The sequence below is a fragment of the Pecten maximus genome, chromosome 1 (assembly GCF_902652985.1).
Source record: "Pecten maximus chromosome 1, xPecMax1.1, whole genome shotgun sequence".
Lineage (NCBI taxonomy): Eukaryota > Metazoa > Mollusca > Bivalvia > Pectinida > Pectinidae > Pecten > Pecten maximus.
In genome coordinates, this window is record NC_047015.1 from 1,682,486 (window position 1) to 1,812,436 (window position 129,951).

At 38.4% G+C, this 129,951-nt stretch overlaps 7 protein-coding genes and 1 long non-coding RNA gene across 40 annotated transcripts in view; 2 read left to right on the forward strand and 6 right to left on the reverse strand.

The window, feature by feature from the left end:
- Positions 1 to 3,779: 3,779 nt before the first annotated feature.
- Positions 3,780 to 6,197, reverse strand: LOC117321932. The gene is made up of 2 exons (XR_004531433.1): positions 5,943 to 6,197; positions 3,780 to 5,654 (listed from the first exon to the last, which is right to left on the reverse strand). It is a non-coding gene; the product is annotated as an uncharacterized LOC117321932 (long non-coding RNA).
- Positions 6,198 to 9,563: 3,366 nt separating this feature from the next.
- On the reverse strand, positions 9,564 to 23,602 carry LOC117321937 (erlin-1-like). Of its 5 annotated transcripts, none has more exons than XM_033876574.1 (13): positions 23,479 to 23,602; positions 22,388 to 22,497; positions 22,116 to 22,138; positions 21,404 to 21,484; positions 21,003 to 21,049; positions 19,548 to 19,735; positions 17,944 to 18,076; positions 17,446 to 17,537; positions 16,422 to 16,511; positions 13,872 to 13,951; positions 13,199 to 13,360; positions 10,639 to 10,889; positions 9,689 to 10,318 (listed from the first exon to the last, which is right to left on the reverse strand). In XM_033876574.1, the coding sequence occupies exons 2-12, from the start codon at positions 22,473 to 22,475 to the stop codon at positions 10,878 to 10,880; spliced, it is 996 nt and encodes a 331-aa protein (XP_033732465.1). In that variant the 5' UTR covers positions 22,476 to 22,497; positions 23,479 to 23,602; the 3' UTR covers positions 9,689 to 10,318; positions 10,639 to 10,877. The 5 variants fall into 5 exon arrangements, with proteins under 5 accessions (XP_033732487.1, XP_033732495.1, XP_033732465.1 ...); XM_033876580.1 differs by lacking the exon at positions 23,479 to 23,602 and adding an exon at positions 23,009 to 23,118; XM_033876588.1 differs by lacking the exons at positions 9,689 to 10,318; positions 10,639 to 10,889 and adding an exon at positions 10,903 to 10,919.
- Positions 23,603 to 29,258: 5,656 nt separating this feature from the next.
- Positions 29,259 to 66,589, reverse strand: LOC117321971. 6 transcript variants are annotated; one of them, XM_033876626.1, is made up of 8 exons: positions 66,298 to 66,589; positions 56,490 to 56,644; positions 43,924 to 44,039; positions 38,975 to 39,285; positions 35,165 to 35,317; positions 33,893 to 34,600; positions 31,745 to 31,840; positions 29,259 to 29,999 (listed from the first exon to the last, which is right to left on the reverse strand). In XM_033876626.1, exons 3-7 carry the CDS (start codon positions 44,022 to 44,024, stop codon positions 31,746 to 31,748), a joined length of 1,368 nt encoding a protein of 455 aa, XP_033732517.1. In that variant the 5' UTR covers positions 44,025 to 44,039; positions 56,490 to 56,644; positions 66,298 to 66,589; the 3' UTR covers positions 29,259 to 29,999; position 31,745. The 6 variants fall into 6 exon arrangements, with proteins under 6 accessions (XP_033732517.1, XP_033732508.1, XP_033732530.1 ...); XM_033876617.1 differs by lacking the exons at positions 56,490 to 56,644; positions 66,298 to 66,589 and adding an exon at positions 50,956 to 51,241; XM_033876639.1 differs by lacking the exons at positions 56,490 to 56,644; positions 66,298 to 66,589 and adding an exon at positions 50,956 to 51,239 and having other exon boundaries at positions 39,059 to 39,285.
- Positions 59,956 to 63,015, forward strand: LOC117339951 (sialidase-like). The gene is made up of 2 exons (XM_033901678.1): positions 59,956 to 60,097; positions 61,157 to 63,015. Exons 1-2 carry the CDS (start codon positions 59,956 to 59,958, stop codon positions 63,013 to 63,015), a joined length of 2,001 nt encoding a protein of 666 aa, XP_033757569.1.
- Positions 66,590 to 73,712: 7,123 nt separating the features above from the next.
- LOC117339963 (uncharacterized protein DDB_G0290685-like) lies at positions 73,713 to 74,297 on the reverse strand. Its single transcript, XM_033901688.1, has one exon. The coding sequence runs from the start codon at positions 74,295 to 74,297 to the stop codon at positions 73,713 to 73,715; it is 585 nt and encodes a 194-aa protein (XP_033757579.1).
- An 82-nt stretch (positions 74,298 to 74,379) lies between these two features.
- Positions 74,380 to 97,102, reverse strand: LOC117321992 (serine/arginine repetitive matrix protein 1-like). Of its 23 annotated transcripts, XM_033876723.1 has the most exons (10): positions 96,224 to 97,102; positions 88,691 to 88,808; positions 87,680 to 88,268; positions 82,596 to 82,625; positions 80,321 to 80,345; positions 75,680 to 79,926; positions 75,228 to 75,647; positions 74,988 to 75,197; positions 74,866 to 74,925; positions 74,380 to 74,833 (listed from the first exon to the last, which is right to left on the reverse strand). In XM_033876723.1, exons 3-6 carry the CDS (start codon positions 88,216 to 88,218, stop codon positions 78,820 to 78,822), a joined length of 1,701 nt encoding a protein of 566 aa, XP_033732614.1. In that variant the 5' UTR covers positions 88,219 to 88,268; positions 88,691 to 88,808; positions 96,224 to 97,102; the 3' UTR covers positions 74,380 to 74,833; positions 74,866 to 74,925; positions 74,988 to 75,197; positions 75,228 to 75,647; positions 75,680 to 78,819. The 23 variants fall into 23 exon arrangements, with proteins under 23 accessions (XP_033732614.1, XP_033732638.1, XP_033732706.1 ...); XM_033876747.1 differs by having other exon boundaries at positions 74,380 to 75,197; positions 75,680 to 76,344; positions 76,405 to 79,926; XM_033876815.1 differs by having other exon boundaries at positions 74,380 to 75,197; positions 75,228 to 75,557; positions 75,618 to 75,647; positions 76,040 to 79,926.
- A 9,784-nt stretch (positions 97,103 to 106,886) lies between these two features.
- On the reverse strand, positions 106,887 to 110,675 carry LOC117322108 (thiosulfate sulfurtransferase-like). Of its 2 annotated transcripts, none has more exons than XM_033876868.1 (3): positions 109,877 to 110,675; positions 109,170 to 109,328; positions 106,887 to 108,030 (listed from the first exon to the last, which is right to left on the reverse strand). In XM_033876868.1, the coding sequence occupies exons 1-3, from the start codon at positions 110,454 to 110,456 to the stop codon at positions 107,891 to 107,893; spliced, it is 879 nt and encodes a 292-aa protein (XP_033732759.1). In that variant the 5' UTR covers positions 110,457 to 110,675; the 3' UTR covers positions 106,887 to 107,890. The 2 variants fall into 2 exon arrangements, with proteins under 2 accessions (XP_033732759.1, XP_033732765.1); XM_033876874.1 differs by lacking the exon at positions 106,887 to 108,030 and adding an exon at positions 108,175 to 109,098.
- A 196-nt stretch (positions 110,676 to 110,871) lies between these two features.
- LOC117322123 overlaps positions 110,872 to 129,951 on the forward strand; it is a 22,165-nt gene continuing 3,085 nt past the window's right edge. The window contains exons 1-8 of the mRNA XM_033876888.1: positions 110,872 to 111,018; positions 117,462 to 117,599; positions 122,985 to 123,089; positions 123,342 to 123,412; positions 124,770 to 124,842; positions 125,554 to 125,652; positions 126,375 to 126,611; positions 127,300 to 127,420. Coding sequence (XP_033732779.1) covers positions 110,872 to 111,018; positions 117,462 to 117,599; positions 122,985 to 123,089; positions 123,342 to 123,412; positions 124,770 to 124,842; positions 125,554 to 125,652; positions 126,375 to 126,611; positions 127,300 to 127,420 — 991 coding nt within the window. The remainder of the gene's footprint in view (positions 111,019 to 117,461; positions 117,600 to 122,984; positions 123,090 to 123,341; positions 123,413 to 124,769; positions 124,843 to 125,553; positions 125,653 to 126,374; positions 126,612 to 127,299; positions 127,421 to 129,951) is intronic.

Consider the following 129,951-nt stretch of genomic DNA (forward strand, 5'->3'; position numbering starts at 1 on the left):
CACAGTTGTATCACTCGTTCTACTCCACACATCAGTTGTATCACTCGTTCTACTCCACATCACAGTTGTATCACTCGTTCTTTTCCACATCTCAGTTGCATCACTCGTTCTACTCCACATCACAGTTGTATCACTCGTTCTACTCCACATCACAGTTGTATCACTCGTTCTACTCCACATCACAGTTGTATCACTCGTTCTACTCCACATCACAGTTGTATCACTCGTTCTAATCCACATCTCAGTTGTATCACTCGTTCTACTCACCATCTCAGTTGTATCACTCATTCTACTCCACATCACAGTTGTATCACTCGTTATTCTCCACATCACAGTTGTATCACTCGTTCTTCTCCACATCACAGTTGTATCACTCGTTCTACTCCACATCACAGTTGTATCACTCGTTCTACTCCACATCACAGTTGTATCACTCATTTTACTCCACACATCAGTTGTATCACTCGTTCTTCTCCAAATCTCAGTTGTATCACTCGTTCTACTCCAAATCTCAGTTGTATCACTCATTTTACTCCACACATCAGTTGTATCACTCGTTCTACTCCACATATCAGTTGTATCACTCGTTCTACTCCACATATCAGTTGTATCACTCATAATACTCCACATATCAGTTGTATCACTCATAATACTCCACATATCAGTTGTATCACTCATAATACTCCACATATCAGTTGTATCACTGCTCTACTCCACATCTCAGTTGTAAAATTCCGTCGTGGTTGTTGGTACTCTCCCGTTATTTCCTTACATCTGCCTCCGACAGCCTTAATTGAAATCACAATCCTACTAGCCAGTCTGAAGTACCCATGCTTGCTTTATTACATTGTCCATCGCCTCAAGCTAGAAAACAGAACTACATTGTGTAATTCCTAAAATGTTGTTTGTAAAACAGTATCAAAATCAAGGTACACATAACATAAATTTGACGAGTTAAACATAAATTTTTCTCGCATGTAGCTCCCTTGAGCCCCACTTTTGGAAAAAAATCTTCAACATTGCTTCTTCACGAAATCCATCTGCGGCATTTGGTGTCACTTTCATCTTCAGCCAATCAACATTCTGCCAGAGATATGTAATCCTCTTCTTATTCATTTTGGCTGTCCAGCTGCTGTAAAATTCTGACTGATCAGTAGATCATAATACTGGTCAAACATCCTAGTACTGGTCAGACATTCTAGTACTGGTCAGACATCCTAGTACTGGTCAGACATCCTAGTACTGGTCAGACATCCCAGTACTGGTCAGTCATTCCTAGTACTGGTCAGACATCCTAGTACTGGTCAAACATCCTAATACTGGTCAGACATCCTAGCACTGGTCAGACGTCCCAGTACTGGTCAGACATCCTAGTACTGGTCAGACATCCTAGTACTGGTCAGTCATCCTAGGTACTGGTCAGACATCCTAGGTACTGGTCAGACATCCTAGTACTGGTCAGACATCCTAGTACTGGTCAGACATCCTAGTACTGGTCAGTCATCCTAGGTACTGGTCAGACATCCTAGGTACTGGTCAAACATCCTAGGTACTGGTCAGACATCCTAGTACTAGTCAGACATCCTAGTACTGGTCAGACATCCTAGTACTGGTCAAACATCCTAATACTGGTCAGACATCCTAGTAATGGTCAGACAATCCTAGTTTTGGTCAGACATCCTAGTACTGATAAGACAATCCTAGTACTGGTCAGTCAATCCTAGTACTGGTCAGTCATCCTAGGTACTGGTCAGACATCCTAGTACTGGTCAGACATCCTAGTACTGGTCAGATATCCTAGTACTGGTCAGTCAATTCTAGTACTGGTCAGACATCCCAGTACTGGTCAGTCAATCCTAGTACTGGTCAGACATTCTAGGTACTGGTCAGACATCCTAGTACTGGTCAGTCAATCCTAGTACTGGTCAGACATCCTAGTACTGGTCAGTCATTCCTAGTATTGGTCAGTCAATCCTAGTACTGGTCAGTCATTCCTAGTATTGGTCAGTCAATCCTAGTACTGGTCAGACATCCTAGTACTGGTCAGAAATCCTAATACTGGCCAGACATCCTAGGTACTGGTCAGACATCCTAGTACTGGTCAGTCAATCCTAGTACTGGTCAGACATTCTAGTACTGGTCAGTCAATCCTAGTACTGGTCAGACATCCTAGTATTGGTCAGATATCCTAATACTGGTCAGTCAATCCTAGTACTGGTCAGTCATTCCTAGTATTGGTCAGTCAATCCTAGTACTGGTCAGACATCCTAGTACTGGTCAGTCAATCCTAGTACTGGTCAGTCATTCCTAGTATTGGTCAGTCAATCCTAGTACTGGTCAGACATCCTAGTACTGGTCAGAAATCCTAGTACTGGTCAAACATCCTAGCAGACATCCTAGTACTGGTCAGACATCCTAATACTGGTCAGACATCCTAGTACTGGTCAGCCATTCCTAGTACTGGTCAGTCAATCCTAGTACTGGTCAGACATCCTAGTACTGGTCAGTCAATCCTAGTACTGGTCAGTCATTCCTAGTATTGGTCAGTCAATCCTAGTACTGGTCAGACATCCTAGTACTGGTCAGTCAATCCTAGTACTGGTCAGTCATTCCTAGTATTGGTCAGTCAATCCTAGTACTGGTCAGACATCCTAATACTGGTCAGACATCCTAGTACTGGTCAGTCATTCCTAGTACTGGTCAGTCAATCCTAGTACTCGTCAGACATCCTAGTACTGGTCAGTCAATCCTAGTACTGGTCAGATATCCTAGTACTGGTCAGACATCCTAGGTACTGGTCAGACATCCTAGTACTGGTCAGACATCCTAGGTACTGGTCAGACATCCTAGTACTGGTCAGACATCCTAGTATTGGTCAGACATCCTAGGTACTGGTCAGACATCCTAGTACTGGTCAGTCATCCTAGGTACTGGTCAGACATCCTAGGTACTGGTCAGACATCCTAGTACTGGTCAGACATCCTAGTACTGGTCAGTCAATCCTAGTACTGGTCAGACATCCTAGTACTGGTCAGTCAATCCTAGTACTGGTCAGACATCCTAGTATTGGTCAGACATCCTAGTACTGGTCAGACATCCTAGGCACTGGTCAGACATCCTAGTACTGGTCAGACATCCTAGTATTGGTCAGACATCCTAATACTGGTCAGACATCCTAGTACTGGTCAAACATCCTAGTACAGGTCAGACAATCCTAGTTTTGGTCAGACATCATAGCACTGGTCAGACATCCTAGTACTGGTCAGACAATCCTAGTTTTGGTCAGACATCATAGCACTGGTCAGACATCCTAGTACTGGTCAAACATCCTAGTACTGGTCAGACATCCTAGTACTGGTCAGATATCCTAGTACTGGTCAGACATCCTAGTACTGGTCAAACATCCTAGTACTGGTCAAACATCCTAGTACTGGTCTTTCAATCCTAGTTCTGGTCAAACATCATAGCACTGGTCAGACATCCTAGTACTGGTCAAACATCCTAGTACTGGTCAGACATCCTAGTACTGGTCAAACATCCTAGTATTGGTCAGTCAATCCTAGTTCTGGTCAAACATCCTAGTACTGGTCAAACATCCTAGTACTGGTCTTTCAATCCTAGTACTGGTCAGACATCCCAGTACTGGTCAAACATCCTAGTACTGGTCTTTCAATCCTAGTTCTGGTCAGTGATCATAGCACTGGTCTCTCATAACTACTAGTACATGTATTTATAAAAAAGAAAACTGCATAATTCACAGGAAAACAACAAAAAGTGTGTAAAGTTTGATCTGTTTAATAATATGCCCATTGGTGACCTGATGTAATGTGACAGTGTTAGTCACACATGTAAGGCGAGTAAATCACAAATCTCTTGATAATCATAAATATCTATTAACTAAAGTATTTGAAAGATTAGAATAAATAATTAAGGATGGAAACTTACCAGTCAATCCCGGGACTGGCAAATATATTTAAAGATATGTAATCTTACACAGACATATGTTTTTGCCAAAAGTTGCCACAAAAGTAAACAAAATATATTCAGTTGGTTTTCATCAGTTGGATATGTATCCATGCCTGGAAACTGATCATGATCGGCCCTGGAACAGCCTACAGCTGAACAAGACTCAATTCATAACAAAAACATGATTCAGGTTTTAAAACATGTGAATTATCGTCTGATGAAAGGTTTCAAAATTGATTTGTAAATACAAGTACTTTATATTTAATGTATATTTACTCATACTTTGATCTGGTTATCAAAGTTCTTTCAGCGATATTTAACGGAGACCTGGAATATACTGAATAGTATAGTATAGGTGTAACTACAGTGAATAATTACCTGTAATCCATGTAGAAATCTTAACGATTAGGTCAGATCAGTATGACATGAAATTCATACTTCCACAGAAAACGTATACAATTTTCCCTAATGTGTTTATAAAATAATGATTGTATTGATATTTTCTATTAATAGAAAGCTCTTTCAAACAGAAGGATCGAAGAATTAATTTTTCAATTTACACATACTTTTTTTTCCTTTTTTTTTTTTTGTAAATTCCAGGTAGATAATTAAAACAATTCCTTTCCTACTCGGAAGTATAACAGGCAATAATCTGGACCACATTAAAAACACTCCACATGTGTTACAATGATAAAAACAAAAGGTGAATCATGTTAATTACACGGGGATTGATTTCAAAAGATTAGGCTAAAAAAGTACAAATTTTATTTGTGAAATTGACAGTTTTCAACTGAATATCACACTCACTCTTGTACAGATGTAGTATACACGCTAATACACAGATGTAACAGTCATTTATGGGTGGAATACCTCGCTTCATCTCAGTTGTGAGAACAATACGAGTACATGTATGATTGTATGATCCAGCAGCCTATTATTATTCATTCCTTGGTACCTTACAATCTGGTATTGTTATTTTTACTAATGACATGAATAACTTATACAGTTTACCAGTACATGTAAGCAAATATACAAACCGCTCACAGATAAAGTCTCAGACACTCGTTAAAAACCGCATCCTTGTCTCCTCACACCAATAACACAAGGCAATCTCTGTTATAGTATTCTTTGCATTTTTTTTTCATTTTCACATAATATTAATCAGGACAAGAATTTTATAGACACATAATTCATAATCTACAGAATCTCAAAACTATTGAAACTAAAATATCCTATGAAAGATATCAAATGTTATAGATTTGTCAAAAAAATTAAATGTACTTATAATCATACGGACATATATGCAACACTTTAACATTAGTTATTAATGTTCAACTCTAACAAGTGCTTTATGTGTGATATAAATTTAAACAACTGTAACTATCTGGCAATATGCCCATATATGACAATAAGCCCATGCCCTGCAATAAGCCCATGTCTGGCAATAAGCCTATACCTGGCAATAAACCCATGTCTGGCAATATGTCCATATAATATATTATGACAATAAGCCCATGCCTGACAATAAGCTCTCCCAAATTTATTGTCTTTCAGCAGATATACTGTCTGTAATAAGCCTGGTCTCCTACTTTCAGTCAGGTATTGTGTATAAATACAGTAATTACCTGCCAAATACAAAAGTAACAAGGTAAATGTATAACTGACGTGTAGCTCTTAACAGTGTATATCTCTATAGACAGTGTAGCTCTGTGTGTACCTCTATAGACAGTGTAGGTCTGTCTGTACCTCTATAGACAGTGTAGCTCTGTGTGTACCTCTATAGACAGTGTAGCTGTGTGTGTACCTCTATAGACAATGTAGCTCTGTGTGTACCTCTATAGACAGTGTAGCTGTGTGTACCTCTATAGACAGTGTAGGTCTGTGTCTACCTCTATAGACAGTGTAGCTCTGTGTGTACCTCTATAGACAGTGTAGCTCTGTGTGTACCTCTATAGACAATGTAGCTCTGTGTGTACCTCTATAGACAGTGTAGCTCTGTGTGTACCTCTATAGACAGTGTAAGTCTGTGTGTACCTCTATAGACAATGTAGCTGTGTGTGTACCTCTATAGACAGTGTAGCTCTGTGTGTACCTCTATAGACAATGTAGCTGTGTGTGTACCTCTATAGACAGTGTAGCTGTGTGTGTACCTCTATAGACAGTGTAGCTGTGTGTGTACCTCTATAGACAGTGTAGCTGTGTGTGTACCTCTATAGACAGTGTAGCTATGTGTGTACCTCTATAGACAATGTAGCTCTGTGTGTACCTCTATAGACAGTGTAAGTCTGTGTGTACCTCTATAGACAGTGTAGCTCTGTGTGTACCTCTATAGACAGTGTAAGTCTGTGTGTACCTCTATAGACAGTGTAGCTCTGTGTGTACCTCTATAGACAGTGTAAGTCTGTGTGTACCTCTATAGACAGTGTAAGTCTGTGTGTACCTCTATAGACAGTGTAGCTCTGTGTTTACCTCTATAGACAGTGCAGCTCTGTGTACCTCTATAGACAGTGTAAGCTGTGTGTACCTCTATAGACAGTGTAGCTGCGTGTGTACCTCTATAGACAGTGTAGCTCTGTGTTTACCTCTATAGACAGTGTAGCTCTGTGTGTACCTCTATAGACAGTGTAGCTCTGTGTGTACCTCTATAGACAGTGTAGCTCTGTGTGTACCTCTATAGACAGTGTAGCTCTGTGTGTTCCTCTATAGATAGTGTAGCTGTGTGTACCTCTATAGACAGTGTAGCTCTGTGTGTTCCTCTATAGATAGTGTAGCTGTGTGTACCTCTATAGACAGTGTAGCTCTGTGTGTTCCTCTATAGATAGTGTAGCTGTGTGTACCTCTATTGACAGTGTAGCTCTGTGTGTACCTCTATAGACAGTGTAAGTCTGTGTGTCTCTATAGACAGTGTAGCTCTGTGTGTACCTCTATAGACAGTGTAGCTCTGTGTGTACCTCTATAGACAGTGTAGCTCTGTGTGTACCTCTATAGATAGTGTAGCTGTGTGTGTACCTCTATAGATAGTGTAGCTGTGTGTACCTCTATAGACAGTGTAGCTCTGTGTGTTCCTCTATAGACAGTGTAGCTGTGTGTACCTCTATAGACAGTGTAGGTATGTGTGTACCTCTATAGATAATGTAGGTCTGTGTGTACCTCTATAGACAGTGTAGCTGTGTGTGTACCTCTATAGATAGTGTAGGTCTGTGTGTACCTCTATAGACAGTGTAGGTATATGTGTACCTCTATAGACAGTGTAGCTGTGTGTGTACCTCTATAGACAGTGTAGCTCTGTGTGTACCTCTATAGACAGTGTAGCTGTGTGTGTACCTCTATAGACAGTGTAGCTGTGTGTGTACCTCTATAGACAGTGTAGCTGTGTGTGTACCTCTATAGACAGTGTAGCTGTGTGTACCTCTATAGACAGTGTAGCTGTGTGTGTTTCTTTAGACAGTGTACCTCTGTGTGTACCTCTATAGACAGTGTAGTTGTGTGTGTTTCTTTAGACAGTGTAGCTCTGTGTGTACCTCTATAGACAGTGTAGCTCTGTGTGTACCTCTATAGACAGTGTAGCTCTGTGTGTACCTCTATAGACATTGTAGCTCTGTGTGTACCTCTATAGACAGTGTAGCTCTGTGTGTACCTCTATAGACAGTGTAGGTCTGTGTGTACCTCTATAGACAGTGTAGCTGTGTGTACCTCTATAGACAGTGTAGCTCTGTGTGTACCTCTATAGACAGTGTAGCTGTGTGTACCTCTATAGACAGTGTAGCTCTGTGTGTACCTCTATAGACAGTGTAGGTCTGTGTGTACCTCTATAGACAGTGTAGCTCTGTGTTTACCTCTATAGACAGTGTAGCTGTGTGTGTACCTCTATAGACAGTGTAGGTCTGTGTGTACCTCTATAGACAGTGTAGCTCTGTGTTTACCTCTATAGACAGTGTAGCTCTGTGTGTACCTCTATAGACAGTGTAGCTCTGTGTTTACCTCTATAGACAGTGTAGCTCTGTGTGTGTACCTCTATAGACAGTGTAGCTGTGTGTGTACCTCTATAGACAGTGTAGCTCTGTGTGTACCTCTATAGACAGTGTAGCTCTGTGTTTACCTCTATAGACAGTGTAGCTGTGTGTGTACCTCTATAGACAGTGTAGCTCTGTGTGTACCTCTATAGACAGTGTAGCTCTGTGTTTACCTCTATAGACAGTGTAGCTCTGTGTGTACCTCTATAGACAGTGTAGGTCTGTGTGTACCTCTATAGACAGTGTAGCTCTGTGTTTACCTCTATAGACAGTGTAGCTGTGTGTGTACCTCTATAGACAGTGTAGGTCTGTGTGTACCTCTATAGACAGTGTAGCTCTATGTTTACCTCTATAGACAGTGTAGCTCTGTGTGTACCTCTATAGACAGTGTAGCTCTGTGTTTACCTCTATAGACAGTGTAGCTCTGTGTGTGTACCTCTATAGACAGTGTAGCTGTGTGTGTACCTCTATAGACAGTGTAGCTCTGTGTGTACCTCTATAGACAGTGTAGCTCTGTGTGTACTTCTATAGACAGTGTAGCTCTGTGTGTACCTCTATAGACAATGTAGCTCTGTGTACCTCTATAGACAGTGTAGCTCTGTGTGTACCTCTATAGACAGTGTAAGTCTGTGTGTGTACCTCTATAGACAGTGTAGCTCTGTGTGTACCTCTATAGACAGTGTAAGTCTGTGTGTGTACCTCTATAGACAGTGTAGCTGTGTGTGTACCTCTATAGACAGTGTAGCTGTGTGTGTACCTCTATAGACAGTGTAGCTGTGTGAACCTCTATAGACAGTGTAGCTCTGTGTGTACCTCTATAGACTGATTATTTAAATATATAGGCTGTGTACAGAGAGACAGAGACACAATCATTTCTGTTAGACATAGACACACACAGACACACACAAACACTGATGTTATCTCTACTGACATAGACACACCCAGACACTGATATCATCTCTACTGACAGAGACACACACACTGATAGTATCTCTACTGACAGAGACACACACACTGATAGTATCTCTACTGACAGAGACACACACACTGATAGTATCTCTACTGACAGAGACACACAGAGACACACACAGACACTGATATCATCTCTACTGACATAGACACACACACTGATAGTATCTCTACTGACAGAGACACACACACTGATAGTATCTCTACTGACAGAGACACACACAAACACTGATGTTATCTCTACTGACATAGACACACACACTGATAGTATCTCTACTGACAGAGACACACACAGAGACACAAACAAACACTGATATCATCTCTACTAACAAAGACACACACAAACACTGATGTTATCTCTACTGACAGACACACACAGAGACACACACAGACACTGATATCATCTCTACTGACATAGACACACACAAATACTGATGTTATCTCTACTGACAGAGACACACACAGAGACACACACAGAGACACACACAGAGACACACACAAACACTTACTACTCACAACCCACTACAACAACTACTCCCAATTACATGATAACACAAATAAAATTACAATTATCAGTGGAAAATCTAGTTTTTATGAAACAGAATTTTAAGAAGAATTTTTTTTTCTAAAATTACAACTATGATTTCTTAATTTTTTCTAAGAAAATCAATCAAAATAAATCGCATATAAAAGTTGAAATGTATGCCTGTGACACCTGTATACTGCCCACCTGTATATAGAGTACAGGTGTCGGCATAGGTACTGCCCACCTGTATATAGATTACAGGTGTCGGCATAGGTACTGCCCACCTGTATATAGAGTACAGGTATCGGCGTAGGTACTGCCCACCTGTATATAGAGTACAAATGTCGACATAGGTACTGCCCACCTGTATATAGAGTACAGGTGTCGACGTAGGTACTGCCCACCTGTATATAGAGTACAAATGTCGACATAGGTACTGCCCACCTGTATATAGAGTACAGGTGTCGACATAGGTACTGCCCACCTGTATATAGAGTACAGGTGTCGACATAGGTACTGCCCACCTGTATATAGAGTACAGGTGTCGGCGTAGGTACTGCCCACCTGTATATAGATTACAGGTGTCGGCGTAGGTACTGCCCACCTGTATATAGAGTACAGGTGTCGGCGTAGGTACTGCCCACCTGTATATAGAGTACAAATGTCGACATAGGTACTGCCCACCTGTATATAGAGTACAAGTGTCGGCGTAGGTACTGCCCACCTGTATATAGAGTACAGGTGTCTGCGTAGGTACTGCCCACCTGTATATAGAGTACAGGTGTCGGCGTAGGTACTGCCCACCTGTATATAGAGTACAGGTGTGGGCGTAGGTACTGCCCACCTGTATATAGAGTACAAATGTTGACATAGGTACTGCCCACCTGTATATAGAGTACAGGTGTCGGCGTAGGTACTGCCCACCTGTATATAGAGCACAGGTGTCGGCGTAGGTACTGCCCACCTGTATATAGAGTACAGGTGTGGGGGTAGGTACTGCCCAACTGTATATAGAGTACAAGTATCGGCGTAGGTACTGCCCACCTGTATATAGAGTACAAGTATCGGCGTAGGTACTGCCCACCTGTATATAGAGTACAGGTATCGGCGTAGGTACTGCCCACCTGTATATAGAGTACAAGTGTCGACATAGGTACTGCCCACCTGTATATAGAGTACAGGTGTGGGGGTAGGTACTGCCAACCTGGAATTTTTTTATGTTGATTTTGATCCAAGTGATTCATGTTAACATTCCCTCAATGTTAAGATGTCCACAACACCAGTTCTGATACAAGCTGACATTAATGGCGGGACTTTTTCACAATCATTTACACATATCACAGACAGAAGTGAGCAAGTAGTCTTTTGTAGGTTCAGGGTTGTCTCAGTCAACTGTATGGCATTTATTTCTTTGTCTGAAACAATAGAGAATGTCTTTAATAATGCTGAAATTTAAATTTAAAAAGAGATGACAATTATCAACAAAAGAGGTGACAATTATCAACAAAAGACGTGACAATTATCAACAAAAAAGGTGACAATTATCAACAAAAGAGGTCACAATTATCGACAAGAGGTCACAATTATCGACAAAAGAGGTCACAATTATCGACAAAAGAGGTGACAATTATCAACAAAAGAGGTGACAATTATCAACAAAAGAGGTGACAATTATCAACAAAAAAGGTGACAATTATCAACAAAAGAGGTCACAATTATCGACAAAAGAGGTCACAATTATCGACAAAAGAGGTCACAATTATCGACAAAAGAGGTCACAATTATCAACAAAGAGGTCACAATTATCGACAAAAGAGGTCACAATTATCAACAAAAGAGGTCACAATTATCGACAAAAGAGGTCACAATTATCAACAAAAGAGGTCACAATTATCAACAAAAGAGGTGACAATTATCAACAAAAGAGGTCACAATTATCAACAAGAGGTCAAAATTATCAACAAAAGAGGTCACAATTATCGACAAAAGAGGTCACAATTATCAACAAAAGAGGTCACAATTATCGACAAAAGAGGTCACAATTATCGACAAAAGAGGTCACAATTATCGACAAAAGAGGTCACAATTATCAACAAAAGAGGTCACAATTATCAACAAAAGAGGTGACAATTATCAACAAGAGGTCACAATTATCAACAAAAGAGGTCACAATTATCGACAAAAGAGGTCACAATTATCAACAAAAGAGGTGACAATTATCAACAAGAGGTCACAGTCATCAACAAAAGAGGTCACAATTATCGACAAAAGAGGTCACAATTATCAACAAAAGAGGTCACAATTATCGACAAAAGAGGTCACAATTATCGACAAAAGAGGTCACAATTATCAACAAAAGAGGTCACAATTATCAACAAAAGAGGTCACAATTATCGACAAAAGAGGTCACAATTATCAACAAGAGGTCAAAATTATCAACAAAAGAGGTCACAATTATCGACAAAAGAGGTCACAATTATCAACAAAAGAGGTCACAATTATCGACAAAAGAGGTCACAATTATCGACAAAAGAGGTCACAATTATCAACAAAAGAGGTCACAATTATCGACAAAAGAGGTCACAATTATCGACAAAAGAGGTCACAATTATCGACAAAAGAGGTCACAATTATCAACAAAAGAGGTCACAATTATCAACAAAAGAGGTCACAATTATCAACAAAAGAGGTCACAATTATCGACAAAAGAGGTCACAATTATCAACAAAAGAGGTCACAATTATCAACAAAAGAGGTCACAATTATCAACAAATGAGGTCACAATTATCAACAAAAGAGGTCACAATTATCAACAAAAGAGGTCACAATTAACAAACATATGTGCCCTCTACTAGCCTACTCTTTCTGCCCTCAAACTGATTTCTGTTTGTACTGAATTCTTTCCCCTCTACTAGACTTCCCTGTATGCCCTTAAACTTGTTTCTGTATGTCATGAATTCTTTCCCCTCTACTTGACGTCTCGATCTGCCCTTAAACTGATTCTGTATGTACTGAATTCTTCCGCTCTACTAGACTTCTCTGTGTGCCCTCAAACTGACCTGTGTGTGTCCTGACCTCTCCCCACTTCTGACCTTCTACCCAATGCCTCTGTGAGCCCCCAAACTGACCTCCGTGTGTTCTGACCTTCTACCCAATGCCTCTGTGAGCCCCCAATCTGACCTCCGTGTGTTCTGACCTTCTACTCAATGCCTCTGTGAGCCCCCAAACTGACCTCCGTGTGTTCTGACCTTCTACCCAATGCCTCTGTGAGCCCCCAAACTGACCTCCGTGTGTTCTGACCTTCTACCCAATGCCTCTGTGAGCCCCCAAACTGACCCCTGTGTGTTCTGACCTTCTACCCGATGCCTCTGTGAGCCCCCAAACTGACCCCTGTGTGTTCTGACCTTCTACCCGATGCCTCTGTGAGCCCCCAAACTGACCCCTGTGTGTTCTGACCTTCTACCCAATGCCTCTGTGAGCCCCCAAACTGACCTCCGTGTGTTCTGACCTACCTGATGCCTCTGTGTGCCCTCAAACTGACCTCTGTGTGTTTTGACCTCCTACCTGATGCCTCTGTGTGCCCTCAAACTGACCTCTATGTGTTTTGACCTTCTACCCGATTGCCTCTGTGTGCCCTCAAACTACCTTTGCATGACTTAACAGAAGTCTATGTGTGCCTGACCTCTAGTTGCCCTTTACTTGACTGATTTACTCTTTCACTGACCTCTTTACGTCCCGTGGATTCTGCAGCTACAGCTGCTGATGAAACACCCCCAGTGTTCTGGTCCAAAAAGATGTCCGGGATGGCATTTCCAAAGTAGATTTTAGTGTTGCTAGCCAAGGCTTGGTACTTAACAAGCTCGAGGTACTCTGCTGATAACTTTGCCTGTACAAAGAAACAAAAGTCCCAAGTGATGAGGTCCAATATTACACATTATTTATCGAATGTACACCACTTTCAGCTGATAAGGACCAATACTACACATTTCTTATCGACTGTACACCACTCTCAGATGACATTGACATCAATTTCAAAAAGCATATAACAAATCTGAAGGGTCAGATCATATGTGAGACATATTGGAAACATGAGAGAAATATGTATCCATTCATTAAGATTTTATTTTATCAAAATGTGTTGTGTTACATTTGAGGAATGCATTGGTGATTAAACTTAAGAAAGCATAACATCACACCATCATCTTGCTTCAAGGCACCGATTCTTAAATGCAGAAAAGAAAGAATTTTTTTTATCAGAACTACCACCTAAACAACAGGACGGAATAATATTGAATGGCCAAATAAAGAATTTATTTTACAGCTGTGTAAAATATAACACAATCAGCAATAAATCACAGAATACAGCACAGAATACAGCACAAAATACAGCAGCCTACCTTATTGGATTCAGATTCTTTTTCAGCTGCATAAAACATGGCATCACTCTTTGCCTTTTCTTTTGCTAAATGTGTTAAATCTGAAAATAATACAGAAGTGTAGGCATAAATTTATCAGGAGTGACAGGTGTAAGTATAACTGTATATCATACACTACTAGTCCTATACCATACAGTAGGACAGGTGCACGTATAACTGTATATCGTACACTACTAGTCCTATACCATACAGTTGGACACGTGTAAGTATAACTGTATATCATACACTACTAGTCCTATACCATACAGTAGGACAGGTGTAAGTATAACTGTATATCATACACTACTAGTCCTATACCATACAGTAGGACAGGTGTAAGTATAACAGTATATCGTACACTACTAGTCCTATACCATACAGTAGGACAGGTGTAAGTATACTTGTATATCGTACACTACTAGTCCTATACCATACAGTAGGACAGGTGTAAGTATAACTGTATATACACTACTAGTCCTATACCATACAGTAGGACAGGTGTAAGTATAACTGTATATCGTACACTACTAGTCCTATACCATACAGTAGGACAGGTGTAAGTATAACTGTATATACACTACTAGTCCTATACCATACAGTAGGACAGGTGCACGTATAACTGTATATCGTACACTACTAGTCCTATACCATACAGTAGGACACGTGTAAGTATAACTGTATATCATACACTACTAGTCCTATACCATACAGTAGGACAGGTGTAAGTATAACTGTATATCGTACACTACTAGTCCTATACCATACAGTAGGACAGGTGTAAGTATAACTGTATATCGTACACTACTAGTCCTATACCATACAGTAGGACAGGTGTAAGTATAACTGTATATCGTACACTACTAGTCCTATACCATACAGTAGGACAAGTGTAAGTATAACTGTATATCGTACACTACTAGTCCAATACCATACAGTAGGACAGGTGTAAGTATAACTGTATATCGTACACTTCTAGTCCTATACCATACAGTAGGACAGGTGTAAGTATAACTGTATATCATACACTACTAGTCCTATACCATACAGTAGGACAGGTGTAAGTATAACTGTATATCGTACACTACTAGTCCTATACCATACAGTAGGACACGTGTAAGTATAACTGTATATCATACACTACTAGTCCTATACCATACAGTAGGACACGTGTAAGTATAACTGTATATCATACACTACTAGTCCTATACCATACAGTAGGACAGGTGTAAGTATAACTGTATATCATACACTACTAGTCCTATACCATACAGTAGGACAGGTGTAAGTATAACTGTATATCGTACACTACTAGTCCTATACCATACAGTAGGACAGGTGTAAGTATAACTGTATATCGTACACTACTAGTCCTATACCATACAGTAGGACAGGTGTAAGTATAACTGTATATCGTACACTACTAGTCCTATACCATACAGTAGGACAGGTGTAAGTATAACTGTATATCGTACACTACTAGTCCTATACCATACAGTAGGACAGGTGTAAGTATAACTGTATATCGTACACTACTAGTCCTATACCATACAGTAGGACAGGTGTAAGTATAACTGTATATCGTACACTACTAGTCCTATACCATACAGTAGGACAGGTGTAAGTATAACTGTATATCGTACACTACTAGTCCTATACCATACAGTAGGACAGGTGTAAGTATAACTGTATATCATACACTACTAGTCCTATACCATACAGTAGGACAGGTGTAAGTATAACTGTATATCGTACACTACTAGTCCTATACCATACAGTAGGACAGGTGTAAGTATAACTGTATATCGTACACTACTAGTCCTATACCATACAGTAGGACAGGTGTAAGTATAACTGTATATGCACTACTAGTCCTATACCATACAGTAGCAGACAGGTGTAATTATTGACTTTTCTAAAGTCCAGAAATTTGAGATTTTAACCCAAAAATGCAGAAATCAAGGAAATATTTTCAGTGTAGTATGCTCCAATACCCATGCTACATCTATCATTGAGGTTTTGTAGGTCTAGCTTTGTCAGAAACAGCTAAATGTAAAATCTAAACATAGTTGACACCACCATAATAGTCAGAGAATCAAGGTCTATGTGCTGTCTTTACGACACGAGTCATAGATGACACAAAAACAAACATTTAGCATTACCCTCGAATTAATCAATGTCTCACTGCCCTCCAATTAATCAATGTCCTGTTTTAATGTCCTGTAATGTACTCGAATTATAATCAATGTTCTGTTGTCCTCAAAATAATTAATGTCCTGTTTTGTTGTTGGACAAGCCTTACATGGCATTTATCTGTCGTCATAAGTACCATCAAATGGTAATATGCACCGTAGAGCTCACCCAAGACCATGTCAGACTTGGCTTATAATACTGGAGGTATGTGGTGCTTAAAATATAAAAATTCTAGCAATTGAACCCTGGTGTCTGCATGGATGAACAGTGTTACAAATCTCCTACATCTATCTGGCACCATCTAAAAATACGAAAAAAATACCACCAAATCAAACACCTTACCTTCAATTTCAGATATCTTTTTTTGAGATTCTTTCTCAGTAATTTTCTGTTCCCACTGAATTCTGGAGACCTCTGCCAGTTTCTCAGCCTCTAAACAAACAAACAACAAATACAAATTACTACTGTATCACATCACATTCCTGGCAACAACATCCTCACACACCATTCCTCTTGGAGTACCTGTTGAAGCTATAATTATACCTGTTGAAGCTCTAATTAATCCTCACACACCATTCCTCTTGAAGTACCTGTTGAAGCTCTTATTTATCCTCACACCATTCCTCTTGGAGTACCTGTTGAAGCTCTTATTTATCCACACACCATTCCTCTTGAAGTACCTGTTGAAGCTCTTATTTATCCACACACCATTCCTCTTGGAGTACCTGTTGAAGCTATAATTATACCTGTTGAAGCTCTAATTTATCCTCACACACCATTCCTCTTGAAGTACCTGTTGAAGCTCTAATCCTCACACCTCTCCTCTTGAAGTACCTATTGAAGCTCTTATTTATCCTCACACACTATTCCTCTTGAAGTACCTGTTGAAGCTCTTATTTATCCTCACACACTATTCCTCTTAAAGTACCTGTTGAAGCTCTTATCAATCCTCACACACAATTCCTCTTGAAGAACCTATTGAAGCTCTTATTTATCCTCACACACTATTCCTCTTGAAGTACCTATTGAAGATCTCATTAATCCTCACACACCTCTCCTCCTGAAGAAACTGTTGAAGCTCTAATCAATCTTCACACACCATTTCTCTTGAAGAACCTGTTGAAGCTCTAATTAATCCTCACACACCATTCCTCTTGAAGTACCTGTTGAAGCTCTTATTAATCCTCACACCATTCCTCTTGAAGTACCTGTTGAAGCTTTAATTAATCCTCACACCATTCCTCTTGAAGAACCTGTTGAAGCTCTTATTAATCCTCACACCATTCCTCTTGAAGTACCTGTTGAAGCTCTATAATCAATAAACTGATTCATACAATAGTGTATAGGTAACTAGGAGATGACTTACCAATAATTGCTTTCTTCCTCTCTGTCTCGGCCTCCTTCTCCACAACTTTCTGCTTCTGAATAGAGATCAGAAGCTTGGTTTTCTCAGCCTCCCTGTTTAGATAGGACAATACTAAAATACAACAATTGTAACCATCCTGTTCAGATAAGACATTACTAAAATACAACAATTGTAACCATCCTGTTCAGATAGGACTTTACAATAATTGTACCATGATAGGTCAATACTAAAAACAATTTAATCCCTCTAAACACATACATGTATACACCAAATCTTACAATCAAGGCAAATTCAAAAAGCCTCCGAAGCTGAAGGAATAAACACGAGTACATGAAACAGAACACTCTGATACATCGTGTGTCAGACCGAACTTAAACTTTTAATGAAGATATCAATATTTGATTAAAGTATAGCTTGAGCTAGACAACATTTTAAAAACCTGCCCACCTGACAACAGGTTCTCTGAATGTGAATCTACAAACCTCTTATTTTACTTACATTGCTTCGTAGTTTTTACGAATCTGTTCTGGGATCTTCGGTTTGGTCACCCTGACTGCCTGCACAGTTAGGCCAGGTGCCATAGTGATGAGATCCTTCTGAAGGGCCACACGGAGGTTCTCATCAATTTGATCTACATACAAAAACATAATCAGATTCACACATTCAGGTCACTGCACAATCATCTATATGCCTTTTGTCTGGATTCATAAAAGGTTTAGCTGACTCAACATTCACTGTTGCGATTGCAGGGTTGCCAACTCACGCACGTGAGACGAAAAAGTCACGTAAAAACGTCCCTAAAATGTCCCTTCTCACGTTGAAGCAATCCTCACGTAACGTGAGGTACAAATCTCACACATTGATTAAGTTTTCTCAAGTTGCCTCACGCGAAGCCATGAAATCGACAACTTTAGCTTGGGACTGGTCAAAGGGGAATAACTCTTACAGTTTTTGTAAAGATTACACCAGGCGTCGCGCTTCACATCCGGTCGGTAGCGACGGAAGCATGTTCGGAGAGCTGACTTCTAAACGCGATAACTAAGCTTAGGCCTACAAAAATAGTGAGTAATATTCACATTCTCAGTTTATAACTGAACAATCCCTTTGATATTTCGTGAAATATGCCGTCGCCTAAAAGGAAAAAGATCGATATCTGGTCCACTAAGCCTAAGCTCGCCAAGTTCAAAGAATCGCCATGGGAAAAAAATCACGATTGGTTTTCTAAACGTGTTTTCGTAAAGTAAAGTAGCATGCCTATTGCAAGTTGTTTAAAGCCAAGTTTTCGATCAGATAAGCGTAGTATGTGATATAAAACGCCACATTTTGTCAGTTGGCATTGAGTTTGTTTTACAGGTAAAGGTTTATATAATTACCACAGCTAAAAATTAAACTCTTGACAGATGATAATTAATAAGTAATTGCATTTTATTTTTACTTTTGCAAGACAGTCGGGGAATTCTATATGGCAGTGACGGACAAAATGATTGCAAAGTTCCCCCTGCATAATCCTTCTTTGTCGAATTGACATGGATTTTTTGGTACCTAGCCATAGAGCTATATACTTTATATTATCTACTAGAAATTAAATCCAAAAATCTCAAACGCCTACATGATATAAATAGAACAGTTATCCATTGCTTCAAAACATTTTATAATCTTAACCCTAAAACTATTAATAATCAACTTACAAAAACTATTGGAACTTATTTAGTTCTTTAAGTTCCATAACTGGCAGCTAGATTACATATAATGTCACCAAGGATAGAAGGATTCACTTGAGGAGAAAATTATTGACTATCAGCTTGCTCCAAAGGAGGAGATTTCAAAGCAAGAAGATATATTAAATAAATGGCTTAAATATGTGTTAATGTCTGATATTTTTTCTACAACATTTAATCAAATAATAAAACGCCGTGATGCCGTGACGTCGTAAAAAAGTCTCACACATTGCAAGAGCCCAATGTGGGAGATCTCCCACATTGGGCTACTTACAGGTTGGCAACCCTGCGATTGTAAAGCAAATAAATCCCTCTGGACAAATCCTTTCTGTCTTTGAGTATGCAAGATAAGAAATGGAATCAAAATAACTAGAGACAGCTTACCAAACAAATCAATGTAGACCTCCTGGAGATTGTTCATGCTACAGAACTGGTTGAGTTCGTGGTGAACCTTGTTGTAGATGAGCGTTTTATCGTAGTCAGCAGTGTAGTTTCTCACAATGTCGAACACAGCATTGATATCCAGCTTATTGACAACTTCTATGCGGTCAAAGTATATCATTACTCCTCCACTAGTAACGAAAAATAATCTCATTAAACGTACTTCACTCAAAACAACGCAAATCCTGGAATGATAGCAATAGCGGAAATATCTGTCCTTCCACAAGGACTCAAATTTACCTAGTGTGACTTGAGTCAGGACTTCATAGGACATATTTTGGATATACAGTCGAATCTGTCCAAACGACCATCTCTATTTAGCGACCCTCTGTTCTAAGCAACCATTTCAATTCCTCCCGACCGTTTTCGCTATATATTTTAACTCTATTAAGCGACCCTCTGTTTACGCGACCAGCGACCACAATTTTTCGTTCCCGTGATAACAATAACTCTCCAATAAGCGACCAGAAGTCTCCAAAATGCCTTACATTACCATTTCGCTTTAATAACACCCAAGTAGTTTTACTTTTCGTGCAAAAGGACGGGAGAGGAGGCGAAGAGACGGTCTAGAATTCTGACGATTTTCAGACGTTTTATATACGATATATCAATTTGCATGCGAAATATAACAATGAAGGAATGCATAAACAGATAACTTACTGTTAAATCGTGATTTGTTATCTTTTTTGAGACATTAAAACAGATATTTGCCAGTGAAAAAGTCACCGTTTTTAAAGTAGGAAATGCAGGAATGTAAATAATAATCGGAGCGGATATCCGCACCAGGTTTTCAGGAATTAAAAATATATATATAAATAATTTGAAAGTAATCTAATTAGCCAATGAAATTATATTTCTCATGTTAAATCGATGTATTTTGCTATGCTGAAAGAATTTTAAAAAATACATATAATGATGAAAAATTAGCACAGTAATAATTATATAAAAAAAAAAAAAAATTTAAATAAATAAATAAATAAAAGTTTTTTGTTTTGTTTTATTCAAAGTGGTGGTTCATTTTTCATATATATTATAAACCATTATTGCCAATTTATAAAGTGAATAGAAAGCTTATGAACATTTATTAAATTTAAGATACCATCTCTATTAAGAAACCACTCTCCATTAAGAGACCGTTTTTCAACTTCCCTTGAGTGGTCGCTTAATACAGATTTGACTGTAATCCTTTTTTTTGTGTCTCTGTCAGTTGAATTTTGGTTTTTTTACTTCAATAGAAGGTATCAGACAAAACAGTAAACAACTAATATAACTCTACGCACAAGAATATGTTTACAAAATCGATGTAAACAGCTAATACAACTCTACGCACAAGAACATGTTTACAAAATTGATGTATCACTATTACCTTCTTCGGCATGGAACACATATAAAGTTTACCTTGTTCCACATGGAACATTCTTCACTTCATCTGTTTGCAGAGTTGTCTAAAATAGATAAGATCATGTTTTGTATAGCAAGTATTCTCATATAATTAGTTTGTAGATACGAGATGTTTAAGTATTATTCTGAGACTTATCATTTAAAGGATATTTGTGAATTAATTCATCACTTAATGTTACTTCCTAGTAGTGTTACCATTTCTGGTAAATTCTACCTATTTTTAATGACTTTGTTTTACCAGGAAAAGTTGTGTGTCTCTTTCAACAGATATCGCCATCTGAAATTATCCTGATTAAAGCACGTCATCTGGAATTATCCTGATTAAAGCACATCATCTGGAATTATCCTGATTAAAGCACGTCATCTGGAATTATCCTGATTAAAGCAATGTCTCTCACCTGTACCGTACGATAGCTGGTTAGGAATGGCAACATAAAGTGGTAGCCCGGAGCACTGACCGACGAAAGCAAGGCTCCTCCCTGTCACAAAAAATATCAAACATCAAATCATGTCCTCCAGAGTAAAATCAAGGCTCCCTAACACAATAAACATATAATATCTACCCGCAATATTGATATACATTTAGACTTATTACATTTGTTTCCCAAAGAATGAAGTCAAAAACTGTATTAAAATTGGTCCATCTAGTTCCGAGGTACTGACCCCCAAATTGCTCCATTTACAGTACACCTGTCAATATATTTCTAATGAGCAAACTGGTGACTCATACTGAATGAGAGCTTTCTGGCTGTGACGTCACAATTTCGTGGTATAAAACTTAATATTATTGTAAATCATTCTGGGTACGCTTTAACATCAAGTCCCATCCTTAAGAGTATAATTACCAGGATGAAAGCCTGGCCCTCCCTCACACAAGAAATATTTAACATCAAATTCTATCATTCTGAGTATAATTACTAGTATTCTTTATAATGTATTTAGATGTTCTATTTACTAAGTAAGAATTACATGTAAATATGACAAAGACATTGATGGATGATTGTGGTTATGTGTACAGATAATTAAGATACTTTATCAAATGTAGATATGATGAGAAAGTAACTCTAACAGATGATACATATCTTACTGATAAAACAATAGAAAACTTACCCTGTAGTATACTCCAACATGACCTACAAAAACATGATTTAAATGAATGTTAAATAATGTTTCAAGAAGTCACCAGGGTCATTAAAATAACTATTACAAACATCTACTAAATGACTGATGATCAGGTGATAAACAAAAAGTTTACCAGGCAAGTAAATACTTGTATACAATGTTAACAGTATTTACTAAGTACCGTTAACATTGTATACAGAATCAAGTAAATAGTATTAATATTGTATACAGAGCAATACTACAAGAAGCCAATTTATTACCTTCTCCTATCTTGTGGATGGAGACATTGATCAGGAGTCCAACACCAACAGCAAGTATTCCCACACCAATAATTCCTGATTGTGACATCGTTCAGCAGCAACGTTCAGCACTAAGAAACAAAATAGAAAATTGTACAAATGTATTGATTTCAATTTTGTGTGTTACTTTATGTCTTATCACAGCACTCACGGTCAGGCCACTGAAAAATAGTTGATTGTAAGGCGACTGATAATATGAATGTGAAGGTTAAGCGACAGGGCTTCAAAGTTCAAAACGGAACAATTGCAAGAAGTCTGTGGAAATATACAATGAATGTCTCTTGCCATCCCTGAAGTCCAAAACAACATTAAAATTTAGAGCCAATTCAACTATCTGATTGAACGAGCTACACATGTTTTTGATATAATGTATCTAATTATCCTAAACCTCTGTTGGTATGTACATCACTTCCAAATGAGAAAATGAAAATGACAGAAACGCAAATTCGCTCTCTAGATCAAGGTTGTTTAGTCTGTTCATAAGTCAAAGATCGATTATAACACAATAGATCTGTGTATGTGTATATAGAGAGAATTGATCTTTGACTTGTGAGAGTGCAAAACACCTCTAGACATGCCTACCATTCAAGTTCAATCTAGTTTCTTTTAGCAGATTCAATGAAACAGGATTAATGTAAACGGTACATATAAATAGAAAATGACAAACGCCACGTCTTTAACACATCGTGCTGACGTGCTGTTCAATCTCACTCAGATGTTATATGTATACGGATGATGTAAGAACGTGTCTAAAACATACGTGTCGTCACCGGATAATGTGATACAGACAACGCAAAATCGGCGAAACCGAGTCAAATAAGATACTATTAATAACAAAGTAACATCACACGTCAATATCGAGAGACTGTGTTATGTTTATGTTGTTACAACATGCATGTACAATCACTTTATCGTTGGTTAACCAGCGAAACATTAGGCAGTCAACCGGCTTAAAGTGACATGACTGTCAAGTTGCTTGAATGGTGGTCAAACACACGTACGATAGTGGACAAGCATAAAGATAGGCCTGCCATTACAAGAGTTACAATTACCCTAGAGAAGTCGAAAAATCCTAAATATTAACACGGCAGACAACAAAGAAATCAGTCAGTAACTTCGCTTTCCTGGATGAGGATGGTCATATCATGGAGGACGCCATTTATACAAAGCTAGCATATTATTTCGAGGATGTTTTCGTATAAAATAAGCATAGTTCAAACGCGGTGGTGGTTTTCGTATAAAATAGAGACTTGTCTATATCAGATAGTTCATACGCTCGATATTCACTATCATATGAAGAATTATATTATGTATCAAAGGAATTGAGTTCCTGATGTTAAAAAAACAAACAAACAGAAAAATCAAACAAACAGGAACGAACTGATTGATATAAATCTTTTCTGGATCAAAAAATCATTTTCTGATAGAGAAAATAGTGATCACACTTTATAATAATATTTGAAAAAAAAATCATGGCGTGGTATCATATGTAGTCGAATTTCACTTTGTACAAACTGCTTCCATCTATATATAAAATAAACCTTACCAGAAATACTATATGTTTGCATGATAGATATAGTTACCGAATTTAAGTCCGTTATAGAAAATAGAAATAAAAAACATTATATGGGTAACTGTGAAGATCTTTAGTACACATATTCAATTAAATCCAACAACGACTAGGGTATATTATTGGAAGAATGTTAATTTACCTGGATGAAATCATGTTCAAACTTTTAGTTTCAGGAGAAATCTTAGAGAGGCTTATATTCATGTTTCAGCAGTTGTCAGAGATTGATTCCGTAAGGTGGACGTAAAAGCCGTTAAATAGATAAATAAATTGAAAAAAATTGGATCAATCAAACGAAATAGATAAAAAAAAAAAGTTTTTGGTATCTATTAAATGGTTCGACAATACAGCGACATTTTCAAACAGAACTTATGTATGACGGTCAAATGCTACAGGGACCAAATGTATTGCAAACAAATGGCCATCTCATTACATAAACATTTAAAAAAAAAAATGAAGTACTGCAGTTGCTCTAACGCTAAAATTCTTGTGCAATTTTATCTGTTGACAATGTTTTATACGGTTTTTTTCTGTTGGAATTGTATCACAATCAGGATTTCCCTCATTTTTCAGCAAGTCAATATGCAGTTCTCCCTTTGGTTCAATACTGTACAGATAACATATTTGGACCTGACCATCCTCACATGTCTATTGTGTTAATTTTAGTTCATCAAAAGCCGTTTGAATGTGTTTGCACAGTTGTAATATTTATTATGGTTGATGTTAATTAACTTGTTCCAGTCAACTTTGTTGAGTTCCATTACAGGAACGCACCTGTCAAATGTAACTAATTTAGATCCTTTTGGTTTTGTGAAGTAGTTTTAAGGTAGGAAATGAATGTCAGATAGACGTTACAACATTTTAAAGCGTTTTACCAGGGTCATTGTATTAAGATTGTATTCGTGATTAAGATTATTCCGACGCTCAACTCTAAGATGAGTTGAATCTGAAAGAATGAATAACTTAGTCGAGCTATACTAAGTTTGAAGGAAACCCACCATATTCTGATTCAGTTATTGCACGGAAAGACTATAGATGGTATCTTTTCTCAATAAATGGGCCATAAGTCCACCGATGGTTGCAATCGAACATGGTCGAGCTGTTAAGGCATTACAACTTATCAAGTTTGTTGGAAATCCGGCTTGGTGATGTGACATTGTCCAATAGTATTTTATGTGCATTTTATTCCCGCTCGGACGAGAAGATGTGACTTTTGTCTAATAGTATTTTATGTGTATTTTATCCCAAATCCTATGAGAAGATGTGACATTCGTCTAATAGTATTTTATCTGCAATCGGATGAAAAGATGTGACATTTGTCTAATAGTATTTTATGTGTATTTTATCCCCACTCGGTTGAGAAGATTTGACTTTTGTCTAATAGTATTTTATGTGTATTTTATCCCCACTCGGATGAGAAGATGTGATATTTGTCTAATAGTATTTTATGTGTATGCTACCCCATCTCCTATGAGAACATGACATTTGTCTAATAGTATTTTATGTGTATTTTATCCCCACTCGGATGAAAAGATGTGACATTTGTCTAATAGTATTTTATGTGTATTTTATCCCCACTCGGATGAGATGATGTGACATTTGTCTAATAGTATTTTATGTGTATTTTATCCCCACTCGGATGAAAAGATGTGACATTTGTCTAATAGTATTTTATGTGTATTTTATCCCCACTCGGATGAAAAGATGTGACATTTGTCTAATAGTATTTTATGTGTATTTTATCCCCACTCGGATGAGATGATGTGACATTTGTCTAATAGTATTTTATGTGTCTTTTATCCCAAATCCTATGAGAAGATGTGACTTTTGTCTAATAGTATTTTATGTGTATTTTATCCCCACTCGGTTGAGAAGATGTGACTTTTGGATACCTAAGTAACGCCTCGAGCTTGTTCATTTTCCGTACGAAGATTTATAGATTTTCGATACATGTATTTGTAGTTAGGCTTGATATGCCTTGACACCTCCCAGTCTCACATAAATGATGTCAATGGAGGACAATAGTCCGTCCTGATCAGTTGATGTCACTGACCTAGACGCCATGATGTATTCCGCTGTATGTTTGAACACGTTTGTATTGGTTTGATCGACTGAGATATATTCAGTGCACGAGAAAGTGTGTCTCCCAATATTCAGAGCAGGATCTATTTTGACATCTACTTCGGCCTACTTCTCTCACAAACTTAACTTACTTACAATCTGTAAATTTGAAATAGTTCCTTTAGTTAAAGACCTGTGAAACCAGGATAAGACAAATGACCCGATGTGATGCTTCTAAATTTGAGCACAGTTCTTAAAGAAAAATACTAAAGGGACACCACTATTTGTACTGTCGAAACCATTGATGTACAGATAATGGGTTAGTAAAAACAACCTTTCCAGTAGAGTTCTGTTCTGTTTCCCCTCGACCATTACAAGCAGACCAGAGGACACCCTACAATGTTAGTTTATAAAACTGACAGCGTTTATATTTTCTCAAGCTTATATAATATTTTGTACATTTTGAAATAACTTTATTCACTTATTCGTTAACTATTTATATTAGTAATTTGTTATTTTTATCCGATTTATGGTATGGTATTTAGTTATTTAATAATTTCTTTTTCAGTTTTTGCATTTGTAACATATTAAGAAGAAAAATAAAAGATGAAAATAAGAAAATGAAAAAATACGAATGTAAAAACAAATTTCGATATATCTGCTTCATCATTGTTGTTTTATGTTTAAAATCTGTAACATTCATATGTATTCCAAATATTTAATGATGCTTACTAATTGTAATGAATATGGAAAGTGTTGGATTTTTCTTAATTGAATTTGTTTCATTTGTTCATTATCACAGGGGGACATGCTACCTCGCATATGTCACACAAATAATACAATGCAAGGTTCACACTATGTTCAGATAATTTAAATGCTGATTAAGGTCGATTGAGCACAGAGTTAAACGATTTTGTACCATGTTCACTAATGATGACATTGAAGACGTATTTCAACTCATACTTAATGAGTTATATGTTGACTGGAGACCGGGGGACCTTAAGCCTATTACAAATGACCTTGTGTTGTTAACGCACCTTAGTCCTAAGAAGTAAATAAGTCGGGGTTTTTTTTTATCATGAAGTTCAAAACGCCTAAACGTGCAGCATAATACGATGTCTCTCAGCGTATTGTTGGATACTGCAATATAACAATGGAAAATCATATTGTATAAAATGACATCATAGTCAAGTCATTATTGATATTGTTTTACTACAAACATCTTTTTTTAAATACTGAATCAATATCAAACTAGTATGACGTAACAAGTATGTATACCACATGACACACAATACACGTGTAGGTATTGTACTTTTGTAGTACAGGGCATACTATCATTCTATTGTCATCATTATAACTACACTGTAATATATAATTACATCATATTGTAATTAGAGGAACAATAGACATTTACACCTATAGTAATTATGAAGTCTTTTGTCACAAGGATAATTAGGAATGCATGGTTGTCAATAACATTCTACTGTCTCAGTTCTCTCATATAAATAGTACACTACAGGTGTGTCTCTATATAACATTCTACTGTCTCAGTTCTCTCATATAAATAGTACACTACAGGTGTGACTCTCTATATAACATTCTACTGTCTCAGTTCTCTCATATAAATAGTACACTACAGGTGTGTCTCTATATAACATTCTACTGTCTCAGTTCTCTCATATAAATAGTACACTACAGGTGTGACTCTGTCAATAACATTCTACTGTCTCAGTTCTCTCATATAAATAGTACACTACAGGTGTGTCTCTATATAACATTCTACTGTCTCAGTTCTCTCATATAAATAGTACACTACAGGTGTGACTCTCTATATAACATTCTACTGTCTCAGTTCTCTCATATAAATAGTACACTACAGGTGTGACTCTGTCAATAACATTCTACTGTCTCAGTTCTCTCATATAAATAGTACACTACAGGTGTGACTCTCTATATAACATTCTACTGTCTCAGTTCTCTCATATAAATAGTACACTACAGGTGTGACTCTATATATAACATTCTACTGTCTCAGTTCTCTCATATAAATAGTACACTACAGGTGTGTCTCTATATAACATTCTACTGTCTCAGTTCTCTCATATAAATAGTACACTACAGGTGTGACTCTCTATATAACATTCTACTGTCTCAGTTCTCTCCTATAAATAGTACACTACAGGTGTGTCTCTATATAACATTCTACTGTCTCAGTTCTCTCCTATAAATAGTACACTACAGGTGTGACTCTCTATATAACATTCTACTGTCTCAGTTCTCTCATATAAATAGTACACTACAGGTGTGTCTCTATATAACATTCTACTGTCTCAGTTCTCTCATATAAATAGTACACTACAGGTGTGACTCTGTCAATTTACTATCAATAATTGTTGTATATTGTTGTAAATCTGACACATATTTCTATAAACAAGGAACGCTAGTATATGTTTTTGACATATAATTTATTATAATTATATACCTATACAGTTTATCCGATATATACAGAGATATTTGAGTATTAGACGATATAGAAATGACACAATACTTTGTTGATTATAAATAAAGACAATACAGAAGTATTAACGGACGATGTAATCTGATTCATAGTGTGTAAACACACAAGTTTTATACATCGTACATATAAGACATGAACATAAAAAGTTTCGCGCTTATGACGAGGCGCTTTTTGAATCACTCGTGTCATAATGACATGTGCACATAAAACGATGACGCCTCTCGAAACATACTCTCTGTCCGAATACATACTGGTTTTAATTCTCACGACAGATGTGTGAACCTCCAGATAATCTCGTCACGTGAATATCATGTGACAATCCTGTGTGTCCTCGCCCGTCGACTTTGCCACATTACCTATGTTAGTTGATATATATATAACTCTATATATAGAGAACATCTTTGGTACTACATGATCAATAACACAATAAACACTAATATTAACTGGCCTCTTACTCGAACATAGTCATTTAAACATTCATTTTAAGTCGGAGTATCCATTCCAACACTTGCGTTCAAACATTCATCCCCGTTGATATTGAGTGTCTACTCGAACACTGGCGTTTAAACATTTATTTCCGATTAGATCGGAGAATGAAGCAAAACATTGCGATCTTCTTCCCATACGCAACTAGAACACGTGACAGCTTTCATACATCACACTTGAACATATCTGTCTACTTAACACCATTTAAAGATAAAAGAAATGCAGATCATATCAACTAGACATATTTTCGTATTGCCGATAAAACGGAAAACATAATATGATGGAATACCCGTATATATCATGATTGATACGTTTTTGAAGTAGAAGAGTATAAACAAACAAATCGTAATATTGGCCATCTTTGAATTCTTTCTGAAGCTTTTATACCGAGCTTATAAAAGAATACATGAGAATATAAATAAAATATTTTATAAAAAAGGGAAGATTTTACGATGTAAAATATGAAATGAATGACAATCTAGATTTTAAGATGTAAAATATGAAATAAATGACAATCTATTGAAAATATAAAGTAAAAGAGTGTATGATGGATTACAATATTGTATTTTTATACAATACATATTCCAAATTGCCTTAAATCATATTTTGACAATTTAAACATCAGGTAAAGTGGAATTTCACACCTTTTGTCAACGATTTGGCAAGACTCTGTTGGCAATTGTTAGTAATCAGCCTGTTCAGTGTTATACAAGGCCATGACTTGTGATTGTGTCCTTATCAACAGTATCCACGACCAGCTTTAATTGGCTACCATTTCGTAGAGGAATTCATGGCAGCCATCTTGTGTACACCTTTGGATTTCTAGGACCAGGTGCAGGCAAGCAACTCTTCCGTGGTTCTTGACATAAGCGAATCCGAGTTCTGTAAGGTCACGATACTGGTCCGCTGTATAGTTGACTGGAATGTACTGCATCACGCTTGAAAAATAAATCAGGAAACTGAAGTAATATCCAGATGAAGTGACAAATGACAAACATTTGCATAGTAAGGATATAAAACAAGAATTATATAACAAGCTGAGTGTACAATACCGAGACGTACAGAGATTCCGTATCCATCCACAACTTACACAATGACGAAATGTAACATACATTCTCATATCTTATACATGTATACCTAACCATGCTTATTGTACAGTGACCCGAGATGTAACATATATTATATACCCAACCATGCTTATTGTACAGTGACCCGAGATGTAACATATATTATATACCCAACCATGCTTATTGTACAGTGACCCGAGATGTAACATATATTATATACCCAACCATGCTTATTGTACAGTGACCCGAGATGTAACATATATTATATACCCAACCATGCTTATTGTACAGTGACGCGAGATGTAACATATATTATATACCCAACCATGCTTATTGTATAGTGACCCGAGATGTAACATATATTATATACCCAACCATGCTTATTGTACAGTGACGCGAGATATAACATATATTATATACCCAACCATGCTTATTGTACAGTGACCCGAGATATAACATATTATACCTAACATGCTTATTGTACAGTGACGCGAGATGTAACATATATTATATATCAAACCATGCTTATTGTATAGTGACCCGAGATGTAACATATATTCTATACCCAACCATGCTTATTGTATAGTGACCCGAGATGTAACATATATTATATACCCAACCATGCTTATTGTTCAGTGACGTGAGGTGTAACATATATTCTATACCCAACCATGCTTATTGTATAGTGACGCGAGATGTAACATATATTATATACCCAACCATGCTTATTGTATAGTGACCCGAGATGTAACATATATTATATACCCAACCATGCTTATTGTTCAGTGACGCGAAATGTAACATATATTATATACCCAACCATGCTTATTGTATAGTGACAGGAGATATAACATATATTATATACCCAACCATGCTTATTGTATAGTGACAGGAGATATAACATATATTATATACCCAACCATGCTTATTGTACAGTGACGTGAGGTGTAACATATATTATATACCCAACCATGCTTATTGTATAGTGACGCGAGATGTAACATATATTATATACCCAACCATGCTTATTGTATAGTGACCCGAGATGTAACATATATTATATACCCAACCATGCTTATTGTTCAGTGACGCGAAATGTAACATATATTATATACCCAACCATGCTTATTGTATAGTGACAGGAGATATAACATATATTATATACCCAACCATGCTTATTGTACAGTGACGCGAGGTGTAACATATATTCTATACCCAACCATGCTTATTGTTCAGTGACAGGAGATATAACATATATTATATACCCAACCATGCTTATTGTACAGTGACGCGAGATGTAACATACTATACCTAACATGCTTATTGTACAGTGACCCGAGATATAACATATATTATATACCCAACCATGCTTATTGTACAGTGACCCGAGATGTAACATATATTATATACCCAACCATGCTTATTGTATAGTGACGCGAGATGTAACATATATTATATACCCAACCATGCTTATTGTATGGTGACGCGAGGTGTAACATATATTATATACCTAACATGCTTATTGTATAGTGACCCGAGATGTAACATATATTCTATACCCAACCATGCTTATTGTACAGTGACGGTAAAGTGGATTTAAAGATGAGAAGATGTACCTCAGACGAAAGGCTGTGGTGACTGTGCCCTACTTTCACCATCATCATCGGACAGATAGTTGTCTAGGAAACCAAATGCAGCAGATACTTGCTTTCCTGAAATATTCAAACAATTCACAATCTGTCAATTAGTTGCATGATGGTAACACCTACTGAGGGGGGGGGGGGGGGGGGGGGGGGGGGGGGGGCATTTCTAATAAGTTTGATATACAGGTTTACGGGTCTTTAATTAGTATAATATACAAGTGTACTGATCTTTAATTAGTATAATATACAAGTGTACGGATCTTTAATTAGTATAATATACAAGTTTCTCGCACCTCGGACAGGGAAATCTCACGTGATACCCAGTGCTAGATTTTTCTATCTCGTCCGATCTGTCTGGTACCTTTACCTGAGTTTTGGCGGAATTTTAACCCATTCATGTATTCATCCGCGCAAGTGACGTAATACTCTCGAATCGGTGAACAAGTGCACAAACCGCAATGCAGTATGTACTATGCATTGTTTGGTTGGTTGTTGTTTATTATTAAAATAATATGTACCGATTGATCATTGTTTTTCTTCTTTGATATAACCGAACTATATTTTTACGCGAAAGGACTGAATTCGAAGCGCAGATGAAGTGGTTAATCGGCTTTGAACCGGGAGGCCCCAGACGGGATACTCTTACACTCTAAACGCATATATAGATGGGTTGTTATTATACAACTAGATATATGTAAGAGGTGCGAGAAAAAAAATCTATTACCTGTAAGTGATCGAGTTCGGGTTATCTCAGTCTCGGGCTAAGATTCTGTAACATCCTCGGCTAATGCCTCGGTTGGGATTATGTTACAGAATCTTAGCCCTCGACTGAGATAACCCGATCTCGATCACTTAGAGGTAATAGATTTTATTAGTACGGATCTTTAATTAGTATAATATACAAGTGTACGGATCTTTAATGGGTCTGATATACAAGTGTGCGGATCTTTAATGGGTCTGATATACAAGTGTACGGATCTTTAATTAGTATAATATACAAGTGTACGGATCTTTAATGGGTCTGATATACAAGTGTGCGGATCTTTAATGGGTCTGATATACAAGTGTACGGATCTTTAATTAGTATAATATACAAGTGTACGGATCTTTAATTAGTATAATATACAAGTGTACGGATCTTTAATGGGTCTGATATACAAGTGTACGGATCTTTAATTAGTATAATATACAAGTGTACGGATATTTAATGAATCTGATATACAAGTGTACGGATCTTTAATGGGTCTGATATACAAGTGTACGGATGTTTAATGAGTCTGATATACAAGTGTACGGGCTATCAATTTATTCCATTTCAACAAATCTTATTGCATAGATAATACAAAAGGATAAGACGATACGACAACAGGCAAGCGGATATGCAGGCGTACGGGTCATTAATGGAATACAGGTGTACGGGTCATTAATGGTAAACAGGTGTACGGGTCATTAATGGTATACAGGTGAATGGGTCATTAATGGTATTCAGGTGTACGGGTCATTAATGAGATACACAGGTGTGAAAGTCATTAATGATATAAACAGGTGTACGGGTCTTTAATGGTATATACAGGTGTACTGGTCATTATTGATATAAACAGGTGTGAAAGACATTAATGATATAAACAGGTGTCCGGGTCATTTATGATATGAACAGGTGTACGGGTCATTAATGGTATACAGGTGTACGGGTCATTAATGGTAAACAGGTGTACGGGTCATTAATGGTATTCAGGTGTACGGGTCATTAATGATATAAACAGGTGTACAGGTCATTAATGATATAAACAGGTGTACGGGTCATTAATGATATAAACAGGTGTACGGGTCATTAATGGTATACAGGTGTACTGGTCATTAATGGTATACAGGTGTACGGGTCATTAATGGTATTCAGGTGTACGGGTCATTAATGGTATTCAGGTGTACGGGTCATTAATGATATAAACAGGTGTACGGGTCATTAATGATATACAGGTGTACGGGTCATTAATGGTATAAACAGGTGTACGGGTCATTAATGATATAAACAGGTGTACGGGTCATTAATGGTATACAGGTGTACGGGTCATTAATGGTATACAGGTGTGCGGGTCATTAATGATAAACAATCATCCTTACCATCTGTGTTACTTTCAGTCTTCTCCAATTTACGGTGTTTGGTGCCAGGAGACGGAGCATCCTTCCTTGCTGTGGAGCTGACGATTTCGTCCGATGAAAATGCTGGATTTGAATGTGAATGTTTGGAAGATTTTACATAAGCCCTTGCGACACCATCAGTTTTCGTGCTAGATGAACTATGTCTATTTTCAGGTTTTTTCAATTCACCTTTGTATTCATAAGATCGCACGTGCACACTGCCACGCTCGTCGTCATCACTGACGGGAAGGTTGAGTTTCAGTTCGTCCTGATTCCGCCACTTATTGCTGAGTTCGTGCTCCCTGGATTTCTCTTGCATTGCACGAAGTTTGGCACTATCGGTTGCGCACTGTGTCGACAGAGGCTGGTCGTTAAAGTCTAGAGATTTGCTTTGTTCCTCAGAGTACCTAGGACCACCCTGGGGAGGTGGAGGGGGCGCCTTCTTTTGTCGATTATGTACCTCCACGGATGCAGTTCTTCCTCGATCCTCATTTCGGGGTCTTTCCTCTTTCCTTGTTCTCTCAAACGCCGGCGATTCCCTTCGTTTGCGTTCCTTCTTTCTCTTGGTACCTGTGAGATCACTGTGTGTGCGTTTGACCTTCGACCCCTTTCTGACCGAGTCCTCATCGTTCCTTCTATAATTATGGTAGTACTGCTCCTCATCCTGGTACTCCACTATAATAGAACGATCTGCACAAACAAAACATCAACATGTAACATTATAGATTGTGTTACGGCGATCCTCGCATACTGGACGTCCATTTACAAAGTGAGAAGAACAGAATACTGTAAACGTACATATTTTAGCGGTAATTTTATTTTAGCGCTTTTCGCGCTGGAAGCCTTGCGCTAAATTATGATTGCGCTAATTACTTTTTGTACGTTCCATTTCTATAGAAAGTTCTGTGGATGCGCTAATTCATCATTGCGCTAACTGGCTAAAATCTGCAAATGCGCTAAAATTTGATTGCGCTAAAATAAGTACGTTTACAGTACATCATATAGAATACGAGATAAGAATGACATAGATGCTATGATAGAGAATAGCCGAGAGTACTAATACCGAAATACTATTAATAGATATAGGCTAGCTAATAGATTTACTCATATAGGAAGAACGTGGAAATATTGAAGAACAAAGGCAATCTAAGTTGGCATATGTTCATGCATTTCGCTTTCGTTAATTATTCCTTCACATTTACATTACCATTGAACTATAAATGACGTATACTATTGTTGTTATACTAGCTGTACCTCGCTGTCCGCCGAAGTTGTATGGGTACACACCCCCGTGTACACCCCCGTGTACGTAGTTGGAGTTGTATGGGTGGTACACGTGACTAGGCACCTGTTGGCTGTGGTACAGCTGCTGCATGTTCCCCTGGTACACCATGTGGCCATTGGCCGCTAGAAACAGGCGGGTACGGTAATTAGTCAATAATTAATTAATGCGATACAGTGACTCAGCGAGGTTTAAGGTAGTGTAGTATCGATTCTTGCATAATTGTCAAGAGGTAAGATCAATGTTTTCTCTGGGAATTGATTAGCGACTACTACAAGCAGAGTTCAGTAACGAAGAGATGGAATATAACCTACAAGATGAACCTAATGACGTCACAAGGAAAATCAAATTATGTTTTGTCTTAATATGAAAAAGGCAAACGAAAATATTTTTATAGAATGGTAACTTTTGTAGGTCTGAGGTTCCTGTCAATCATAAACGATAAACAGGAGGAAATATCCCCATTCTAAATAGTATATATCGAGTAATTCATAAAACTGCTTCAAACTGCTGTCTCGTCCTTCTTAGGCTCCTTGATGCATTATTCATAAAAAGACTTTGCATACAGTGTCACCTTGCAGCAAATACCTTCCAGTAATTTAAAACATTAATTACATATTTCTTAGAAGTAATGTCCACCAATTTAATAACAGTAATCACATTTCCGTCATACGATTAAATGTCTATAGCAGTGACTGATGACAGAGAGAAAACTTGTCCTAAATGTCATGTCCTGTTACCTAATTAGAATGTACAGGTCGTCTAACATATTGGGATATACTCTCTAACTCATTCCATCATTTTTATTATTCAATATTTTAAACACTGACTTCTATCTAGCTTCACTGATGATTTTTTGATACATACTGAATTCATCACTGAATTGATAAAAAAAAAATAAACAATAGACAATGAAAAAAAAAGAGTAAAGAATAAAATATAAAAACAATGCCACGGTGACACGAACACCCAGTAAAACAATACAATACAAAACAATGATAAAGGAAATCAGCGCGGTATGTCACACCACACGGCGTACGTGCGTAAACCCACGGTTTACTCGGCAGATGGCGCCTAAGTGACGTAACATCCGGGCCCCAATCACAGTTTGTTTCCAAGCCCCAGTCACAGTTTGTTCACATTTCGACAGATTTCAAAACACTTGCTAATAACACACAAATATAGAACTGCTTACGTCCGGTACAGAATAACATGATGTTTACCTACAGAACCTTTACTGTAGACCTGTCTTAATGTATTAATTTTAACAAAGTCCCTACAGGGACGGTGGTTATATATACATCAAACCCTTATGTTCAATATTTACAGAAGAATCTGACGGAAAGCACTACCTCCAGTCTTATACAATCCTGTGAATAGTTTGTATACTATTCACAGCATTCTCCAATATAAGTAGTTTGTATACTATTCACAGCATTCTCCAATAGAAGTAGTTTGTATACTATTCACAGCATTCTCCAATATAAATTTTGCGCCATAATGACATCAGTACGATATTACTGTCCCAGGACTAAACACAGGCTCACAATAGCAATGTATTCGTCACCCAATTTAGCTCTATAGTCAGGTCAGAACACAGCCATTTCAGCGTACATACAAAGCTTGTTAATTTGTATACAGATACAAGATATATATGTATAACATCATAATTATGCACAACATAATTTATACAAAACAGTTCAACATTTTCCATCACAAACGACATCACATGCACGGAACTACAAAAACATGCCATTCAATATATGGTCAGATCTACCAAAGGTGCGAGATAAGGTAAGCATTGGACAGGACATCAGATCTACCCAAGATGCGAGATAAGGTAAGCATTGGACATCAGATCTACCCAAGATGCGAGATAAGGTAAGCATTGGACATCAGATCTACCCAAGATGAGAGATAAGGTAAGACAGGACATCAGATCTACCCAAGATGAGAGATAAAGTAAGACAGAACATCAGATCTACCCAAGATGAGAGATAAGGAAAGACAGGACATCAGATCTACCCAAGATGAGAGATAAGGTAAGACAGGACATCAGATCTACCCAAGATGAGAGATAAGGTAAGACAGGACATCAGATCTACCCACGATGAGAGATAAGGTAAGTATTGGGCAGGACATCAGATCTACCCAAGATGAGAGATAAGGTAAGTATTGGGCAGGACATCAGATCTACCCAAGATGAGAGATAAGGTAAGACAGGACATCAGATCTACCCAAGATGAGAGATAAGGTAAGACAGGACATCAGATCTACCCAAGATGAGAGATAAGGTAAGTATTGGGCAGGACATCAGATCTACCCAAGATGAGAGATAAGGTAAGTATTGGGCAGGACATCAGATCTACCCAAGATGAGAGATAAGGTAAGACAGGACATCAGATCTACCCAAGATGAGAGATAAGGTAAGTATTGGACAGAACATGCGTGATACAGGGGAGAAGACCAGGTAAATATTACAGGCTGACAACAGTAAGCGGTGTGGGTTACAGAGACAGCTGAATACGAATTCTAATGGAGCAGTATCAACTTCTAGGTCATATTAGAATATAATTAGGTCCAGATTGTATCGGATAACACTTGTCCATTCTTTTGGTGGGGGATAGTAAAATCAAAGTCATTCAGAGCGTCGTATGAATTGTAGATTTCATTACCATACAAATGTACATAAGTAGGACGGCATAGCACGACACAGGCAGTCCTACAGTATACAGGTAGGGACAGATGTAGGACAGGTATTCATACAGAATACAGGTAGGGACAGATGTAGGACAGGTATTCATACAGTACAGGGATAGGAACAGATGTAGGACAGGTATTCCTACAGTACAGGGATAGGAACAGATGTAGGACAGGTATTCCTACAGTATACAGGTAGGGACAGATACAGGGTAGGCAGTCCTACAGTATACAGGTAGGGACAGATGTAGGACAGGTATTCCTACAGTTTATAGGTAGGGACAGATGTAGGACAGGTATTCCTACAGTTTATAGGTAGGGACAGATGTAGGACAGGTATTCCTACAGTTTATAGGTAGGGACAGATGTAGGACAGGTATTCCTACAGTTTATAGGTAGGGACAGATGTAGGACAGGTATTCCTACAGTTTATAGGTAGAGACAGATGTAGGGCAGGTATTCCTACAGTTAACAGGTAGGGATAGATGTAGGACAGGTATTCCTACAGTTAACAGGTAGGGACAGATGTAGGACAGGTATTCATACAGTATACAGGTCGGGACAGATGAAGGACAGGTATTCCTACAGTATACAGGTAGGGACAGATGTAGGACAGGTATTCCTACAGTATATAGGTAGGGACAAATGTAGGACAGGTATTCCTATAGTTTATATTACCCATACCTACCAATAATAATTAGCTACTGATTTAAAACATATATTTAACGCTTTCCTCGCGTAATATTCAAGGTACAAGAAAGTTTCACTACACAATAATACTTTATTATTATATCTATTAGAACAGACGATGTGTCCAAGTATCGTCGACCCCGTGCGTTTATAGGGCTGTGTTCATGATTCAAGAGAAGAAATACTCAGCAAAAAATCCAGATCAACATAAAGAAAATAATTTGTTGACCTGAACATACAAAATAATAATGCAATGAAGCTATTGCGAAACATAGGGAAACTATTAAGCGATAAAGCAAGAAAAACAGATACAATGTATACATATTAGTGGTAAGGCCATAGAAAACACTGGTTAGTAAGCCAGGGTACAGGACTAGTCACGAGTAACCTACACTGGGCTAGTCTCTGCTCTGACGTGGCTCTCTGTAGAGACGGAGCCCGCTTTGGTCTATCAACGTAATAGGCATCGGACGGACCTGTCGAGTACATAGACGGTGCTCCCATCCACAGTCCTGCGCTCCCGACCTTGGGAAGCCGGGGGTCAACACGTGGTTCCATTCTGGGGTCAATGCGAGGGTCAAGTCGTGGATCAAGGTGAGGGTCAAGGCCATTACCAAAGTTGCTATTTTTACTAAGACTTGCATCTGTAGTTGAATTCAAATGCTGAAAGCTTCTCCCACGGTTTTTGCTATCACGCATTCGCCTGTAAAGAAATACAATGTCGTTAAACAAAACATGCAGCCCAAACCAAATAATATATTTTAGTTATTGCAGCCAAGGTGAACCCTTTTCCAACATGCGGGTCAACCGTTCTCACCTCCGGCCGGATAAAACACACGTAACACGTGATTCTCTGGCAGTTCTTTCGATATCCGATTATGTCTGGGTTGTTTGTCCTCTGTCCTGTTAAAGTTGATACATAACCATACATAAATATACACTTCATTACAATGATTACATCTACATTTACATTTGGTCCATCACTACAGTGATGATTATTCAACGACATAGACAGGCTGATAAAAGATAACATTTACAGTGTACATGGATAAAGTCGCCCTTAGCTTCAAAGTCGCCCTTAGCTTCAGTTTAAAGCTTGCTAGGGACCCTGAAGTGACGATATCTGGCGGTAGAGAATTCCAAATCTGTATGATATTTAGAAAGAAGCTGTATTAAAAGTAGTCTGTGGAATGAGGATTGTTGATACAGACAGGGTACAGGGATGAGCGTGTAGTTTTTACTGGTGGTTTCATGTCAAATCATGCGTCTATTCACAAAAGTTGGTTGTGTATTTAATAAAACCTTGTAAGCCTGATGTTATCTCTGTGTGTTTGTCTGATATGTTGTGATGGCGGTCTGTAATGTAACAAGCAGATCTTCTTTGTACTCTTTTTTGGAATATTTTTATAATGTTAGAGTGTCAATGTGTCTGTCCCAGTTCATGTTGTGTGATAATGTTACCCCCAGATATTTAGCATATTTGATTTTTTTTCCAAAGTGTGACCTTTAGGTTTGTAGGATGAGATGAGTGGTGACCTTTAGGTTTGTAGGATGAGATGATTGGTGACATTCGCTTGCTTCCTATCAGTGAGAACCTCGCCACTCTGTAAGGACCTATTGAAGATCTGTGTGAGGGTTGGTACAAGCTCAGTGGGAACCTCGCCACTCTGTAAGGACCTATTGAAGATCTGTGTGAGGGTTGGTACAAGCTCAGTGGGAACCTCGCCACTCTGTAAGGACCTACTGAACATCTGTGTGAGGGTTGGTACAAGCTCAGTGGGAACCTCGCCACTCTGTAAGGACCTATTGACGATCTGTGTGAGGGTTGGTACAAGCTCAGTGGGAACCTCGCCACTCTGTAAGGAACTATTGACGATCTGTGTGAGGGTTGGTACAAGCTCAGTGGGAACCTCGCCACTCTGTAAGGACCTATTGAAGATCTGTGTGAGGGTTGGTACAAGCTCAGTGGGAACCTCGCCACTCTGTAAGGACCTATTGAAGATCTGTGTGAGGGTTGGTACAAGCTCAGTGGGAACCTCGCCACTCTGTAAGGACCTATTGACGATCTGTGTGAGGGTTGGTACAAGCTCAGTGGGAACCTCGCCACTCTGTAAGGACCTATTGAAGATCTGTGTGAGGGTTGGTACAAGCTCAGTGGAGAAGAGTTTGAGTATACGTCCATAGATTTCACCTGGACAAGTGACTTTAGAAGGGTCAATATTGTTTAGTAGTGTATAAGTGGCATTTTTTGGAATGTTACTTGGTTGTATTTATGGTTTGTTGTCCTGTCCCACTGTGAATACAGAGTGATATTGTTTGTGTTATCGACTAGTAGTCATCTGATCTTAATGGCCCTTCGCTAGTGTTGTCTTTTTCCAGGTTTTTGTTATAACTTTAGAATTTCTGGGGGGGGGGGGGGGGGGGGGGGGGGGGGGGGGGGGGGGCAGTTGTGACATAAGATGTTAACTAGATAAGGCCAGTTGGATTTACGGTTTTTTCCTTTCTGTAAAATTCGTTTTGTCCTCTTTATGATTTCCTTACGGAGGATTGTTTTTGTTCATTATCTTAGATTGTTTGTTTCCTATTAAAGCTTTATAATTCCACGGGATCTGCTCTTTATTTGGGTTTATTTATTTTGTTGGGACAGTTTCTTGCATCTGGTATCTTTCTTAAAAGTATGGAAGTTAGAAGTATTCAGACCAGAATGATTTTGATTCATTTTGTTGCATAAATAATTTCCTATGTGTTTTCTTGACTTTGTCACCAGTGTCTATCGATTATCATGCTTATCAACATTGTGTTCTTAATCCAACGTGGGAAAGTTAACGTATGGCTATCTGACTGGATCAAGTTAAGGCAGGTTAGCTTACAGGTGGCAGAAAATATCGGGTTATCTACCCGGTGACAACTAACCCCGGTTATCTGACTGGATCAAGTTAAGGCCTGTTAGCCCACATACGCTAGCTGGTATGGAGCGGTGTAATAAACAGCTAGCTCACATTGTTGACATTCTCTAGGTGGTATGAAGCAATACATTTATTGATAAGATTTTTTTTCACTCTAAACCATAAAAGCGTTCGTCAAGGTATACGGATATCGTAGATTTCTGGATTACAAGCTTTTTGTAAACGATTGAAATCTGTCCCAAACGTTATTTATGTTACTTCACTAGACAGTTATAAGATCGCTGACAAAGACTAGGAAGCCGACGTTAAATCCACTTTTTCACTGGCTTGTGAAAATATGACGATTTGTACTAACGCCAGTGACTACATCACTGTGTATCTTAATTAATGTGTGTGACTTTATGTTACAGACCGACAATCCTTCACCCGACTAAAATGTGTCCTAAATGTCTATTCTTGGTCATCAATGTGACTCCTTGACGACCCGCGGGCACCTGTCGACTGATACCCGTCAACATAGTCGGTATAGGTCAACATCAGTGTGTACAGACCCTCAGGACGTCGCACCCAATAAACGTCTGTACAGACCCTCAGGACGTCGCACCCAATAAACGTCTGTACAGACCCTCAGGACGAGGCACCCAATAAACGTCTGTACAGACCCTCAGGACGAGGCACCCAATAAACGTCTGTACAGACCCTCAGGACGAGGCACCCAATAAACGTCTGTACAGACCCACAGCACGAGGCACCCAATAAACGTCTGTACAGACCCACAGCACGAGGCACCCAATAAACGTCTGTACAGACCCTCAGGACGAGGCACCCAATAAACGTCTGTACAGACCCTCAGGACGAGGCACCCAATAAACGTCTGTACAGACCCTCAGGACGAGGCACCCAATAAACGTCTGTACAGACCCTCAGGACGAGGCACCCAATAAACGTCTGTACAGACCCTCAGGACGAGGCACCCAATAAACGTCTGTACAGACCCACAGCGCGAGGCACCCAATAAACGTCTGTACAGACCCTCAGGACGAGGCACCCAATAAACGTCTGTACAGACCCACAGCGCGAGGCACCCAATAAACGTCTGTACAGACACACAGCACGAGGCACCCAATAAACGTCTGTACAGACCCACAGCACGAGGCACCCAATAAACGTCTGTACAGACCCTCAGGACGAGGCACCCAATAAACGTCTGTACAGACCCTCAGGACGAGGCACCCAATAAACGTCTGTACAGACCCTCAGGACGAGGCACCCAATAAACGTCTGTACAGACCCTCAGGACGAGGCACCCAATAAACGTCTGTACAGACCCTCAGGACGAGGCACCCAATAAACGTCTGTACAGACCCTCAGCGCGAGGCACCCAATAAACGTCTGTACAGACCCTCAGGACGAGGCACCCAATAAACGTCTGTACAGACCCTCAGGACGAGGCACCCAATAAACGTCTGTACAGACCCTCAGGGCGAGGCACCCAATAAACGTCTGTACAGACCCTCAGGACGAGGCACCCAATAAACATCTACTTTACACTTTAAGTATATCTAAAATATCAGCTCGACCAGCCCAAGCTTTACGAATGTCATTACCACAGGACTCTATAGATTTTTCAAATTGTTTAATGAATTGTCGACCTGTGTTGCTCGGCACCAGTCACATGTGTCAATGGAAGGGACAAGCTATCATAGACTAAAAACTGAGGAATAGTCAAAATCCACCAATAGACTGAAACTCGCTGAGGAACAGTCACAGGCCACCAATAGACTGAAACTCACTGAGGAACAGTCACAGGCCACCAATAGACTGAAACTCGCTGAGGAACAGTCACAGGCCACCAATAGACTGAAACTCACTGAGGAACAGTCACAGGCCACCAATAGACTGAAACTCGCTGAGGAACAGTCAAAATCCACCAATAGACTGAAACTCACCGAGGAATAGTCAAGGCCACCAATAGACTGAAACTCACTGAGGAACAGTCACAGGCCACCAATAGACTGAAATTCACCGAGGAACAGTTACAATCCACCAATAGACTGAAACTCATTGAGGAACAGTCACAGGCCACCAATAGACTGAAATTCACCGAGGAATAGTCACAGACCACCACTATACTGAAACTCACTGAGAAACAGTCACAGGCCACCAATAGACTGAAACTCACCGAGGAATAGTCACAGGCCACCAATAGACTGAAACTCACTGAGGAACAGTTACAGGCCACCAATATACTGGTACTCGCCGAGAAATGGTCATAAGCTACTGTAGACTGAAACTCATCTAGGAATGGTCACAAGCCATCATCGACTGAAGCTTGCTGAGAAACAGTCCTTCGGACTAAATATAGCTACCAACAATTTATAGGGCCCGCCTTATCAAACAATATAGGCAAAATATTAAACGAATTCATGTCTTACCCGCATGTACAGTAGATCATGATAGCTATGAGGACGAGGAGAACGATGAGACCAGCGATGGAGCCGCCGATGATGGCGATGAGTTCCTGTGTGTTCACCATGGTTGGTTATTACGCCTGTAAAGAGATACAATGTTTTGTAGAGCAATATTCACTTAGGAAACATGGACATCATAGAAGGATATCTACAACCGCAAGATATGACAATCTTCTTCTCAACGGTGCCATACACCCATATATTACGTCGACTTTTAAGTTCTTCCCGCATACCTAGGTATGGTCATCTATTCAACGTCGCCGTATACCAAGTTCCTCTCGCAGATATAGGTATCGGAATCGACTTAATATTGAAAAATCGATAGTTAATTGAATCAAACATCTGTCTCATTCTTCTAGGGCTCGTCAGTGATGCTTAGCGCCTACCGTGGGGTGACGGAGATAACTCAAAAAGGACCAAAAGAAATGTCCAAATCTAAACAGGGAAGTATGATTGAGTTACAAAACAACACTAAACATGTGTATATGTTGTTTCATTAAAATGATATCGATAGTATATACCTACCTTTAACATTTGTGAAGTATGGTACTCCCTTTGTGTCTATACAATACCGGTATACATATGTAGTTATGTTTCCCACTATATACTAATCGATATGTTAACTGCCGACCGACACCAGATGTCGCAATCACGATCACAACAACCTTTCCGGGAATACATCAACTACTCAGCCGCTGAAGCTGGCCACCCGACCAATCAAAGCGAACATGAAGATGCACAATGACTCAGCTGGTTACAGGTATACGCCCAGTGGCTTTATTGACTCGACAAATGTTGTTAGGTCCGTTTAATTGGCAAATGTGAAAGTGTATTGAATGATTTTCTAGTAAGTTGTGATAAAATTAATTTTAGCTATGTATTAAAATTTTCTATTTAAAACAGAAATTGTTATCCGCTGTAATGGAAGTGTCTTTGTAGGAATAACGTTGTCTACATCATTGAGTATACAGTCTGCAGTACAGAAAAAAGGCGAACTCAAAACAATTTCGGTATGAATTAACAGGGCTATTAGATAATTTGGTGTGAGGATATTAGATAATTTGGTGTGAGGATATTAGATAATTTGGTGTAAGGCTATTAGATAATTTGGTACAAAGATATTATTTATTTTGGTACAAGAATATCAGTTGATTTGGTGTAAGGATATATGGATAATTAGGTACAAGGATATAAGATAATTTGGTGTAAGGATATAAGATAATTTGGTGTAAGGACATATATAATGTAAGATAATTTGGTGTAAGGATATAAGATAATTTGGTGTGAGGATATCAGACAATTTGGTACAAGGATTTAAGATAATTTGGTGTAAGGATAAAAGATAATTTGGTGTAAGGATAAAAGATAATTTAGTGTAAGGATATAAGATAATTTGTTACAAAGATATTATACATTTTGGTACAAGAATATCAGTTAATATGGTGTAAGGATATTGGATAATTAGGTACAAGGATATTAGTTAATTTGGTGTAAGGATATTAAATAATTTGGTGTAAGGATATAAGATAATTTGGTGTAAGGATATAAGATAATTTGGTGTAAGGACATAAGATAATTAGGTACAAGGATATTAGTTAATTTGGTGTAAGGATATTAAATAATTTGGTGTAAGGATATTAAATAATTTGGTGTAAGGATATAAGATAATTTGGTGTAAGGATATTAAATAATTTGGTGTAAGGATATACGATAATTTGGTATCAGGATATAAGATAATTTGGTGTGAGGATATCCGGTAATATGGATATTATACATTGACATACCATGTATGAAATGTTTTTGTAGGTGTAGACCATAAGGTAGTTTTTACCACTGATGCACTTAAATATGCGTCTGGCTTTCAACGTCGAATAACTGCATGTTTAACAAGAATGGTTTTCGACCTTCCTGACCGACTTGTATAGCTTCAGGACAGGTACATTGTAAGAGGTCTTGTCAAGATTTCTTATCAACCATGTTTAAACATGGCTATGATTTATTGGCCACTTCTATATAACCTCCTGAACTTAAAACAACTGACATCAAAGTGTTGTTACGTCACACAGATGTTATAAATAGTACCTTATTACAATCAGGGACAGCTTACCACCAAGTTGTAGGTTATACGATTTCAATTATTTCTATTGTGTAATTCCCCTCTTCTGATTTCTTGTAGCATACCTATTCCCCCGTCCTCTGTAGTTGAATTCATTGTTTGAGATTCCGAATAAGGCATGTATTTCAAAAATATGAAGACTATTTTTGTCGTTTTACGATCGCCATTATTATTTCAAGGAAAAGACTGATGTTGTAATGTGCTATGGACGTTGACCTCCCGGTGATGTGCCTTGGGTGACGATAGCGTTAACCTGTCACTTGGATTGGCCGGGTTATACTTACAGGTGTAGAAAATGAAATTATATGGCCTACAAATATCAGTTTATAAATGAGATAATTTATGAGACGTGTCTTTCTGTCATTTAACATGCTACTTCTCGATTACCACCCCTAACTCTGTAGTCTATATTAAGTTTACCCTCGCCACGGAAGTCTTCGGGCTAGATTTGTTCTTTGCAATATTACCATTCTATTTCCCGGGAGAAATAAGACACAATTTTACTACGTCTCGCTAACAAAACAAGGCACTCGTCGGCTGACTGTGTACACGGGCAGTGTACCCAGTCCGTACCGTAACCTAAAAGACGGATTACTGATTCAATGGTCAGCTAAAATTAAAATGAAATTCGAATGTCTGAAATACTAGTCTATACTTGTCTAAATATTGTTTTAATGACATTTGAAATAGTAGAACACACATGAAATGTCTAATTCAGAACCGCTTCGTCATTGCCATAACTTTGTTATATTACACGCCAGCGGTGGGTATGATCCGAGTTTACCAGATGTCCCGTGAGGTTTTAATGATGACCCCTCATAACCAACGTATTGGTATGTAAGCGGGTTAGCCCTATATTAGTAATAACACCATCGGCACTGTCTCTTCCTTAATCGAAGTCATGATTTATGCAATAAAGTATGACTAAAAATGGATTTTTACACGAAATGTCATTGAATTTAAATGACCCATCCCCTGTGATGTTAACACCTGACCTATAACCTATCGATGTTAACACCTGACCTATAACCTATCGATGTTAACACCTGACCTATAACCTATCGATATTACCACCTGACCTATAACCTATCGATATTAACACCTGACCTATAACCTATCGATGTTAACACCTGACCTATAACCTATCGATGTTAACACCTGACCTATAACCTATCGATATTAACACCTGACCTATAACCTATCGATATTAACACCTGACCTATAACCTATCGATGTTAACACCTGACCTATAACCTATCGATGTTAACACCTGACCTATAACCTATCGATGTTAACACCTGACCTATAACCTATTGATAGTTGGCGTCAGTCCTGGACAGGACAGGTTTAGTGTCCAGCGTCACTTTGACAGGAATGTATGAGTTAATTGTTGTAATTAAAGACATGTAATACAAATGTTTATGTGTGGATTAGACAACACACAGTAATTACGGAATTATTGTCACGAAGGTAACGTGGACGTCCATCCATCACGTCGACGACACAGTGTCCTAGGGCAGGTGACCCGCTATACCAAAGCCGAGGGGCACTATTACATAAATACTAACTTCGTTAGACTGTGGCGACGTTTAGGTTCTATTCCAACAGCTGACATGTTTAATTCTAGTTATGTTCGTCCTGAAGGTTTCCTAATATGACCAATATTTACACGTTATTGCCGTATAATTATATGTCTCGTGCATGTCTCGTGCAGACCTAGTAATGTGGTAGAAATGTTTCCGGTCGACATTGTATAATTAATTACCTGAAATGATATTTTTATTAAAACATTAAGAATTTAGGACTACAGGGGACATGGTCCTTATGTTAATTAGATAGGCGTGCCATCCACTTATAATCAAACAATAACGTAATTTGGACCATTTCTGACAAAAATAACTCATATTTTAGGCCAATTATTTTAATATAATCTGTGACACACCATAAAGAACCGGAGAAAGACTAACTCCGAATAGACCGGGATATCAACTAGGGTTTGTAAAGGTGTGTAATATTTTCTGTTTCCTTGTGTTAAGAGATATATCGAATGACAAAGAATGTACAGCTGTACAAAAGACTGTTACCTCCATCTGACACACAGGACAACACCCTTCCGTTTAAAAATTCCAGGGCTTTGTGTCACCCCAAACTATTAGATAGATGGTGTTGTTAACAAAGACTTCTAAAACAGTTTAACAATAACGGACCATCTAGCTGTAGACTTATAAAGGCGCGAACGTACAACACCATACTATTCTTTGTATTGTAAAAGTCACCCTGAAATTCACCCACTACTTTGTGATGTTTGACAATCCGTGACCGCGGACGTCATGGGAGTGTTCTGGTAGTAAATTCAATGACCCTAGCTATCATATTGTGATCTTCTTTAGAAAATAACAGTATTCAGCTTACATACCAGTTTGAGAGAGCCGATCCAACAATACATTAACAGCGAGGCGCCAAGTTTGGCCATTTTGTATGTATAGACAAGTCGACAGCGAGGACCAATGCATTATGTATTGTGTTAATTAGTGTGATAGAGTTTTGTGATACTGGTCAGTTTGTCAACAGCTGTGTTAATTAGTGTGATACACTTTCGTGATACTGGTCAGTTTGTCAGGCCACGCGTGTCCTCGTGTGACCTGTACATCTATGACCTGCCATTCCACTCTCCAGGTCAGGTGTCAGTTCCCGAAGTCTTTCCAGTTCGTAACACCGACTTACAGTAACAACCTGTCACAACTATAGTACCCCATAGGTCACTGGCTGCCATCTCAGGCTGCCAACAGGGGGTTCGTAACTTGAGACATGTCAAAAGTCGGGACTATTACAACCTTTCTCGTAACGAACGTCCGTGGATCTGCTGTCAATACATACCAAGCATTTTTGAATCACACTATTTACTATTCTCCTCACTAGGATGGAGTATGACTTTCATTTATAATAAACAATAAAAATAGTATGACTTTCATTCATAATAAACAATAATTTGTTTTACTATTTCCCTCACTAGGATATAGTATGACTTTCATTCATAATAAACAATAAAAAAAATACTATTTCCCTCCCTAGAATATAGTATGACTTTCATTCATAATAAATAACAAAATATTTACTATTTCCCTCCCTAGAATATAGTATGACTTTCATTCATAATAAACAATAAAAAAAATACTATTTCCCTCCCTAGAATATAGTATGACTTTCATTCATAATAAATAACAAAATATTTACTATTTCCCTCCCTAGAATATAGTATGACTTTCATTCATAATAAGCAATAATTTTTTTTACTATTCCCTTCACTAGGATAGAGTATTACTTTCATTCATAATAAACAATAAATAGTGTATGACTTTCATTCATAATAAACAATAACAATATCTATTAGGATGGAGTATGACTTATGTCGAGGCACTATTCGTAGTAAACTAAACCATTGTCAGATTGTATCAATAATTTCATTGGGAAAATAATGTCTAAAGTTTCATTATAAACAAAATAATTATTATCATAATGGTGATGAGGAAATGCTTTACAGTTGATAATATTACATAATTGAGGCTCGGGGATTGGCGTTGTTGGGTGAAGGAGACTATAGACTGGTATTTGTTTTATAAGACAAACTAGCAGGGACACACATCAACTCAATGGTGGTCAAGTGATGGAACACTTCGGACAATCAACTGAACAGTACAGATGTCACCAAGCTTTGTCCTCTTACCGAAGTTCTTTATAGTCTCACCACAACTACGTCCCAGGTCTGTATTGACAGAAACTTATGTCAGGATATGTAAAACATATTGTCACTGTCCGCTACTCTATCTCCTAGTCGACAGATTTTATCTGGCTCCGACTACAAATCTCCTAGATTTCTGTCACGAGGTGACAGATTATATATCGGTATGTGTAGGACTGAAACATTTGTAATGTTTACAAACAGATTGTGTACACTATCAGACATTACCCTGTAATATAAACTTTCGTTTAAATCAGTCAATGTACCGTGCTTGTGATTCTTTAGCACGTTAATGGGGTCAAGTTCCTCTCGAGGAAGAAAGGGTTAAATATTTATAGTAACCACAATTAATTATGTAATATTAGTATATAACCACATTCTAGACGTTAATATTATGACTCGTCAGCAATTAGGTGTAATTACACGTGTGAGAGGACAGATCGATCGTAATTAGGTGTAATTACACGTGTGAGAGGACAGATCGATGGTGGTAAGTCCTGATCGGGTCGGGGTAACTAGGTGTAATTACACGTGTGAGAGGACAGATCGATGGTGGTAAGTCCTGATCGGGTCGGGGTAATTAGGTGTAATTACAAGTGTGAGAGGACGGATCGATGGCGGTAAGTCCTGATCGGGTCGGGGTAATTAGGTGTAATTACAAGTGTGAGAGGACAGATCGATCGTAATTAGGTGTAATTACACGTGTGAGAGGACAGATCGATGGTGGTATATCCTGATCGGGTCGGGGTAACTAGGTGTAATTACACGTGTGAGAGGACAGATCGATGGTGGTAAGTCCTGATCGGGTCGGGGTAATTAGGTGTAATTACACGTGCAAGACGACGGTGGTGGGGTCTATTGTCACCCAGATAATCAAGGATTACACTGGTAAGGATATAAACATAGGTCTAAATACGTAAGGGGAAATGTCAGTGTCCCAGTGTTGTTAACGGTGGTGGGAGGGGCCGGGACAATGTAATACAAAACCTCCGTGTTAATATGGGTGATCCCATACCCGACATATTGGAAACAACCCCGTAAATATTCCACGTATGGTGGTGTGTCCTGCTACACAGGCATGTGTACTTGTCACACGTAGTTGAATACAGCTGTGTTATTTGTTTCAATTAAAAATATTTACCTGTCGAAATTAATAGATGGACTTCGTAGTGGAATTCCTAGAATGCCGAAACCTGCCTAACTCCGGGTACACCACGGGTGGTAAATTCCAGGTGATACGGTAACATATCCAATCGAAAATAAATTATTTGATGATTAATCCTTATAAAGTGTATGTTTATATTCACACACACACATATCAATTGTCCCAAGTTGTACTGGCTCGTGAGACACCTCCCTACGGCCCGGTACCCTCCTGTACACGCGGGCCACACGGTATCACTATAGACCGTACTTATGTTCGAGTTGGTGAATAATGCCCCTAGCAGGCAAATAAATTCGCTCATGTGGAACGGAGGCGGTCCATCACACTAGTGTCTCTGCCAACATTTCATACGGGCTTTAAAGAAATGTTGATATTAGTACTTGTGTTGTCTATACTCAACACCAGTGTGTGACGGAGTTATCTGTGCTGTAAGTCAAACACAAGGAAATATCCCTTTCATACATTACCCTACTCCTATAACATAAGAGGCCGCTGGTCGGCTCTTTTTCTATCGGATATTACGGCGCCTGTCAAAAGTATCTCGCCGTGTAAAACCTCTAACATTGTTGGAGTAACATTACCCGTACCTGACACTTGTCAAGAATAATGTCAAAGTCTTCAGGTGAAGCTTTTCAAAAAAGAATATACATATGTGCATTTGTTAATTGTCGTTGAGTTGAATGTAGTTGTTATGGGACAGAATACCTGGTAGAGATCGATAATTCAGTAATACACAGGAACATATGTCCTAGTACACGTGGGACCTATGTATAGTTATCTAGTGTGTTATAACAGATGTTACAATACCATCAAACGTAACATCTCTACAACATAGTTATAACATGTGGGATGGAGTCCCAGACCTGGTCCACCTTCATCAGATAGGTAGAGATTGGGCCCAAACCTTACTTTATACAGGCGTGCCTTGAAAGTGATATGGGGTTTGTATAGTATTGGGGTATTGTACCCCTGTCCTCCCTCCACTGTAATCCGATACCGACCTTAAACGTAGACATGAACAAAACCACGGCCTTTTTACAGGCGTTGTCAGAGTTGACGAAGTATGCGTTACTACACGCGTGAGTGACAGCGTTAGTACCGCCGATAGGTACTGTGGGGTCACCACGTGGTTACTAAACGTGAAACTAATACATTGTAATTGTGTCTAATATACCCTCAAACATCTCACAATGACGTGACTACACCCTCAAACATCACACAATGACGTGACTACACCCTCAAACATCTCACAATGACGTGACTACACCCTCAAACATCACACAATGACGTGACTACACCCTCAAACATCACACAATGACGTGACAGCACCCTTAAACATCACACAATGACGTGACTACACCCTCAAACATCTCACAATGACGTGAAACTTATTATTACATTGTCATTGTGTCGAATACACCCTCAAACATTACATTGTAATTGTGTACAACCTCAACCATCCCACAATGACGTGTGTAGAACCATGACGATATAATATGACAGGTATTTCTTTGTGTGGAAATGTCGACATTCCAGTACAGCTGGACCGAACCATGTCTCTTCCTTGTTACTGATCTCAGTCACAAGGAACACACTTAGATATAATTCGATATAGCTTCATTGTATATTATATATATGACACCAATATGGACGGGAACACTGCGAATCTACTCACACCCTTCCTCGCACATACACACTCTCACACTCCCCCCCCCCCCCCCCCCCCTCAAAACACACACACACACACGCTCACAGCTTCACACAAACGTACTCGCACACTCACCATCATATACACACACACACTCACAACCCCCCCTCCCCACTAACTATCGAATACATTGTGATAGTACTAAATGATGTATCTAATACATTGTGATAGTACTAAATGATGTATCTAATACATTGTGATAGTACTAAATGATGTAATACATAGTGATAGTACTAAATGATGTAATACATTATGATAGTACTAAATGATGTAATACATTGTGATAGTACTAAATGATGTAATACATAGTGATAGTACTAAATGATGTAATACATTGTGATAGTACTAAATGATGTAATACATTGTGATAGTACTAAATGATGTAATACATTGTGATAGTACTAAATGATGTAATACATTGTGATAGTACTAAATGATGTAATACATTGTGATAGTACTAAATGATGTAATACATTGTGATAGTACTAAATGATGTAATACATAGTGATAGTACTAAATGATGTAATACATAGTGATAGTACTAAATGATGTATCTAATGCATTGTGATAGTACTAAATGATGTAATACATAGTGATAGTACTAAATGATGTAATACATAGTGATAGTACTAAATGATGTAATACATTAGTGATAGTACTAAATGATGTAATACATTGTGATAGTACTAAATGATGTAATACATTGTGATAGTACTAAATGATGTAATACATTGTGATAGTACTAAATGATGTAATACATTGTGATAGTACTAAATGATGTAATACCTAGTGATAGTACTAAGTGATGTAATACATAGTGATAATACTAAATGATGTAATACATAGTGATAATACTAAATGATGTATCTAATACATTATGATAGTACTAAATGATGTAATACATTGTGATAGTACTAAATGATGTAATACATAGTGATAGTACTAAATGATGTATCTAATGCATTGTGATAGTACTAAATGATGTAATACATAGTGATAGTACTAAATGATGTAATACATAGTGATAGTACTAAATGATGTAATACATTATGATAGTACTAAATGATGTAATACATTGTGATAGTACTAAATGATGTAATACATTGTGATAGTACTAAATGATGTAATACATTGTGATAGTACTAAATGATGTATCTAATACATAGTGATAGTACTAAATGATGTAATATATTGTGATAATACTAAATGATGTATCTAATACATTGTGATAGTACTAAATGATGTAATACATTGTGATAGTACTAAATGATGTAATACATTGTGATAGTACTAAATGATGTAATACATTGTGATAGTACTAAATGATGTAATACATTGTGATAGTACTAAATGATGTAATACATTGTGATAGTACTAAATGATGTAATACATTGTGATTCTGTGTTAGATATACTTTATTGACGATAGCTGATGATATATAGTTCGTGAATTTCATTAATGACCAAATCACGATAAGGTGTGTGGAGGTATACACAGCGTGTCATAAGGTGACCGGGGTTACTCTGTATCATTCCATCATTTCGTTACCGATCTGCCGTCGGTGAAGGCGAGAAATCCTTTTAGCATTCTTTAAAGCTTCAATATTATGTCATCACATCACCCTGCTACAGGAGTGGACAAAAATATCTAAAATCTATCTGACGTGTCACCTGTGCGGTTTGGAGAAATGATCTAAACAAATGATTGAATTATCTGTAGGGAGTAAGACATCGAGATAGATTAACAGGATGTCTAGATATAGGCTCGGCAGTTTATGTAGAGCGACATATCTCTAGAAATTATTACGATAGACCAAGTACATTAAGATTTCATACATTTCTAAATTACGTAAATCAAAATTAAATTATTTCATTGGCTCAATTTATTATTGATACAAATCAGATAATAAATTTACAATACTGATGTCCAGCATATTTTACCATGTATCATTGTTATCCATTTGTTAATGTTCATATTCTCTGTACTGTACTGTTTACGAGAATAAACAATGGTTATTGTCATTGACTCATTAAGAGAGATTGATAGGGAGTCCAGAAAGACTCATAATTTTATGTAGAGAGCGAAACATCGAGAGAGAGATTGACAGGAAGTTCGAAAAGACTCAGCATTTTATGTAGAGAGCGAGACATCGAGAGAGATTGGTAGATGTCTAGAAGGACTCATAATTTTATGTAGAGAGAGAGAGACATCGAGAGAGATTGGTAGATGTCTAGAAGGACTCATAATTTTATGTAGAGAGAGAGAGACATCGAGAGAGATTGGTAGATGTCTAGAAGGACTCATAATTTTATGTAGAGAGAGAGACATCGAGAGAGATGGACAGGAAGTTCAAAAATACAGTTTATACATTTACTCAGTCATTTACTCAGAAGCGCAGTTGTATCGACTCAATCGGGTTTTGTTATTTATGGTATAAATGTTGAAATTCTTGTTTAGGTATTGTAAGTTTGTGTACTTCTATTGTTATATACTTCTATTGTTATATACTTCTATTGTTATAATTTTTACACTTCCATTGTTATATACATTGCACTTCCCTCGGGAGATAAGTCCTAAGTGCATTGTCAATCATATATAGATTTCTTTATAACTTTTAGCCAGTATTCGGCACGTAATTCATGTTCAAAAGGACAATAATGTCCGTCTTTTGTAAAATCTTTATAAACATATATAATTTTCGTTAAAAAAGAATGGTATACAATTTATAGCTCATTGAATTGACTTGCCGTTTATTTCACATTTTAGAGAGTTAAACATGTCCTCCGATTTCCCCCTATCTGTCGTCTCCCCTAGTAAGTACTGCAATTCTACAGTCGGTTGTCTCCCCTAGTAAGTACTGACATTCTACAGTCGGTTGTCTCCCCTAGTAAGTACTGTAATTCTACAGTCGGTTGTCTCCCCTAGTAAGTACTGACATTCTACAGTCGGTTGTCTCCCCTAGTAAGTACTGTAATTCTACAGTCGGTTGTCTCCCCTAGTAAGTACTGACATTCTACAGTCGGTTGTCTCCCCTAGTAAGTACTGACATTCAACAGTCGGTTGTCTCCCCTAGTAAGTACTGACATTCTACAGTCGGTTATAACATTCTATCAAGGGTTTACCGTGCTATAAATCAACTCTAAATAAAAACCACTTGATTTGAAACGTTGTCGATAAACATTTAGATTTACACAGGCAATGTGATTTCTGTTTGCTAGTTCTACAACTGCCTTTGGTTGGCATTGGTTGTTGACAGGAAACAGCAGATTCCATAGGCCCTACCACTGCCTTTAGTTGGCATTGATTGTTGACAGGAAACAGCAGATTCCATAGGCCCTACCAATGCCTTTGGTTGGCATTGGTTGTTGACAGGAAACAGCAGATTCCATAGGCCCTACCACTGCCTTTAGTTGGCATTGATTGTTGACAGGAAACAGCAGATTCCATAGGCCCTACCACTGCCTTTGGTTGGCATTGATAGATTTCATACTACGCAACAGTTAGTGACATTATGTATCAATATTGATATGTAGAAATGATTACCCAACTTATGAAGCATTCAAGTTTCTTGACATTTTAATTACTGGACCATATACAATACCTGTAAAACCAGAAATGTCTGTAACGTTGTAGTCAGTGGTGACACAGCGCTGATGTCCGAGTGTCAAACAATAATTGTACAACGCGTTACCATAGAAACTGTGCATCAAAGAAATAACTTATGAACCGAGAACTCACCATTAACTTCCTGATCTACTGAAACCAGAGGAACATTCCTTAACATACATTCAAATTGTCCTACCTTAGTCGAAGTTCTGAGAGGATAGTGTCGGACTGGGAGATCTTTTGATACCAATCTTCCTGTTCTCTGTAGGCAAAGTCCACTTTTAATAAGTTTCTAGCTGGGCGTTTAAACCAACAACACTACTTTCGGGTGACTGGCCGCAACGAAAACACCTGTAAGAAACGAAAGTATGTGACAAGATGTTTTATAAACAACACCAAAGTATAGGATTCCGTGGATCTAATCATGTGACTATTTCCAAAAGCCTGCTTTTATTGAAATGCCTGAGTGATGGGGGTTACGATAACGACACTGTCCTCGGTCAACACACGTAAAGCCGGGAGGGTGTGACATGGACGGGAGCGCCTGCTGACAGGGACATGCTGTCGTGCTGTTAGGCTTGGATCTTATCGGCACATTAATGACTTTAAACCTCGGGTAAGGTCAAAAGGGCTTTAAGGTTGTACCAATAGATAGGAGGTAATGACTATCTGTTTATATATACCGGACAACTGTCAGAGCTTTTCACACACCTCTCGTCATACCGGCCAATACACAGGTGACTGGGGTACCCTCTCTCGTCATACCGGCCAATACACAGGTGACTTGGGTACCCTCTCTCGTCATACCGACCAATACACAGGTGACTGGGGTACCCTCTCTCGTCATACCGGCCAATACACAGGTGACTGGGGTACCCTCTCTCGTCATACCGGTCAATACACGGGTGACTGGGGTACCCTCTCTCGTCATACCGGTCAATACACGGGTGACTGGGGTACCCTCTCTCGTCATACCGGCCAATACACAGGTGACTGGGGTACCCTCTCTCGTCATACCGGACAATACACAGGTGACTGGTGTACCCTCTCTCGTCATACCGGTCAGTACACAGGTGACTGGGGTACCCTCTCTCGTCATACCGGCTAATACACAGGTGACTGGGGTACCCTATGTCGTCATACCGACCAATACACAGGTGACTGGGGTACTCTCTCTCGTCATACCGGCCAATACACAGGTGACTGGGGTACCCTCTCTCGTTATACCGGTCAATATACAGGTGACTGGAGTACCCTCTTTCGTCATACCGGCCAATACACAGGTGACTGGGGTCTCTTGGTCAGTGATATATCTAGATTCTGGTATATTCTAACGCTGTTTTGTGTTCGTTAAAATCTTTTGTTATCAAAGGTACCACTGTACCACAAATACTTAGTAAGATCTTGCCCTGCAGCAGATACGACACTGATCAGTGTCAATACTTCACAGGTCACCTGTGGGATTTAAAGATGTTATCGCCATATTACATTTTGTCCTGAGTAGACCTAACAGATGATATTTACACGCCGACAAATATGGTAATTTTCAATAAAGGTAGCCGCCGGCCGATCTATAACCCCGTACCTGTTGTCTGCCACGTGTCGATGTGAAAGGATCATATCGCCGAACTAGTTTGGGACAGGAAAAGGATGTGTGTGACGTGAATAGTCTGTGACTGGAAGTGTCGAGGCCACCCATAGGTGCATGAGGGATTGAAATACAGGAGAAAAAACAAATATCATATAAATATAAATTGGCAGGAAATAAGATGACATTTTTATTGTTTTTAAATTTCTGAATGTTTTATTGATGATTATCCTATGTCAATTTGAGGCATTTTATTTACTTTTAAAAGGCTGTGGTTGCGTTAAAGTTGTGATGAACGGTGAAGAATCACGTTTTACGCCTCACTTGAACTGACATACTATAATGAAGTTTAATTCTTTGATCGATTAATCCGTGATGTCCGTCATGTTTCTTGATAAACCACATCGCTATTCTTTATATATACTGCAAGATTCCTGTGAATTACTCTCCCAGTTTATTCTGGTTCCCAGGTTTTGAAAATGTACTCAATTTACTGTGGGTTTTTCTCTCCCTGTAATAACTGATCTGTATCCTGATTAGAGATCCGACAACTTTCGTTAGAAGAAACTTGTCTCGGAAACTTAATTTGTTCCCGATGAATTGGCCTACCTTCTGTTCTGGTGACTTGTTGAATCACACATTCATGTTATATACTTTATGCAAGCATTTCACTATCGACTGATTTAAAACACTGCAGCCTCTTTATTACTATCAGAATCTCTGTTGCGGAAACAAGCTAACGTTAGGTTTCACCTCATAATCACTTCAACCAACTCAACCAGCACGGCTATTTTTGTGTGGCCTATATTTATCGGAAATGATGCACCAAACGGAGGTATTCTACTTTCATTTAAAGTATCGAATGTAAAAACAACCGGAGATTTTACTTATCGATTTCCAATTGGAAAATCCGAGACTTTAACTGTATTCGACGGCCGATGGCCATTTTTTCAACCCAAGAGTTACAGGCGACTTTCCAATGTCGTATCAACTAGAGTATATACGAGTTACCTTCCCTCGATCTGTATATAACCAACCAATTGTTTTCCCAAAGACTTTAGTGTTAACGTTTTGGAGTATTTCATTCAAATTCTTGAATTCAATATGACAATTATGGTTTATAACAAAAGTTTAGGGTCTGATATAATACCTAATCAAAAAAAAAAGTTGGGTCCTTCAGCTAAAATTTTCTCCAGGGTAGCCATTTTGAAAATGGGTGAATTTCGCAGTAAAAATTCTCAAAAATCTGAAATGTTTACCTGTTAATTGTTATTACCTGAACTTTTGGGAAAAAAATCAATCGGACTTACGAAATTAATATCAACATTTCTTATTGATAGTTACCTATCAGGCTACATATCTATTTTCTCGCTTCATAACATACTGGCCAATCAGTGGCTGCCAGACATTTTATCCTTGGCTCAACTTTCTATACACAGGGGCTGTTTCAAAAATCTATTTTTTTCAATTGGTTGGTTGTTCCCTATATGTATTTTGTTGTTTGTAACATGTACTTAAAGAACGTATGCACTCCTGCGACCACCGTCGCCAGCTCCCGGTATACTCCCCAATTGCCCCCCCCCCCCCCCCCCCCCAACATTACGCTATATCCTGGCATTGACACAGAAAACAGAAAGTAAGAAATATTCTGGAGACACCGACCAAGCCATATATTTTGGCAGTGAAAATGTAAACAATGATCCTTCGTCTCCACTCGCGTCATTGATGTGCCTTAGCTTGAGCAAATCGTTAATCCTTCGCTGAAATCAACACCTTATATCGATAGATTAGTTATTGGTGAGCATAGAATATAATTTTATTTGAAATAACTCTCAATATCTCTCCGTGATCGGATCAAACGGATCATGCTCGTATATTCTGCAGCTCCCTCCGCTTGCGGCTCCGCGCCACCTAAGACAAGGGAAGCAAGTCCCGCGCCCTCCAATTTTCGTTAACCCACTCCGCGGTGACAAGGGGAAGCAAGTCCCGCGCCCTCCAATTTTCGTTAACCCACTCCGCGATGACAACGGGAAGCAAGTCCCGCGCCCTCCAATTTTCGTTAACCCACTCCGCGATGACCAGGGGAAGTAAGTCCCGGGCCCTCCAATTTTCGTTAACCTTCTTCACGACACACAAACGGAAGAGTCGGACAAACGGAAGTCGGACAAACGGAAGAGTCGGACAACACGTGGATATGTCTCGGCGATTACACGTTTGTATGTAAGTTAATGAGGCAATGGTTACTGATAATCCAAGTTCGGGGTAGAGCTTGTCCTGAGTTTTAGTGTGGCCTTTTAAACGCTATGACGGGTTAATCGGTACACTGTAGTATCAGTACTGTAATTAGTCGGGGATTATCGGTAAGGTAAGCATATCCACAATACGCCGCCTCAGGCTACAATTTGTAATCGATTGGGTATTATGGTGTTTTACATGATCAAACACAATGTGATCGCCTTAAAGTTTCTGTGATTATTTCACTTCCACAGTTTTATCAACATGTTTTGTCAGTAATTCCAGTCTGTGTTGAAATAAAACCGACTCATTGTTGAATTGATTACTGTCATTACCTTTGTATGTTTGTATAAAATGGGCGTGGTTCGCTAATCATGTTTTCTTTCTATGTGAATGCATGTCTGGTCGTACACAGCTAACAAAATTTATAAACATACGGAATAAAATCGACATGGTTCTGTTTAACAGCCGTCTTGTATCCGGACAGGTAACGACGAGGAAGGTTGTACCTTTATAGCTGTCGTGTTAGATCAAAAAGGGAAAATATTGTTTTGATGTTAAACATGATTTACAGTCGCAATATAATAAAAATGTCCCAGATAGTTTGAGTGAGAGACCCGAGTGACAGCCATTGTTGATTTAAACAAAGGCTTACACTATCGTTTTTGAAACACTGGCAGTTTTACTGCGCTGTAATCGATAAGGCGTTTAAATCTCTACGTGTCAATACTGATTTTATATATATACATGTACATGTATATGGAAACCGGAGCCCGGGGCGAGAGATTGTCGTCCGTTGTTGATGGACGGAACCAGAGCCTGACATTGGGGCGACAACCGTGTTCGAGCCTCGTCACCTGTTATTGACCATCCATTGATGGGCACTGCAATGACGACTGAGACACGTGAAATGTTAATATACAGGTACTGCTTTTGGGTACATTAGGAGATTTTTCTTTACAGAAATCTAGCTAAGATTAAAAAAAAACATTTTAAAGTATCGGCAATACAGACTTATGGTACAACAACACATTCCACAGTACCGTCAACAAAACATTCCACAGTACCGTCAACAAAACATTCCACAGTACCGTCAACAAAACATTCCACAGTACCGTCAACAACACATTCCACAGTACCGTCAACAAAGCATCCTACAGTACCGACAACAACACATTCCACAGTACCGTCAACAAAGCATCCCACAGTACCGTCAACAAAACTGTCCACAGTACCGCCAACAACACATTCAACAATACCGTCAACAAAACAGTCCACAGTACCGTCAACGACACATTCCACAGTACCGTCAACAACACATTCCACAGTACCGTCAACGAAACATTCCACAGTACCGTCCACAAAACATTCCACAGTACCGTCAACAAAACATTCCACAGTACCGTCAACAAAACTGTCCACAGTACCGTCAACAAAACATCCCACAGTACCGTCAACAAAACATTCCATAGTACCGTCAACAAAACATTCCACAGTACCGTCAACAAAACATTCCACAGTACCGTCAACAAAACATTCCACAGTACCGTCAACAAAACATTCCACAGTACCGTCAACAAAACATTCCACAGTACCGTCAACAAAACATTCCATAGTACAATGTACCGTCAACAACACATTCCACAGTACCGTCAACAACACATTCCACAGTACCGTCAACAAAACATTCCACAGTACCGTCAACAAAACATTCCACAGTACCGTCAACAAAACATTCCACAGTACCGTCAACAAAACATTCCACAGTACCATCAACAAAACATTCCACAGTACCGTCAACAAAACATTCCACAGTACCGTCAAAAAAACATTCCATAGTACCGTCAACAAAACATTCCACAGTACCGTCAACAAAACATTCCATAGTACCGTCAACAAAACATTCTACAGTACCGTCAACAACACATTCCACAGTACCGTCAACAAAACATTCCACAGTACCGTCAGCAACACATTCCACAATACCGTCAACAACACATTCCATAGTACCGTCAACAACACATTCCACAGTACCGTCAACAAAACATTCCACAGTACCGTCAACAAAACATTCCACAGTACCGTCAACAAAACATTCCACAGTACCGTCAACAACACATTCCACAGTACCGTCAACAAAACATTCCACAGTACCGTCAACAACACATTCCATAGTACCGTCAACAAAACATTCCACAGTACCGTCAACAAATCATTCCACAATACCGTCAACAAAACATTCCACAGTACCGTCAACAAAACATTCCACAGTACCGTCAACAACACATTCCACAGTACCGTCAACAAAACATTCCACAGTATCGTCAACAACACATTCCACAGTACCGTCAACAAAACATTCCACAGTACCGTCAACAGAACATTCCACAGTATCGCCAACAAAACATTCCATAATACCGTCCACAAAACATTCCACAGTACCGTCAACAACACATTCCACAGTACCGTCAACAACACATTCCACAGTACCGTCAACAAAACATTCCACAGTACCGTCAACAACACATTCCACAGTACCGTCAACAACACATTCCACAGTACCGTCAACAACACATTCCACAGTACCGTCAACAACACATTCCACAGTACCGTCAACAACACATTCCACGGTACCGTCAACAAAACATTCCACAGTACCGTCAACAAAACATTCCACAATACCGTCAACAAAACCGTCAATAGTACCGTCAACAACACATTCCACAGTACCGTCAACAAAACATTCCACAATACCGTCAACAAAACATTCCACAATACCGTCAACAAAACATTCCACAGTACCGTCAACAACACATTCTACAGTACCGTCAACAAAACATTCCACAGTACCGTCAACAAAACATTCCATAGTACCGTCAACAAAACAGTGCAGCATTAGAAGTATAAGGTTTGTATAATGTTTGAAGTGAAGCCGAACACTCCGCTGATAATACTAATACAGTGATATACTTGACGACCTTACACCAGTAACGTTTACTCTACCAACCACTTACACGGAAATGAAAGCCACGTTTCTTGGTCGTCCTTCGTAATGTTGAATGGTACAGCTGGGACAACTAATTACTAGTAAGACGTAAGGGTGTTTCCTGTTCTAGACCACACTACTCTGTACGAGTCTCATCAATTATTTACAAATGGTTGCAAGGTAACATCCCTATTGTTTTGTTTAAACTGATCTATTGGTTTCTGAGACGTATGAACAGATGTTAGTTGGGTAAGCTTCCAAACAGCGATACTCTGGGTTTGTTGCTGACGAAGCATCGCCGTGGTACAGAGCCTACAATCACCTCAATATCGTGTAATGTAACACGATGTGGACCTCAATGTCGTGTAATGAAACACGGTGTGGACCCCAATGTCGTGTAATGTAACACGATGTGGACCTCAATGTCGTGTAATGTAACACGATGTGGACCTCAATGTCGTGTAATGTAACACGATGTGGACCTCAATGTCGTGTAATGTAACACGATGTGGACCTCAATGTCGTGTAATGTAACACGATGTGGACCTCAATGTCGTGTAATGTAACACGATGTGGACCTCAATGTCGTGTAACACGATGTGGACCCCAATGTCGTGTAATGTAACAGGATGTGGACCCCAATGTCGTGTAATGTAACACGATGTGGACCCCAATGTCGTGTAATGTAACACGATGTGGACCCCAATGTCGTGTAATGTAACACGATGTGGACCTCAATGTCGTGTAATGTAACACGGTGTGGACCTCAATGTCGTGTAATGTAACACGATGTGGACCCCAATGTCGTGTAATGTAACACGGTGTGGACCTCAATGTCGTGTAATGTAACACGGTGTGGACCCCAATGTCGTGTAATGTAACACGATGTGGACCTCAATGTCGTGTAATGTAACACGGTGTATACCCCAAAGTCGTGTAATGTAACACGATGTGGACCTCAATGTCGTGTAATGTAACACGATGTGGACCTCAATGTCGTGTAATGTAACACGATGTGGACCTCAATGTCGTGTAATGTAACACGATGTGGACCTCAATGTCGTGTAATGTAACACGATGTGGACCTCAATGTCGTGTAATGTAACACGATGTGGACCTCAATGTCGTGTAATGTAACACGATGTGGACCCCAATGTCGTGTAATGTAACACGATGTGGACCCCAATATTATGTAATGTAACACGATGTGGACCTCGATGTCGTGTAATGTAACACGATGTGGACCTCAATGTCGTGTAATGTAACACGGTGTGGACCTCGATGTCGTGTAATGTAACACGATGTGGACCTCAATGTCGTGTAATGTAACACAATGTGGACCCCAGTGTCGTGTAATGTAACACGATGTGGACCCCAATGTCGTGTAATGTAACACGATGTGGACCCCAATGTCGTGTAATGTAACACGATGTGGACCCCAATGTCGTGTAATGTAAGACGATGTGGACCTCAATGTCGTGTAATGTAACACGGTGTGGACCTCAATGTCGTGTAATGTAACACGATGTGGACCCCAATGTCGTGTAATGTAACACGATGTGGACCTCAATGTCGTGTAATGTAACACGATGTGGACCTCAATGTCGTGTAATGTAACACGGTGTGGACCTCAATGTCGTGTAATGTAACACGATGTGGACCTCAATGTCGTGTAATGTAACACGATGTGGACCTCAATGTCGTGTGATGTAACACGGTGTGGACCTCAATGTCGTGTAATGTAACACGGTGTGGACCTCAATGTCGTGTAATGTAACACGGTGTGGACCTCAATGTCGTGTAACACGATGTGGACCTCAATGTCGTGTAATGTAACACGATGTGGACCTCAATGTCGTGTAATGTAACATGATGTGGACCTCAATGTCGTGTAATGTAACACGGTGTGGACCTCAATGTCGTGTAACACGATGTGGACCTCAATGTCGTGTAATGTAACACGATGTGGACCTCAATGTCGTGTAATGTAACATGATGTGGACCTCAATGTCGTGTAATGTAACACGGTGTGGACCTCAATGTCGTGTAATGTAACACGATGTGGACCTCGATGTCGTGAAATGTAACACGGTGTGGACCTCAATGTCGTGTAATGTAACACGGTGTGGACCTCAATGTCGTGTAACACGATGTGGACCTCAATGTCGTGTAATGTAACACGGTGTGGACCTCAATGTCGTGTAATGTAACACGGTGTGGACCTCAATGTCGTGTAATGTAACACGGTGTGGACCTCAATGTCGTGTAACACGATGTGGACCTCAATGTCGTGTAATGTAACACGGTGTGGACCTCAATGTCGTGTAATGTAACACGGTGTGGACCCCAGTGTCGTGTAATGTAACACGGTGTGGACCTCAATGTCGTGTAATGTAACACGGTGTGGACCTCAATGTCGTGTAATGTAACACGATGTGGACCCCAATGTCGTGTAATGTAACACGATGTGGACCTCAATGTCGTGTAATGTAACACGATGTGGACACCAATGTCGTGTAATGTAACACGATGTGGACCTCAATGTCATGTAATGTAACACGATGTGGACCCCAATGTCGTGTAATGTAACACGATGTGGACCTCAATGTCGTGTAATGTAACATGATGTGGACCTCAATGTCGTGTAATGTAACACGGTGTGGACCTCAATGTCGTGTAATGTAACACGGTGTGGACCTCAATGTCGTGTAATGTAACACGATGTGGACCTCGATGTCGTGTAATGTAACACGGTGTGGACCTCAATGTCGTGTAATGTAACATCGTGTTGTTTCCATATACATCCCTGGTTCAGGGCCAACAATACAAAGTTGCCGGTGTCAGCTGCCAAGCCAGTGAACACTCCAGATACAGCATTACTGGTTTATAACAAGGTCTTATTGATTAAATATGTAATTACATTTTTACAAGTCGACGACATCACTTATATAGGTGGAACGACACAGGTAAGGTCCTATCAGCCGAAAAATTGTACACAACAATTGTATGATATGTAAATATACACGACAGATCAATAGGACATTCATATACCAGTATACTGTACATGTCCCCTCTCCATCTACGGGTGTGGTAGCGTGGTCCCACCCAGCTAACGTACATATTAAAACATGTACGCCGACATCTGTCATTTACAACTGACCACACATAAAGCCAATAAGGAAAGTCTATACATACCCGAGTCACCAGTACGTGTCCATTACCGGAATATCCACCGATCCTGTTTATTTACAGTTCACATATCCTGAGTTACGTAACCTGATTGATTTGTTGAGGAATTCCAAGGAAGTGGGGGCGCCTAAACTGACCACCGGTCAGTTGTTTAAAGTGCGGTGTGGCCTGTTCGGGTTAGCTTTAATGGCCAGTGTCCAGGGCATCACTGTGACGTTTCGGGTTGTTTGGTATTTACCTTTATACGTATAGGTAAATTCGCTATTCTATAGGCGCGACTTGGAACTTTGCCTACCGATCATGTCTGGACACAGGTATAACATATACATATATATACACAGGTAAATACAGGTATACCTTACACCGCCTGATTCATATAGCCACCCCGGTTAGTCGGCACTCGTCAAATACCTCATAACCCAGGCTAATTGTGAACAATATTGCGGTAGTGTTACTACAATGACAATATCGAGCGCCTGGGTACTACAATGTATGTCCAATAGAGCGTAGAGACGACTGTCATTTTCCTGGTCCACGCCCTGAAGGTGAAACAATGGATTATAGACAAAGGAAAATACCTGTAATCTCCATGGTGCATATTTCAGATGATTGTATACAACTTGAATAATTACCAACACCAATAAGGCCTTTTGATACAGGGCGAATTACAGTTCTGAAATATAAGATTTGTTGATGGGGTACATTTAAACTGGGTCACTAGTATATGAGTGTAGGTTAAAATCACACAATGATATACACCGCCCTCCAAAAGTTCTGTTACAATTATTACGTAAAATACTGCGAAGTTAATCTCGAAGTCTTTATTGCAATTTGTTAGAATCATAACTTCTTAGGATGTTTTTGTTCATGATTTCAAATGTTCATGTTCATTTTTCAACAGTGCATATGTTTTGTTACAATGGAAATCCTCAAAATGCAACATTCTGAAACATTCCCTTTTTGATTAATATAAATTTCAAAAATGCATCTCGTACATTTTTTTTACTGTTAATCAGTTAAACAATAACTTTTATTGGTGTCGGGGGAAAAAACCCAACAACAACATATTTGTAACATTATGGAAAATAGGACCCTCCATTCCCTCTCCTTGTAACTTCAAAGAAGTCAGGCATTTGTTATATGCAATCGTTACTAACAAATGGAATATCTTACGGATATTACAACACTTACAAATGGACTATCTTACGGATATTACAACACTTACAAATGGACTATCTTACGGATATTACAACACTTACAAATGGACTATCTTACGGATATTACAACACTTACAAATGGACTATCTTACGGATATTACAACACTTACAAATGGACTATCTTACTGATATTACAACACATACAAGTGGACTATCTTACGGATATTACAACACTTACAAATGGACTATCTTACGGATATTACAACACCCTCTCTCAAATTTTGTTGGCTAGCCATTCGGTTGAAACGTTCCAAGTGTAACAGAACTTTTGGAGGGCAGTGTACATGTACAAATCATACCTACAGGTAAATATTACGTTCCCTCATACAAATTATACCTACAGGTAAAACTATTACGTACCGTCATACAAATCATACCTACAGGTAAAACGATTACGCACCGTCATACAAATTATACCTACAGGTAAATATTACGTACCGTCATACAAATCATACCTACAGGTAAAACTATTACGTACAGTCATGCAAATCATACCTACAGGTAAAAATACAAATCATACCTACAGGTAAAACTATTACGTACGTCATACAAATTATACCTACAGGTAAAACTATTACGCACCGTCATACAAATCATACCTACAGGTATATTACGTACCGTCATACAACTTCTACCTACAGGTAAAACTATTACGTACCGTCAAACAAATTATACATACAGGTATATTACGTACCGTCATACAAATCATACCTACAGGTATATTACGTACCGTCATACAAATTATACCTACAGGTAAAACTATTACGTACGTCATACAAATTATACCTACAGGTAAAACTATTACGTACCGTCATACAAATTATACCTACAGGTAAAACTATTACGTACCGTCATACAAATCATACCTACAGGTATATTACGTACCGTCATACAAACTATACCTACAGGTAAAACTATTACGTACCGTCATACAAATTATACCTACAGGTATATTACGTACCGTCATACAAATTATACCTACAGGTAAAACTATTACGTACCGTCATACAAATTATACCTACAGGTAAAACTATTACGTACGTCATACAAATTATACCTACAGGTAAAACTATTACGTACCGTCATACAAATACCTACAGGTAAAACTATTACGTACCGTCATACAAATTATACCTACAGGTAAAACTATTACGTACCGTCATACAAATCATACCTACAGGTATATTACGTACTGTCATACAAATTATACATACAGGTAAAACTATTACGTACCGTCATACAATTCATACCTACAGGTAAAACTATTACGTACCGTCATACAAATTATACTTACAGGTAAATATTACATACAGTCATACAAATCATACCTACAGATAAAACTATTACGTACCGTCATACAAATCATACCTACAGGTAAAACTATTACGTACCGTCATACAAATCATACCTACAGGTAAAACTATTACGTACCGTCATACAAATCATACCTACAGGTAAAACTATTACGTACCGTCATACAAATCATACCTACAGGTAAAACTATTACGTACCGTCATACAAATTATACATACAGGTAAAACTATAACGTACCGTCATACAGGTAAAACTATAACGTACCGTCATACAGGTAAAACTATAACGTTCCGTCATACAAATCCTACCTACAGGTAAAACTATTACGTACCGTCATACAAATTTTAGCGCATTAGGTAAAGACAAGTACCGTATCAATTCAATTCATTTTATTACCTTTGGATTGACAGCCAATCAGTTTTGTATAAACATAATACATAATACTTGATATTGTACAAAATACAAAGGATACAGATAAACATTAATAAACATGATATACATATCACATAAGGTACACAATATAGAAATCTATGGTGATATCAGAAACTATTATATTAAGGGAGACAACTGTCACATCATCACACCTGCCATAACAAGGGAGGTAAATCTGTTGATTCTGTTGATTCACACTAATCATTGTTATAATAAGTCGTCTTTATCGAAATTCGGCGTTACCATGCTAGCGATACCATAACACAGCCTTTCCCATTTCTATTGACTATATCTTTGTTTTTGAAATATGACTTAATTCGTAAAGCGATATCAGTTGTGTTGATTCGATAGCCTGCACTAGAAGATGGCCGTATAGATATAGACTACATGACAGATATAGTGAAATAGATTCACCTACACGCATGCGTTTTCCAGGATTAATGACATATACAATTTATTCAAATTACGGGTTAGTGCTATTCGTCTTCGGTTAATATTTATCTAATGTTGATATAAACATGTTTCATCAAAATGCTTTGACAACAGCACAGTGTAGAGTGAAAAGAGAGGGTACGAATGCGCCTGGTTCGTACGACACCCGGGGTGTGTGGGTATAGAGATACTCCTGTATTACGACACCCAGGGTGTGTGGGTATAGAGATACTCATGTATTACGACACCCAGGGTGTGTGGGTATAGAGATACTCCTGTATTACGACACCCAGGGTGTGTGGGTATATAGATACTCCTGTATTACGACACCCAGGGTGTGTGGGTATAGAGATACTCATGTATTACGACACCCAGGGTGTGTGGGTATCGAGATACTCATGTATTACGACACCCGGGGTGTGTGGGTATCGAGATACTCATGTATTACGACACCCGGGGTGTGTGGGTATAGAGATACTCATGTATTACGACACCCGGGGTGTGTGGGTATCGAGATACTCATGTATTACGACACCCAGGGTGGTGTGGGTATAGAGATACTCATGTATTACGACACCCAGGGTGGTGTGGGTATCGAGATACTCATGTATTACGACACCCAGGGTGGTGTGGGTATCGATATACTCATGTATTACGACACCCAGGGTGTGTGGGTATAGAGATACTCATGTATTACGACACCCAGGGTGTGTGGGTATCGAGATACTCATGTATTACGACACCCAGGGTGTGTGGGTATCGAGATACTCCTGTATTACGACACCCAGGGTGTGTGGGTATAGAGATACTCATGTATTACGACACCCAGGGTGTGTGGGTATCGAGATACTCATGTATTACGACACCCAGGGTGTGTGGGTATAGAGATACTCATGTATTACGACACCCGGGGTGTGTGGGTATAGAGATACTCATGTATTACGACACCCGGGGTGGTGTGGGTATCGAGATACTCATGTATTACGACACCCGGGGTGTGTGGGTATCGATATACTCATGTATTACGACACCCGGGGTGGTGTGGGTATCGATATACTCATGTATTACGACACCCGGGGTGTGTGGGTATCGAGATACTCATGTATTACGACACCCAGGGTGTGTGGGTATCGAGATACTCATGTATTACGACACCCGGGGTGTGTGGGTATCGAGATACTCATGTATTCACATTCGCTCGACCATTACACGCGCATGTTTGCGAAACACTCTCGTTTTACTCTTCACTGTGTTGTAGATAGGGAAGGACGAACCTTTCAGGTCTCAGTTACATTAATTACACTGTTGTAATCAATTCATCAGCATCATATCAAGTGCAATATTATTTACGAGGGCTGATTGATATGTTGTGAGCCTCGTATTGAAGGATTTGAATTTTGTCGGACTCTTTTATAGAATTCCTTTTCTTGGCTGTCAAGAAAGTCATCCACTGCATATATATGACGTCATCATCGGAATGAAAGTGGGTGCCTGAAATAGCTGTTTTCAGTTTTGGAAATAGATGAAAGTCTGATGGAGGGAGGTCAGGTGAATAAGGTGGATGTTCAATCAATTTAAAGCCACAATCGTGAATGGCAGCCATGGCAATGACAGACTTGTGAACAGGAGCATTATCCTGATGAAATAACACACCTTTAGTGAACTTTCTGCAGAACTTAAGTTTAATATTTTCCCGTAACTGCCTCAGAAATGAAGAATAGTATGTGCCGTTGATTGTTTGTCCATTTTGGAGAAAATCTAGCAGCAAAAAATACCATCTGCACCCCAGAAAACCGAGGCCATAACCTCCCCAGCTGTTGGAACAGTCTTTACCATCTTTTGCGGGGATAGCCAGGGTGCTTCCATTGTTGCGATTGTTGTTTGGCCTCTGGGGTAAAATGATGGATCCATGTTTCGTCCATAGTGACAAAGCTATGAAGAAAGTTGGCAGAATCTTCCTCAAAAAGGTTAAGATAAGCAAGCGATAATGTGCGACTGGTGTGCTTCTGATCAACTGTCAGAAGTCTTTGTAGCCACCGGGCCGTAAGCTTCCTCATTGCAAGATCCTCGGACAGAATGGAATGTACTCTTGCCTGTGTCAGTCATAACAATATCTTGAACTTTATTTACCATTTCTGGGGTTGCAATATTGCCAGGCATTGCAGGACGGGGATCATCCTCGAGGCTCTGTCGGCGGCGCTTAACTTCCGACCCCCACCTTTTCACTGTAGCATAGGAAGGGGCACCTTTGCAAAAGCCATTGTGGTGGTGTATCAATGTTTGGGGAGGAACGCCTGGTGACTGACACCATGGTGGTGTATCAGTGTTTGGGGAGGAACGCCTGATGACTGACACCATGGTGGTGTATCAGTGTTTGGGGAGGAACGCCTGGTGACTGACACCATGGTGGTGTATCAGTGTTTGGGAAGGAACGCCTGATGACTGACACCGTGGTGGTGTATCAGTGTTTGGGGAGGAACGCCTGATGACTGACACCATCGTGGTGTATCAGTGTTTGGGGAGGAACGCCTGATGACTGACACCATGGTGGTGTATCAGTGTTTGGGGAGGAACGCCTGATGACTGACACCATGGTGGTGTATCAGTGTTTGGGGAGGAACGCCTGATGACTGACACCATGGTAGTGTATCAGTGTTTTGGGAGGAACGCCTGATGACTGACACCATGGTAGTGTATCAGTGTTTGGGGAGGAACGCCTGATGACTGACACCGTGGTGGTGTATCAGTGTTTGGGGAGGAACGCCTGATGACTGACACCATGGTGGTGTATCAGTGTTTGGGGAGGAACGCCTGATGACTGACACCGTGGTGGTGTATCAGTGTTTGGGGAAGGAACGCCTGATGACTGACACCGTGGTGGTGTATCAGTGTTTGGGAAGGAACGCCTGATGACTGACACCATGGTGGTGTATCAGTGTTTGGGGAGGAACGCCTGATGACTGACACCATGGTGGTGTATCAGTGTTTGGGGAGGAACGCCTGGTGACTGACACCATGGTGGTGTATCAGTGTTTGGGAAGGAACGCCTGATGACTGACACCATGGTGGTGTATCAGTGTTTGGGAAGGAACGCCTGATGACTGACACCGTGGTGGTGTATCAGTGTTTGGGGAGGAACGCCTGGTGACTGACACCATGGTGGTGTATCAGTGTTTGGGGAAGGAACGCCTGATGACTGACACCGTGGTGGTGTATCAGTGTTTGGGAGGACGCCTGATGACTGACACCAGGGTGGTGTATCAGTGTTTGAGGAAGGAACGCCTGATGACTGACACCGTGGTGGTGTATCAGTGTTTGGAGAAGGAACGCCTGATGACTGACACCGTGGTGGTGTATCAGATGACTGACACCGTGGTGGTGTATCAGTGTTTGGGGAGGAACGCCTGATGACTGACACCATGGTGGTGTATCAGTGTTTGGGGAGAAATGCCTGATGACTGACACCATGGTGGTGTATCGGTGTTTGGGGAGGAACGCCTGATGAATGACACCCCATGGTGGTGTATCAGTGTTTTGGGAGGAACGCCTGATGAATGACACCCCATGGTGGTGTATCAGTGTTTGGGGAGGAACGCCTGATGACTGACACCATGGTGGTGTATCAGTGTTTGGGGAGGAACGCCTGATGACTGACACCATGGTGGTGTATCAGTGTTTGGGGAGGAACGCCTGATGAATGACACCCCATGGTGGTGTATCAGTGTTTTGGGAGGAACGCCTGATGAATGACACCCCATGGTGGTGTATCAGTGTTTGGGGAGGAACGCCTGATGACTGACACCATGGTGGTGTATCAGTGTTTGGGGAGGAACGCCTGATGACTGACACCATGGTGGTGTATCAGTGTTTGGGGAGGAACGCCTGATGACTGACACCATGGTGGTGTATCAGTGTTTGGGGAGGAACGCCTGATGACTGACACCATCGTGGTGTATCAGTGTTTGAGAAGGAACGCCTGATGACTGACACCATGGTGGTGTATCAGTGTTTTGGGAGGAACTATTGTCACGTGACTACACTATTGTCACCTCCATCAGATGACATGTGAAGCGTGACTACACTATTGTCACCTCCATCAGATGACATGTGAAGCGTGACTACACTATTGTCACCTCCATCAGATGACATGTGAAGCGTGACTACACTATTGTCACCTCCATCAGATGACATGTGAAGCGTGACTACACTATTGTCACCTCCATCAGATGACATGTGAAGCGTGACTACACTATTGTCACCTCTATCAGATGACATGTGAAGCGTGACTACACTATTGTCACCTCTATCAGATGACATGTGAAGCGTGACTACACTATTGTCACCTCCATCAGATGACATGTGAAGCGTGACTACACTATTGTCACCTCCAGCAGATGACATGTGAAGCGTGACTACACTATTGTCACCTCCATCAGATGACATGTGAAGCGTGACTACACTATTGTCACCTTCATCAGATGACATGTGAAGCGTGACTACACTATTGTCACCTTCATCAGATGACATGTGAAGCGTGACTACACTATTGTCACCTCCATCAGATGACATGTGAAGCGTGACTACACTATTGTCACCTCCATCAGATGACATGTGAAGCGTATGTACACGAATGTTACACTTACACGTTATATACACTGAGATGGTGTTAAATAGATAACGAGTAACAACCATAAATATTTATATTCTAAAAATATGTTTATTATTTCATATGATTATGATCAACATTTTGTAAATATTATATATATTCATCACAAAAGTCAGATTCACTGAACATTCGCGTAACAACTATTCAGAACTCTCACCATTCGTATAATGGAAGGGGTCCAAGTTTCATCATACATATGTGCCATCAACAGCATAATCCGGTACGTTACGTTCCAAAGACAACCTTATTCCGGAAGTTACGTACCACAACATCCTAATCCGGAAGTTACGTCACACAAACAACCTAATCTGTTAGTTACGTGACACAAACAACCTAATCTGGTAGTTACGTACCACAACAGCCTAAGCTGGTAGTTACGTACCACAACAGCCTAATCTGGTAGTTACGTACCACAAACAACCTAATCTGGTAGTTACGTACCACAAACAACCTAATCTGGTAGTTACGTAACACAAACAACCTTATCTGGTAGTTTATAGTAACACAAACAACCTAATCTGGTAGTTACGTACCACAAACAACCTAATCTGGTAGTTACGTGACACAAACAACCTTATCTGGTAGTTTATAGTAACACAAACAACCTAATCTGGAAGTTACGTACCACAAACAACCTAATCTGGTAGTTACGTGACACAAACAACCTAACCTGGTAGTTACGTACCACAGACAACCTAATCTGGTAGTTACGTACCACAAACAACCTAATCTGGTAGTTACGTAACACAAACAACCTAATCTGGTAGTTACGTACCACAAACAACCTAATCTGGTAGTTACGTAACACAAACAACCTAATCTGGTAGTTACGTACCACAAACAACCTAATCTGGTAGTTACATGACATAAACAACATAATCTGGTAGTTACGTGACACAAACAACCTAATCTGGTAGTTACGTGACACAAACAACCTAATCTGGTAGTTACGTAACACAAACAACCTAATCTGGTAGTTACGTACCACAAACAACCTAATCTGGTAGTTACGTGACACAAACAACCTAATCTGGTAGTTGCGTACCACAAATAACCTTATCTGGTAGTTACGTGACACAAACAACCTAATCTGGTAGTTACGTAACACAGACAACCTAATCTGGTAGTTACGTACCACAAACAACCTAATCTGGTAGTTACGTACCACAAACAACCTAATCTGGTAGTTACGTGACACAAACAACCTAATCTGGCAGTTACGTACTACAAACAACCTAATCTGGTAGTTACGTGACACACACAACCTAATCTGGTAGTTACGTGACACAAACAACCTTATCTGGTAGTTTATAGTAACACAAACAACCTAATCTGGAAGTTACGTACCACAAACAACCTAATCTGGTAGTTACGTGACACAAACAACCTAACCTGGTAGTTACGTACCACAGACAACCTAATCTGGTAGTTACGTACCACAAACAACCTAATCTGGTAGTTACGTAACACAAACAACCTAATCTGGTAGTTACGTACCACAAACAACCTAATCTGGTAGTTACCTGACATAAACAACCTAATCTGGTAGTTACGTGACACAAACAACCTAATCTGGTAGTTACGTCACACAAACAACCTAATCTGGTAGTTACGTACCACAGACAACCTAATCTGGTAGTTACGTAACACAAACAACCTAATCTGGTAGTTACGTACCACAAAGAACCTAATCTGGTAGTTACGTGACACAAACAACCTAATCTGGTAGTTGCGTACCACAAATAACCTTATCTGGTAGTTACGTGACACAAACAACCTAATCTGGTAGTTACGTAACACAGACAACCTAATCTGGTAGTTACGTACCACAAACAACCTAATCTGGTAGTTACGTGACACAAACAACCTAATCTGGTAGTTACGTACTACAAACAACCTAATCTGGTAGTTACGTGACACACACAACCTAATCTGGTAGTTACGTACCACAGACAACCTAATCTGGTAGTTACGTGACACAAACAACCTAATCTGGTAGTTATGTACTACAAACAACCTAATATGGTAGTTACGTACCACCAACAACCTAACCTGGTAGTTACGTAACACAAACAACCTAATCTGGTAGTTACGTAACACAAACAACCTAATCTGGTAGTTACGTCACACAAACAACCTAATCTGGTAGTTACGTACCACAGACAACCTAATCTGGTAGTTACGTCACACAGACATCAGAATGGAGATATGTATGTATAGGCCATTTTACAAAAGCACAAACATCTCATTTATCATGATGCTTTTTATCGTCAGTCAAGTAGTAATAACGACAGTACAGACAAGGAAATTGTCGATTTTTCGAGGCAATCTGCCCCTTTATCAAGACACAAGTAAATTACAACCGATCACACATATATATTTATATGGTAAACATTTATACAGTCATAGAGAGATGTCTACAGCAATCTGGTAAACATTTATACAGTCATAGAGATGTCTACAGCAATCTGGTAAACCTTTATAGTCATAGAGATGTCTACAGCAATCTGGTAAACATCTATAGTCATAGAGAGATGTCTACAGCAATCTGGTAAACATCTATAGTCATAGAGAGATATCTACAGCAATCTGGTAAACATTTATAGTCATAGAGATGTCTACAGCAATCTGGTAAACATTTATAGTCATAGAGATGTCTACAGCAATCTGGTAAACATTTATAGTCATAGAGATGTCTACAGCAATCTGGTAAACATCTATAGTCATAGAGAGATGTCTACAGCAATCTGGTAAACATCTATACAGTCATAGAGAGATATCTACAGCAATCTGGTAAACATCTATAGTCATAGAGATGTCTACAGCAATCTGTTAAACATCTATAGTCATAGAGATGTCTACAGCAATCTGGTAAACATTTATAGTCATAGAGATGTCTACAGCAATCTGGTAAACATCTATAGTCATAGAGATGTCTACAGCAATCTGGTAAACATCTATAGTCATAGAGATGTCTACAGCAATCTGATAAACATCTATAGTCATAGAGATGTCTACAGCAATCTGGTAAACATCTATAGTCATAGAGATGTCTACAGCAATCTGGTAAACATCTATAGTCATAGAGAGATGTCTACAGCAATCTGGTAAACATCTATAGTCATAGAGATGTCTACAGCAATCTGGTAAACATTTATAGTCATAGAGAGATGTCTACAGCAATCTGGTAAACATCTATAGTCATAGAGAGATGTCTACAGCAATCTGGTAAACCTTTATAGTCATAGAGAGATGTCTAGAGCAATCTGGTAAACATTTATAGTCATAGAGAGATGTCTACAGCAATCTGGTAAACATTTATAGTCATAGAGAGATGTCTACAGCAATCTGGTAAACATTTATAGTCATAGAGAGATGTCTACAGCAATCTGGTAAACATTTATAGTCATAGAGATGTCTACAGCAATCTGGTAAACATCTATAGTCATAGAGATGTCTACAGCAATCTGGTAAACATTTATAGTCATAGAGATGTCTACAGCAATCTGGTAAACATTTATAGTCATAGAGATGTCTACAGCAATCTGGTAAACATTTATAGTCATAGAGATGTCTACAGCAATCTGGTAAACATTTATAGTCATAGAGATGTCTACAGCAATCTGGTAAACATTTATAGTCATAGAGAGATGTCTACAGCAATCTGGTAAACATCTATAGTCATAGAGATGTCTACAGCAATCTGGTAAACATCTATAGTCATAGAGAGATGTCTACAGCAATCTGGTAAACATTTATAGTCATAGAGAGATGTCTAGAGCAATCTGGTAAACATTTATAGTCATAGAGAAATGTCTACAGCAATCTGGTAAACATCTATAGTCATAGAGAGATGTCTACAGCAATCTGTTAAACATTTATACAGTCGCGGAGTGATTTTGCCAATATGTTTTGATTGAACATTAAAATCATCTTTATTACAAATGATGTTTATGGAATCTGATTTATGAGCACCACATATTAAACATTGTTATATAAAGTGTGTCTATGGTAAGAGTGGAGAGAAGATTAGTTAGAATACACATGTTATACTTATATATTGTGTGTAGTAAATAACATCCACTCAATTCCTCCACTGCTATATAAAACATCCCACATTCATCAGGGTAGCTCCTCAGAGTCACTGTCACCCGGTAACACACGGAACACAAAAATATATATCTCAAGAACCGCTCCTCAGCTCAATCTGGGAATCAGAAACAAGTGAATCCAGGAAATCCGTTGATGAACCATTATCTTACATGATGATGAAAACGAAGGCTTAAAGACCAGCATTTCCTGATTTGTTAGGGATGTAATGTGTTTTATATTTATCCATACCTTCTGATATATGATTAACACAGCAGACGGAACTTCATAGGTAAGCGGAGGGCTATTAGTATCTATATAGTTCCTTCCAGGCCACAGGTCGTAGCCAGACATATATCCTCCGAGCGTAATACAGTGTTATTGGGGTAACGGTGGTGGAGGGGGTGGGGCAGGAATACCGTTAAACAGGGGAGGAGGTGGAGGAACTGAATTGTCCTGTGAAATGATTGTAGGGGGTGACGGAGAAAAGTTAACTGATCTTGATTGTGAATCGTCATCCTCTGCTAAATTATCTGTCGACTTCTGTCGCTGTTTTAATTCCTTTAGGACGTCGTTAGAGAACATGGATCTGTGTGCCTTCTGACTCTGTGATTGTGACAAAGGATTGACCGAAGTACTCGGACGTGGAGGAGATTCCGATCTGGACTTTACCGAAGGCCTCGGTGTGATTCCGTCGAAGGGTGGCGTGATGGGTCTGTCAGGTGAGTCCGGCTCACTGCTTGGGTAGTCTCTATGGAAGGATTGTCGCGGGGAACCAGCTGTACTTGGGATGTCCAGAGGTGGTGAAGGTGGTGGGTACGTGTCGTTACCTTTTACGCTTCGTGCGTAAGGATTCTCATCTCGATTTATATTGTGCGTGTACGGATTCTCATCTGGCTGTCGTGATTGCTGATAAACGTCTGTTTCATCATTTGTTTTTGATTTTCGAAGATCGACGTTCCTAGACCGGGACAGATCTTGTGGCGGCACCTCTGTTAGTGGACTTGTTCCCCATCCGTCTTCAACAATACCCTGTAGTCTTTCCGACATGGATAAGCCTATGTTCTGTGACGGAGAACCTATGTCCTGGTCCGGCTCGCCCCAGTCGTCTGTTGGTGGAGGTGTGGCTTTCACCGGTTGTGGTTTAATAACGGTTGCGTATGTATAGTCTTCAGGCTCTGGGGTAGGGTTTCTTTCGGGTGGTTTGTACCCCTTTGGAACGAAAGATACGTCCCCTGATTTTGGCCCAGCTGCTGGCTGAAATGTTCCGAACTCAGAACTGGAATCTTTTTCTTCCTTGCGCGCTGGTTCAGCTGGAGGTCGTGAGGATATCCTCAGGTCCTGATAGATTGCCATGGGTGGACTACGGGAACGGGACCGGGAAGGGGAGCGGGACCTAGTCCTCATAATCACAGGCTCCTCCCTTACTGGTGCCTTTACAGGGGATGACGATCGCTTTTTGTGGACATCACGTGACTGTCTGACCTGGAGAAAACACTTGTATCAGTTAATCCACCCAGGGACGATTTACACATACTTCTCATTACTATATGATTGATAATAAATACATTTATACTATTTATGTTAGTCAAAGTACTATCAAAAGTGAAAATTACAAGATATGTAATTACATTGATTTAGACTCAATACCAGAACAAGAAATTTGATCGCAGACCAAAAAAATCCTATAGAGCGAAATTAACCAAGGGCTCCCAGCCTTGGCATTTCTCAAAACGCCGTTCATCATTTAAGTTTTGCCTTTTAACTGTCTTTGGAAGTGATATACATGTGTGTGATGTATATGACACTTATACTCTAGAAAAAGATGAATTCAGTATTTACTTCGCAGACAATACCACAGCAAATTTTATTAACTTACCTCTGCCCGATCTTCGTCCATCTCTCTAGAAACAATAAAAATAATCATAATTTATTATTTTTTTGTAATTTTTGACACGATATTGTGTAAACATTGAATAAAAACACAGGATCAAATGTAAATATAAGGCATTCTTCTTATTTTTATCGTTACCTGGTGAGTCCGTTATTTAAAATACATGTAACAATGCAGTTTACACACTTGTAAACGATCAAAACCAAAAGTATTCCTTATATAGGTAAAAAAAAGAAAGTCTTCTATCACGTGATATTTTAATCATTACAAAGCCGGTATATGACGTAATTTGACATTTGACTTTCACATGTTGTAATGTAGTGGTCAATATGAAATATAAATAATCTAAACTTTTCTCTGATAGTCAATTAAAGACAAGTCAATTCACAATCAATTGAAGGATTCAAAACGTCATTCAAGATTTTAAGTTTTAGAGCACCAATCAAAAGGAAAGAAACTCAAAGACAGGTAAATTTGAGAGCAGCATTCCAGGTCAAGTAAGTGTCAGAGCAATCAAAGACAAGTATATTTAGAAAGTCAATCAAAGTAGATTTCTTTAGATTGTCAATATTAAGTGATGTTTAGAGTACGAATCACAGCTTAGTATGTTTCAGAACAAAAATAAAAGTTTAGCATGTTTCGGAACACCAATGGAAGTTTTGTATGAACAAATCAGAGATGTTTCTGAAAATCAACAAAGCACAAAAATCCCAAACCGTTAAACTATCTACACACATGCGCTGCCACGAAGAGGGAGACCGCGGAATTATGTTATCATTGTCTAGTAACACGGATGAGTTTTCTCAAAAAGGCGTCAAGGATATTTCGAAAAAAGTATAAAATTCAAAGAATAAAAGAGGGGAGGGGTTTGAAATGTTATATCATATCAGAGTTTTACTGCAACGTTTTACATTACATGAGCTTGTGTTTTGAGCTTGGTGGCCGTTAAATGCTGAAAATGAAACTATCGCCACGATATACGTTTTAACCCACTCCGATAACCAACACAGTGTTAAGCAAACACACTTACGAGGGCTGATTGATATGTTGTGAGCCTCATATTAAAGGACTTGAATTTAGCTGGACATAAATTATTTTTCATCATAATCGCTTTCAGTATCTATATACTTTTACCAGCGGTGTTTAAGGGTCTCGATGCCACGTTATTGAACTCCTTTTTTTTGGTTTTTCAGAAAGTCATCCACTTCATGTATGACGTCATTATCGGACTGAAAGTGGGTGCCTGAAATAGCTGTTGTCACTTTTGGAAACAGATACAAATGTGAATGGCAGTCATGGCAATGACAGACTTGTGAACAGGAGAATTGTCCTGATGGAATAATACACCTTTAGTGAGCTTTCCGCGGCTCTTAAGTTTAATATTTTCCCGTAACTGCCTCAGAAGTGAAGCATAGAATGTGTCATTGATTGTTTGTCCCTTTTGGAGATAATCTATCAACAGAAAACTATTTGCATCCCAGAAAACCGAGACCATAACCTTTCCAGCTGACGGAGCAGTACCAGTGTGATTTAATTGTTTCTATTGCTGTTTTGCATCTGGGGTAAAATAATGGATCCATGTTTCATCCATAGTGACAAATCTCTAAAGAAAGTTGGCAAGAAGAAAGATCCTCGGTCAGAATGGAATGTACTATTTCCTGTGAAATGCTAATTCTACTGGCTATATATCTTTCTGTGTCTCATCTGGCAGTCATAGCAATATCATGAAATTTATTGGCCATTTCGGGGGTTGCAACATTGACAGGCCTTCCAGGACGGGGGTTCATCCTCAAGGTTCTGTCGACCGCGCATAAAATCCACCACCAACCTTTTTTCACTGTAGCATATGAAGGGGCATCTTTCCCTAGTGTTGCTACCATATCATTATGGATATCCTTAGGGGTTAAACCTTTTTATGCAAATATTGGATCACTGCTCTTTCACCGAGTTTGTCCATTTTGCAAAAACCGCTTGTCTTGTTTAATTTCAAGTGCTACCTCGTCGTTATAAACTAACCAAATGAGACCAGTCCTTGAGTACACGGCCCTATATAGTCAGAAAATAGTAGGACTTAAAAAGTACACCCTTGAGTACCTCTTACAATACGAGGCTCACAACATATCAATCAATCATCCATCGTAATCTCCGAGAAGCTAACAGTTCAATTTATACAAACGTGGGCCAAGTGCAACCGTTCCATGTCTTTTTAATACTAGTAAGTAGAAATAGCATGCGATGTTCTGCTCACTCTTATACATACCCTGAGATTACGGTCTCCGATGAACTATTGCTGTAATGATATATTTAACATAACAATTTATTTCGTTCATTAGTGAAGGCAGAAAGTAACTTTTCTGGCTACCCAGTAACCGTCCCCTTGTTGTATTGTATGTCTGGCTAGTCAGTAACCATCCCCTTGTTGTATGACTGACTAGTCAGTAACCGTCCCCTTGTTGTATGACTGACTAGTCAGTAACCGTCCCCTTGTTGTATGACTGGCAAGTCAGTAACCATCCCCTTGTTGTATTGTATGACTGACTAGTCAGTAACCGTCCCCTTGTTGTAGTGTATGACTGGCTAGTCAGTAACCATCCCCTTGTTGTATTGTATGACTGACTAGTCAGTAACCGTCCCTTGTTGTATTGTATGACTGACCAGTCAGTAACCGTCCCCTTGTTGTATTGTATGACTGACTAGTCAGTAACCGTCCCCTTGTTGTATTGTATGACTGGCTAGTCAGTAACCGTCCCCTTGATGTATTGTATGACTGGCCAGTCAGTAACCGTCTCCTTGTTGTATTGTATGACTGACTGGTCAGTAACCATCCCCTTGTTGTATTGTATGACTGACTAGTCAGTAACCGTCCCTTGTTGTATTGTATGACTGACTAGTCAGTAACCGTCCCTTGTTGTATTGTATGACTTACTAGTCAGTAGCCGTCCCTTGTTGTATTGTATGACTGACTAGTCAGTAACCATCCCCTTGTTGTATTGTATGACTGACTAGTCAGTAACCGTCCTCTTGTTGTATGACTGACTAGTCAGTAACCGTCCCCTTGTTGTAGTGTATGACTGACTAGTCAGTAACCGTCCCTTGTTGTATTGTATGACTGGCTAGTCAGTAACCATCCCCTTGTTGTATTGTATGACTGACTAGTCAGTAACCGTCCCTTGTTGTATTGTATGACTGGCTAGTCAGTAACCGTCCCCTTGTTGTATTGTATGACTGGCTAGTCTGTAACCGTCCCCTTGTTGTATGACTGACTAGTCAGTAACCGTCCCCTTGTTGTATGACTGACTAGTCAGTAACCGTCCCCTTGTTGTATGACTGACTAGTCAGTAACCATCCCCTTGTTGTATTGTATGACTGACTAGTCAGTAACCGTCCCCTTGTTGTAGTGTATGACTGGCTAGTCAGTAACCATCCCCTTGTTGTATTGTATGACTGACTAGTCAGTAACCGTCCCTTGTTGTATTGTATGACTGACCAGTCAGTAACCGTCCCCTTGTTGTATTGTATGACTGACTAGTCAGTAACCGTCCCCTTGTTGTATTGTATGACTGGCTAGTCAGTAACCGTCCCCTTGTTGTATTGTATGACTGGCCAGTCAGTAACCGTCCCCTTGTTGTATTGTATGACTGACTGGTCAGTAACCATCCCCTTGTTGTATTGTATGACTGACTAGTCAGTAACCGTCCCTTGTTGTATTGTATGACTGACTAGTCAGTAACCGTCCCTTGTTGTATTGTATGACTTACTAGTCAGTAGCCGTCCCTTGTTGTATTGTATGACTGACTAGTCAGTAACCATCCCCTTGTTGTATTGTATGACTGACTAGTCAGTAACCGTCCTCTTGTTGTATGACTGACTAGTCAGTAACCGTCCCCTTGTTGTAGTGTATGACTGACTAGTCAGTAACCGTCCCTTGTTGTATTGTATGACTGGCTAGTCAGTAACCATCCCCTTGTTGTATTGTATGACTGACTAGTCAGTAACCGTCCCTTGTTGTATTGTATGACTGGCTAGTCAGTAACCGTCCCCTTGTTGTATTGTATGACTGGCTAGTCAGTAACCGTCCCCTTGTTGTATTGTATGACTGACTAGTCTGTAACCGTCCCCTTGTTGTAGTGTATGACTGACTAGTCAGTAACCGTCCCTTGTTGTATTGTATGACTGACCAGTCAGTAACCATCCCCTTGTTGTATTGTATGACTGACTAGTCAGTAACCGTCCCCTTGTTGTAGTGTATGACTGGCTAGTCAGTAACCATCCCCTTGTTGTATTGTATGACTGACTAGTCAGTAACCGTCCCTTGTTGTATTGTATGACTGACCAGTCAGTAACCGTCCCCTTGTTGTATTGTATGACTGACTAGTCAGTAACCGTCCCCTTGTTGTATTGTATGACTGGCAAGTCAGTAACCGTCCCCTTGATGTATTGTATGACTGGCCAGTCAGTAACCGTCTCCTTGTTGTATTGTATGACTGACTGGTCAGTAACCATCCCCTTGTTGTATTGTATGACTGACTAGTCAGTAACCGTCCCTTGTTGTATTGTATGACTGACTAGTCAGTAACCGTCCCTTGTTGTATTGTATGACTTACTAGTCAGTAGCCGTCCCTTGTTGTATTGTATGACTGACTAGTCAGTAACCATCCCCTTGTTGTATTGTATGACTGACTAGTCAGTAACCGTCCTCTTGTTGTATGACTGACTAGTCAGTAACCGTCCCCTTGTTGTAGTGTATGACTGACTAGTCAGTAACCGTCCCTTGTTGTATTGTATGACTGGCTAGTCAGTAACCATCCCCTTGTTGTATTGTATGACTGACTAGTCAGTAACCGTCCCTTGTTGTATTGTATGACTGACCAGTCAGTAACCGTCCCCTTGTTGTATTGTATGACTGACTAGTCAGTAACCGTCCCCTTGTTGTATTGTATGACTGGCAAGTCAGTAACCGTCCCCTTGTTGTATTGTATGACTGGCTAGTCAGTAACAGTCCCTTGTTGTATTGTATGACTGGCCAGTCAGTAACCGTCTCCTTGTTGTATTGTATGACTGACTGGTCAGTAACCATCCCCTTGTTGTATTGTATGACTGACTAGTCAGTAACCGTCCCTTGTTGTATTGTATGACTGACTAGTCAGTAACCGTCCCTTGTTGTATTGTATGACTTACTAGTCAGTAGCCGTCCCTTGTTGTATTGTATGACTGACTAGTCAGTAACCATCCCCTTGTTGTATTGTATGACTGACTAGTCAGTAACCGTCCTCTTGTTGTATGACTGACTAGTCAGTAACCGTCCCCTTGTTGTATTGTATGACTGGCTAGTCAGTAACCGTCCACTTGTTGTATTGTATGACTGGCCAGTCAGTAACCATCCCCTTGTTGTATTGTATGACTGGCCAGTCAGTAACCGTCCCCTTGTTGTATTGTATGACCGACCAGTCAGTAACCGTCCCCTTGTTGTATTGTATGACTGACCAGTCAGTAACCATCCCCTTGTTGTATGACTGACTAGTCAGTAACCGTCCCCTTGTTGTATTGTATGACTGGCTAGTCAGTAACCGTCCCTTGTTGTATTGTATGACTGGCTAGTCAGTAACCGTCCCTTGATGTATTGTATGACTGGCTCGGCAGTAACCGTCCCCTTGTGATATTACGTATTTCCTTTGGCAATATTTTTTGATTTGTTGTAGTATCTGGTGATTGTTCAATCTAATTTAAATCTAGATGGTCATTCTCACTACGTTACATGAACATCTAACAACATCCCATAAGAGGTCACGTTCTGGTGACCTTTGAGATGTGTGCATTTCACTTTCAGGGCGAATTGTCCATTTGCCGATGTCATCGAGGCAAACCATTTCGTTACAGCATGCGTCTGAAGAAATACCATTTCGGTACAGCATGTACTATATATTTTGTGGGACGAAATGACTTGAAATAAATTGACATATTATGCAAGTTATGAACATTAGTCGTGCTAATTCGGACATAATAATTCACTTCCAAGATTCTGGAAGTAGTCATTTGATTGGCTAATCCAAAAGGTCACCCTGACGTGACCCCTATTGGGATGTTGTTAGATGTTCATATAACGTAGTGAGAATGACCATCTAGAATTTAATTAGATTGGTGATTGTTAAGCATCCCATGGTATTTCACAGTTAATTAAAGTATAATGTTAAATAGAATAAGCAGAAAGATTAATCTACACAAACCAACTCTTAATCATATCTTTAAAAGAGGCTGTAATTTAGGAATCGTTATGAAATCATTTAAACATTGAACTGCTTTCATTTGGAAGTTATGGGCTGATGAATGCCAACTGGACAAAGGGAAATTTAATGAAGCGCGCTAGCGCTTCATGTTGAATTTGCCTTTGTTCAGTTGGCATTAATCAGCCCATAACTTCCAAATGAAAGCAGTTCAATGCTTATATTTACATCTGACAACGAATTTGAAAGACTATATCCAGGACATTTACTCTGATAATGAATGAACAACTTATTATCGTCAAAGACGGAACAGCCTTTTCAACAGCCATTTTTCGTTATCGCCGACGTGACAATTATGACGTCATAATAAAGATTTGGAAGTTATGGACTCATAACTTCCAAGTGAGCTTGGTAAAGTTATATAGTGGGGCTGCAGTGTAAATGTAAATATATCCTCATAAATACATTTATGGCAAAATAAACGCTAGGCGTGATGGAATATTTACATTTTAATAGTTATAGGGCTATATAGGGTATATCAGAGTAGGCCTTGTCCACAGTCCTGTTTTATGTACAATATTTAGGCTGGATAACCAATATCATTATGATTCCTGACCATGAAAACGCATTTATGTCACTGACGTGGCTGACGTTTTTTTGTGTCAGATAGTTATTGGGTACGATTACAAACCGTAAGTAGACATGGTTAAGAGTTGGTTTTAAAGGGAACTATATATATATAGAATCACATCGTCACATGCATCTTCTGTTTTGTTATATATTATGAAAGCTGTTTAAATAATAATTGGATAAAGGAGATACTATCTTGTAAACATACAACAAAAACACATTTTCTTAACAAAGAGAAGAAAATGCATGAAAAAGAGATAAATAATATGTATGACAAGTAGCATTTATTAAATTTGTCAGAGCAGGTGGCAAATCACCATCCTTTACGGAGTATTGTGTACATTGGAACCTCGTGAATTAAGATCCCGTTAGTACATACATAATAACATGATAAACAGATCCCAACTAACAAGGCTCCAGTGTAAGTTAATATTGATTCTGTTAATAAGCTTTAGACCAACAGAAGGGGCAGGACAATGTTCACTCTACATACTTGATGATGATCGTGGAGGGGACTCTAGAAGTGACGAACTGTCGGTGATACCTAGATTTCCGCTCACGGACTGTGGATCTGCCTGATGTGGTGGAGTCGCTATCTTCAGAGTCGGACACATAAACCACCTGGACTGGATACTGCTGTCCGAAGAAGTAAGGATAAGCCATTGGTGGATACTGAGCCATGTGAGCCATATACGGATTGGCTCTGGAGTGTGTTCCTCTGGCATGCATTCCCCTTGATGGGTTACCTCTCGGATACATCCCTCTGGGATATGTCCCTCTAGAGTACGATGATGTTCCTATAATAATGGGTTGAGGGGGAGGTCCACGAAAAGTCCCCACCATTGGCACGGGTCCCATATGTGGATGCTGATAAGGCGTCATTCTAACACTGCCTGGAGGATCCCTACGGATATCGTAATGCTGTCTGGGATTACGAGTAGCTCCATTCATCTTTGACATAGGGATGCCATTTTGTTGTTTTCCGCGGCCTCTTATGCTTGGCATCGCCATTGGCCACAGGCTTAGGCTCATTTCTCTGTTTCCTATTTGGCTGTGATTGTTGAGATTGTGGGGATTTTCGTCTGAAAGCATCAGAAAATTGTCACAATACATTATTAGAATTCTACTTTTTAAGCAATGTTTTATACTGGTAGCTTGTACAACAATATAAATGATCATGTCCCAAGCTAATATAGGGACTGCTGTATGACTATTATCATAATATTAAGGAGGAAGTGGTAACATGTTTATCCATGTTGCTCAATCACAAAATATACCTTCTTCACAATCTTAATATTGGAACCAAACACCATGCAGGGCATAAAAAAAGTTTAAATACAGTGTAAATCAATAAATCAATAAGATTAGACATCGTTGTACGAATTAGTGTGTATATATGTTCAGATGTAATTAAATCCCATATCCTTGAGACATGTGAGCACGAACTGTGTTTAAAATAATCGTTAAAATATGACTTTGATATTGATATAAACTCTGATGTTACCTGATATAACAGACGACGGGAATGACAAAGAGGAGTATGATACAGAGGATTCCTGCCAACACCCCGACAACTATTAGTGACGTCAGTTCCACGGCCATGTTATAAGGAGCACCTGCAACTATAAATAAACACGGTAAGAACAGATGATGATAACGCTTTTTTATGTAGAAATATTAAATATCATTGAAGACATTGGAAATAAAAAATGCATATTATGTGGCGATTTTAACATATTTTCGATTCTACTTTAGGCTGTCATAACTATGAAAATATAAATAACCCGAACGCTAGGAATAAGTTTTAGAATTCAAAGAAGAAATTGGATTAATAGATACATCTAGAGAATTTAACCCAATACCAAAATATACGCATGGCACAGGAAAAGTCCACTAAAACAAGCAAGATTAGACTACATATTGATATCAGACAGTTTATTACCAAGTCTATCATCATCAACAATTGAACCAGGTTATCGCTCGGATCCTTCTCTTTCTGATGTTATTTAACTTTCGCTGACTTGAAACAAGGAAATATTATTTGGAAATTCAACAACTCACTATTATTTACAAGGAATATATTACACTCATTAAATTAACGATGGACAACATAAAACTACAAAATGCTGTTCCACTGTATAACATAATCTCAATAATATTCCTTTAAATATTTTTTTTGTTTATTAATGACCAATTATTCTTAGAAACACTACTGATGGAAATTAGGGGTAAAACAATTTCGTACTCTAGTCATATTAAGAAAAAATCTAATAAAAGGGAAATAATCTAATAAATCGAATAAAAAAACTTGAATAAACCTGACCTGATATCACAGTGTTAAACGACCTGGAAAACCAAAAAGAAACAATTAGAAGAGATAAGAAAACATAAAGTAAAAGGAAGAGAAACCTACTAAATACTTCTGCGGGCTAGAACCAAAAATCTACACTAGTGAAATAATTCCGAGTCTAAGCAAAGAAGACGGTACAACAATATCGAACCAAAAGAATTTTTTTTAAAAGAAACTGAAAATTATTACAGAACAAAGAAAACCTATTATTAGAACATTTTAATCTTGGGACCTTACAACATACCCAAATTAACTGCTTATGAATAATTGAATATTGATGGCCGAATAACTTTAAATGAATTAACAAATACACTTTCAAAAATGAAAAATTATAAAAGTCCTGGTTCTGATGGGTTCTCAGTTGAATTTTGAAAATATTTTTGAAACTGGTAAGTTTATTTTAAGATAATTGAATTAAAGTTACAGTTTAACGTTCATCGCATACTAGGAATCAAACTTTGAGTCACGAAGGCTAGTCCAACACTTTGAGTCAGGAAGGCTAGTCAAACACTTTGAGTCACGAAGGATAGTCCAACACTTTGAGTCACGAAGGATAGTCCAACACTTTGAGTCACGAAGGATAGTCAAACACTTTGAGTCACGAAGGATAGTCAAACACTTTGAGTCACGAAGGATAGTCAAACACCTTGAGTCACGAAGGATAGTCCAACACTTTGAGTCACGAAGGCTAGCTCAACACTTTGAGGCACTCAATTATACTACCCGAACACGGTCACAAACATTTCGGTAAACACAGCCGTCATCAGTAAATGCAGCTGGATGTGGGCGTAGCTGTCGTATATATTTCTTATGTTACCGAAGGTTATATGGTGGACAGCAACCCGGAACAGAAGAGCAATGTAAATCCATTGAAAGCACTGAGTTTCTATATAATCAATATAGTCTATTAAAGGTATATGTTATAAATGCTATGTAAACTGTTTTCTAGTATCTACCTACATTTGTTTATCCTAACATTGAATATATCTAATTCAATTCCTTGTTTAAATATAATAATATACAAATGATCATCCTGTTATTAAAACAAGTGACTTTGTTTGCTTTTTGAGTTTCGATTATGTAGATTCAATAAATTACTTAATATGACATGATATATAAATACATACCAAATCAGAATATACTAGTAATCTATACTACACCTCCTACTTAAATACAGTACAGGGAGGCTGATATCCTTATAGACCACGATATACAAACAGGGAGACTATTATCCTTATAGATCACGATATACAAACGGGGAGGCTGATATCCTTATAGACCACGATATACAAACAGTGAGACTATTATCCTTATATACCACGATATACAAACAGGGAGGCTGATATCCTTATAGACCACGATATACAAACAGGGAGGCTGATATCCTTATAGACCACGATATACAAACAGGGAGGCTGATATCCTTATACACCACGATATACAAACAGGGAGGCTGATATCCTTATAGACCACGATATACAAACAGTGAGACTGATATCCTTATTGACCACGATATACATATAGTGAGACTATTATCCTTATAGACCACGATATACAAACAGGGGGGCTGATATCCTTATAGACCACGATATACAAACAGTGAGACTGGTATCCTTCTGATATCCTTATAGACCACGATATACAAACAGTGAGACTATTATCCTTATAGACCACGATATACAAACAGGGAGGCTGTTATCCTTATAGACCACGATATACAAACGGGGGCTGATATCCTTATAGACCACGATATACAAACAGTGAGACTGATATCCTTATATACCACGATATACAAACAGGGAGCCTGATATCCTTATAGACCACGATATACAAACAGGGAGGCTATTATCCTTATAGACCACGATATACAAACAGGGAGGCTAGTATCCTTATAGACCAGGATATACAAACAGTGAGACTGATATCCTTATAGACCACGATATACAAACAGGGAGACTGATATCCTTATAGACCACGATATACAAACAGGGAGGCTGTTATCCTTATAGACCACGATATATAAACAGGGAGACTGATATCCTTATAGACCACGATATACTAACAGGGAGGCTGTTATCCTTATAGACCACGATATACAAACAGGAAGACTGATATCCTTATAGACCACGATATACATACAGGGAGGCTGCTATCCTTATAGACCACGATATACAAACAGGGAGGCTGTTATCCTTATAGACCACGATATACAAACGTTTACTTTCGTTTAGTCTAATAACCCTTAATATACACCAAATACCATATCTTCATATTTGTTATTTCAACACATTCAAATGGAAATTTGTGTAATGCATCGATTCATTTCTTTATTAAGAGTGTATTCGAATGCACATCACAGCAACAACATTGCTGTACATGTAACGACATGACGTAAGACCTATCACTTCCGGATTCCAATATGTCTTTAGAGGTATAATTAGAAAGCCTTCAGTAGCTCTCTGTGTGTTTCATTACTTACATATCTATACATGTCTATACAAACACACGCCTATTGCAAATATAGGCCATGTATTTACCTAACTACCGAACACCGGTTCTGCAGGTTTATCGACTGAGCATTCAATTGTTATGGTGGAATAAGCACACATAAATGTTCCGCTTTCTTGTGATGGGTCAACATATATTTAAATATAGCAGAGTGAAGTCAGACACGACCATTGATGTTGTGTTCATTACATCAGCTATATCATAAGACAGGGAAATTAAAGTAAGACCCAAAGAAAATTGATCGCATCAAAAATGATTGACAGAACCGTATGAATATACTTTGGTTTGAATGTATTGTCGGAGAATACTTGCTAGGTACGTTAGGCTGTATAACCTAAAACTCTGTAACATTGACACGCCTCACCCTGTCACAATCACGTAAGGCCCGAGAGTAAGTGGACCGGTAATGTATATATCTAATAGTATATAGTGTAAAACTGGAGTGTACTACAATGGACTGTTATACACAGACTAATATCGTAGTCACCACATGTATGATGTATGTTATTGATTATTCTGGCTATATCAAATATTCCTATTTAAAGGTACAATTCACCTGCGCGGTTCTTTTGTATTATTCATGGATATGGTACACTGAACACATATTATGTGCATTGCAGTGCACGCGTTATGCACCTGCATGTTATATACATGTCGTGGCAATACTCTAATGGCAATACATATAAAGTAGCACGTAAAACTTCCACTAAACATGTCCACGCCCCATGTAGACATTTATAAGACTGTTCTCACTCCATTAGTGTAAAGACGTGTATATATGTGATGAGAACCAGATAGGAATGATGTGGACCGTGTCAGACTACACAGCCACTGGCAGTCTGTCACGCGTCCCTGTTTGTTTGTTTAGATGTCACCGTCATAGTTCACGGTACTCATTTGAGCTGGTTATATTATATCAGCTTAACTTCAAAAAATTAACTTGACATGAACAGTTACTAATATATTGTGTGTCTTATGTACAATCTTTATAGCAAATGACTTAGTGCCTGATTAGGATGCGACAAGGTATATCACGTAATTACAAAATAACATTGTATTCTAGTGATATTACAAAATTATCAATATGTATAGGAAATAAATGATATTTACAGATTGACGAAAATATACATAATGTAACTCTTCATATTACATAACAACGAGGATTTAACCGAGAGCAAACAACTGTTATAGAACAATGGATACTTAATTAAATCACTAATTGACTTAAATGTCATTAAAACTACGAAAACAATTCAATAATTTTAAGTAAAATAAAGCAAAAACAATAACCAGCGAACGTGACTGCAATATTACAACTATAGTCGATCATATAAATAATGTATTATATATTTTAAACTAAGTATATATAATAATTGTAGAATGACTAAAATAATATTCAGGAAAGATAATACATTCTATATTTTAAAGAAGTAAAGAAATAATAATAACAAAATGGTTAAAAGATAATTAGTTAACGGAAAAAGATTAGATGATAATGAAAATTTAACAAAAATATAAATAATAATTACAGAATTACAAAATACAATTGACAACAATAGATACTAACAACAAAGTATAAAGGTGATTACAACCCTTCTATGTAACGGTCCATGCACACAGGTGTCATCACCCCAAAATAATACAGATCGTATCAGACCTGGCTACACAGACGTCTTTTATCAAATCACAAACCAGTTTTGAAAACTTTGGCACTTTTACCTAGGAAATGTTATCAAATTCATGATCATATTTGTACCTGTACTGGCACAGTCATTATTCATATAGATATATATTATCAACATTACAACAGCATAATTAGCATACCTATTGTTGGTGCCTAGACACCCGATACCTGTCAGCTCCATTCCAACACACAAAAAAAGAAAAAGAAAAACGTCACTAGTTGTGAAAAAGACTATGATGGAAACGGATTTATCTCCATAACCAGCGAGTCAGTATTTTACCTATGCATTCATCCTGAGAAACACACTCGCCACACAAAGTGAAATCCAACATTTATTTTTAATTTGTCTCTAGATTCATCGTCAAACCCATGGAGATGTTCAAACAGTTACAACACACAGGAAAAACAAACACTGTAAGTGTTCTCAAATTTTAGCGATTAAGAAAATTTCAACAGTTTAAAGTGTTTGTCTTCAAGGTTAGGGGGTTTAACGTCTACGCAACAGCTCGCGTCATATGAGGACGGGTGTCAAGGAGATGTCTATAGAATAGATAAACAAAGCACAGAATAACAGGCAGCGAGGAAGGAATGAAAATGTTTAAGATCCCAAATGTTTCAATTTGAGTAGACGATCTAGGCCTTATCGATGTCCCCGAATAGAGGACACAGAAGAACATCCCCGATTATTTAGGGTGTCTATTTTAGTCGTCTTCTACGATCAACATTCAATGGAATGGGACTCTTCAATATCCTCTGAACAGAAGACAGTTGAGAAGCCACCCGTCGTCCCAGCACGGGAGTGATTAGCGCAACCATGAATTGGTACACTAATATTTTTCATGTAAAACAACATAAAAATAATTTAGCAGAAGGCTTTCAACGAAGAAAAAGCGCTTAATAAAGTAACAGCTAGAATAGCTATATTCACACTAAGCAATGATCACTTTAGGGAATTTCTCAATCTCTCGCCTTGAACAGCTTTCACGCTTGTGTTTCCGCCATGGTTTTTTTATTGCTTATTTTCTGCTTTAAACATTCACAGTTGATGCTACCGTTCTGATGACGTCATACGCAGCTGATGCTACTGTTCTGACGACTTCATACACCGCTGCCACCGTTCTGACGACGTCATACACAGTTGATGCTACTGTTCTGACGACGTCATACACAGTTGATGACATCATTCTGACAATATACACAGTTGATGCTACTGTTCTGACGACGTCATACACAGCTGATGCTACTGTTCTGTCGACGTCATACACAGTTGATGCTACTGTTCTGTCGACGTCATACACAGTAGATGACATAATTCTGACAATATACACAGCTGATGCTGCTGTTCTGACGACGTCATACACAGCTGATGCTACGGTTTTGACGACTTCATACACAGCTGCCATCGTTCTGACGACATCATACACAGTTGATGACATCATTATGATGCCACATGCAGCTGCTGTCCTATATCATTGTAAATCTCGATATGTCCCCCATTAGCATGTACCTGTCGTTCAGTCAACAATGCAATTAGACTGTCTGTTGGTTCTCATTGTCCTGGGCTCAATGGGGCCCAGTAGTACAACCGTAGTGGTGACACATGTGTCATTTGTGCTGGGACTATTGTATACATACAGACTGTGTCACGGCATTACCCGGAAACGACGGGATACCCTTATAAGGGTTTCACAATGTACACTTTGGGTACGCCCATTGCTATAGCAGCCCTACCTTGAGTTCACACAAGCGTGACTAAGGAGATCGTGTCTTTTTAAAAGAGGATTTAAATTTTTTTTCATTAATTCACAGATAAATATAAACCCTGTAGCCTATACAACAAACACTGAATATGTCTGTCGTGTATTGTAACAAGCAGAACTATGACGAACGTGTAGGTCTATTTAAATATATCGACTAATTTCATTACCTCACTAGCATTCAAGCACGATATATGTTTTAATGTATACCTAACATTATAATTGAGATATTTATAAACATGGATAATTTATCCAGTCAGTTTGCCGTCTGAGGAGACAAGGAAGTACTGTAGACTCCTATATAACTCGACATTACAACACCGATATACTGATTAACGTCACGGTTCCATAGCTCCATAGTATATGATCAGTCTTCAATAACACTTCCTCGTCAATATGTGTATAACATTTCTACAAAGGCGACGCAGAAAGTCAGGATTAACCAAGTTAAGTCCTTACAAAGTAAAGCCATATCAAAATCATCAATATTTGGTCCCCATCTTAGTTATAAAAATAGAAAACTCATATAGCCGTTGCAGTTGAGAGCGTAGACATTCTTAGTAATCAATACACCACACCTGTGATTATTGAGGGCAATTTTATCCACAATCGTTGCAAATCTATCACCACCATAGGCTTAACATAATCCATTAATGCTTATTTATGGTTTCAGCACCTCCTGTACAACTGGACATTTGACCACGCCTTCTATCAGGTGTGAAGCTGTGCCCTACTCACCTCGTAACAGCAGGAGGACCAGGAGGGGACACTTATCGTCCTGTCAGGATTCCTCCTTAGCTAGTCCCTAGGGATCGTCTCCGTCTATATCAAAGCTCCATACACCTCCCGTCCATGGATCCAGCACCGGTCCGGTGTTCTCCGAGAGGTACCAGTGAGTTGGGGGTTCCTCGTTCAGCGATACGCCTGAGCAGGCACGAAAAATTCTTCTCTATAATAATCCCGTGTACACATAGAACTGTGTACATTTGAATATAGAATATCACTAAAGCTTTACATGGACTTTAAAGCGCAACTGAAGCGAAGTTTGCCGAAATAACCCGAGGGCTTTTAAGCACAGTGTATACCACAAATTGAGTAAAGACAATGTTAATTGTAGGTGATATGTTATACGGCGTGTGAATACAAATGATGTGTGTGTATGTATACTTACAATGCTGATATATACAACTTATTATTGTACTCAGATCTATAATTCAGTGTGTCATATGTCCCGCTTCAGCAGCATGTACGTATGCTTGTATACATTGGACAAGCCATTAATTGATTGACCAAATAAAACCAGACACGAAAAGAAAATTCAAATAAGCGATCAACCGAGACGACAGGAGGTTTAATTACAAGTAGGTCAATGAGTACACATGTTAATGAAGCATCAGAGTACTTGAGGGAATATAAACATATGTAGGAAGTCCATCCATTATTCATAAAGCGCCCAGTGATTCGGGAAGGCAGTGTAGATCTTTATTGCTTCTAAAAAGGCAGCTTAAGTTCAGAGAGCATCGTCAGCTAGTGCACATGGGCTGGGTTTAATAGAGTAAAATATCACAATAAAACATTTATTAAAAACAATATGGGAAGGTGTGTGTGGAAAATGTCAGTAACATAAGCATTAAAAACAACATGGAAAGGTGTGTGTGGAAAAATGACAAAGTAAAAAAAAAATTTTTTTTAAATATGGGAAAAGTGTGTGTGGAAAAATGCCACATTAAAACATTTATTCAAAACAACAAAGAAGGGTGTGTGTGGGAACATGACGAAGTAAAAAATAATCATTAAAAAAATATTGAAAAGGTGTGTGTGCCAAACTGTCACAATAAAAAAAACATTAAAAAACATGGAAAGGTATGTGTGTGAAAATGTCACAGTAAAACATTAGATAAAAAACAATATGGAAAATAGTTTTTTTAAAACGTGGAAATGTGGAATGGTATGTATGCTTAAATGTCACAGTAAAACAAGCATTAAAAACAATTTGGAAAGATGTGTGTGCAAAAATTGAAAGTTAATATTCATTAAAAACAACATGGAAAGGTGTGTGCAAAACTATCACAGTAAAACATTCAATCAAGACAATATGGAAACTAGTGTTTACAAACATATCACAGTAAAATATTCATTAAAAAACATGAAAATGTGCGTGTGCTAAAAAGTCAGTCAAAACTTATAATGATAACAAGATGGAAAGGTATCTGTGTCAAAATGATATAACAAGCATTAAAAATAATTTGGAAAGGTGTCTTTAAAAATAACGCAGTAAAACATTCATTAAAACAATAGATGGAAAGTAGCGTTTGCAAAAACATTCCAGTAAAATACCATTATCAAAACAATATCGAAACATGTGCGTACACAAAAGTCACAGTAACAAATTCATTAAAAACAATTTGGAAAGGTATGTGTGAAAAAATGTCACAGTAAAACTTTCATTAAAAACAATAAAGAAAGGGCAAAATGTCACAGCAATGCACCTATTGACCAATATATACAAGTGCTGATATGTGAGCAATATATGTAGGTGTTGATATGTAACCAATATATACAGGTGTTGATATGTGACCAATATATACAGGTGTGGATATGTGACCAATATATACAGGTGTGGATATGTGACCAATATATATGTGTTGATATGTGACCAATATATACAGGTGTGGATATGTGACCGATATATATGTGTTGATATGTGACCAATATATATGTGTTGATATGTGACCAATATATACAGGTGTGGATATGTGACCGATTTATACAGGTGTTGATATGTGACCAATATATACAGGTGTTGACATGTGACCAATATATACAGGTGTGGATATGTGACCAATATATATGTGTTGATATGTGACCAATATATACAGGTGTGGATATGTCACCAATATATACAGGTGTGGATATGTGACCAATATATGTGTTGATATGTGACCAATATATACAGGTGTGGATATGTGACCAATTTATGTAGGTGTGATTATGGGACCAATATATACAGGTGTGATTATGTGACCAATATATGTAGGTGTTGATATGTGACCGATATATACAGGTGTGGATATGTGACCAATATATACAGGTGTGGATATGTGACCGATATACACAGGTGTGGATATGTGACCAATATATACAGGTGTGGATATGTGACCAATATATACAGGTGTTGATATGTGACCAATATATACAGGTGCGGATATGTGACCGATATATACAGGTGTGGATATGTGACCAATATATACAGGTGTGGATATGTGACCAATATATACAGGTGCGGATATGTGACCGATATACACAGGTGTGGATATGTGACCGATATATACAGGTGTGGATATGTGACCGATATATACAGGTGTTGATATGTGACCAATATATACAGGTGCGGATATGTGACCGATATACACAGGTGTGGATATGTGACCAATATATACAGGTGCGGATATGTGACCGATATATACAGGTGTTGATATGTGCCCAATATATACAGGTGTTGATATGTGACCAATATATACAGGTGTGGATATGTAACCAATATATACAGGTGTGGATATCTGACCAATATATATGTGTTGATATGTGACCAATATATACAGGTGTGGATATATGTGACCAATATACACAGATGTTGATATATGTGACCAATATATACAGACCCTGATTTAAAACGTTTATCTTATATATGTAGTTACAAAAATGCTTTGAATATATTAAACGATGTAAATCTACAGAAAATTACAAAAATCTGATTGATAAAAAGGTTGTGTAACTGGACAGAAGTTACTAAGAAAAGAAACTACATTTGGTTTCAAGGGGACATGTTGGAATACATGAGAAAGTTTAGTTCGAAACTGCTCTATAAGAATTTTTCATCACCTAAAGCATCTGGTCCCGAAATGAGCATAGATTTGTTTATAACCATTTTAAAGGCTTGGCTGCTGATGCAAGCGATGAAACCGGTTTTGCAAATATTTTTGATAACGATCCAAATGATAACTCCATTGTGTCATTGTTTGAGGAGTTTAACTGTCCTATTGTTATTGATGATATTGATACAGCTTTACGCAATTTGAATCGTGGGAAATCACATGGAATTGATGGAATTCTAAATGAATGTTTTTTAGAAGGTAAATATTTATTGTTGCCTGCCTTGTGTACATTATTTAATGAAACTTTGGACTATTTCACTACTGACTGGCCCGTTGTGGCCATAACGCCAGTTAAAAAAGGGGGTGAAAATCAAACCCTAATGATTTTAGGTGTATCAGCCTGTTAAGTTGTCTTGGTAAATTGTTCACATTCGTTTTAAATACTAGACTTCTTAGGTGGTCTAAATCATTTGATTTTATTACAGATGCACAGTTTGGATTTCACAGTGGTCGCAGTACTGTAGATGCGACGTTTGCTCTACATTCAATTAATACTAAACCGAAAACAAACGGTTATATTGCTGTTTTCTTGATTTTCACAAAGCCTTTGATTGCGTAGACAGAGTTAACCTGTGGAACAAGCTGTAGGAGTCAGAGGCAAGTTTCTGCATGTTATTAAATCAATATATAATAATGTGAAGTCTTGTGTGAAATTGGTTATCTACATTTTTTTTTTTTTAAATATCGGTTTATTACAAGGCTAAATTTTGTCGCCAATACTTTTTTTATGTACGGTAATGATTTTGAGTCTTTCTTCATTTCAAAATGTAACAATCATTATGATTTTGAAAAGTTAAGTTTATTTCTTATGCTATATGCTGATGATCTAGTCCTGTTTCCGGAAACTGTCGAAGGCCTATAGAACCTTCTAGATAATCTTGACATTTATTGCTCGCAATGGAAATTAACTGTAAACGGTGAAAAAACAAAAGTTGTGATTTTCCGTAAAGGTGGTAAAATTCGAAATAATGAATTATGGCTTTACCATGGAGAAAAACTTGATTGTGTTGACAAGTTCTCTACCATGGTGTAAACTTTAGATTCAATGATAAATTCACGAACATACAGAAGAAATTGTCGGATCAATGACGTAAAGCCGTATTTGCTTCATTTCTAAATGTTCAAATACGAGTCTAAATTGTAAAACCATGTTGAGTTTGTTTGATATTTATGTAAGCAGTGTTTTGTTCTATGTATGGGAAGTGTGGGGCTCGACAGAAGGATCAGACATTGAAAATATGAATGTTCATTTTGTAAGAAAATACTTAAGGTTAAAAAATCTACAATTAATGTAATGGTATACAGGGAACTTAATTGTTTTCCTTAGAATATAAACGAAGATATATGATTATTAAATATTGGTTAAAATTACTTGACACGAGAAATTGTATATTGAATACTGCATATAATCTCTATTAAGAAAAATCACTGGTTTATGTTTTAATTGAGTACACGGTGTAAAGGAATTACTGTTCATTAGGTTTCGGTGAGGTATGGCAATCACCAAAGAACTCTGAAGCTTTTTTATCTTGTATACGGCAAAGAATTTTTTGATCAAGCCAAACAGTATTTGAGAGATTTATTAGAAAAGTCTTCTTCTTATATATATATGTATATATATATATTGGGCAAAGAAGTAATTCAAACAGTGTAAACAATAAGGTTTGTTAAATTTTCGAGGCAATCCGCCCCTTTATCAAAACACAAAAAATTACAAATGCAATCACATAATATATATAAGAAATACTGGAAATACAATGAAATACAATAAGAATAATGTTTTAGTAACTGGAGAAACCACAATGAACCCTTCGGCAAACGTGGGCCGAAGGCGGATACTAGCGTGACTGCATCATGTTCAACACTAGAACGCTATGCGACCAACGGCAGAGATATTTTGAATTCCCCCGCACGTGAAAGCATATCGAAGAGTTCAAAGACGATTCGTCCCTAAATACTGCTAGTGGACGACATTGCATTCATATAAAAAATGTTGCATTATCGTCTCTACAGTGATTGATTAAATATCGTGTACAAAGTCTGAAAAACTTTAGAAAAATATGTTTGAGACTCACATTTAGTCGCCTCCCGCCATCATGCAACAGCATCTTGGTCCGAGTTGGTCCGAATCGTCTGTTTCCCGTAGCGTCCTGTAGGGACACTTCGGCATTCGTATTTCTTATATTTTCAGTCTTGATAAATATTTGTAGTAGTTTTTTCACACCACTCTCTATAATTCTAATGATCTAAAACATATATTTCTATATAACTTCTTTGACCCTTATATATATAAACGTGCAAATTGTGCCCATACACGGAGTCCACAGACACGTTTAAATGTGTAATAAACAACCGTGTTTATCACATTTTACAAACACTGACATGCACATCAGGCAATGTTGTATATCTCCTCTCCTGCAAAAAATGCAAAATGCAGTATGTTGGAGAAACCAGCACAAAGCTCAACATCAGAATCAACAATCACCGTTGCTCCATCAAGCAAAACAGACCAGACTTTCCTGTGGCAAGGCATTTCAATTTACCTAGTCACAGTTGGAAGGATATGCAGGTGGTCGCCATTGATCACTGTCCTACCTGGAATGAAACGAAACGTCGTTCCAGAAAAAGATACTGGATCACCAATCTCCAAACCTGCTACCCTCGGGGTATGAACGAACGTTAAAGACGTCTTCTGGATATACTCTCCATCTGACCATTATATCTGACTATTCGTGTAGTTAATTATTCAATTTGTTAAATGTTTCATAATTTCTGTACTTTTGGGGGCATCTATTCATTTTTGCTCTTTGAGACTCACATTTAGTCGCCTCCCGCCATCATGCAACAGCATCTTGGTCCGAGTTGGTCCGAATCGTCTGTTTCCCGTAGCGTCCTGTAGGGACACTTCGGCATTCGTATTTCTTATATTTTCAGTCTTGATAAATATTTGTAGCAGTTTTTTCACACCACTCTCTATAATTCTTATGATCTAACACATTTTTTTCTAAAGTTTTTCAGACTTTGTACACGATATTTAATCAATCACTGTAGAGACGATAATGCAACATTTTTTATATGAATGCAATGTCGTCCACTAGCAGTATTTAGGGACGAATCGTCTTTTAACCCTTCGGAATACTTTCACGTGCGGGGGAATTCAAAATATCTCTGCCGTTGGTCGCATAGCGTTCTATTGTTTGAACATGATGCAGTCACGCTAGTATCCGCCTTCGGCCCACGTTTGCCGAAGGGTTCATTGTGGTTTCTCCAGTTACTAAAACATTATTCTTATTGTATTTTATTGTATTTCCAGTACTTCTTATATATATTATGTGATTGTATTTGTGATTTTTTGTGTTTTGATAAAGGGGCGGATTGCCTCGAAAATTTAACAAACCTTATTGTTTACACTGTTTGAATTACTTCTTTGCCCCATATATATATATATATATCAATCAACATATTGTGGATAGTTTTCCATTCAGTTTTATTAAACCATTATACACTTATGAAATACAGAATATGTCTATCACAACTGTGTATGTCTGGGCATTCGTTAGCAATCGAAACTTGTCGTTTTAACAATATTGATCGAAATAAACTTTGTATGAGATATTATTATATTTGTAAGTCGCCGACTGAGAGAGAAGATCAATATCGTTTTATATCAATATGTAATATGTATAACAATTTAAGAAAGCGCCTCATTTAACCCGTACTCCGCTTTGTATTTGTATTGCTGCTCTATACCAATAATATGCATTGTGTTGTTTATAATATGTACTTATGGGCCGTATGTCCCACAGTCAATAAAGAAATTGAAATTAAGGTGTGGATATGTGGTCAATAAATATACATGTGTGGATATGTAACCAGTATATACATGTGTGGATATTTGACCAATATATACATATACAGATGTGGATATGTGGGTAATATATATATATATATATATGCAATATTCTAAGTGGGGTCTTACCAAGGCTTTGAAGAGATTGGAAAACATTTCTTCATCTAAATACATGAATGTCTTGAATATTAGACCAACTATCCAATTTGCTTTCTTTGCCTGGATGTTAACATGTTCCGTGAATTTGAGGTCGAAATAAACACCCAGATCCTTTTCGGTTCCCACTTTTTGAATAAAGTAAGTTCATAATCAGAAGGTTCATTTCCAGTGCTAATATTCATATGGTTACATTTCTCCTTGTTAAGCTTCATTTGTCCGGTTCCTGTGGAACCCCGCTTGTCTCTTGTACTGTGGTACACTTTTTCCCCGCTGATGGTGACCTGCCGCTCCATACCACATAAAAACCCTATACCATTTTCCTGTGTTACTCAAGATGCCGTATCCCTCGACTTTCTCCAGTAATCTTTGATGGGGAACAGTATCAAAGGCCATCTTGAAGTCAAGGTTCACTGTATCCACTTGTTTCCCAGTATCTAATGCCTCTGTCCAATCTTCCGTGACTTCTAGTATCTGAAGATTGCAAGATCTTTTGCTTCTAAAACTGTATTGATGTTTTGAGAACAGCTCATTCCTGGCTATATGCTCCGTTACCCTATTTCTTATTGTCCTCTGGAGCATTTTACCAATAACTGATATTAAGCTTACGGGCCAGTAGTTGCTACACTCCTGTATACTTCCCGACTTTAAGATTGGTATTACGTTTGCCTTTTTTCAGTCATCCGGGAGTCTTCCTTCCTTCATCGACTTATTAAACACTGCATTCAGTGGCCTAATGAGCTATTCTATTGTCTGCTTGATGAAATGAGGATGGATGTTGTCAGGACCTGGTGATTTTGATCCATCCATAGTCTTCACTGCAGCTTTGATTTCTTCATCTGTGATGTCGGTGTCAACCAAGTCGTACAAGATATTTTTTCTTAGGAAGTGTGGAATATTTTCATTCAACTCCTTGGTGTAAACACTGGCAAAGAATGTTGATAATGCCTCTGCCTTCTCATTCGACGTAAGTTCCCCTCCTCTACAAAAGAAATTTGAGACTGCGGCCTTCGTCTTGGTCTTGGAACGGGTGTACCTCCAGAACTGCTTCGGGATTGTTTTAATATTCAAAGCTACATCTCTTTCCTTGGTAAGTACCGAGTTCCTGACTAGATTGGTTGCCATATTCTGAGCCTGATCGTATTTCCTGTAGTTATTGTCAGACTTACAATGTAAGTATTTTTTCCACTTCGTCCTCTTTGTTTTCAGTGCCTGAACCGCAGTTTGATTAAGTGTGTCTCCAGCTGCAACTAGGCTCCATCTTGTTGACCGGTACATATTTATCAAAACTTCTTGATATTTTCTCAACAAGATACAAATGTAGTTCCATGCCTCATCTACCGACATCCTCTCCATACAAACCCAGTAATCAACCGCTAGATCTGTTTTGGTCTTCCTATAGTCTGCCTTGAAGAAGTTTCGTTTACTATTCAATGTTAAAAACAATAAAACAATGGTCACTCTTACCCAGACCAGACTGATAAGCCATATTATCCACCATGTAATCCTCATTTGTCAGGACAAGGTCTAACAATGATGGCACATTGTTTTCCCGAAATCTTGTTGACCGAGTCACATGTTGGTAGATATATTTATCCTGCACCGCTTCCGTTGATTTTGTTGTATAATGAGTCTTGCTGGTTGTAGTAGACTGACTTTTCGAGATAGTCTTCTTCATATTAAAGTTAGAGTAACAATTCGATCATTGTTTTCAACGGTAGAGTTAGGGCTTCTATACACACAAGTCTTCCCTAGTATAATTATACAGAATACAGATTTCTTCAAATTGTCTACAATAGTAACTTCCTTCATATTCAGATTTTCCTTGATATAGGTTAACATTTCCCGAGTCAGATAGTCATTCTCTCCCGAGATGTTAGTGATCATACTGTATCCATGTACTGCTGCAGATTTATCTCCAGGAAATGCTTCCTGGGTAAAACTTCTGTCAAAGCAACAATGTCGAATTCCTCATCAATTACAAGTGACTTGAGTCCTATTATCTTGGTTAGGGTCAGAGTTAAGTATATTGGTTAAAAGGGGTTACGCCCTTTCAATGGGGGTGAGGATGGACTATATAACTGTATCCTCACTCTACGGTCGCCATCAGTTACATATGACTGATCTTAATTTTGGGCCCCGAGTATAGGGTTAAGTTCATATGTGTTGTGTACACCATCTCATGGTTCTGGCTGATCCTCTCTTTCTTTTCCGAAAATCTCCTTGCTCTCCTTTCCTTATACTCTAGCCTTTGTTGCACAGTTAGGCATCTCAGTAATATGACATCTTTAAACTTTGGACTTGCCTTGGAATTATTATTTCTGGCTTCCTCAAGGAGAAACTTACGTTGGCTTTTACTTCCAATCTTACAGACGAGTGGATGGTTTTCGTTAGCTTGGTGGGCCCCTATTCAGATAAACATCACCATGTTCAGATTAGCTACTCCAAAAGTAGGATCCTAGTTTCCTAACTAGTTTATCATCAGAAATCTTGTCTTGTTTTGAGTCACCACTGTGGAGTTCTGGGAGATTAAAAAGAATGACATTATTTTCTTTGTCCTGTCTCTGGTGTAGTTCCTTAGTTCTAACATCTAATGACTAATATACATACAGGTTTGGGTATATGACCATTATAGACAGGTTTGGATATGTGACAAATATATACAGTTGTGTGTATGTGACCAATATATATAGAGTTGTGGATAACTACAAATACATACATATATTTATCCTGCAACTGCCACCGTTTTGTCGGAATACACCCACCAGATATATTTTGCTGTACGGCAGTGACAGAAAACAGCTGTATTTTGGAATCTTAGCACGTGTGTCAATTCGACTAGCATACTTCGAAACAATGTTTAAAAGGCGAACATATTTGGATTATTGTTGATACCGTTTCACTTCAAAATGATTATTTTTGTTTTGTTTGTTTTTATTGCATTATCAGTGTCTTATTATTCTCTATATACAGGTGTTTGTAAGTACAAATGCAAATATGTATATAGGTGTGAATATTACAAATATATACATGTATATAGATGTGAATATGTTACAAATATCTATACAATTTTTGTATATTGGTATGAATATGTTACAAATATATATACATTTTTGGATATGTGACCAAAATACATATACATGTATATATATAAAAGTGTGAATATCTACAAATATACATATGCAGGTGTGGATATATTACAAATATATACACAGGCGTGGATATGTGATCAATATATTTATAGTTGTGGATATGTTACAAATATATATACAGGTGCGGATATGTGACCAAAAAAAAACAAAATATATATATATATATACGTGTATACAGGTGCGGATATGTGATGTGGGTATATAACCAATGTGCACAGGTTTGGACATTTGACTATACCTACATATTGTATTAAAGACTTGTTGCTCCAAATGTCTGCTAGAAATAAACACAATTGAAAACAAGATGCAAGTCCTCGAATACTTATTTATTTAATTAATTACAAAATTATTGAATTGTGACATTATGCATTTTGAAAGATGTGAGTTTGAAGTACTGTTTAATATGAAGTGTGTGTTAACAATTTATCACAAATACTGGCAATATATTGAATTTCAATATACAGTCTGCCCTCGACCTATCGCCACCTGAATCTAACCCATACCGCCATCCGCCACATTTATTAAAATACAAATGTCCCGAAACGCTACTGTATATATCTCCCTCGATGATCTCACCCTTTTGTTCTGATTTTGGCGATCAAGGAACTCTTAAGTGTTTTATTTATAAACATAGGACATTTTCTGTTTTCACATGCAAATTATACAGGTGACAAAGCTTTACGCTTGAATGATTTTCTATCGCTGAGATAGATCAATATTCGGATGTTTTTATGTCACATCCGAAACTTATGGTTTGGCTTGAAATAAAAGCAGGACTCACTACTCACTTTGTGTTCCTATTGTGTATGGTATGAATGTTTGGATTCGCCAGTCTAGGTGGAAAAGCAACTGCCGAATACTTTCGCATAGATTTCGACAGATAATAACTGTTGGCACGCAGCACAAGCAGATCAATGTCTATAACCATAAATTTGTGACTTATATAAAAATATATAGCCTATAGAATAATTGACTAACGATTATCCATTATGTACATGTGTATTGTAAATCATGTAACATTAAATTATCTGGTTAACGTTGGTAACGCAATCTCTTATACCATCTCATGTTTGTAATTTCCATAATTTGATACTATCGCCACCCTCGTTATACCGCCATAACTGCCGTGGATGAAATGTGGCGATATAATGAGGGTAGACGGTAATATGAAATGTACATATAAATCAAAATGAAAATCAACTCTCACCAAGATCTTAATCAATATTAAAATTCTGTGTTCCAGGCACCACTTCTGAAACAAGAATATGTTAAAGCACAGAAAGAAAACTTGTCTGTGGTATGGTTACAAAAGTTACTCTTCGTTGTCTGTGACACCAGGCACTCTTTGGTGTGGTTTTGACCTTTTTGACCACTCAGACCATGACCCATCATACACAGATATGTCTTTTCCACATAAGTGTCCAGCTAGGGCAAGGCAGCATGCAGTGACACCTGTAAAGATGGGAAAGTATTGTACAAGGCAGCAGGCAGTGACACCTGTAAAGATGGGAAAGTATTGTACAAGGCAGCAGGCAGTGACACCTGTAAAGATGGGAAAGTATTGTACAAGCTCATCATATACTCCAATAGTTAACATTTTTGCTTCATCTTGCTCATAATGGACATCTTAAGGAGAAAGAATTTACTTTTTCTGCTACATGAATATAGATTTGACACATTTAACAATGAAAATTATGTCAGTATTGAAATAGTAATGTATGCATATGAATTCCGTTGCGATTGCGAGGACTCGCTAATTGATAATGGTACATCAATATCACATTCATTCCACATGGGAATTACTGTCTGGTGCATATGGCATTGAAACATCTAACACATCTTTTATTCTAACTAACTTTTAATTAACTAACAATATACAAGCTTTCACATGCTTTAATGCATAAGTTAGAGATATCAACTCCCACATCGCTGCACCCTCTCCCCCCGAAGAATGTTCAGACACCTGTAGCTGTCTAAGGTGGAGGAAAACCTTGTGTACCTTTGTTGGACAGCAAACTCTATTGATAGACATCATCTAGAGTAGAAGTCGACCTCCTACTGAAGTGGTCTACACCTCATGCTTGTATTTATATTGTTATATTATTTGGCTATCAATTCCTGCCAGCACACTATAGCCAGCTACCCAGGTGACAACAGCGACACCTGTACACATACATGGCAAAATGATCACTTTAAGAGTGTGATTCTAGAACGCCTATCATAGCATCATCATTGAAAGCATAACCCAACACTATCAAATACTTATAACACTAGCTGGTACCAAGATTTAATCCTGTACAAATACCTGATCCACATAACCCAACACTATCAAATACTTATAACACTGGTACCAAGATTTAATCCTGTACAAATACCTGATCCAGTACATAACCCAACACTATCAAATACTTAATAACACTGGTACCAAGATTTAATCCTGTACAAATACCTGATCCACATAACCCAACACTATCAAATACTTAATAACACTGGTACCAAGATTTAATCCTGTACAAATACCTGATCCACATAACCCAACACTATCAAATACTTAATAACACTGGTACCAAGATTTAATCCTGTACTAATACCTGATCCACAGGAAGCAGCAATAGGTTTTTCTAAATCTATCTGAACATCAGCAAACACTGTCCTTAGATCAGCAGGATTCTTCACCTCCTTTGTCTCTGGATCAATAATGGAATCGTAGGGAATATTAACAGACCCAACAATATGTCCCCTCGGCGCTCCTACAATTAATGAACAATCAATATTTTATTCATCCGTATTAAAAGCATTAACATTTTTTAACTGACCATAATAATTGGCATAAAATTAAAAAGAATAAAAGTTTACAGTCGAATTGTACATTACATGAGTTAACTATTTACTGCCTAAAACAACAGATTTTAAACAAACTTCCAGAACATATTGTAATCCTTCCTGTGATATTTATATATGTACATATTAATGAAATATACATGGGCATCGGATCATTACTTTTAACAGATAACAGGAAGGCAAGTAATCCCTCCACATGTCAAAATAGTTAAAGACAATTACACCCTTTGTGAATTAAAACCTGCCTCATAGGTAATAATTTTAAACATCTTATATTTTACTAGCACCTTGGTTAAATACTAGTAGTTATTCATATAATCTATGTCAGAGTTTCTTATTAGAACATTCAGGACTGTACGTGCCAAACTTGGAATTCAAAGGCATTCAAACCTAATTACACCTACAACTTTATATTTTTCATACATATATTTAATTTGTTGTCTACAACATGTGTTACCCGTCTCTGGTTCTGGATCTGTGGCGTAAAATCTTCCAGAACTTCTGGCATCCACAAGCTGGAATTCTTTGTCCTCTATGTTTCTAACAATATCTTCAAAAGATTTCACCAATGTTTTATTCATCGAAGCAGAATAGGTTTCTTTTGAAAATGATGGTATTTCTGAAGATGTTGGATAACCTTCCAGACACCATTTTGGGAACCCTCCATTCAGAAGAGAAATTGATTTGTGTCCAAAGATTTTGAATGTCCACCATGCTCGTGGGGCGGAAAAGAATCCATTTTCACTGTTGTCATAAATAATGACATGGGTGTTGTTACAGATCCCTAAATTACCAACGTAGTCTTCAAAGTGGGACTGACGAGGAACTGTGTGACTGAACTGTGATGTTTTATCAGAACACTCGTCAATGTCGAAGAAAGAAGCTTTCGGTATATGTTTTTCAACATATTCCTTTCTACCATCCCTTTGTAAACTTGGCAAATGCCATGAAGCATCAAGAACTCGCATATTCTTCACATTTCCTGTCAGGGAATCATGAAGCAACTTGGCAGAAATAAGCGTATTGAATTTCTTCATTATAGCTACCTAATTACTAAAATACTGTGTAAAAGAGTATCTAATTACTAAAATACAATGTAAAAGACAGTCTCTAATTACTAAAATACTGTGTCAAAGAGTCTCTAATTACTAAAATACTGTGTAAAAGAGTCTCTGTCAGGCTATGTCAGTGGTCTGCTGGTGTTGACAGATCCAAGTCTGAAGGTTGTAAGAACCACACTTGAAGCTTGAAATGTTGCCGCTACAACCAAAGAAAAATAAATACACGGACTTCTACTATTTATAGATTTAGGTTATTTGAATGGACCATTTTCTACTTTTATAATGTACATAATCTGATATTGTTCATTTATTTAATATATACTGTGCAATAAGCTTAATTAAGTGGTATTTTTATTTGGTATGTTATAAGCGATTTATGTTGTCAGTAAAGATGGCGGATGAAGAGGAACAAGATTCGACAGAGTCTTTGGATGAGAAGAGTGACGACGAGGAGGAACCATCAGCTAGAAATGCACGAAAATGTTCCTGGCTTTCACAATCAATACTCAAGAAAGAGAATAAAGCCAGAGTGAAACAGGTGGATAGCTTTCTAGATCAAAACACCTCTGGAACTAGCATGTCTGATCAGATCGACATCGACAGAGTGTCACAATGGAGTATCTGTTTTCTACAAAATCGATCATAGTCATACATCCAGTACATATAAATGTTCAAACGCTTATTAGTTTTTATCATACAAGTGATATTTTCTTTAGTCCGTGTAGCCGAGAGAAACAAGTTTTCTGTCATCGTGCTGGTTCACGGACATATTTACTGAAAAACCAAACGAAATGAAAATAACATGAGATAGGCCTATAGATATATCATCTAGGGAAGGTATTATGTCGAATATCAATACCTTCTGATGTGGTCAATCATTGTGTAAAAGGAACGGTTTGATGTTTCTTGTACAGGTTAGGAACTCCCCAGAAAGTGGAGATAGATTCCAGGCAACTTATATTAGTATTTTACGATTGAGTGCACCCAATTCAAAAACAAAAACAACATCAAAATATCGGATTTTGGTATATGAAACTGATAAGCGGACCTGTTTTTCTTATCATAAACAGTTTTTGTTTGATTTTTTACCGATATTCACTTTTTTTTTGGGGGGGGGGGGGTCATGTAATAGGACTGTAGTCTAAATGATATGTCAAAGGTCAACCCAGGTTTGAATTGAGTTAGTTCACTAGAAGTTCCGTCAAGTTTAAATAAATGCAATAAACTGCTCAACAAATGATACACAATACATGGTAGGTAAATTTATTGTACCCGCAGATGCCACTTATAATATATATATATTTCAGAATCATATGATTCCAACATTGCATAGAAAACACAAACATGGGCACTAACGCTGGTTGTTTTACTGTATCCTAATCACAGAGAACACAAACATGAGTTACTGTATCCTAAACATAGACAACACAAACTTGAGTTACTGTATCCTAAACATAGAGAACACAAACATGAGTTACTGTATCCTAAACATAGACAACACAAATATGAGTTACTTTATCCTAAACATAGACAACACAAACATGAGTTACTGTATCCTAAACATAGACAACACAAACATGAGTTACTGTATCCTAAACATAGAGAACACAAACATGAGTTACTGTATCCTAAACATAGAGAACACAAACATTAGTTACTGTATCCTAAACATAGACAACACAAGCATGAGTTACTGTATCGAGTTACTGTATCCTAAACATAAAGAAACATGAGTTACTGTGTCCTAAACATAAAGAAACATGAGTTATAATGTGTCCTAAACATAAAGAAACATGAGTTACTGTGTCCTAAACATAAAGAAACATAAGTTAATGTGTCCTAAACATGAAGAAACATGAGTTAATGTGTCCTAAACATAGAGAAACATGAGTTAATGTGTCCTAAACATAAAGAAACATGAGTTAATGTGTCCTAAACATAAAGAAACATGAGTTAATGTGTCCTAAACATAAAGAAACATGAGTTACTGTGTCCTAAACATAAAGAAACATGAGTTACTGTGTCCTAAACATAAAGAAACATGAGTTACTGTGTCCTAAACATAAAGAAACATGAGTTAATGTGTCCTAAACATAGAGAAACATGAGTTAATGTGTCCTAAACATAGAGAAACATGAGTTAATGTGTCCTAAACATAAAGAAACATGAGTTAATGTGTCCTAAACATAAAGAAACATGAGTTACTGTGTCCTAAACATAAAGAAACATGAGTTACTGTGTCCTAAACATAGAGAAACATGAGTTAATGTGTCCTAAACATAGAGAAACATGAGTTAATGTGTCCTAAACATAAAGAAACATGAGTTACTGTGTCCTAAACATAAAGAAACATGAGTTACTGTGTCCTAAACATAAAGAAACATGAGTTACTGTGTCCTAAACATAAAGAAACATAAGTTACTGTGTCCTATGTTAGTGTTGTGACGATGATTGGCAAGGATCAATTAGGGATTGTTTATGTCAATGTTGATGATCAATGGTATCCTCTCTAATCGATCATCAGGTAAGTTATTGTGCCGAATATTGAAAGTAGAACAGACTCTTGAGGGGACGCAACTCGAGTTTCCATTTGACACAAATGCAATAGTGGCCATGGGTTTATGTATTCTAATTTAATTCTGACTACAAACTTTATTCAATTATAGATTTTAAATTGTTTTAAATAGTTTAATTGTGTTTCTCTCTGCAACAATGCCCCAGAATCCGAAGCCAACATTTTGTCATCAGTGTAAACAACCCGACATAAACAAGACAATTTCCAAGCATTAGACGTTTTAAACAAATGAATACACTTTTAACACATAAAATTACTTATCAGTATACTATTTTTCATCTTCGCTAGCCAAGACTTCTGATTACGTTACACTCCACGAACCCTTGACGGATATAGTCGTGTTCAAACCGTCGCGCCCTGGAATCTAATAATCGCGTTTTACATTCTGGCTTGGTTTCGCAGTAAACAAAATATGCGGCACCCAGTACAGAGCTACATTGCCGACTATGTCATGGCATTTTACCTAAATACAAAAATCACAATCTTTGGGGGAACATTCGCAGTGTTTGATCAATTCATATAAGTCATTGATCACATATCTCATCGAAATGACACCAAACCTCGATGTGTGTTTGTAAACATCACCGATGAAGTAAATCGGTAACGCTTGTTTTGATTGGTCAAAAATTTCATGCGTGAAGGGTGGTAATTTCGAATCACCGCTAGAGGGCCAGAACTGACGCCTCTATCTGCCAAGGGTTCGTGGAGTGTAACGTAATCAGAAGCCTTGGCTAGCGAAGATGACTATTTTTTAAACCTTATATTTGTTAGATACATATTTAATTCGTAGATTCTTGAATTTGACTAGATCTTATGCTAACCGATGAGCAATTACAAAAACATGTTTCATGATGTCTTAGGATGTCACAAATGATTCTTGATCTTTGTACAAATGATGTTGCATGAAAACAGTGTTACTAGACATTGATTAGTTCATATTTTATATTTTTTAACTTGAAGGTGAATTCTTGTTGAATTTACATTTTACAATGTAGTAATTACTATGAATAACATTTGTTTGAAATCTTTAATTGCACAATTTTATTAAACCCATGTCTACCATTACCATGGTCTCTCTCTAGTCAGCTGTTTATTATCATTACCATGGTCTCTCTCTAGTCAGCTGATTATTACTGCTTAAGGATTAATAAAAAAAACAATTCTCAATATTTTTTACTTGGTGAATTATTTGATGATAAGTCCAAAAATCATAAAAATAATGTTTTAGAGCATTGTAGTACTAGTTAGCTCACCTGCCCGAAGGGCAAGTGAGCTTATGCCATGGTGCGGCGTCCCGCCGTCCGTCCGTCCGGCCGTCCGGCCGTCCGTCCGGCGTCAACTTTTTCATTTAAACAACTTCTTCTCAATAACCAAGAGGCTCAGGAACTTCATATTGGGCCTGTAGCATGCTGGGGTGAAGGGCTACCAAGTTTGTTCAAAGAAATGACCTTGACCTTCATTCAAGGTTACAGAGGTGAAATAGGCTATAATCTTCAAACGACTTCTTCTCAATAACCAAGAGGCCCAGGGACTTGATATTAGGCCTGTAGCATGCTGGGATCAAGGGCTACCAAGATTGTTCAAAGAAATGACCTTGACCTTCATTCAAGGTCACATGGGTGAAATAGGCTATAATCTTCAAATGACTTCTTCTCAATAGCCAAGAGGCCCAGGGACTTGATATTAGGCCTGTAGCATGCTGGGATCAAGGGCTACCAAGTTTGTTCAAAGAAATGACCTTGGCCTTCATTCAAGGTCACATTGGGCAAATAGGCTGTAATCTTCAAACAACTTCTTCTCAATAACCAAGAGGCCCAGGGACTTGATATTGGGCCTGTAGCATGCTTGGGTGAAGGGCTACCAAGTTTGTTCAAAGAAATGACCTTGACCTTCATTCAAGGTCACATGGGGCAAAAAGGCTGTAATCTTCAAACAACTTCTTCTCAATAACCAAGAGGCCTAGGGACTTGATATTAGTCCTGTAGCATGCTGGGATGAAGGGCTACAAAGTTTGTTCAAATAAATGACCTTGACCTTCATTCAAGGTCACAGAGGTGAAATAGGCTATAATCTTCAAACAACTTCTTCCCAATAACCAAGAGGCCCAGGGACTTGATATTAAGCCTGTAGCATGCTGGGGTGAAGGGCTACCAAGTTTGTTCAAATAAATGACCTTGACCTTCATTCAAGGTCACAGAGGTGAAATAGGCTATAATCTTCAAACAACTTCTTCCCAATAACCAAGAGGCCCAGGGACTTGATATTAGGCCTGTAGCATGCTGGGGTGAAGGGCTACCAAGTTTGTTCAAATAAATGACCTTGACCTTCATTCAAGGTCACAGAGGTGAAAGAGGCTATAATCTTCAAACAACTTCTTCGCAATAACCAAGAGGCCCAGGGACTTGATATTGGGCCTGTAGCATGCTGGGATCAAGGGCTACCAAGTTTGTTCAAAGAAATGACCTTGACCTTCATTCAAGGTCACATGGGTGAAATAGGCTATAATCTTCAAACAACTTCTTTGCAATAACCAAGAGGCCCAGGGACTTGATATTAGGCCTGTAGCATGCTGGGGTGAAGGGCTACCAAGTTTGTTCAAATAAATGACCTTGACCTTCATTCAAGGTCACATGGGTGAAATAGGCTATAATCTTCAAACAACTTCTTCGCAATAACCAAGAGGCTCAGGGACTTGATATTAGGCCTGTAGCATGCTGGGGTGAAGGGCTACCAAGTTTGTTCAAATAAATGACCTTGACCTTCATTCAAGGTCACAGAGGTGAAATAGGCTATAATCTTCAAACGACTTCTTCTCAATAACCAAGAGGCCCAGGGACTTGATATTGGGCATGTAGCATGCTGGGATCAAGGGCTGCCAAGTTTGTTCAAATAAATGACCTTGACCTTCATTCAAGGTCACATTGGTCAAATAGGCTATAATCTTCAAACAACTTCTTCTCAATAACCAAGAGGCCCAGGGACTTGATACTAGGCCTGTAACATGCTGGGATGAAGGACTACAAAGTTTGTTCAAATAAATGACCTTGGCCTTCATTCAAGGTCACATGGGTCAAATAGGTTATAATCTTCAAACGATTCTTCTGAATAACCAAGAGGCCCAGGGACTTGATATTGGGCCTGTAGCATGCTGGGATGAAGGACTACCAAGTTTGTTCAAATAGATGACCTTGACCTTCATTCAAGGTCACAGGGGTCAAATAGGCTATAATCTTCAAATCACTTCTTCTCAATAACCAAGAGGCCCAGGGACTTGATATTTGGCCTGTTTGTAGCATGCACAGAGCTTAGAGTCACCAAGATCCGATCTTAGGCCAATAGAATGCTTGAATGAAGGACTAGAAAATATATTGACATGAATAAACCTAGCTTACTCTGATATTTGAATAAAGTTGTTATCTGAATCAGCATAGTATCTGTAGAAATGACCTCAATCAACTGCAAATTTGCTGTAGAGCCAGGTGAGCGATACAGGCCCATTGGGCCTCTTGTTAATTAGTACCCCCTGTTTCCATGGTGCATGTAGGGACTGGTTGGTGATCCATACACATAATCACTATCATGCTTACCATTATGTTACAAAGAGTAATAAAGAATCAGATGAGCAATATATACTACAACAGAATACAAGCATGAGCAATATATACTACAACAAAACAGAAGGTTGGTTTGCTTACAAGACTAATGTGTTCATATACTCGTACAGAAAGATTAACCGTTTATGCTACTGATTTAAACCGATCATCAATTACCATCCTCAACCAATTTCCCAACTAAATGATGGTTCCAGATGTAATATTGAGGTCACTTTGTTTAGGCCCATGCCAGGAAATGGAAGGTGGGGGTGGCATATAGTGTAACCCATGTCCGTCCCATTTCGTCCTAATGCAATGTAACTAGCTAGCTAATCTCAGGAACTGCTCACTAAACGTTCCTCACCAAACTTTCGGGCTGTCAAGTGGCAGTGGGGCATATACATGTATATGCTTTCCAGACATTTTCTAGTTTTATATTTTTTCAGATTTGTGCTTCAAATTTGAGGTACCATTTGAAAATGGCCAGCTGTCTCTGCCAGCATTATTCACAAATTTGATTTCGCAGTCATCATTCCTGTGTTATAATATCAATTTATCTTATACTTTCAGAGCAGATACATATATATGGACTTAAGTGTTATTACAACAATTGATATGTTTGTGTAGAGTTAATGTAATCTTCTACCAGAAATCTGTCATAAAGCTCACTTTAGTAAGTTTGGGGTGCAGAGCAAGTATAACATAACAGTTCTATGTTACAGGAAAATTTAAATAGGTATTGTTTCATAAGGTTTGATTACTGAATACCATAGTGTACATGTTATTTGATTTATTTCTTTTCATTTATTTCAGATTTCAAAAATTCTAAAGAAACTGGAATCAGAAAAAACAGTAGACGATTTACAGGTCCTGGCTAACTCACCTGAAATAACAAAAAGATTAACTAAACAGGCCTTACGCAGAGATGCAATGAAGACAAGAACATTAGAGGTGGGCATTTCTGATGGCAAATGACACCGAGCACATCTTGACAAGGATGATCAAGGGGAAGGCTATATATTGTATTTCGTTTTTGCTTACCATCTAGTTACTTTAATATGTTTATCTTGCTTGTCACAGTTCAAACTCTTTAATTGAGAGGCTGACTTTAACAATGTGCAGCCCTTTGTGTCAGTCCAACACAAGTCCTACGAGTGTTTATCAAACTGTAACAGTTGTGCAGCCCTTTGTGTCAGTCCAACACAAGTCCTACGAGTGTTTATCAAACTGTAACAGTTGTGGAGCCCTTTGTGTCAGTCCAACACAAGTCCTACGAGTGTTTATCAAATTGTAACAGTTGTGGAGCCCTTTGTGTCAGTCCAACACAAGTCCTACGAGTGTTTATCAAACTGTAACAGTTGTGGAGCCCTTTGTGTCAGTCCAACACAAGTCCCACGAGTGTTTATCAAACTGTAACAGTTGTGCAGCCCTTTGTGTCAGTCCAACACAAGTCCCACGAGTGTTTATCAAATTGTAACAGTTGTGCAGCCCTTTGTGTCAGTCCAACACAAGTCCCACGAGTGTTTATCAAATTGTAACAGTTGTGGAGCCCTTTGTGTCAGTCCAACACAAGTCCTACGAGTGTTTATCAAACTGTAACAGTTGTGGAGCCCTTTGTGTCAGTCCAACACAAGTCCCACGAGTGTTTATCAAACTGTAACAGTTGTGCAGCCCTTTGTGTCAGTCCAACACAAGTCCCACGAGTGTTTATCAAATTGTAACAGTTGTGGAGCCCTTTGTGTCCGTCCAACACAAGTCCTACGAGTGTTTATCAAACTGTAACAATGTGCAGCCCTTTGTGTCCGTCCAACACAAGTCCCACGAGTGTTTATCAAATTGTAACAGTTGTGGAGCCCTTTGTGTCAGTCCAACACAAGTCCCACGAGTGTTTATCAAATTGTAACAGTTGTGCAGCCCTTTGTGTCAGTCCAACACAAGTCCCACAAGTGTTTATCAAATTGTAACAGTTGTGGAGCCCTTTGTGTCAGTCCAACACAAGTCCCACGAGTGTTTATCAAATTGTAACAGTTGTGGAGCCCTTTGTGTCAGTCCAACACAAGTCCTACGAGTGTTTATCAAATTGTAACAGTTGTGGAGCCCTTTGTGTCAGTCCAACACAAGTCCTACGAGTGTTTATCAAATTGTAACAGTTGTGGCTGTATATTTGAGGATCAAGTTTGTAAGGTTAGCAATCTATCTGGACCATTGCCTCATAGTAAACAACAATAAACAACAGTTGTTGTTGGACACAGAGAGACCACTCAGATTACTGGTGAAGCTAGAATCCATAATCAATGTGAAAAAGTCAGATTTAAAACCCAGTTGGTACAATAGCATACATATAGGGCCTTGTTTCATTTGGGACAGGGATTGTTACACAAACTTTGGGCAGAGTCAAGAAAATAAAATTGTTGATTCATCATTTTCTGTTAGGCCCAGTGTCAGCACGCTGTTGTCTATAGCTGCTCGGGCTGATGTTCTCATACCAAATGTGACTTAACACATGCGACCAATTCAGTTACGTCTGCTCAATTTTTGGCAGCCTATATCTCGTGACCTTGAAATGAACAACACCTATAGGTTCATAACATTGGAGTTGATGGTTAAATCGAGCCAACACTTTACTCTTCATCACGATGGTCAGCAACAAAAACACTGACCACAGATGCATCAGTTTTAGGGTCCATTTAGACCAGTTGTCAGGGGAGTTAGACAGAAACCATGCAGAAAGGGCAAATCCATGTACTGGAACTTGGGATAAAGTGTGTCAGACAGTTTATTCCATATTTGACAAATCAGAATGGTTCATTCGCTGTGACAACACAATAATAGTCCACTACATAAACAAACGGGAGATTTATAACAAAACCAGAAGGATCAGGGCACATACAGTGTTGTGTCTACAACATTGTATCTAATGATGTCTCCAACGCTGTGTCTACAACATTGTATCTAATGTTGTCTCCAACGCTGTGTCTACAACATTGTATCTAATGTTGTCTCCAACGCTGTGTCTACAACATTGTATCTAATGTCTCCAACACTGTGTCTACAACATTGTATCTGTTGTCTCCAACGCTGTGTCTACAACATTGTATCTAATGTCTCCAACACTGTGTCTACAACATTGTATCTAATGTTGTCTCCAACGCTGTGTCTACAACATTGTATCTAATGTTGTCTCCAACGCTGTGTCTACAACATTGTATCTAATGTTGTCTCCAACGCTGTGTCTACAACATTGTATCTAATGTCTCCAACACTGTGTCTACAACATTGTATCTAATGTCTCCAACGCTGTGTCTACAACATTGTATCTAATGTTGTCTCCAACGCTGTGTCTACAACATTGTATTTAATGTTGTCTCCAACGCTGTGTCTACAACATTGTATCTAATGTCTCCAACACTGTGTCTACAACATTGTATCTGTTGTCTCCAACGCTGTGTCTACAACATTGTATCTAATGTTGTCTTCAACGCTGTGTCTACAACATTGTATCTAATGTTGTCTTCAACGCTGTGTCTACAACATTGTATCTAATGTTGTCTCCAACGCTGTGTCTACAACATTGTATCTAATGTTGTCTCCAACGCTGTGTCTACAACATTGTATCTAATGTTGTCTCCAACGCTGAGTCTACAACATTGTATCTAATGTTGTCTCCAACGCTGAGTCCACAACATTGTATCTAATGTCTCCAACACTGTGTCTACAACATTGTATCTAATGTTGTCTCCAACGCTGTGTCTACAACATTGTATCTAATGATGTCTCCAACGCTGTGTCTACAACATTGTATCTAATGTTGTCTCCAACGCTGTGTCTACAACATTGTATCTAATGTTGTCTCCAACGCTGTGTCTACAACATTGTATCTAATGTTGTCTCCAACACTGTGTCTACAACATTGTATCTGTTGTCTCCAACGCTGTGTCTACAACATTGTATCTAATGTCTCCAACACTGTGTCTACAACATTGTATCTAATGTCTCCAACACTGTGTCTACAACATTGTATCTAATGTTGTCTCCAACGCTGTGTCTACAACATTGTATCTAATGTTGTCTCCAACGCTGTGTCTACAACATTGTATCTAATGTCTCCAACGCTGTGTCTACAACATTGTATCTAATGTTGTCTCCAACGCTGTGTCTACAACATTGTATCTAATGTCTCCAACGCTGTGTCTACAACATTGTATCTAATGTTGTCTCCAACGCTGTGTCTACAACATTGTATTTAATGTTGTCTCCAACGCTGTGTCTACAACATTGTATCTAATGTCTCCAACACTGTGTCTACAACATTGTATCTGTTGTCTCCAACGCTGTGTCTACAACATTGTATCTAATGTTGTCTTCAACGCTGTGTCTACAACATTGTATCTAATGTTGTCTTCAACGCTGTGTCTACAACATTGTATCTAATGTTGTCTCCAACGCTGTGTCTACAACATTGTATCTAATGTTGTCTCCAACGCTGTGTCTACAACATTGTATCTAATGTTGTCTCCAACGCTGAGTCTACAACATTGTATCTAATGTTGTCTCCAACGCTGAGTCCACAACATTGTATCTAATGTCTCCAACACTGTGTCTACAACATTGTATCTAATGTTGTCTCCAACGCTGTGTCTACAACATTGTATCTAATGTTGTCTCCAACGCTGTGTCTACAACATTGTATCTAATGTTGTCTCCAACACTGTGTCTACAACATTGTATCTAATGTTGTCTACAACGCTGTGTCTACAACATTGTATCTAATGTTGTCTCCAACGCTGTGTCTACAACATTGTATCTAATGTTGTCTACAACGCTGTGTCTACAACATTGTATCTAATGTTGTCTCCAACGCTGTGTCTACAACATTGTATCTAATGTTGTCTCCAACGCTGTGTCTACAACATTGTATCTAATGTTGTCTCCAACGCTGTGTCTACAACATTGTATGTAATGTTGTCTCCAACGCTGTGTCTACAACATTGTATGTAATGTTGTCTCCAACGCTGTGTCTACAACATTGTGTCTAATGTTGTCTCCAACGCTGTGTCTACAACATTGTATCTAATGTTGTCTCCAACGCTGTGTCTACAACATTGTATGTAATGTTGTCTCCAACGCTGTGTCTACAACATTGTGTCTAATGTTGTCTCCAACGCTGTGTCTACAACATTGTATCTAATGTTGTCTCCAACGCTGTGTCTACAACATTGTATGTAATGTTGTCTCCAACGCTGTGTCTACAACATTGTATGTAATGTTGTCTCCAACGTGTGTCTACAACATTGTGTCTAATGTTGTCTCCAACGCTGTGTCTACAACATTGTATCTAATGTTGTCTCCAACGCTGTGTCTACAACATTGTATGTAATGTTGTCTCCAACGCTGTGTCTACAACATTGTGTCTAATGTTGTCTCCAACGCTGTGTCTACAACATTGTGTCTAATGTTGTCTCCAACGCTGTGTCTACAACATTGTATCTAATGTTGTCTCCAACGCTGTGTCTACAACATTGTATATAATGCTGTCTCCAATTTTATGTCTTAAGAGTTGGGAGGTTTGACAGCTAGCACTGAATCATAACATTTAGTTGAGTGCAGCCCACATATCTGGTCTGAAAAGCCAAGTTGCTGACCATTGATCATGACTGAGAGTTTGGCCAAATGAATGGTCACTGGTCAATAGTTGACCATTTATCATGACTGAGAGTTTGGCCAAATGAATGGTCACTGGTCAATAGTTTGTGAATTAAATATTCTCTCTGTGTCACTTGTCACCGGGCCACTGGTATTAAAGGGTATCTGATTTGGTATCTTAATGTTGTAAAGGCATCGGTAAACTCCTTTATAATTGTGCTGGCTATAGGGTTCTAATAGTTGGTTTGAGGGTTGCTGTGAGGGTTCACTATTTCTTCCCATAATCGGAATGAATAATTTTTGGGGGAAAAGTCTGTTTTTTTAACATTTCGGACTAAGACATTTCAGTCAAAACTTATATTAAGTTTTTGGTGTAAGTGTTGGAAGGCATCAGTAAGTGTACTATGGTTCTAATATTTGGTTTGAGGGTTGCTGTGGAGTCAAATATGTTTCAAGGTAATAATAATAACAATGTTTTCTTCAATACAAGATCTACTTTAATCTATGTCTATTTTACCTTTTACTATATTGCAATAATTGTTTTGTTAAAAGCTTAAAATATCAGTATACAATGTAAATGTATTGCAATATAGATTCCAGTTGGTGAACTCACCCCCTAGTTCTAGTGTGAGGTATATAGATATACAATGTGAGACGAGCTTTGTAATGATGAAGGTACTCTTGTTATTTCAGATAAAAGACCCAGAAGAAGTATTACAAAAGAAATGTGAACAGCTAGCTGATGCAATCAAAGAATCCAGGAATATTGTCATATATACTGGGGCAGGCATAAGTACTGTAAGTATAATATACTGGTATTGATTTAGGTTACAATCCGTATCAGATAAACTGTTTAGGGTAAAACTGATATAAAGACATGTATGTTAGCGGTCAATAAATGTTTTATTTTATGATAAAGAGTTTCAAGTAATCTATTACAAAAAAAATTAGATTTCCTCTTATATCCAATGATGCTTTCCCGTGTAGAATTTTAAGTTAAGGAACATTGATGAAACGTTGGTGACCTAAAACATTGACACTTTTCCATAGGCTGCATCGATACCTGACTACAGAGGACCAAATGGTGTGTGGACGCTGCTTCTGAAGGGACAGCAACCTATGTAAGTCACCTTCGCCCTGTATGTAGGATATAGTGACAGACATAGACACGTTCAGTTTGTAAGTCATTCTGTATGTAGGATATAGTGACAGACAGACACGTTCAGTTTGTAAGTCAGTCTGTATGTAGGATATAGTGACATACATAGACACGTTCAGTTTGTAAGTCATTCTGTATGTAGGATATAGTGACATACATAGACACGTTCAGTTTGTAAGTCATTCTGTATGTAGGATATAGTGACATACATAGACACGTTCAGTTTGTAAGTCAGTCTGTATGTAGGATATAGTGACAGACATAGACACGTTCAGTTTGTAAGTCAGTCTGTATGTAGGATATAGTGACATACATAGACACGTTCAGTTTGTATGTCATTCTGTATGTAGGATATAGTGACATACATAGACACGTTCAGTTTGTAAGTCAGTCTGTATGTAGGATATAGTGACAGACAGACACGTTCAGTTTGTAAGTCATTCTGTATGTAGGATATAGTGACATACATAGACACGTTCAGTTTGTAAGTCAGTCTGTATGTAGGATATAGTGACAGACAGACACGTTCAGTTTGTAAGTCATTCTGTATGTAGGATATAGTGACATACATAGACACGTTCAGTTTGTATGTCATTCTGTATGTAGGATATAGTGACAGACAGACACGTTCAGTTTGTAAGTCATTCTGTATGTAGGATATAGTGACAGACATAGACACGTTCAGTTTTGTAAGTCATTCCTTCTGACATTTTCTGATCGTATACATTGTACTGTGAAGAGAATCTTTGTTATGTTATGTGTACCAGGTACTGTGAAGAGAACCTTTGTTATGTTGTGTGTACCAGGTACTGTGAAGAGAACCTTTGTTATGTTGTGTGTACCAGGTACTGTGAAGAGAATCTTTGTTATGTTATGTGTACCAGGTACTGTGAAGAGAATCTTTGTTATGTTATGTGTACCGGGTACTGTGAAGAGAATCTTTGTTGTGTGTACCGGGTACTGTGAAGAGAATCTTTGTTATGTTATGTGTACCAGGTACTGTGAAGAGAATCTTTGTTGTGTGTACCAGGTACTGTGAAGAGAACCTTTGTTATGTTATGTGTACCAGGTACTGTGAAGAGAACCTTTGTTATGTTATGTGTACCAGGTACTGTGAAGAGAATCTTTGTTATGTGTACCGGGTACTGTGAAGAGAACCTTTGTTATGTGTACCAGGTACTGTGAAGAGAATCTTTGTTATGTTATGTGTACCGGGTACTGTGAAGAGAATCTTTGTTGTGTGTACCAGGTATGTAGACATATCACACCTCTCCTAATGGTTCTGGTGTTGTTACCTAATGGTTCTGGTGTTGTTACAGAGCCCAGGATCTAAGTGATGCAGAGCCGACTGTGACACATATGTGTATAACCGAACTAGAGAAGGAAGGCCATGTGAGTACAGACACACTTTTCTTAAAGTCAATGGATGATGATTTCTTGTTTTTTTTCTCACTTTATTCTATACAATATTTATATCTAACAGGCTTAGTGTGCACTCTGAAAACTAAATACACAAAATTAAATAAATATAAAAAAGGTATGTTATTACTCTATAAAGTATGAGAGAACCAGATAATAGAGTTTCATGTGTGGGAAAATTTGATGGGTGCATTGAAGTGAGGAAGCCAGTTAGCCTGTTAGTAGATATTGTAAAACACTGATACCATCTCATGGTGATCAGTAGATATTGTAAAACACTGATACCATCTCATGATGATCAGTAGATATTGTAAAACACTGATACCATCTCATGATGATCAGTAGATATTGTAAAACACTGATACCATCTCATGATGACCAGCAGTTTACATCAACATTACTTACAGCTCCCCTAAAGAATATATATTCCTGATACATGTATAATCAATTATAATGGTATATATGTAAGATCTATATAAAACACATAAGCTCATAATGGGAACTCCCGGTACTCCTGTGATTACAGAAATACAATTTGTAAGGTTAAGTAAGAAGATGGCAGTACTGTATTTTGATAATTCAGACACTGACTGATTTTTTCTAAACAAAAACATCAGCTTTAGAATATCTACACTCCAGTTTTGCTTCTTAAACAACTCTGACTTGAAATCATCTGCATTTCAGGTAAGCCATGTCGTGTCTCAGAACTGTGATGGTCTTCATCTCAGAAGCAGTTTTCCTCGGAGGAAGTTGTCGGAGGTCCATGGTAACATGTACATTGAGGTGAATATCTGGATCTGTCAGTGACAACTGTGTCTACTGTCGTAACAGTTACTGTGTTGTTCAAATGTCACCTATATAAATATTACATGTTCTAGTTACTGTGTTGTTCAAATGTCACCTATATAAATATTACATGTTCTAGTTACTGTGTTGTTCAAATGTCACCTATATAAATATTACATGTTCTAGTTACTGTGTTGTTCAAAAGTCACCTATATAAATATTACATGTTCTAGTTACTGTGTTGTTCAAATGTCACCTATATAAATATTACATGTTCTAGTTACTGTGTTGTTCAAAAGTCACCTATATAAATATTACATGTTCTAGTTACTGTGTTGTTCAAATGTCACCTATATAAATATTACATGTTCTAGTTACTGTGTTGTTCAAATGTCACCTATATAAATATTACATGTTCTAGTAACTGTGTTGTTCAAATGTCACCTATATAAATATTACATGTTCTAGTAGAAGGACTATATTTGTTTATTCTGGAAAGGTATAATTTCTCTTTTAAATTATTGACTTCATTTTGTCTGAATATCACACAGACTAATTAATCTTGTATACCAGCAATGATATTTATAGAGAGGCAGGCCTCTGGCCATACAATATCCTATTGTGATGACTTGTGGAAGGACGGTCAGTGTTTAAAAAAGTGCTGATATTGTTTTTCATAAATAAAAAAAATAATATTTATTTATTTTTGTCTTTTGAAGCTTTGCAACAACTGTAAGCCACCACGAGAGTATATACGCTTGTTTGATGTAACTGAGAAAACTGGTGTGCGCCGACATGGTACTGACCGTAATTGTCACAGTTGTAAGAAACCTCTTAGAGACACCATTGTACATTTTGGAGAGAAAGGTGGAGTGAAGTCACCTTACAGATGGAAGGAAGCAGGCAAGGCAGCTGAGAATTGTGATCTGATCCTGTGTCTGGGAACTAGTCTAAAGGTATGTCAACACAAACCAACTTTAGGATAGAAAGATTAGGCGTAAAAGTGGGACAGCATGTTTTATTGGGTGATTTTTAGGTGCTCTGGAACAGCCACCAAAGCGATCATTGGCAAATTTCACAAGAACAAACACAATTAGGAGCTCTTGGAAGAATCAAAATGTTGCTTATTTCTATGATAAATCTTAATGAGTTCAGGACATAACTGGAAATTCTTCAAATGCACAAACAACACACTAGATAATCTATCTCCTTCTGTGAAGTTTTTTTTTATAATTTAGTAATATGATTCACGCTTTTATATATTTGAAGACAAATCAATTAATATATGGAGAGAAAAAAAGCAGTATATTGAGTATAATTTAAAAACTTAGGAGCCAAAATATACTGGGAGAGTAATTCACAGGAATCTTATATGTAGGAAATCGCGAGAAACATGATGGACACATATTTAAAAATGATTTCTAATTTGCTGTAAAGATATGTGGTTTTGACCCACCTAAGATATATGTATTTATCAACAGTATATAAGGACAATAAAAGGTCAAGTAAACAGTACAAATATGTGGAATCTTTTGTGTCATGATTCTCAAATAGCCTTATCAGATTATTGAAAACAAATATTGTAGAAATGGTGTTGGACAATTACTCTGTATTTTTTACATATGGAATTTCTGATTCTTTCAGATTTTGAAAATGTATGCCTGTTTATGGTGTATGGACAGAAGACCAAACCGGCGCCCCAAACTCTACATTGTCAATCTTCAGTGGACTCCTAAAGATGATTCTGCTACTCTGAAAATTAATGGTATCTTTTTCCTCATTAACAATCTTTTTATATTTGTATATACAGTCAAACCTGCTCTAACGACCCCCTGTATATAACGACTGCCTGTCTATAACGACCGGTTTTAAGATTCCCCGTGAGATTTTACTATATAACGACCCTCTGTATAGCGACTACCTGTCTAATGTGGCTAACGACCGGTGATTTCGGAACGGCGGTCGCTAATTTGTTTTCTATAGCGACCGATTTCTGTCAGCCATCTTCTGCTCTCGGCAGTCATCCCTCATAAAATCCCCGGAAAATTCAGACACATCGACCCTGGCTTGATTATACAAACAAAGGACCACCACAACCCTGGCCTGAGTATATAAACAAAAGACCCCTACCACGTGTTAGCCTATAATTACTGTAGCTGCCCCTGGCCTGGGGCTCGGTAAGAGAGGAGTCGGGTCACCATGCATGTCGGTATTACATTACAACTGTGCACAGGTGGCTTCATTTGACACGGTCAGTTAATTTTGTGATTACAACTAGGATACATCACTTCAATAACAAACACTGGTCATATCTGTCAACAAGATTTACTCACATGAAAGCCAATAATGCCTTTCTTAATCGTAGCTGTCGGTACTAGCGTTTGTACTGCCGCCATCTTTAATTAGTCAATACTAATAAAAAGTCGTAAACTGACAAAAATATCCGGATTTCAATTTGGGTCAGAAAAAAAAATATTTTGGTTTTAAGAAGTAAGACTATAACACAAACTAATCAGTAGTAACACAAATATAATTAATTAATTAATTATTGTGTATTCTTTTTCTTTATTTATGAAAGAAAGGGAGATAATTTGATAGATACACATAGCATTATTTCGGAACAAAATATATAAAAAAAATTATCCATAAGACCATTTTGAGTTATATTTTGTGTTTGGGTCCACAAATCATTAAATATTAAACCCTTCAGATTTATAAAGTTTATGCATTTATTTAACTTCTGACTGGTCTTCTGAATGCCCTGGTCAATGACAATTTATTTATGGCAGTTTTAAGTAAATTGGTTGGTGCAATAATTTTGACCTGTCTATAAAGGCAACCTGTCTATAGTGACCGTTTTTCTGCCTCCCCTTGGGCGGTCGCTATAGACAGGTTTGACTGTATGCTGAAATGCTGACCTATCCTAAATGTAGGCCAATATTTATTAGTTTTTATAGTCTCACTCCTGACTGTTGTTAGGGGTGGTTATTGTTCTCATGCTTACACAAATGGTAGATTTGTTGCTCAGAAATTACAGGTCCAATTTTAACCAAGATAAGGACATAGTTAGATCACATAGTGGACATCTCAACACAACCTTCATTTACAGAATATCATCCAGTCAGATCACATAGTGGACCATGGACCCTGTAAATGAATGCTGTGTTTAGATGTCCTCTATGTGATCTGACTGGATGGTATTGTGTAAATGAAGGCTGTGTTTAGATGTCCACTAATTATAAGTGATCTGACTGGATGATATTCTGTAAATGAAGGCTGTGTTTAGATGTCCACTATGTGATCTGACTGGATGATATTCTGTAAATGAATGCTGTGTTGAGATGTCCACTATGTGATCTGACTGGATGATATTCTGTAAATGAAGGCTGTGTTGAGATGTCCACTATGTGATCTGACTGGATGATATTCTGTAAATGAATGCTGTGTTGAGATGTCCACTATGTGATCTGACTGGATGATATTCTGTAAATGAAGGTTGTGTTGAGATGTCCACTATGTGATCTGACTGGATGATATTCTGTAAATGAAGGCTGTGTTGAGATGTCCACTATGTGATCTGACTGGATGATATTCTGTAAATGAATGCTGTGTTGAGATGTCCACTATGTGATCTGACTGGATGATATTCTGTAAATGAAGGTTGTGTTGAGATGTCCACTATGTGATCTAACTATGTCCTTATCTTGGTTAAAATTGGACCTGTAATTTCTGAGCAACAAATCTACCATTTGTGTAAGCATGAGAACAATAACCACCCCTAACAACAGTCAGGAGTGAGACTATAAAAACTAATAAATATTGGCCTACATTTAGGATAGGTCAGCATTTCAGCATACAGTCAAACCTGTCTATAGCGACCGCCCAAGGGGAGACAGAAAAACGGTCACTATAGACAGGTTGCCTTTATAGACAGGTCAAAATTATTGCACCAACCAATTTACTTAAAACTGCCATAAATGAATTGTCATTGACCAGGGCATTCAGAAGACCAGTCAGAAGTTAAATAAATGCATAAACTTTATAAACAGACTATCATCCAGTCAGATCACATAGTGGACATCTCAACACTGCCGTTATATACAGAATATCATCCAGTTACATCACATAGTGGACATCTTAACACAGCCTTTATTTACACAATATCATCCAGTTACATCACATAGTGGACATCTCAACACAGCATTCATTTACAGAATATCATCCAGTTAGATCACATAGTGGACATCTAAACACAGCCTTCATTTACAGAATATCATCCAGTCAGATCATATAGTG

What these genes read in the sequence shown, in the direction of transcription:
- LOC117321937 (XM_033876574.1), bottom strand. Translation starts at nt 22,475, where the DNA reads ATGTCACAATCAGGAATTATTGGTGTGGGAATACTTGCTGTTGGTGTT. An exon ending in CATCCACAAGATAGGAGAAG is followed by an intron (nt 22,139 to 22,387) that starts GTAATAAATTGG and finishes ATGTTTTTGTAG; the next exon opens with GTCATGTTGGAGTATACTAC. An exon ending in AAGAATCTGAATCCAATAAG is followed by an intron (nt 13,361 to 13,871) that starts GTAGGCTGCTGT and finishes TTCTTTGTACAG; the next exon opens with GCAAAGTTATCAGCAGAGTA.
- LOC117321971 (XM_033876626.1), bottom strand. Translation starts at nt 44,024, where the DNA reads ATGGTGAACACACAGGAACTCATCGCCATCATCGGCGGCTCCATCGCT. An exon ending in AGAGCAGAGACTAGCCCAGT is followed by an intron (nt 35,318 to 38,974) that starts GTAGGTTACTCG and finishes GCCTGTTTCTAG; the next exon opens with CGGCCAATGGCCACATGGTG. An exon ending in CAACTTCGGCGGACAGCGAG is followed by an intron (nt 34,601 to 35,164) that starts GTACAGCTAGTA and finishes TTGTTTGTGCAG; the next exon opens with ATCGTTCTATTATAGTGGAG.
- LOC117339951 (XM_033901678.1), top strand. Translation starts at nt 59,956, where the DNA reads ATGACCAGGGGAAGTAAGTCCCGGGCCCTCCAATTTTCGTTAACCTTC. An exon ending in GTCTCGGCGATTACACGTTT is followed by an intron (nt 60,098 to 61,156) that starts GTATGTAAGTTA and finishes CACATTCCACAG; the next exon opens with TACCGTCAACAAAACATTCC.
- LOC117339963 (XM_033901688.1), bottom strand. Translation starts at nt 74,297, where the DNA reads ATGTCATCTGATGGAGGTGACAATAGTGTAGTCACGCTTCACATGTCA.
- LOC117321992 (XM_033876681.1), bottom strand. Translation starts at nt 88,218, where the DNA reads ATGAGCCTAAGCCTGTGGCCAATGGCGATGCCAAGCATAAGAGGCCGC. An exon ending in CCCTCCACGATCATCATCAA is followed by an intron (nt 82,626 to 87,679) that starts GTATGTAGAGTG and finishes ATATCATTACAG; the next exon opens with CAATAGTTCATCGGAGACCG. An exon ending in TGGACGAAGATCGGGCAGAG is followed by an intron (nt 79,927 to 80,320) that starts GTAAGTTAATAA and finishes TGTTTTCTCCAG; the next exon opens with GTCAGACAGTCACGTGATGT.
- LOC117322108 (XM_033876868.1), bottom strand. Translation starts at nt 110,456, where the DNA reads ATGAAGAAATTCAATACGCTTATTTCTGCCAAGTTGCTTCATGATTCC. An exon ending in AGATCCAGAACCAGAGACGG is followed by an intron (nt 109,329 to 109,876) that starts GTAACACATGTT and finishes CATTAATTGTAG; the next exon opens with GAGCGCCGAGGGGACATATT. An exon ending in TGCTGCTTCCTGTGGATCAG is followed by an intron (nt 108,031 to 109,169) that starts GTATTAGTACAG and finishes CCATCTTTACAG; the next exon opens with GTGTCACTGCATGCTGCCTT.